Genomic DNA, 123,724 nt, shown 5'->3' on the forward strand with positions numbered 1-123,724 from the left:
GCTGGGGCTGGGGCTGGGGCTGAGGCTGGGACTGAGGCTGGGACTGAGGCTGGGACTGAGGCTGAGGCTAAGGCTGGGGCTGGGGCTGGGGCTGGGGCTGGGGCCGGGGCCGGGGCAGAGCTGCGATCTAGTAATGAACTCAGGGTAACGTAACTAACAGCTTCTCTCCTCATTAAGAAGCGCATGTAATGACAAAGAGGAACGATGCCAGGGAATCACCAGCCCGTCTCCATCTCTGTCTGCCAATTACAGTCTCCATGAACCCTCCTTGAAATTAGGACGAGCTATCTGAGATGGAAAACGCTTCTTGGCATGTTGTGGGCCTTAATTAGTGCTCGAACAAGTCGAAAATATAATTAATGTTGTGTTCTTAATTCACATTGTGACGGGCAGGAGTGAAGCGAGGTGACAGTTATTATTTGAGTGCGGCGCGAGAGGATCCTCTGTCAGAGGGGAGTATCGGAGCATGGATGACAGCTTCATTACGGGTTCCAGGGTAATTTTGACGCTAATTTCAACATCTAAAGGTGTAGTCCTGGAACTGCTGGGGGTCTTTATGGTCATGGAGAAGGATTAAGGATTCCTCGAGTTCTACGAAGGATAGGGACCCCTGAAGGTCGACATAAGGTAAGATTCATGGAGGAATATGTGGGGTGGGGACCCTGGAGGTGGACACCGGGCCAGGCTTCCTGGTGGTCTACTCGAGCAGGGTCTCATGGTGGTCTACTCGAGCAGGGCCTCACGGTGGTTTACTTGGGCAGGGCCTCATGATGGTCTACTTGAGCAGGGCCTCATGGTGGTTTACTTGGGCAGGGCCTCATGGTGGTCTACTTGAGCAGGGCCTCATGGTGGTCTACTTGAGCAGGGCCTCATGGTGGTCTACTTGGGCAGGGCCTCATGGTGGTCTACTTGAGCAGGGCCTCATGGTGGTCTACTTGAGCAGGGCCTCATGGTGGTTTACTTGGGCAGGGCCTCATGGTGGTCTACTTGAGCAGGGCCTCATGGTGGTCTACTTGAGCAGGGTCTCATGGTGGTCAACTCGAGCAGGGCCTCATGGTGGTCTACTTGGGCAGGGCCTCATGGTGGTTTACTTGGGCAGGGCCTCATGGTGGTCTACTTGGGCAGGGCCTCATGGTGGTCTACTTGAGCAGGGTCTCATGGTGGTCAACTCGAGCAGGGCCTCATGGTGGTCTACTTGGGCAGGGCCTCATGGTGGTCTACTTGGGCAGGGCCTCATGGTGGTCTACTTGGGCAGGGCCTCATGGTGGTCTACTTGAGCAGGGCCTCATGGTGGTCTACTTGAGCAGGGCCTCATGGTGGTCTACTTGAGCAGGGTTTCCAGGTGGTCTACATGATGTAGGGACCCCTGGGGGGGTTTACATGGGGCTGTCGAGGGACTCCTAAGTGTAAATCAACACAACAGTCTATTTTCTTATAAATAACAAGATGATGGCATCATTATGTGTCTGAAGTCTCTAGGGGATTTGTTGAATAAAACCATGACAAACCAGGAAGTAAGCGATTGTATTTAACTCTGAAACAAATGCTGACTAAGAGAAGTTTATTTTTGTATCTATACAAAACTACTTTATAACTCCCAAATACAGAATAAAAATAAAATGTTAAGTAAATATGACACTCCATTTAAAATATTCTTTAATATTACTCCATCAACAGAATCCTGAAAACATTCCTTAATATTCAGAAATACACAACACAATCAGGGACAAATGCAATTTTAAAGGTAACTTAGATATGTATGCATTCTCAAATTTGAGTTTATGGGAATAGCAGTAAAATAACATTACCATAAGCTTGGTGCAATGCATGCATAATAGATTGTTGTTTTCACTCTGCATATGGTAGGAGCTGGATTCGCTTCAAAGTGCACCAAATTTGCATGATTCGATGTGAGGGATTCTGGGATTACAGAGAACACCAGTTCCACCCCCCGTTCACCGTGGTACAGAAAGGTATCACGTTCATACAGATGGTGGAGAACATTGTGGAAATACTGCCTTTATAATACAAAAGAGTAAACACAGGAAATATATAGAGACCAAGAAAACGAAATGACAAATATTGCACGACTTTCACACAGCAGTTTGTTCCGAGGCCCAGAAAGAGTAAACATTTCCATAGGACTTATATTTCAGACTTCTTCGATAATCAATGACGTGTTCAGTTTTTAAGTTGGAACAACTTTTCAAGTCCTCGTCAGATTTCAGAAATTTGCAAGGGCATCAATACAGTACACTTCACATGATCTGCGAGATGAGCTAAAACAATACAAAGGCTCCGTTACCAGCCAATCTTGCATCTCCATCATCACATTCAACTTCCATCATTCATTGTCTGAGAATTGCATTCTCCTGTAAGATAAGTCTTCAGTTTCAAGGTACATCAGAGTGAACACACACATCACCGTTCTTTGTGACACGCAAACGCACCCTGCCTTGCTAACAACCACCACCTATACAAAGTTACAACTCGTGGCACAAAGACATACAGATGTTTTCCATTTCCATGAATGCAGGAGATTTCTGCCTTTCAGTCTCGTCTGCCTCCTTCCATCGACAGGGTGAAGGCATAGCCTATGTCTCAGCAATGGGATTTTCACAGCAGTGGGCGCTTTCATGCAGATTTCATGCCCATCAATACAGAGCCGTCCCTCGTCTCATTGGCTAACCAGATTATAATTTAGATCAGGTCGTCCATCTGTTTGCACACTCCCACTCATGGCGCCATGTGTAGTGTAGCGTATGATAGTGCCACCTCATCGTTTTCCCGACATCCACCCAACACAACACCAGAGAAGACAGTCCAAAAGATTTTTGGTTACCGTCTTTCTCTTTCTTGCGCTGCGTTGCTTCGTATTTGGGGTAGGGTTTTATATTCATGTTCGTTTGTGGGATTTCTTTCCAAAATGAATAGATTTCTGGTGAAATTGTTTTGGAGAAAATGACATGAGGTCCGTGGAACATTGTCTCAGAACAAACCGGAACATGTCCAATCCATTTGATTTGTGTTGGTGCAACAGAACACCTTGTTATGGATATGGTGTATGCAGTGCGTCTGATGAAACAGCAGCACACATTCATCAAACAAACAGAAACACTACCGTTTGGCTGAGAGGGGCAGCACCAGGTGGCATGCCTTCCTCCAGACTGATCTTAATAAGTTCTGTTTTGTCCCTTTAATACAGTTACTGGTTTCCTGGTTCCCCATACAACACAGTTCCTGGTTTTCTGGTTCCCCATACAACACAGTTCCCTGGTTTCCTGGTTCCCCATACAACACAGTTCCTGGTTTCCTGGTTCCCCATACAACACAGTTCCCTGGTTTCCTGGTTCCCCATACAACACAGTTCCCTGGTTTCCTGGTTCCCCATACAACACAGTTCCTGGTTTCCTGGTTCCCCATACAACACAGTTCCCTGGTTTCCTGGTTCCCCATACAACACAGTTCCTGGTTTCCTGGTTCCCCATACAACACAGTTCCTGGTTTTCTGGTTCCCCATACAACACAGTTCCCTGGTTTCCTGGTTCCCCATACAACACAGTTCCCTGGTTTCCTGGTTCCCCATACAACACAGTTCCCTGGTTTCCTGGTTCCCCATACAACACAGTTCCTGGTTTCCTGGTTCCCCATACAACACAGTTCCTGGTTTCCTGGTTCCCCATACAACACAGTTCCCTGGTTTCCTGGTTCCCCATACAACACAGTTCCTGGTTTCCTGGTTCCCCATACAACACAGTTCCTGGTTTCCTGGTTCCCCATACAACACAGTGTACCACTCAGGCCCTGGAGACGTCGACTTGAGGATTAGACAATCTGTGGGAGGCCACGGAGGTCCCTGAACTTGAGGTAGCGGTGCATGTGGTTCTTGTGCTGATCAGGGGTGGATGGCGTGGTGGTGAGGGTCTTGTGATGCTGCCTGCCTAATATGGCCAGGTCTGGGCTCTCAGCTGAAGGTCAGGTGCTGGGCTGAACGCTGGGGAAGATGAAGGCTTCCTGCTGTGTCTGGTCTCCCACCATCCTGGAGCTGCTGCAGAATGTCTGGGTCTGGATATGTGTGTGTGTGTATAATACAGTTTGTGTGTGTGTGTGTGTCTCTAGCTCTCTGGCTCTCTTATTTGTCTCTCGTTCTCTGTCAGTTATTTTCCTCTTGTTTTCTGTTTCTCTCTATGGCTCTCAGTATCCCTCTCTCTCCATCTCATTTCCCTCTGTTTCTCTCTGTCCCTCTACCATTACCCTGACCCCTAGAAGTCCACTGATAATACATTTCTTGAACTCATGGAAACACAGCTAGTGTGTTTGTGTGATAGTGGTGTTAACTGTAATTGTGGTCTTACACATCATCAACAGCAGTAACCTCTGGCCTTCATGCGGGCTACAAAACAACTACAAACATTTCAATAATTATTTATTTGAGCCCTCACAAATTGAGCAATCTTTACTCTTTCATAAAGGGCATCCAGAATCATCTCACAAATTGTTCACCTGCTGTTCAACCATGATGACTTACTAATGTCAGATAAAATATCTAACGTAGAGTAATTAAATGTATTCTAATGACAGCTGCCTGTACCTGAACTAAAACCGAGCAAATTGCGGAGTCCTAGCCGATTCCTATCCATGATAAAATGTAACCCTTTAATGAAATGCGAGTAATTAAAGTAAAAGCCTAATCAAATAGTACCTGAGTGTCAGTCACCACAGTGACATGGAATTGAAAATGTCGTCCTTTCTCTGCTCTGAGTTACATTGTAATACGAAGCCATTTAAAAACAGATCAGTTTGCCAAGCCCCACAGGAGAGGGTGATACTTAATCAACTAATTGACACAACAAAGACCTTTTCTAATGTGTGTTTTCAATTAAAGCTGAATGCTGAATTTAATAACACTGAACCCTGTGTTAATCCTTAATTATTCAAGAGAATTATGCATACCATGCTTATACTACATACTACATATAGTTGAAGCTAGCAAAACGTTTTTCAATGTTTTGAAAAGCAAAGGATGTAAATACTTTACAGTACTAAAGCACTGGATCAACTCCTATATTCCATGAGCATGAATGGTCCGAACATGACTAGCCTTTATACTTTACTTGGGTGACTGCCAACAAATTATCAAAGAAGTTAATAATATCCTCATGTACAGGTCAGTTTTTCAAACAGCCACCAACTTTCCGAGCATTGCTCCGCGACAAACACAACAGATTAAATGTGCAGGATGAAGTAACTTCCTCAAAACGTATTGGTACTGTTAGTGAGGTGTGTGTGTGTCTGGAAGTGGGTGATGACAGAGATGACAGAAGATAAAGGAATCAGTCCCTTTATTTGACTTGGACGAACTCAGGGCTTGAGGCATAACTATGGTCAATCCATGCTCTCTATCAGGCTGTGCGGAGAGGGGAGGGGTGTGTGTGTGATGTGGTTACAGGTCATTGTTGCCCCACAGATGAACTAAGTGACAATAATTGAGTTAAGAGGGGAAACAAATGATGTCATGAGCGCATGAAGTGGAATGAGACGACTGATTTATTTTCCAAAACATTACATGCCAGAGCAAATCAGTTTTGTCCGAGATAGGGGGACGGTACTGAGGTCTAACTGTTCTCTGAGGAGTCTCCTGCCCTCCTCAGTGAACTCAGAGGACTTGACTGTGTGTTTGCCAAATCGGAGCAGAACAAGACAAGTTTTCATCAGGAGGTGTTGTGAATTCGGTGATTCGACGGTTTGCTCGGTTCCTCGACTCCAACGCTGTGTCATGTGTGGACTGTGCTGGACAATGACTCGTGCCTTTTGATCTGTGACGGAGCAGTTCACTCAACACGCCAATCAGATGTTACCATGACATCAAAGAGCACAGGATGCTTCATGTATCATAATGCCAAATAGGTCACAGAGCCTCAAGTCAAATTTACCCTCCGATCATAAAACCTTAACCAAAACCAGGCGCTAAACCAAAGTGTTAATCATATCAAGCACCATGAGAATGCTACAAGATCTATTAGTGGAAGTGAAACGTGTTGGGGGCTGTCCTCAGTGTTGCTGTCGGTACTGTAAGAACACTGGCTATGTTCAGCCATCTTGTTTTCCCGGCTCATCTGCCTCAGTGTGACCTGGTACACACAGTTTGTGGTGCCAGTGGAGATAAAGCCACAAACGTAGTTGGTATTGATTATGTCACTTCCGGTGTGATGCGGGGGGGGGGGGGGGCTGCAGTAGTGGGGGCTCATCACGAGAGTACTTTATTAAAAGAGCTGAAGGACAATGTTGTTGTTGACATTCAACTGTTAGGTATTACTTTCCCATTTGGATGACAAAAGACAAAAAAAAGACGCACGATTAAAGTAACAAAAGGTTCCATTTGCTCCTGTCCTTTATCCAACGGAGGACTTCAGAGAAGAGACTATAATTGCTCTGTGATGAAAGTGGACACAATTATTTCCCTGTGATGACACAGATGCACCCATTTCAAAGAGAGGCTGCAACTTCAGATGAAGTTTACTTGATTAAGCGTAAGTGGAGCAGGCACGAGTGTGTGTGTGCGCGTGTGTGTGTGTTTGTATGTGTGTGTGTGTGTGTGTATATATGTGCATGGGTGTGTGTGTATATATATGTGTGTGTATGTATATGTGTGTGTATGTTTGTGTGTGTGGGTGTGTGGGTGTGTGGGTGTGTGTGTGTGTGGGTGTGTGTGTGTGTGTGTGTGTGTGGGTGTGTGTGTGTGTGTGTGTGTGTGTGTGTGTGTGTGTGTGTGTGTGTGAATTAGTATACAGGGGCTACCAACACAACGTATCATATTTATAAGGCAACACATGACTCCTCCTACTGGGTTTCTGCCGCCACCATCTGTCGCTCCGACGGTCCGGTCAACCAATCAGCCGCTGCTTTAATTCGATCACCATTTGCTCCTCAGCTGTCAAGGAGCTTGATTTTCCCTCGTCAAGTGTTTTTTGTGAGGTCGATCTCTTTTGTCGGCACATCTGTTTTACATAAGATGTCCTGTTGCACTGTGGGAAAGTGTCCCAGTTTTGACTGTATGGTGTGACTTGTGAAGACCGGGCTTGCTGAGGTTGTCATTTCACCGTTTTTGAAAAAAGTTTCCCTTTCTGTAGGTGTGTGGTTAGCCAAGATTAATGTTCATATCTGTTGAGAATGAGTCACGAGGCTGGATGACTCATGTGGGGCTGGTTGAAGTCGTATAGATTGTTCAAAGTTCTGATTCCCACAGGTGAGAGAAGAATTATAGTTCTAATGCTCAGTTCTAGAGTTTGTTTTCACCCTGAACATTCCGTGGTCTTTGGATCAGTGGTGTTCTGAGACTCTGCTGGGTTTGGCTCCCAGGCACAGAAATAAGAGAGGATGTTTAATATGCATTTACTGAAATACATTATGAAACTGGCTAAAGGGATATTGTAGCTGTGCATATCATTGCCAATGAAGTACATTGGATGTGGGCTTTGCCTTGAGCTAACCATAGAATTAGAATTCAATTTTCTGTGGCGCTAACACTTTACTCTGACTAATGCATTTGGCTACATTAAAAAGTCAAAAATCTAATTCGAAAACTAGCCTGTGTTGTTGTAACTCGGAGCAGAGCTTCATACTCGAGTTGTACTAAACAACATGTTACCTGATGTTGACTATAACAGACAGTCAAAAGCATAGCATTGATAAAACTAACATTTGTGATTGCAAGACTCATACCATCTAGCCAGCTCAACACTTGGATTCCGTTCATGTTTTTCATTATACTGCAGTGTATTGTGGGAAGAGGATGGACTGACGTCCTGATTGCTTGTTATGGTAAGCATTTCTATTGTTCCTCGCAACCCAATTATAGAACAAAGGCATACCTATTGAAAGTGTTTGAGCTGGGGGGAAAACACACAACCGTAAAGGAAACACAACAAAAACGTCTGCTGCATTTTCAATGGTGTTTGACCTGAGAGAACACATCTCACTTCATATAACATGAGAGCACATATTGTGTATGTTTGCACTTTTGAAATACCTTTGGGAAAGTGCATTTTCTGGGTCACGGGCTAGGGAAATGCATAGCCTCCGATGAATAAGTCATGCGTTTTAGTCACCAATAGACAGTAGCAGACATTTGCTTTGGAAGGTACAGGCTGCATAAGGATGCAAACTGGTGCTTTTATCAAGTTTGGTGGTTGTTTCTGGATACAGGCCTCCCTGAAACACGTTGTTTAACGCTTCAGGCTCCCGTTTCTGGTTTGCTGCGGTTGTTTTTAATGCATCAGAGAAACTATGCATTCCTCTGAATATTTCCTAACGTGCAATGGGGCCTCCAACAAACCCAGGACTATGCCACGTATAACATAGACAAAGTATAACATGTTTGTTCAGGAGAGACTTTTATCCTAAGGGATGTAGATGGGGGGATTTGAACCTGCGACCTCCTGATCTACAGTCAAATAATCTGCCACTGAGCTACATCCTGCTCTTACACAGGCTTGGTATAATTTATTATTTTGCAAAATATAATTCGGCTCAAACTTATGATTTTTAGACAGGTTTTTAAGGTGGGAACGTGTTTAACTGTTGAGAGGAGGGAGACGTAGAGTACCATAAAAATACTGTCTAGTATTGATACTCCGGTTTGAGACCCCTTTGTAATGGGTGTTTCATCTTCTGTTGGATTCCAAAGTCCTAATGCTACTTGAAAGAGATGATTCCACTGGTGTTTCTAGGTCAGTGGCTTTCATCCAACTTAATGGGAACGGTAAATTATGAATGGAGAAGCACTCGAGGACGCGTGGACGAGGATGACGAGGATTATTCTGGCTCGCCTTCATCCTCCGGTGGACAAGCAAAGGGATTTCCCACCCGTGGATGAGGGCGGAATTAGCCACAATTGGTAGATGACCAGATGATGGTTGTGGGCTCGTCCTACAGGAGACTGGATGCCTGGAGAAAGAGGGCGGTGACGGAGGCGGAGGGCTATAATGATGACGATAAAAAATGACGTTGATGACGATGACGACGTGAAGATCTCTGAGCCATTTACGTGACACTGTGATTGCTTTATCAATCTTCGTAAGAGTGGCACCCATGACTTGCAGAGAAAAACTGTTGGTTCGTACAAAGCCATGATAATGATAGTGGGGTGTGAATGGGATGTGGGGATTGTTGTTGTGGCTGGCTAATGGTGACCGTCACAGATGATGCTCCAGTACTGTACAGGGGAAACTCTTCATTTGGTATAATCTTTATAATCCTGTTTGTATTTGCAGGATGTTGTTCAATCCGAGTTTCTCAGTTTCTAAGCTGTGGTTTCTTGATTGCTGACAGGAATAGGCGGCTGTGGGAGTGAGCTGGGAAGAACAACACACAAACCCTTCGATGGATCCTCCAGTTAGAGAATCAGTCTCCCTCTGTCTCGGGTCCATCACTGAACCAGCTCCACGTCTCAGATAGCTCAGCAGGACCAGGCAGGGGAGGGACAAGGGGAGGGAGGAAGAGGAGAGTAGAGTAGAAAGGGTGCTGAGAGGGGTCTAACTCCGGCATTAAAGTAAATTCAAATGCATAATTCATGTCCGTCTGTGTCAAAATATCATTTACGTGTGCTGTGTTGACTTTCAGCTCGTAAAATGAGAGGGACATCATAAGAAAACGAAGGAAAACAAGTCAGAAGCTTTTCTCTTCCTGGTCTGAAACGGAGGACTAGCCTATGACATGCCCCCTTCGACTTATTGGCTATCAATTATTTATTGTCAGATCTGCTATTCTTTATCTGTGTGTTAAGTAGGCTCCGTCAGTGAAATATCCCATCCATCTTCAAAGTCAGGTAGCTGTTAAAGGATTTTTAAGGTGCCATTCACCATTCCAGACGCATAAACGAAAGCATAATCTATTCTGAGAAAGAGAGTTCTCGGGCAAGTTCTGGTGTAGGTAAGATTGTTTTCTATCCTAATTATGCAGGCAAGTACTGTTCTCTGGACATCTCAAAATATTCTCAAAAACCCTAACAATCATTTTAAATGTTAACATAACGTTAGATACCATGTAGTTAATCTGCTTTTCAAAAGACTTTATAAAGACTATCCTTTGATAATAATCTTCACTGTCGGCGTGAAGGCTTCCAACTCTCCAGTTTGGGATTGCCTGTCGTGATTGTCACATTAGCACAACAGCAGCCCCTAGTGGTTTGCTGAGGTAGTGACTCTCCAACCTGGCCACATCGTCTCTGTTTATGTTCCTGAGGATCTGTGGTCTCTCCGTGTGTAGATAGTAATGGCTGATGAGGCCTTCAGGGCAACATCTTACACCGAGTGGAGATATCCTCAGGGCAACATTTAGATGATGAAGCTTCTCTGGTCTCCTTGGACGGCACATTCATACACATTACATTAGCTGTAATTTAGGGTCAGAGGGAAGACATGCTGACAGATTTTAGACTATTGCTGCGCAAATCTTCAAGGTAATTACCAAAGTTCAAAAAAATATTTAAATGTCTGCATGTCTTTTCAGCCATTGGTTTATTCATACGTTGATTTAAAAACATGTACATGAACTTGAATCGTACTACTGGGAGAACGCAAATTTTTTTTTTTTATCCAGCATTTTTCAGTTTTGGAAGGAACCACCTTTCTTTTCAATTTTTTTTACATCTTTGTGCAATCAGAGAGCATGCTCTCGGATTTAGTAGTGTGATAGATAGGATCTTTCCCCAAAACTCCCTTCGTATCTGCACCCCATATCTGTATGCATAGGGAGAGGGGGAGCAGGAGGAGGAGGAAAAGGCACATATGACCTGCTCCACTTTTATTTTGATTTATAGGGCTGGTGGAGAGCATCATCACAGAATCGCTTCATCTTCTCAGCTTTATTACACCACATTTGTTTTCATTGTACTCCCAAGGCCTGGACTGAATACATTAGAGATTTCCCAGGAGGCTTCTGGACTCCCCATCAGCCGTCAAAGACAAAGGAATGATGGGGTTTTTTTTGTGTTTTTTTTTTAATTTTTCAAAAAGTATTAGATGCTACCGTTATGGCCTTCCTAATATGTAATTACTGTACCATCATTAAGGAAGAATTGCTTGCCATGATGAATTGAGTTAATTTAACTATTCTGCTGGGAATAATGCAAAGCAAATGGAGAATGACTCAGTGACCGACAGTGGAAGTTCAACTGTCCAAAAGTAAGGAGATACACATTGTAATGCAAAAACATCCCAAATATATTTGGCCAAACCACGACGACATCATCTTCCGTTAAATCTCACACTCGAGTCTCCCTCAACAACACCGTTCTTCACAACTCCAGAACTGGATTCCTCCCCAGCACAAACCTGAACGTCTCCTTCCAGGTGGCTCCCTCCCTCCCCAGCTTCTGGAGATTTATCTGACAAGGCCTTTACCCTTTCAAGTGCTTAACAGTCGTTTGGAAGAGCCTCGAGGCGATCTCGGCTCCAAAATCGGATTCCTTGTCTGCAAGATGACTAGGATCTGATCATCAGGCTGAAGATAAAACCCCAATTGGGTTTAGCATAGAGGGGGTCAGTGCAGGGGCAAGGTACAGTATCATTCATCACTAGGCTAGGATGCTTTGGAGTGGGGTGGGGGTGGGGTCTGTTTTAAAAGTTCAAAGGTCAAATTGACAGACATGTTTTGGGGTTTGTCTGGACACAATGGGTCCATAAAGGAACCTATAAAACCAGATGGTTTGAGCATTCGTCTTGATGCGATCAGAAGAGTCAAGGATTCTGTCCCACAACGTGGAAGGACTATTGAACATCCTGCACACACAGTACCTACATATGGTACATTCATAACAGGGTTTTTTTGGGGGGGGGGGGTGGAACTGCAGAACACAGAAGATCAAGCAGCAAACCTCAGATGCAAATTAGCATTTAATCTCAGCGTGCAGATATTTTCTTTCATGGCTGTGTCTTATCAACTATATTTCCACCACATTCTGATAGCGTAGTTATCGTAACAACTCCTCTATTGTTTTCTGGCGTCTCCAAGGGCTGGCGCTGGAGATAGAACTACCGTGCGGCTGAAAAGACCCCGATTGCTCTCATCGCAGATAACGATCTCTTAAACTCCGCCAATCTTTACATTGTCGAGCTCCTTTTAACTTTTACGTATTAATCTGCCGGAATTGTAATTGGCGTTGGCCCTCACGTCGACCACCACACTGGGGAACGAACGTTTGTCCTTGTGCTATGCAAAAAATACTAAATATTCCACTCGTGTCCTGAACATCCAAAAGCTGAGTGTGAGAAAGCTATCATCTTACTTCAAGGACAGACATCCAGTTAGGCTTGCTCTGCTACAGTACATACATGCACTGGAGAAGGAGTCTCAGAGATACCCTGTGATTGAATTCCCAAGGACAGTGAAAAGAGGTGTGTGTGTGTGAATATTGAAGGTAACAAAAGAGGCATGAAATACTTTGCATACCTTACTGTGATACCTAGTACTATGGTGTACATACTGCACAGTTAAAATAAATATAAATTATTGAAACTTTAGTGTGGTTTAGTGACATAAGAAATAGAGGAGCCCATTCTGACAACATGCATGACAAGGATTCTTGGCAATGGATGTCTATGGTTTTTCTTGAACAGAAAGCCACCAGCATTGCATTGGTCACTAATTGAGCTCAGCAACAATGCAGTCCTACATGTCCCTTTTAAATTACATGGTCTTTTCTTTCCTGGAGGTTGAATAATATCCCTCCCAGAACCCCCTGTATAATAATGCCCTGGATTCTCTATGGGGACCCGGGGATATGTGTCAATCAAACTCAGCACAGACAGCATATATTTACATAGTCAACATCCAGACATATTGGGTTTCCTTTGAAATCTGCACCCTTATTTCACAAAAAAAAACGTAATAAATACAAAAGAAGTGTGTGATTCTCAACAACAAAAAAACTCGATATTATAATTTTTCATGAGTTTTCCTTATTTGGAGGGGCGCTTTTGTTTACGTAATTCGAGTTTAGTACTCCCAAGCGTAGTGGGAGAAGGTGAAGCCTCCATGTTCCTGCTGGGGCTCCATGTTCAGGCAAAGAGCTCCCCCCAAAGGGGAGCCGTGGTACTACATGCCCAGATGCAACATTTTCATCCAATATATTTATGCATTTCTATCAAAATGGAAATGCTACGTTTGATACAAGACAGGAGAGGAATAGACTCTGGCTAACATTATTGATTCTGCTTCTTTGTATGCTGTGTGCCTTGCGTTTGAGCGCAGTTCTGGACCTGTTTCACAGTTACACTGCATGAACACACTTCGAGATTAATATTTCTATCCAATCAGGAGTGTCACACACTACATAATATGAAAAAGCACAGACAGACCTAAAGGAAAATGAAACAGGAAAATAAATAACCATCTGTATTTTATGTACAAATATGTTTTGATGATGGGCACAATCACATCTCCCTGTTATCTTAGTGTCAGTTGAAAACACAGTGTTTGTTCTAACATGGCATCTTAACAATAACTTCATGACATGGTTAGGTGTATTCCCAATGTTCGAAATCCGTGCAAAAAGTGTGAACAAATGACACTATTGCTCTCTCTCTCTCTCTCTCTCTCTCTCTCTCTCTCTCTCTCTCTCTCTCTCTCTCTCTCTCTCTCTCTCTCTCTCTCTCTCTCTCTCTCTCTGTCTCTCTCTCTCTCTCTCTCTCTCTCTCTCTCTCTCTCTCTCTCTCTCTCTCTGCAGCACTGAAAAAAGATATATTGTCTCTGTTTTCATAGCGCATGCATGTGATGCTAAGATGGAGGCTCCTCTATGGAGGGGCACCATGACTGAGTGCAGTAGATTGCCTCTGCAGGGTCTACTTTAAATCAAGATCAGGAGGGTGAATCAGAGAGACAGGCCAATCTCACCGCTAAGACTACCGGGCCCTACTCTCATCTGAAATCCAATATCATGCAAACCTGGTGTAATCCCTCACAGAGAAGTGACATCAGACCTCCATTTTATGTTGGGTAGGGGGTTCTCACAGGGGTATAAATGTTGTAGTTGTGCTGAATTTCTCTCCACACAGAAGACGAGTCACCACAGGGCTCCTCCCACATACAGTGGCAATTAGAATTTTATTTTGGGGAAACGTAAATTGCGGGATGGGATTTTGTGTTAGGGTTTAAATTATTTGGTAAGCAATTTGAGATTCAAATGTGAATTGGAAGACACATTTGTCGTTCTAGTTATGAAATCCGAACGTGTATTTCTTTCTTTCTTCTGTTTTTGTCTGCCATACATGGCTGATCACTGTAAAGGTCAAGTGCTATGGACTGGAACATTGCAGTGGATGGGAGTCTGGCTGACCTAAAGTCTTATTATTCTGTAAGCTCATTTGAATATTGGAGACGACATAATAAAAAATAAAAAACAATGCACGTATCTGGTCTTATTGTGCTTGTGTGTTGAAAGTTATTTTCTGCTTTATTGACTGTTTAAATGTGCACTGTAGACTACCATAGGACTTAATGTAAAACAACTTATTGAATAGCACTTGGGTATAATTCTGATCATTCACAGATCATTCACACATTCTACGGAACACCGTAGAGCAAAGAGACAATTCCACAGATTTAGATACTCATACTGAAGTGTTATACTGGCAGGCCATGATTACGGTTACTGAATATGACGTGAGGGGCGCGTGAAAGGGAAAGTAAAATGAGCGGCGCAGGGACCCAGCAAGCGCAGATGGGCCCATGAGTGAGTGCGTGCACGCGCACCCTCGTTGTATTGGAATATTTTTCCAAACAAGTACAGTCTTGAGCCCAACGCGAGGACAGCATGGAGATGCATTCGTCATCGATTTGTGGGCTTATTGTTCTGTTTTTAGCGTTTGTACATTTCAGTACTGTTTGTACCGCAGAATCCGAAAGCAATTTTACAGGTGAGTTTTGCTAAGGCTGTAGCTAATTAGTCCATGTTTTATACACGAAAGAAATGTATTATCTTGATCATTATCAACTTTGAGGTAAGCCTAATTATTCATGTATTTTTTGTTACTTACTGACTGATTTCTCTAGCGATCTCGTGAAGCGTATCTAATTCTTAAAGTAGGACAAAATAACTTAGTTTCTTAGACCAAGTGCTTTTTGTAAACAATGTTTCTTTTTTTGACATTCTGTGCTTCATATTTGTGATTGTCAACATGATCTCAGTTCGCCTGAGTTCACTAAAGAGATTCCTCTCTCTCTCTCTCTCTCTCTCTCTCTCTCTCTCTCTCTCTCTCTCTCTCTCTCTCTCTCTCTCTCTCTCTCTCTCTCTCTCTTCTCTCTCTCTCTTACTCTCACTCTCTGTCTCTCTCTCACTGTCAGTGACTCTCCCCAAGGCTGGTCACTGTCCACGGCGTCTGAATGTGGTCCCATCTAAGAGGGCATGTGACTGTGACCAGGATTGTCCAGGAGACCACAAATGTTGCGTCTTCGACTGCGGTGCTGTTTGTGTCCCTCCTGTCTTCAGTAAGAAAGACGAACAATACGCATGAACTTAATTGCTGCATAAAACATGAAGTTATTTTGGGCTTTTGTGCGGAGGCCACATGCCTAAGATAATAGACCATAAAAAACTGCCATTGAATTAAAAATGTTTAAACAATTATTGCTCTCAAAATCCTAGTGTAATTTTATGTTTTCTGACAGTCTAGATGAAGCATTGAAATCTTACTGACGTGAGCTCACAGTAGGATGTACCTGACACGTTGTGTGTTTCCAAAGGGAAGCCAGGAGTGTGTCCTCGCCGGCGATGGGGAGCAGGGATGTGTGCGGAGTTCTGCTCTGATGACACCGACTGTCCCAACAATGAGAAATGCTGTCATAACGGCTGTGGGCATGAATGCATCGCCCCCTACACAGGTAAACATCAGGGGCTGAGGGGTTTGTTGTAAAATTACACTGGGTAACTGCGCTTACCATGTAGGGTGAAGCCTTACAGCAGCTCCCCATGTTTGAATCCGGCTCGCAACATTGCTGCATGTCTTCCCCCCTTTGATTCTCCCCTGAATCTCCTGTCAATCTCAACTGTTAAGAAAAGGCCCCCAAAGAATCCTTAAATAACCTTTTGTAAAAGACGGTTTTCCCGGAACTTAGAATCTTCTCCCTGTTGCCATAGTGAAGCCAGGCCGCTGTGCCCAGCCCAAGGGGACACCCATGTGTGCAGAGTACTGTTACCATGACGGCCAGTGTCCAGAAGAGCAGAAGTGTTGCCGGACAACTTGTGGCCACTCCTGCAGCGAGCCATGCTGATTGGTTAGGAGGTCAAGGAGGTCAAACATTCTGAGTTTGAGGTTTTAAAGTACTACTGTATGTCGTCGGTTCATCTGAAACCAAAGGAGTGCCTGATTTTATTAAACAGGCTTTACGTGTTTTTGTAGGCTATGAGGTAGTGAATGTTTTTTATTGTTTGTACTGTTATCACCAAAATAAAAGTTTCAACGTAAAACTTTCATGCCTCTTCTTGTTCCTGAGCGCACTGCCAGAGAACCTGCTTCCAGAGATGCACCTTATATGGTCCGACTTTGCTGCAAAAACAGATGATGAAACAATCCAAGAATGAGAACTGCTCAAGTACACGATCTCCTGGAGATCTGACCCAGACTCTGTCTGTCTGCCTCTGGTTGAGGCAGGGCTGCAATGTCCCACTGCTCTCACTCCTAGCCTCACCCCCACTCCCTGCCTCACCCCAGCCTCACCTCCACTTCCTGCTTCACCCCAGCTTCACCTCCACTCCCTGATTCACCCCAGCCTCACATCCACTCCTAGCCTCACCACCACTCCAAGCCTCACTTCCACTTCCAGCCTCACCCCGATCTCCACTCTCAGCCTCACCCCCATCCTCACTCCCCCCCACCCCCTCCCAGTTCCATGCAAGCCTGTTATGTTTAGGCCAGAACGCTGCTAGGCCAGCGTTCATGTGGAATGCAGAGGGATTTTTTTTTCTTCTTCTTTTTGCTCCACAGTACGGTGCCAAACACGTGCGAGAGAAAAAGGGGGGGGGATTGCTGACTCGCCAAAGAATGAAACCTCAGTTTCTTTCTAAACTTGGCAGGAATCAAGTATGTTTACTGAGAAAAGTAGGTACTCACACCTGGGGTGTCCTTGGCTTAACACACACACACACTACAGCTGCCCTGATGTTAGTTTCCTCCAGGTTCACAATGATTCTTATTGAGAGACTTGTTGCTCTTGTTGGTTAGTTATAACGGATTTAAACTTTTGTACTTGCTGTGGAATATTTTACTGTTGATTGTTCTTCTACAGGTACACTCTTGCACTTTTTGGGTTTCATGTTGTTTAATTAATTGTAACCTGTTTAACTGCATGCTCTTATGGTTCTTCCCTTTGGCACTTATTTGGTTTTTCACAATGTATGCTTCATGTTTTGGCTGCTTGCAATGTTTGGGGCTACCTCGTTGTTATGATCAGTGACCTATGCTCTTTTGTAAAGCTCTCTCTTGGAAGTCGCTTTGGATAAAAGCGTCTGCTAAATGCATAAATGTAAATGAGTCAGAGGGATTGAACTGATCCTATTCTTAGGAAACTTTGATCAAGTTCTCATACTGGACCGATAGAAATAACAAACAAGGTCATTCTCACCCACAAAACACATAATATGCACACATCTTGATATTGGCATGTGTAAACCAAACAACAACTATGTGTTCTTATCATATATTTATTGAAAGACAATAATAAATATCCCAGGTTTCCCTCACATATTCATAAATTCACCTTCCTCTTGGTACAATCCACTCATTGTATAAACCAGAGTTTTACTACTGCAATGGTATCTTGCACAGAAAACACAAGTGAAGACATCAAAGTTACCATTTGATGTAGTTGGTAGTTAGTAAGGATGTATGTAATGTCATAATACTTTATCTTGAAGATGTGTTAATATAAATGCAATGCAATTTTTCAGGGGCATAATTTTCAACAAAAATGCATCAACTGGTTCTTTGAGTAACAAGTAATTGAACCCCTTCCAAACCAACCAAAGGCAACTATTTATGAAACATTGTGTCAGTCATTGCATCAAACATTTCAACATGCATTCATCGATTGAATTGAAAAGATTAGTTTTATTTAGATACTGTAGAAGGAAATGAAACAATCATTCATACTGAATTATATCAGTTACAGTTAATGATGGTGACTATAGGCTAACCATATGGAGTAATTGGCAGGCAATTCACCATAGATAAATCCAACTCTACTGGGGTAATATAGAAATTGCTCGAATCAGAATAACAGAACACTGAAAAGCTCGTGTGCGCCCCCAAGTGGACAGAGAAGGAATGGCTTGAAGAGGACTACATCATTTAGTACGGTCTTCTCTGGGAAGGTTTTCATGGTGAGAGGTTAACTTCCATACTAAGCCAATTAAGTATCCAGGAAACTGTGTTTTGTGGCTAGAAAAATCTTGATAAGAATGATTAAACATAGACTTAGCTGCAAGTGATGCGTGTGCATCATCTCGCAGTTTCTTCTTCTGTCTTTTCTCTGCCCCTGACTCCTGCTGTCTTTTCGAGGACATTTCCCCCAAAAAATTGACTTATAGCCGAGTCAAACTTGTCAAACGTCATCAGGCGGCAATCCAACAGATCATAGGGAAGGATACCCATGAGGAGCTTGGGAAGTTGATTGTGTTTGGGTTAGTTACTTTCTTAAATATATCTCTCGAATATATCTCTTGTTCTGGCTGTTTTACATTTACATTTATTCATTAAGCAGACACTTTTATCCTAAGCGACTTCCAAGAGAGAGCTTTACAAAGTGCATAGGTCACTGATATATTTGTTGATATACATGCCTAAAAAGTGCCAAATATTTCTATACTGAAACAACATCGGCATTATAACTATCATGACTATGATGATTTTTCATTAGGATATTGTTGGTTCCCCTCTCAACACTTGGTGCCCCAGGCAGAGCTTGATGGGCCAGGTGGGAGCGCAGGCACTGTTCACTAGGGCTATAATGTGCAGACACACGTATGTGATTTCCCTCTCTGCTGACTCCTGCAGGCCCCGCATTCACAATCTGATGAAGTCAGTTAGACATAACAGTTTCCTGGGGCACAGGCCCCTAATTCATATCCCTTTTTTTCTTTCAAGCTTGCTGCGCACAATTCAATACTAGGCTATAGAAACTCCCCTTGCTTAACCCCCTATACAACAGTTCAGGGACGCAAGTTTGATATCAGCTTTGGCAGGAACATCAATAGTTAATGCGAGCGTGCACATTTTTTTCGCTTTCATTTGAGTGCAAATACTGTTTTTTTGACATTCATGTAATATTGTTTTTTATGTTTTAGTCAAAATAAGATGATCAGTAGGCCTATCATATAGAAACTATCTTTAGTTTCGTAATGTTTTCTTAGCCTACCTAGCTTAAGTTAACTCCCCAGCTGACACCCAACATTGCAACACTGTGAATGAGCTGGTGGGTTAACTTAACTGGTTATGTTGCATAACCTGCTTTCTGGAATACCCCTCTGGACTTCTGTGTCCGTGCTGCAGTGGCTATTTGGTAAGCTCAGAACAGCATGCTGACATGGAATTCTGCGTGCATGTAGGTTTGGGTTTTTGCTTAAAAACTTTTACAAGCGTTGATTGAGATACTGCGTTAATTTTCCGGGATTATCAATGTAAATGAATGCACTGACTAATAAACTCAACTGTCAAAACTCAAACTTTATATTTTACTGGGGCACCTCCGATTTATACTGGGGCACGTGCACCAGTAAAAAGGGTCTAACGACGCCCCTGGAAGTCACCATGTGATGGTTTCATTATTGTTGTTACAATAAGTAGGCCTATCCACAGGGCCGGCCCAAGGCATAAGCGAACTATGCGGCTGCTTAGGGCCGCTGAGGCTACCAGAGGGCCCCCAAGAGCAAATGAAATTACAGTTTAATGTATTATGTAAAAATATACAACTGTTAACATACCCACAAAACAAATGGCAGGCTAGCCTATAAAAACAAACAGCCTGTCTAGATTATCTATTGAAAGAACTGGAGGGGCAGGTGCTCATGCGTTTACAAACTCAACTAGTTTACATGGCTACAGGCGTTTTCACGATCTGTTCTTCCATTCCTTGCAAATGAGCGTCAATAAAAAGCAAAAGAGAGAGCTAGCTAGCATTGACATTTGCTCGTCGCTTAATCCATGATTTAGATTAGAAGACCGTAGCCTACTGTTAAAGCAAACTTGTCTAAAGACACGTTAGCATGTTAGCACAGCTAGCCTAGAATACAGTGTTTCTAAGGTTAAACGCCATCCTAAAATAAACACCGCTCTCAAATAAACACCACACCAAAAATGAACATTGTGTAATAAACGCTGCAGCGTTTAATCAAAGAAACACTGTAGTTCAATTCCAAAAGGCAGTGTGGAAGCTGAACTGGGGGTCAGCCCTATGTTCCCACAGCCCTATGTTCACACATTTCTAAGGATTTTTTTTTCACTGACAAATTTGAAAATTAGGCCCTATGTTCCCGCAAACCAATGTTCCCGCAGACCTATGTTCCCGGCCCGCAGACGTATGTTCGTTTAGAGTTAGGGTTAGGGTCAAGAGAGTTTGGAAGGTAGCTAGATATATAAACTGTAGATAGAGTAGAAGAAGTAGTCGACATAAATATTTAGTATTTTAATGAGATGAGTTGACTGAATAGCTCCATCTTGTGACTCCACTAATAAGCTAATTCCAATCACCTGTGTAAGAGACTGAGTTGGCGCGTGTCTGTGTGGTTGCCATGGCGCAGCTTTGACGAGCTGGGCAGAGAGAATAACATAAATGTATATATTTTCAGAGACCCAAAACTCTGCCGAAAACAGAGATATTCTTTATATGTCTGCGCGGTCAGAAATACAACTTTCTGCTTTTTCTGAGACATTTGTCACCAGATTTGCATTGGTCTCTATGAGGAGAGAGTTGGACTTTGTCTCACTCTTGTGGGGCTCTGATCAAATGTGCAAGTCTGTTGGATTCCACAGACAACTGTCTATGACCAGCACAACATTTCGTATCTATTAATCCAAAAACGAAGCATGAAGAGTGAAAATTGTGGCAATGCTGGCAAACTAGAAATATTTTTTCAACGATATTCCGAAGCTCCTTCACTGTAAGCGTTTCAGTCAGCACTCTCCACGGACTCTCCACATACACACCCATGTAAATCTCAGAAACGGTTTGAAAAACTCATGAAACATAATCAGTGATATTGAAAAAAGTTTAATAGATATCAAGAAGCTGAATTTTCTAAAATAGATTAGGGTTTTGTTAACATTTTAAAGTTTAAATGGTAGCCATTTAAACCATAGGGGATTTCATTACTACATGTTAGGCTTAGTCTGTAACATGAAGGCAAAACTGATTCAACCATTGAAACCACATATCATCAGAAAGCATATACCCTCAGGATGTTATCTAATGAGACAAGAGACACATCCTTCTCTCCATATTAATATGCTGCCCATGCATAATAAATTGGGTATTGGTAAATAGAGTAGGGGAGAGTGGAGTGATTTGTGCCAGCGGGGAAGTTGTGCCACCCCCTGTTTCTAGGGAACCATAGAAGAAATTGGTCATGTGGCCACAGCCACACATTTTTGAAGAGTCAGTCATTTTACTCATCCTGTAAAGGAGAGCCTCATTGCATGAGAGGTACACACATTTAAGTTAAAAAAAAAAGAAGTACAATTTCTATGATCAAGGTTTTTTTTATTGTTGTGTCTGAACAGTTATAAACAAGTTTGAAAACATTTCACACATGTTTTAGTGCTTTGGTAAGCTACACAATGAGTCTATTTGGGACAGTTGCATTATTTTAGCTCAAAACTGCTGGATGATGCATTTTTTCCAAAAACGTGGGATTGGGGTGATTTGTGTCAGATCTGTGAAGAGAATTGCAGTCAATTTAGTCTTCATTTGAATTTCATTTTGTTCTGAACATGTGTTTATGTAAATTACCTTTAAATATAATTGGTTTTTTTCCCTCCATTTCAACTCAACTTTGTTCTGTTCTGATGTGTTCATGAACCCCTAGGCCTTGTTTAAGAAAATTGACCTTTGATGTCAGACATAACAAGTCTCCTGGAAGTTGGTATATTTCTACATATTTCTACCAACAAAAATAAAGACCCCTCTGCATTCTACGTGAACGCTGGCCACATCCGGGCTAGCAGCTAGCTTAACTGTCCGTTTATGAAAGGATGTGGGAACAACTGCTGGCCAAAACATAACAGGCTTGCATGGAGCTGGGAGTGGGGGGGGGGGGGGGGGGGGAGTGAGGATGGGGGTGAGGTTGAGATTGGAGATTGGGGTGAGGCTAGGAGTGGAGATGAAGCTGGGGTGAGGCTAGGAGTGAGAGCAGTGGGACATTGCAGCCCTGCCTCAACCAGAGGCAGACAGACAGAGTCTGGGTCAGATCTCCAGGAGATCGTGTACTTGAGCAGTTCTCATTCTTGGATTGTTTCATCATCTGTTTTTGCAGCAAAGTCGGACCATATAAGGTGCATCTCTGGAAGCACACCTGACAGGTTCTCTGGCAGTGCGCTCAGGAACAAGAAGAGGCATGAAAGTTTTACGTTGAAAGTTTTATTTTGGTTAGAAAAGTACATACGTAGTGTTAAATCAGGCACTCCTTTGCCTTCAGATGAACCAATGACACAGTACTTTAAAAACCTCAACCTCAGAGGTTTGACATCCTAACCAATCAGCATGGCTCGCTGCAGGAGTGGCCACAGGTTGTCCGGCAGAACTTCTGCTCTCCTGGACACTGGCCGTCCTGGACAAAACCCCTCAGGCACCGATAGGGAAGATGCATTGGTGCCCACAGCCGTCAGAACAGCATTTCTGGTTGTTGGGACAGTCGCAGTCACTGGAGCACAACTCCGCGCACATCCCTGCTCCGAATATCCTGCGAGGACAAAATCCTGGCTTCCCTTTGGAAACAAACGTGTCAGGTTCATCATGTGTGAGCTCAGAGGGGTATTCCAGAAAGCAGGTTATGCAACATAAGTTAAACCACCAGCTGATTCACAATGTTGAAGCAACCTACTGGAAATGTTGCTACAACGCTGGGTGTCATGAACGCTTCATCTACACTTTCATAAAACGTAAAATTACACTAGGATTCTGAGAGCAATAATTGTTTAAAAAATGTTAATTCAATGGCAGTTTTTTAATGGTCAATTATCTTAAGGATTCTTTGGGGGGCTTTTCTTAACAGTTGAGATTGACAGGAGAATCAAAGGGGGGAAGACAAGTACAAATGTTGTGAGCCGGATTCAAACCTGGGGAGCTGCTGTAAGGCCTTACCCTACATGATAAACACACTTACCCAGTGTCATATTACATCAAACCCTTCAGCCCCTGATGTTTACCTGTGTAGGGGGCGACGCAATGATGCCCACAGCCGTTAGAACAGCATTTCTTGTCGTTGGGACAGTCGCAGTCATGGAAGCAGAACTCCGCACACAACCCAATTGGGGGTGGTCCCCATTTTATGCAAGGGCACACTCCTGGCTTCTCTTTGGAAACAAACATATCAGGTACATCATACTGTGAGCTCAGGGGGGTATTCCAGAAAGCAGGTTATGCAACATAGGCAGGTAAGTTAACCCACCAGCAGATTCACAATGTTGCAGCAACCTACTGGAAATGTTGCTACAACGCTGGGTGTCTGCTGGGGAGTTAACGTACCCGGGTATGTCGAATAACCTGCTTTCTGGTCTGGAATACCCCCAGGTCATGAATGCTTTATCTCGACTTTCAGAAAACGTAAGATTACACTAGGATTTTGAGAGCAATAATTGTTTAAAAATGTTTAATTCAATGGGAGTTTTTTCATGATCAATTATCTTAAGGATTCTTTGGGGGGCTTTTCTTAACAGTTGAGATTGACAGGAGAATCAAAGGGGGGAAGACAAGTACAAATGTTGTGAGCCGGATTCAAACCTGGGGAGCTGCTGTAAGGCCTCACCCTACATGGTAAGCACAATTACCCAGTGTAATTCTACATTAAACCCCTCAGCCCCTGATGTTTACCTTTGTAGGGGGCGATGCATTGACGCCCACAGCCGCTAGAACAGCATTTATCGTTGTTGGGACAGTCGCAGTCACGGGAGCAGGAATCCTTACACAACCCAATTGGGGGTGGTCCCCATTTTATGCAAGGGCACACTCCTGGCTTCTCTTTGGAAACAAACATATCAGGTACATCATACTGTGAGCTCAGGGGGGTATTCCAGAAAGCAGGTTATGCAACATAGGCAGGTAAGTTAACCCACCAGCTGATTCACAATGTTGCAGCAACCTACTGGAAATGTTGCTACAACGCTGGGTGTCTGCTGGGGAGTTAACGTACCCGGGTATGTCGAATAACCTGCTTTCTGGTCTGGAATACCCCCAGGTCATGAATGCTTCATCTCGACTTTCAGAAAACGTAAGATTACACTAAGATTTTGAGAGCAATAATTGTTTAAAAATGTTTAATTCAATGGGAGTTTTTTCATGATCAATTATCTTAAGGATTCTTTGGGGGGGTTTTCTTAACAGTTGAGATTGACAGGAGAATCAAAGGGGGGAAGACAAGTACAAATGTTGTGAGCCGGATTCAAACCTGGGGAGCTGCTGTAAGGCCTCACCCTACATGGTAAGCACAATTACCCAGTGTAATTCTACATTAAACCCCTCAGCCCCTGATGTTTACCTTTGTAGGGGGCGATGCATTGACGCCCACAGCCGCTAGAACAGCATTTATCGTTGTTGGGACAGTCGCAGTCACGGGAGCAGGAATCCTTACACAACCCAATTGGGGGTGTTCCCCATTTATGCAAGGGCACACTCCTGGCTTCTCTTTGGAAACAAACATATCAGGTACATTATACTGTGAGCTCAGGGGGGTATTCCAGAAAGCAGGTTATGCAACATAGGCAGGTAAATTAACCCACCAGCTGATTCACAATGTTGCAGCAACCTACTGGAAATGTTGCTACAACGCTGGGTGTCTGCTGGGGAGTTAACGTACCCGGGTATGTCGAATAACCTGCTTTCTGGTCTGGAATACCCCCAGGTCATGAATGCTTCATCTCGACTTTCAGAAAACGTAAGATTACACTAGGATTTTGAGAGCAATAATTGTTTAAAAATGTTTAATTCAATGGGAGTTTTTTCATGATCAATTATCTTAAGGATTCTTTGGGGGGCTTTTCTTAACAGTTGAGATTGACAGGAGAATCAAAGGGGGGAAGACAAGTACAAATGTTGTGAGCCGGATTCAAACCTGGGGAGCTGCTGTAAGGCCTCACCCTACATGGTAAGCACAATTACCCAGTGTAATTCTACATTAAACCCCTCAGCCCCTGATGTTTACCTTTGTAGGGGGCGATGCATTGACGCCCACAGCCGCTAGAACAGCATTTATCGTTGTTGGGACAGTCGCAGTCACGGGAGCAGGAATCCTTACACAACCCAATTGGGGGTGGTCCCCATTTTATGCAAGGGCACACTCCTGGCTTCTCTTTGGAAACAAACATATCAGGTACATCATACTGTGAGCTCAGGGGGGTATTCCAGAAAGCAGGTTATGCAACATAGGCAGGTAAGTTAACCCACCAGCTGATTCACAATGTTGCAGCAACCTACTGGAAATGTTGCTACAACGCTGGGTGTCTGCTGGGGAGTTAACGTACCCGGGTATGTCGAATAACCTGCTTTCTGGTCTGGAATACCCCCAGGTCATGAATGCTTCATCTCGACTCAGAAAACGTAAGATTACACTAGGATTTTGAGAGCAATAATTGTTTAAAAATGTTTAATTCAATGGGAGTTTTTTCATGATCAATTATCTTAAGGATTCTTTGGGGGGGTTTTCTTAACAGTTGAGATTGACAGGAGAATCAAAGGGGGGAAGACAAGTACAAATGTTGTGAGCCGGATTCAAACCTGGGGAGCTGCTGTAAGGCCTCACCCTACATGGTAAGCACAATTACCCAGTGTAATTCTACATTAAACCCCTCAGCCCCTGATGTTTACCTTTGTAGGGGGCGATGCATTGACGCCCACAGCCGCTAGAACAGCATTTATCGTTGTTGGGACAGTCGCAGTCACGGGAGCAGGAATCCTTACACAACCCAATTGGGGGTGGTCCCCATTTTATGCAAGGGCACACTCCTGGCTTCTCTTTGGAAACAAACATATCAGGTACATCATACTGTGAGCTCAGGGGGGTATTCCAGAAAGCAGGTTATGCAACATAGGCAGGTAAGTTAACCCACCAGCTGATTCACAATGTTGCAGCAACCTACTGGAAATGTTGCTACAACGCTGGGTGTCTGCTGGGGAGTTAACGTACCCGGGTATGTCGAATAACCTGCTTTCTGGTCTGGAATACCCCCAGGTCATGAATGCTTCATCTCGACTTTCAGAAAACGTAAGATTACACTAGGATTTTGAGAGCAATAATTGTTTAAAAATGTTTAATTCAATGGGAGTTTTTTCATGATCAATTATCTTAAGGATTCTTTGGGGGGCTTTTCTTAACAGTTGAGATTGACAGGAGAATCAAAGGGGGGAAGACGTAGAAATGTTGCGAGCCGGATTCAAACCTGGGGAGCTGCTGTAAGGCCTCACCCTACATGGTAAGCACAATTACCCAGTGTAATTCTACATTAAACCCCTCAGCCCCTGATGTTTACCTTTGTAGGGGGCGATGCATTGACGCCCACAGCCGCTAGAACAGCATTTATCGTTGTTGGGACAGTCGCAGTCACGGGAGCAGGAATCCTTACACAACCCAATTGGGGGTGGTCCCCATTTTATGCAAGGGCACACTCCTGGCTTCTCTTTGGAAACAAACATATCAGGTACATCATACTGTGAGCTCAGGGGGGTATTCCAGAAAGCAGGTTATGCAACATAGGCAGGTAAGTTAACCCACCAGCTGATTCACAATGTTGCAGCAACCTACTGGAAATGTTGCTACAACGCTGGGTGTCTGCTGGGGAGTTAACGTACCCGGGTATGTCGAATAACCTGCTTTCTGGTCTGGAATACCCCCAGGTCATGAATGCTTCATCTCGACTCAGAAAACGTAATATTACACTAGGATTTTGAGAGCAATAATTGTTTAAAAATGTTTAATTCAATGGGAGTTTTTTCATGATCAATTATCTTAAGGATTCTTTGGGGGGGTTTTCTTAACAGTTGAGATTGACAGGAGAATCAAAGGGGGGAAGACAAGTACAAATGTTGTGAGCCGGATTCAAACCTGGGGAGCTGCTGTAAGGCCTCACCCTACATGGTAAGCACAATTACCCAGTGTAATTCTACATTAAACCCCTCAGCCCCTGATGTTTACCTTTGTAGGGGGCGATGCATTGACGCCCACAGCCGCTAGAACAGCATTTATCGTTGTTGGGACAGTCGCAGTCACGGGAGCAGGAATCCTTACACAACCCAATTGGGGGTGGTCCCCATTTTATGCAAGGGCACACTCCTGGCTTCTCTTTGGAAACAAACATATCAGGTACATCATACTGTGAGCTCAGGGGGGTATTCCAGAAAGCAGGTTATGCAACATAGGCAGGTAAGTTAACCCACCAGCTGATTCACAATGTTGCAGCAACCTACTGGAAATGTTGCTACAACGCTGGGTGTCTGCTGGGGAGTTAACGTACCCGGGTATGTCGAATAACCTGCTTTCTGGTCTGGAATACCCCCAGGTCATGAATGCTTCATCTCGACTTTCAGAAAACGTAAGATTACACTAGGATTTTGAGAGCAATAATTGTTTAAAAATGTTTAATTCAATGGGAGTTTTTTCATGATCAATTATCTTAAGGATTCTTTGGGGGGCTTTTCTTAACAGTTGAGATTGACAGGAGAATCAAAGGGGGGAAGACGTAGAAATGTTGCGAGCCGGATTCAAACCTGGGGAGCTGCTGTAAGGCCTCACCCTACATGGTAAGCACAATTACCCAGTGTAATTCTACATTAAACCCCTCAGCCCCTGATGTTTACCTTTGTAGGGGGCGATGCATTGACGCCCACAGCCGCTAGAACAGCATTTATCGTTGTTGGGACAGTCGCAGTCACGGGAGCAGGAATCCTTACACAACCCAATTGGGGGTGGTCCCCATTTTATGCAAGGGCACACTCCTGGCTTCTCTTTGGAAACAAACATATCAGGTACATCATACTGTGAGCTCAGGGGGGTATTCCAGAAAGCAGGTTATGCAACATAGGCAGGTAAGTTAACCCACCAGCTGATTCACAATGTTGCAGCAACCTACTGGAAATGTTGCTACAACGCTGGGTGTCTGCTGGGGAGTTAACGTACCCGGGTATGTCGAATAACCTGCTTTCTGGTCTGGAATACCCCCAGGTCATGAATGCTTCATCTCGACTCAGAAAACGTAATATTACACTAGGATTTTGAGAGCAATAATTGTTTAAAAATGTTTAATTCAATGGGAGTTTTTTCATGATCAATTATCTTAAGGATTCTTTGGGGGGCTTTTCTTAACAGTTGAGATTGACAGGAGAATCAAAGGGGGGAAGACGTAGAAATGTTGCGAGCCGGATTCAAACCTGGGGAGCTGCTGTAAGGCCTCACCCTACATGGTAAGCACAATTACCCAGTGTAATTCTACATTAAACCCCTCAGCCCCTGATGTTTACCTTTGTAGGGGGCGATGCATTGACGCCCACAGCCGCTAGAACAGCATTTATCGTTGTTGGGACAGTCGCAGTCACGGGAGCAGGAATCCTTACACAACCCAATTGGGGGTGTTCCCCATTTTATGCAAGGGCACACTCCTGGCTTCTCTTTGGAAACAAACATATCAGGTACATCATACTGTGAGCTCAGGGGGGTATTCCAGAAAGCAGGTTATGCAACATAGGCAGGTAAGTTAACCCACCAGCTGATTCACAATGTTGCAGCAACCTAGTGGAAATGTTGCTACAATGCTGGGTGTCAGCTGGGGAGTTAACTTACCCGGGTATGTCACATAACCTGCTTTCTGGAATACCCCCAGGTCATGAACGCTTCATCTACACTTTCAGAAAACATAAAATTACACGAGGATTTTGAGAGCAATAATTGTTTAAATTGTTTTAATTCAATGGCAGTTTTTTTATGGTCAATTATCTTTAGGGTTCTTTGGGGGCTTTTTCATTACAGTTGAGATTGACAGGAGATTCAGGGGAGAATCAAAAGAGGGGAAGACAAAATTGTTATGAGACGGATTCAAACCTGGGGAGCTGCTGTAAGGCCTCACCCTACACTACACTACATCCTACCCTTATTTTATGTAAATCACTTTGAGCTGAAATTCTTGTATGAAAAGTGCTATATAAATAAAGTCTTACTTACCTGCTTACTTACATGGTAAACACACTTACCCAGTATCATTTTACATCAAACCCCTCAGCCCCTGATGTTTACCTGTGTAGGGGGCGACGCATTGACGTCTACAGCCGTTAGAACAGCATTTTTCCTTGTTGGGACAGTTGCTGTCATAGGAGCATGCATCCCACACATTTTGCATACACATCTGTATTCCACGTTGCGTGCAAGGACACACTCCTGGCTTCCCTTTGAAACAAACGTGTCAGGTACATCATACTGTGAGCTCAGGGGGGTATTCCAGGAAGCAGGTTATGCAACATAAAAAACATTGTTTGCAAGAAGCACTTTGTCTGAGGATCTATGTCATTTTGTCCTAATTTAAGCATTAGCTACGCTCACAAGGTGTTGATCGCTATAGAAATTCAACAACAAAAATTTAAGCAATTCAACAAAAAATACATGAATAATTAGGCTTACCTCATAGATAATGATCAAGATAATAACATTCTTTCGTGGATAAAAAATTTACTAATTAGCAACAGCCTTTGCAAAACTCACCTAACGCTGTCCTTTCGGATTCTGCGATACAAACAGTTCTAAAATCTACAAACGCTAAAAGCACAACAATAAACCCACAAATCGTTGACAAATGCATCTTCATGCTGTCTTCGGGTCGGGCTCAAGACTCTTGACTTTCGGGCTTTTGTTTGGACAAATATTCCAATATAAAGAGGTTGCGCGTGAACGCACTCACGCACGGGCCCATCTGCGCTTACTGGGTCACTGTGCCGCTCAATTTACATTCCCTTGCACGCGCCCCTCACGTCACATTCAGTAACTGCCCGTTTCAAGATTAACTTCAGTTCAGAGTAGTGGAGAATTCCTTAAGCCTACAAGGGAAACTCGGCTTCCACAAAAATGTCAACAAATGAATGGTGAAATATTCACTATTGTGTTCAATTCTAAATGCATTAGAAGACGTTCATCTCGAAAACGAGTTCGTTCAGAATCAGCTACATATAGCAGGTCGACTCAGAGGCGTTGTTGGACACTAAACTCTACTGGGGAATAGGCCCCTATACATTTATTTCAAGCTTGCTGCGCACAATGCACGAGGCTTATTAGGGTACAGAAACTCCCCTTGCTGTGCCCACTATATACAACAGTTAAGGGACGCAAGTTTGATATCAGCTTTGGCAGGGACATCAATACGAGCGCGCACATTTTTTTTTCTTTTTCGCATTCATATGAGCGCAAATATAGTTTTTTCATGTAGTATTGTTTTTATGTTTTAGTCAAAATAAGATGATCGGTAGGCCTACCATTTGAAACTATCTTTAGTTTTGTAATGTTTTCTTAGCCTACCTCAATTCAGACTTGTGTGCCAAGTCCGACACCTTCGCAACATTACCGGTGTAACAAGGAGTGAGATGGCTGAGCAGTTAGGGAATCGGGCTATTAATCAGAAGGTTGCCGGTTTGATTCCCGTCCGTGCCAAATGACTTTGTGTCCTTGGGCAAGGCACTTCACCCCACTTGCCTCGGGGGAATGTCCCTGTACTTGTGTGTGTCGCTCTGGATAAGAGCGTCTGCTAAATGACTAAATGTAACAGGCCAAATTAACCTCCGCTCAGATTAAACCAGGCATACCATACCCCAAGGGATAAACTGTCCTAGGCCATACTATAAGCCTCCAGGCCATACCATACCCCGGGGATAAACTGTCCTAGGCCAGAAAGGAAGAAGAGAAACGTGCGAAGGAGTAAGGTATGCAATTTCGATTGTATTGTATTTGAATACGTGTAACATATTATACAATATATCATTTTAATTTAAAGCAAACTTGCATATATTCTTTCATTGTTTATTATTATTATTATTGTTTGCTAGCTAAGTTATTTGTTTTGATTCTTTAGTGTGCACTTTTGCATTTCTTGGTTGAAGTTTCAGGGCGTTATGACTATTAATATATTATGTTACAATTGCATTATGTTTTGGGAATGTGCTTTTATTTTAATGTGTAACTACTGAGAAGTGAGGTAGTAACCCTACATCTTTATGGATGTTTTGATGTTGTTATCAGTGTTTAACTTTGAACATTCATATTGTAGTGAGGACTTGCTAGTCTCAGAAGTTGAAGTTTCAGGAAGTAGTAATCTTTGATCTTTGTGGCGGTCTAATATTTTTCTGGTTTAAGTAATAAAAGTCTATGTTTTAGAGTTTTAAGATTTAAGACAGTTAGCTTTCTCTCAACTTAATTTACCTGACAAAGCTGAACCCCCAATAAAATGTGGAAAAATTAAGTAATCCTTGTGTATATCACTCAACACTACTGATATCATGGGGGTATAATCCGGCCTAGGCTAATTCATACCCCGGAGAATAAATTGGTCTTGGCCATAATATACCCGGGATATAATCTAGTTTAGGCCCTTTTAACCCCAGGTATAGTCCGGACTGGGGGTATACTATGGCCTGTTACACAATTCACAATGTTGCAGCAACCTACTGGAAATGTTGCTACAACGCTGGGTGTCAGCTGGGAAGTTAACTTAAAGTGTATGTCACATTACCTGCTTTCTGGAATACCCCCTGGGGTGTCCTTGTCTTAATCCATGTGCTGCCTTTGGGTCACAATAACCCGAAGGTTCACAATGACCCAGCGACAACTTTACCCAGTACAAAAACGTGAAGAAAAGTGAAGCATTTTCTTTTAACCTTTTGCGCTGAGAGGGGGTCTGAGACAGCGCGACGGTCCCAAAAAATGCTTAACTTTGTTTTTGTATTGGGTAAAGTTATCTCAACACAACGGTGGGTCACAGTGACTGAACAGTCACAATGACCCTAAGGTTACACAAACACACAAACAGCAGAGTCAACAGGGATTGAACTGATCCTACTCCTAGGAAACTGTGATAAAGTTCGCATACTGGACCAATAAAAATAACATACAAGGTCAATAACATACAAGGCCCACACAACACATAATATGAACACATCTTGATATTGGCATGTGTAAACCAAACAACAACTATGTGTTCTTATCATATATTTATTGAAAGACAATAATAAATATCCCAGGTTTCCCTCACATATTCATACATTCACCTTCCTCTTGGTACAATCCACTCATTGTAAAAACCAGAGTTTTACTACTGCAATGGTATCTTGCACAGAAAACACAAGTGAAGACATCAAAGTTACCATTTGATGTAGTTGGTAGTTAGTAAGGATGTATGTAATGTCATAATACTTTATCTTCAACATAAAGAACTAGTTGATGTATTTTTGTTGGAAACGGTGCCCTCAAAAAAATTACATTTATATTAACACTTGAGTAACAAGATATTGAATCCCTTCCAACATTTTAAAAACCAACCAAAGGCAAATATTAATGAAACATTGTGTCAGTCAGTGCGTCAAACATTTCAACATGCATTCATCGATATAATTAAAAAGACTTCTTTTGTTTAGATACTGTAGAAAGAAATTAAACAATCATTCATACTGAATTATATCAGTTACAGTTAATGATGGTGACTATAGGCTAACCATATGGATTCATTGGCAGGCTTGTCAGCAAATAACGTAAAATAGTCTTTTAGTCATTTTATTTGTTACAGTCATCATTTTATAGTCTGAAGGATTGTTACATCAAACACCCCAGTCCCCTTGAAACACGGGCCACAGACTTTGGGTCCATCCACAGACATTAGCAAAGCCCTTCTAGGTCTCACTAGACCCACATTAGTAGTGCACGTGGAGGAAGGAAAGACCATCTTCACAGGCAAAACAAAAATGCCTTGAAAGTCCATCAGTGTTTTAAAAAAAGACTTGGTTTTACTCCTTTGTTCTCTTCCTTGATATAAAAAACTGTAAAAAGAAATAATATTTGCCACAAGTTTTCACACAAGTACCTCCCTTAAAAGTCCCTGTCACATTTATTCAGTGGTCTTTCCCTTGGACAGAACAAATAAATAAATCCAGTGCTTGTTCGTGTTAGCATTAGCGTTAGTGCCTCACAGCAGTGGCACTCCCCGGAGCCTGCGTATGACGTTAGCTAGCTTCTTGGCCAGGCCTGGGCTAGGCTCCTCCACCTGGAAGGTGCGGGTAAGGAGGTTATAGAGAGATCCGTAGCCCACGGCGATCACGGTACAAGTGAGGCAGATGACGTTGTAGGGCATGCTGAAGTCTGGAGTGGGCAAGTTAACCAGGAGGGGCTCTGTGTAGACTCTGATGAAGTAGCTGGATTCTTCCTTACAGGGGAAACTACAAGGGGGGAGGAAAGGAAGTTAGCCTGACAGAGATTTTAACTTTGAGATAAGAAGACTTTTCAACATCAACAGAGAGTTTTGATCACAGTGGATGTATTTTTTGTAACAACTTTCAACCTTTAACTTTCAAAATATTCTTTTGGTTGGAATCCCCCCATCTCCTTGGGCGACCGCTACATCATTACTCACAAGCTACTGAACAGAGGACGCTCCTGTGTAACATTGACATCCATGGCAACGACGCTGGGCACCAGAGCACTTATGACAGACGACCTGTTGAGCAAAACGGACAGTCTCCAATAAGCGAATACTGATTAAGTCTTAAGGTCCTAAGGTGTCATTAGAACAACAAGTGTGAAAATGCTACATGATCGTAGGTACTGGAAGCAAGAATTTGCGTTTGATCATCAGGAATGGGATATATATATATAACTCAGTGGGGAAGGGCATGGTTGTAGTTCAGTCAAGATGGATATACAGCACAGCAGTAGTGATTGCACACAAAAAGGGTCCCGGGTTCAAATCCCACCTGGTAAGTTTGCAAAGTGTCTGCTGTACATTTTTGATCGCTATCGTCAGCGTCATCACTAGCAAGCCTCTTCAGCAGAAAGAGTCTGGGGAATTAGCGGAGACGGCCACTTACCCGACGTAGAAGCCGTGGTTGGGGTCGGGGGTGTACTCGGTCCACTTGAGCAGAGCCCTCTCAAACTGCACCGTCACCTCGGTGACCGAGTTGGGGGGCAGCTGGAGCAGCATCTCCAGAAGATGGGGCCTCTGGCGGTCCTTAGAGGGCTGGTAGTGGATGTAGCCTAGAGGGGGAGGGAGAGGGAGGAGGGTAGAGGGTGAGAGAGGAGGGGGGGGGGGGGTTGGGTGTGGAGAGAGGAGGGGGGGGGGTTGGGTGTGGAGAGAGTAGGGAAGAGGGTGGAAGGAAAGAGTGGTGGAGGGGGAGTGGGGGGGGAGCGGTGAATGGGGAGGTATTTAGATTTTCATCATAGATGAATCCAACTCTACTGGGATAATATACAAATTGCTCGAATCAGAAACCCAGAACACGAAAAAAACAAATGTGCGCCCCCGTGTGGACAGAGATAGAATGGCTTGAAGAGGACTACATCATTTAGTACGGTCTTCTCTGGGAAGGTTTTCATGGTGAGAGGTTAACTTCCATACTAAGCCAATTAAGTATCCAGGAAACTGTTTATTTGTGGCTAGAAAAGGCTCAATCCAGTCAACAGATTAGACAAGACTGGGCGAAATCCAGATGGTGGATGCTTGTGCCAGACACTTCCCCCTCCCAGACACACACTCCTCCCCCCAGGCACACACAGAGCCGCAAGCCCCTCCTAAGGGTGGAAGTGTGGGCCTGGGGGGAGGGGTGTCCACTCCGCTCAGGGTGCACTCACTGGGCTTGTTGGGGCGTCCCTTGCTGGTGACGGTGAGGGTGTGGATGTAGAGACGGAGGTACCAGGGCACCGTGTCCAGCAGCAGCACAGGGAAGGCTCGATACGGGTGGTTGTTGTACACGAGGGTGTGGATCTCCCCAGTCTGGAGGCCGTAGCCCGCCACGTAGCGCTCGCTGTGGAGCAGGGGGCGCAGCATGTCGCCTGGACCACGCGAACGACACGGTGAGTTATAGGAAAACGGCGTTGAGTGTGTGTATGTGTTTGTGAATGGGATGTGGTTATGTGGAGCATGACTGGGGCAGAGTTTCGAGTTACAGAATGTGGTCAACTACTACAGAGTAACAACCAGTACAAATATGAAAAAACCTGCGCCTCTCATTAAAGTCAAGCCCCGCCCCCTCTCCTTAAAGTCAAGCCCCGCCCCCTCTCATAAAAGTCAAGCCCCGCCCCCTCTCATTAAAGTCAAGCCCCTCCCCCTCTCATTAAAGTCAAGCCCCGCCCCCTCTCATTAAAGTCAAGCCCCGACCCCTCTCATTAAAGTCAAGCCCCGCCCCCTCTCATTAAAGTCAAGCCCCTCCCCCTCTCATTAAAGTCAAGCCCCTCCCCCTCTCATTAAAGTCAAGCCCCGCCCCCTCTCATTAAAGTCAAGCCCCGCCCCCTCTCATTAAAGTCAAGCCCCGCCCCCTCTCATTAAAGTCAAGCCCCTCCCCCTCTCATTAAAGTCAAGCCCCGCCCCTTTCACCTCCATCTGAGCCCCTCCAGCGCAGCAGCATGTTGAGCGAGCGGAGGGTTCCGAAGGTGTCCTGGCTGGTGAGGTCGTACACGGCGTAGGTCCTCCGGTCCCCCAGCACCACGGCCTGGCTCAGCAGTGGGGTGGCTGGGCTCAGCTCAAACAGCTCCCCCTGCAGGACACACACAGCAACAGTAGTTGGCGTCCAAGCTAGAACTGGAGAATGTTTCAAAGATAAGGTATGTCGTTGCTGTTGGCTGCTTTGTATGAATGAGATGTAAAAATGTGCTTTACTAACGGTTGACTGGTTGTGGTTTATGTTATCTAATCATTTCAGAGGATTATCTTCTTTTCATGCAGTGAAATTAGGTTGGTCTGGTTGCTTCTGGTAAGTACAAAAGTAAAAAAGCAGTGGACCTGAGGGTTGTCAGTGACGTCAATATAGACTTTGCTGGAGGAGGCCAGCGGGCAGGCTTCTGTCAGCGTGCGAGAGAACATCTTAAACAGCGACCAATCTGTGGGGAACAAGTTCAACAGAACACATTAAAGCATCCTTAAACCCGACGCAGTCCAACTACATTTCATATCCAGATTTTGCGTACCCGTATTACATAATACAGTACTAACGATGGAATCATAATATATTTACGTTTATTCATAGTTAGATTGAAAGGCTCACTCTCGAATAGAATTAAGCATAGGAGACATGTAAGGGGTGAAGGGCTGTGTCCTCACCTCGTTTACCCTGACCGGAGGTGTGCAGGTCAAACACCACGCTCAGTGTCTGTCTTAGCTCCCACGCTGTGGACGTACACCGCCAGTCCTGCAGAGACGGCAGCCGTTACAAAACACCACATCCACACTAGTTCCCATGTCAACACTAGCTACCACGTCAACAACGGATCCCACCTGGGTTATTCATCAATACCTGAACGTCAAACTGAGATGGTAGTTTGACTTTGGCATCTTTCATCACAAGTGTACCTCCTTGGGTGAAACGCTACACAGTGTCTTGTTTTTGTTCATTGTGTGTGACAGAGCGTCAGAACGACGACTCACCTGGCACACGGGTCTGATGTGTAGAGCCTGGGAGTGGAAGCTGCTGTGAAAGAGCTTCTCTGACTTCATCAGGACCGCAAGGCCCGCCTGCAGCACATGGAGAGAAGGAGGGGAGGGGCAACAGAGATGGGGGTCATAGAGGGAACATGCAACACAGGCACAAATACACACAGGCGCGCACACACACACACACCTTTGATCCACATGGCAGGAGCTTCTTCCACGGTGTGAGATTCTCCGTGCAGACGATCTCCCGAGGCAAAACAGCGTAGCGTAGAAAACGGGGGTCTGTCGCTGCACAAACAACCCACAGACAGTTCACAACACAACACTGAATACACAGAGTGGAGTCAACATCTACGCTAAACGTAAAGAAGAGCAGAGCAGAATTGTATTATTCCCTGGGAGAAAATTGCAGACGTGAATGTACTGACATCTCACGGCTCACAGTTCATTATGTACAGGCTGTGATTAAGGTAGCTTGATGCTCAGAGAGACTGTATGATGCTAGCTTGTTTGTCAGTGGGGGGGAGTTTACCGTTGCCCACTCCTAGAGGTTTGAACGAAGCACTGGGCTGCACAGTGTTGGTGGAGTCGATGAAGTTGAGAGAGGCACAAAAGATCCCTGAGAGGACGTTGGTCAGCTCTTTCCAGGCTCCATCCACACTAAAAGACGAGGAAGAAAAACAGACCAGAGGAGTTTTACAAACCATTTTAACGGATAGAACATAGTGTTGAGAGTAGACAGAGAGAGAGAGAGAGAGAGAGAGAGAGGTGGGGGGATGGATGAAACAAAACATAGTTGATCCATGATGAAAAAACAGCTTTAAAACTACAGTTGTCATGGCAGCGGGAATGCCTGGAGTGGCCACCCTACTTACTCGGTGACCGAGTCCTGGAACCAAACCCAAAGCTGGGCACCAGGGGGCGCTGGCAGAAAGGGCTGGCCCCACTGCATGGTCCTCCAGTAGCCCTGCGTGAAGGAGATGTGCAGCTCCCGCACTGAGAACTTGGATATCACCTGGCCCAGGGACTTGGGGAACAGGCGATAGTGGGACACTGAAAAATAATTGACAGATTTTGAAAAGACTTCATATGAACGCTGTGGTACTGTGTGTAGCTGGCACATCACATAGATTACAATTATAGTTAGGGTCAAGCTAAAAATGGGCAGGACTGACACTAATAGCAGCAGAGTGTCTCTAGAGACACACAGTGTGAAGCGACCGATAAGTTTACGAGATTTCTAGTGAAGCAAAAACAAAATATTTTGTTTAAATTTTATCTTTTTGATGAAATGTCTTCGCCTGTACAGTTGCGTTAGGTTCGCGTAGATACCTTTACTTCCTTGCACGAAGTCTGTATCCCAAAGAGTTGCAAACTGGAAACTGGCATAAATGTCACCAGAATGAAGCGGTCTTATCACCAATTCCTCCTGAAACGTATCTTTATCAGGCGGAGGTGGAGGAGGAGATTCTTCGGTGTCCGGGACGTCTTCATCGACACTTGGAGGATCCGACTGAGTCGTTCCCATCACTGTAGCTTCCCACTGCTGTTCCCCCGCGGCCTCTTCCTGGATTTGGTCCTCGCTTTCAACGGTTTTAGGCGTATCGTGTTCATGTTCGGTTTGTGCATCATCTATCACGACACTATCATCACCACTAACTGGGATTTTTTCTGTAATGTCTGCAAAGACAAATGCAGTTAGCACACAAATAATGAACGCCAGCACAGTAAAACTGCACCTGCTCGCCATTTTTGCTGCTTTACAATGACTACTTCCTCATTGACGCGTCATACACCATGTTGACCAATGGTGTGTAAGATTTGTAATCCTCCTGGACATTCATTGTTGCACTAGTTATGCGCAAACATCATTGATCTTTTCTGGGCTTGTCTGATTATGCGATGATCATGTAAAAAAATTACAGTAGCCTATAAATATATATTTTTACCAAGATATTCTTTTAATTCATTGCTCGAGTGTTTTTTATCCAAATCAATGCAATTCAATTTTATGGAATTCAGACTAGCCATAGTTTTGGTTAAAAAAAGACAACAAATTATGATTAGCGTGGCACACCTCAATACAATAAACAAAGCTGAGAAAGAGGAAACAATTATTCATCCAGCAGAATACATTTTTGGTATAATTCTAATAATAAGATTGGCCTTCCTCGTTATTTCGCAAAAATCTGTCACTTGACCCTAAATTGCATTTTTTTGTAGCAGTCTCTCATTAGGAAAAAAAATGTTATAGTCGGGGCTCTGATGATTTGTTTGTGTGACATCAAACATTCAGTGAGGTAAGGAACCCATGCCACTGATTACAGTGTTGCAAGACGCGGACAGTGACAAAATCGACGCGGGCATCGGGCACATCCGTATCACCCCTCCCACCTCCACATACGCGCGCGTGCACAGCCCAGACACACGCGCGGTGAAAGATACTAGGAATTCTGCTTACCCATGGCGCTTTATTAGATGCTCAAAGCGGTTGTTGTCACAACGAATTATATCTGCACTACTGCTGCTTACTTCCGACCTTGCCTACTTCTGGTAGGGCTTTTAATATTTTATTCCGAATTCCTGGGCTCTATCTCCATGGCTACATCAGATGGAATAGACGGCTGTCTCCTGCAACGAGGCAGATCTCAAAGTGACCCGAACATACTCACAGAGTCTGGCATCGATCTAGTGCACAGCACAGGTAAGAGAAATATTTTATTGTCTGTGTATTTTGGCATCTAATTTCGTCTCCAGGGGTTTCTCTGATCTATCCTTACTGCCCAATGGAGCACATCCACGCTGGAAAATGAGTGTACCAGTAGCATATGCTGCCATTTTTACAGCAAAACAGTGATAAATTAAGATTTTGGAAAGAATTACGAGAACTGTAATAATGATGACGCGTTTGCAATTTTCCACTGCCATTTTAATGAATGGATGCGAACACCAATGTGTGCGCGTAATTTTTTACGCCTTTTAGCCTCCTACTAGACAAACAGTAGATTTTTATAAAAAAAAATAATAAAAATGTAGCGCTTAATGTAGAGCATAGTCCGATATCATTGCACTATGTTATAACATTTCATATGACGTAAATGAAATACGGATACGGAGAGCGCGAGTGGTGGGGTCCATCATTTCAGGGTAAATGTCTAGACGGATTTCTCGCACTGTGTTGTTATCGAACATTCAGCGGGCGTATTCTCCGTGAGCACTTATCCTTCGCGTTTTTCGCACGTTTTCGGTTGCAAGTATGCCCGCGCTCATTCCACAGACCGTTGCCCATCGCTGCAGACCCAGGTGACGCGTATCGACAGCATCAATTGGTTCTCATGCTGTGCACATCAAACAGTCCTATGATCAATGACCCCTTGGTCCACGTGATGTAAGAGCCCTAGTCCTCAAATTCCATGCAGGCCCCGGACACATCGATTCACCCTGGCACGGAGCCCGCAGGTGCACAGTCCCTGGACCCAACATGGACACCCTGCTTGCCGACCATTCATTCCTCCGTTGCCATGTGTTCACATGGACCTGGACGTGACTCATCTGTTCCCACATTTCATCGAAGTGCATCAGATCAATTGAGTGACATATATTCTTCCTAGCACAATTCTTTACTGTACATATCACAACAATTCTGTAAATACTTTTTTTTTTTATCACACATTATCTCACAGAATCACAGCTTTGTAGTTCTTCCTGACCATGTACACTTCTATTGTTTTGTGAATGTGATTCGTGCCCTGGATGGCATAGTGTGTCTCCGCATCAGCCTGAATGTCACTTTGAGACACGACCAGATCGCCGACATGCTGCATGAGCATGTAGGCTAATCACTGTCCAAGCAGTCCATCTGCACAGTCACTCCTGTCCAGACCCGTCCACATCCCACTGCACATCAGATTGACCTTCTCCACTAATGACTGAAGGAACTGACACATCCAGTACATATAGACCGACGGTTCCACAGAAGGTCCTTTTCACACAGCCGCTGGAGTGAAATAGCGCCTTGACGTAGCAGGCGATTACAGACACTCGTGCACATGAATGTCAAACATCTCAGAGGCTGGGATTCAGGCGTAGGAGGCTCTAGGTGAGGGGTATCAACTGGGGTTGATGCCCTGGGAAATTGATAAGTGTAGACAGGTGTGAATCTACCGTCATGTGCAGTGTGCTATGAATGCACGCGTCGTATCCATCTTGCACGCGTTGGTGTTAAAATCCATTGCCATAACACAGGCAAAGATAAAGCTTTCTGGCCAAAGACACAGTGTACTGTGAGCCCCTTTCAAGAGAACAGTAAACGTCTGTGACTGGTGACCCAAAGTACACATTGTGGCCCTCTGTGTGTGTGTGTGTGTGTGTGTGGGGGGGGGGGGGGGCATCTGTCTTTGCCAAGGGATTACTAAGCCTTTTTATACCACAGAGGCCCATACAACTGTGCAGTCTGACTGTGTGCATCTACTCAGTTAAGACCAGGAGGACCAAGAGACAGCCTTCGCCATTCAACGTCCCCGAGGATGTCGTGCCTTTGGACTGCAGCCTCCTGTCCTGGGTCCGATGCAGGATCTGCCTACATGGAATCCTGACCTCGTCTTCTTTCCAGCCTGGCTCTTTCCAGGGGAGGGTTTCCTTCACGTCGACCTTAAGGTCGTCTTAGTGCATATTTAACAACAGGCTTTGCTGAACGCCTGTTGTTTGGCTCATTTGTGCAGGGCCCGTTAGCTTCTCCTGCTAACGCAATGTCACTTTAGCTGAAAGTGTCAGTTGGTTCAGTTGGCAGTGGGCGGGACACCTCCAGGTCCTACCTGTGAGGACAGAGGGGGTTAGAGAAGGGCAAATCCCCCTACTCACCTACTACTAGTCACACACACACACACGGCCCGGTACACCTGGAACTGGAGAGATTGGAGTCATGGAAACCAGTTGGAACTCTGGAACAATCTATCCAGCTTGCTGATGAGCTGTTCTCAGAACTGTATCCATCCACAAGTCCAAATAATAACCTTCAATAGTGCCTTCCTCAGCTGATTCTAGATCAGCATCAACAAACAACTTTATCTCTGTTTTCTATTCCGTTGATAATGAGTGCGTGGTACTCCTTTTGGAAATACCGCTTTTTGAAGGATATATAGTGCGTGTCTGTGTGTGTATTTAAATTCAAATCCTGTCAAAGCCACTAATGGGGTTTGATGACTCATGTGTGCTCAAGGCCTTCTGGGTAATGTATTCTTTTCAGTCAGCTTGACTGTGTTCATGATGAATCTCAAGGGGAAGTTCTGACTCAGAATGTTCTCTTTGTCACAAACAAGTGATTTTGTGACTAATGTAGCAGGTTTGAGTCACATACATCTACAACACAATCTGTATGTACGCCCATACAGACACAGGTACATGCACATCCAGTCACACACACACACACAGGCAGGTAGGGTGAAGTGCCTTGCCCAAGGACACAACTCCCTCACCGCTCAGTCATCTGACTCCCAAGTATTTGTATGGAGTCAACTCTGTCCTGTGCTCCTCAGCTTTCCGGCTCCCTTCAGCTCCTTGAGAAGACGAGCTGACCTGAGTGGGGGCGAGAGAAAGAGGGATATAGAAAGAGATAAGTAAAGTGAAAGAGGCCGATTCATGAGATTCTGACTCATGAATCGGCAGTTGAAGCCCGTGTCGTGGCTGCTTAATCAGTGATGTTCACACTGCTGTTAAAGTAGTAACTCAGTGTTTGCAGGAGCGCTTGGTGGTCTATTTAAAAGACGCAAAGAAGTAAAAGATTTTGTAGGATACTAGCGGGGGCAAATGATCTGAGATGCGTGACGTTAGGTACTTGTGCGAGGATGAAACGAAACACGCTGGAAATGAGGTTACGATGGATCGCTTGAACACCGCATGTTGAAGGAAGCTTGTGAAATGGTAATGAAGCAGACCTGTGGAACTTCAGACGTCCTTATGCAAGCAGCAGGTACCTGGGTGGCTGGCTGGCTGGGTGGCTGGCTGGGTGGCTGGGTGGCTGGCTGGCTGGCTGGCTGGCTGGCTGGCTGGCTGGCTGGGTGGGTGGCTGGCTGGGTGGCTGGGTGGCTGGGTGGCTGGGTGGCTGGGTGGCTGGCTGGCTGGGTGGCTGGCTGGCTGGCTGGCTGGCTGGCTGGGTGGCTGGCTGGCTGGCTGGCTGGCTGGCTGGCTGGCTGGCTGGGTGGCTGGGTGGCTGGCTGGCTGGGTGGCTGGCTGGCTGGCTGGCTGGCTGGCTGGGTGGCTGGCTGGCTGGCTCGCTGGGTTTGTCTGCTCTGTTTCTCCTCTCCCTCCAACTGTCTGCTAACAGAGAACAGAGCACACACCTTTGTTCTCCATTAATATCTGACAGACCACACTGAAAGTGAAACAGAATTCACGCTCATTCGAGGCCCACTGTGACTCCAGTTTCTCTGTCAGCTCCTGTTTTCCTTCATCGTTTTCCTCTCTCTTCTCTCTCTTATCCACTCATTCATAACCTCTCTCACACACACTGAACTCAGTACAGCTTTCTGTCCTGGGCCTGTTCCGGTTGTGGTGACTGTTCTGAAGCATAAAGTATGTGCTGCCATTTTACAATATTACAAGAATCAAATTGGGTTGGCAACATAAAATGCTGTGTGAGCAATGCCAAACTGCCCCACTCGCCAGAGCTCTCTCTCTTTCTCTCTTTCACACACACACTCTCTCTTTCTCTCTCTCTCATCACTCACTGTCATTGTCCTTATTGCTTCTGGCATCCCTTCTCTCTCCCCTCATTGGTTGCCGCGGCCCTCCTCTCTCCCCTCATTGGTTGTAGCCTGCAGGTCCGGTGTGTCACTTGGCGTTCCGCCCACCTCGCCACCCATCAGCAAAGGGTGACCCACACTCTTCCTCCTCGCCGTGTCAGGGTAATTGATGAGCCACTAGCAGGATGTGAGTCATCACCGGAGTGGCACTTTCCCTGGCTGGTGAAGAGAGCGCAGGGACGAAGGGGGAGGGGCTGAAGGTCCAGGTCAGTTCCCCTCCGCCTCAGCTAGATCCAGCAGCACAGACGGAGGAGAGAGAGGGACAGGAAGAGAGAGAAAAAAGAAACAGAATGAGAGAGAGAAAAAGACAGAAAGAAAGAGGGACGGAGAAAAAGAGAAAGAGAGAGGTACAGGTGTATCTGTACAGTTGATCAAATAAGAATCCACTCATACCTTCAGCACGTCAGAGTAAACTTACTACAGTCACACACAAAGAAAAACCCCCGCTGTGAAATCCATCCGTCATCCTGCAGCTGTTTAGGGTTAATTCAGACACGAAGCTGTGGTTCATCACCAACCTGTCAGGTCCCGACTCCGTCGTCACGGTGATCAGGATGCTGGCCAGGCTGGACCACCTGTTAGAGGAGGAGAGAGCAGCTTCAGCGGGTCCCTGGACTGGGAGCAACAACCTGGACGGAGCTCACATCACACCCAAACAGACGTCGCATTGTCACGTTAAACTAGTATATTATTTGCCATTTTTCATGGCTTGATTGGACAGTTTATAAGTGAGGTGTGACAGGAAAAGCAGGGAGAGAGAGAGAGACAGAGAGAGAGAGAGAGAGAGAGAGAGAGAGAGAGAGATAGAGATGCATGATGAGAACATTGCAGAAACCGATTGTGTAGAAAAGCACCCAGTAGTAAAACAGGGATTGAAAGAGGGGAATACATGCAGTAAACGGCCAAACTCGAGCCCAGGCCACTGCTGTAAGGCCATTACAACCCTTCAACCACAACAGTATGCATTGAGTCTGGTGGCTGTGGTTTGAAAACACTGCTTTGTCACTGTGAGTGAAGTCAAGGCTACCGCCAACTAAAGTGAGTATACGAAAACACAGGGCTTAGGAGTATAATAGTTTCGTTTCCAGTAGTAACACAGCTTAAATCCAAGTAGTGAATGAATGAGATTGGACCGTGTGGATTAGGATCAGCAGGCTTTAGGCCACCGTGCGTGATAATGGCACAACATCTACAAGCCTTGTGCCTGTTTTCTACAGATGGCCGACACACTCGACACTGTGTGAACCGAGTGTGTGAACTGTGTGTGTGTGTGTGTGTGTGTGAACCACGTGTGATGTGTGTGTATGCAGGCCTGCATGTTGTGTGTAAGACTGCGTAAGCATTTCTGTCAGCCAGTCTGGCTGAGGTCTCAGTTGTTTGTCCGTGTTCAGGCCTGTGTCATTGTGTGTGTGTGTGTTCTGTGTTTATGTGCTAGGGGAATGGAAGGGAAGCACAGTTGTGTGTTGAGCTGGTTTATGGGTTGGGGGGGGGGGCAGTCAAGTACAGCAGTTGAGCAGACTGGCCCTGGGAGACTGAGAGGCTGAAACACAACTGGCTTGGCTGTCACTAGGCCGGCTCTTCAGGGACACGGTAATGGAGCTGAAGAAGAAGGTTAACAGGAGTTCAGGAGGCCAGGCTGGTAGGAGAGAAACCAGAAGAGAGAGTAATACGCCGAGGCTTAGAGGAAAGGAGAGGAGGAGAAGGAAGAAGATAACATAGGAGAGAGGAGGAGAGGGGAGAGAAACACACCGAGGCTTAGAGGAAAGGAGAGGAGGAGAGAGGGGCGAAGAGGGAGAGAGAGATACTGTCGTCTAGCCCAACTGACCGTACTCTACAAACCTTCTCTCTGATAGTTTGACAGAAAGAAGAAGCACCCGACTGTTCTCTGACCTCTGACATCACCTGTCCCCTCCGGTAGAGCAGGAGGAGAAGAGACCAGGAGGATTGTCACAACACCAAAGCTCCACACCCACTCTTATCCTCCTGTCAGAGCGTCGCACTCTGCAGACAAGGAAGGGCTGTCAGAGGGGGAGGATGAAGGGAGAGGAGACTCCCAAAACCTGCCTCCAAGGAACAACCGTGTCTGGGATAGAAGGAGGGAGGGAGGGATGAGAGAGCGAGGGGGGGGAGAGAGAGAGTAACGTTAAAAGGTAAGGAAGGAGAGGGGGACGGGAGAGGGGGATGGGAAAGTGGGGGAAAGGGTGGTCAGAGAAACGGCAGACAAGGTAGGGACAGAGGTAGACTGTCTCCTCAGCGCTCAGGGGAGGTCTGGATGCAGTCATTACAGAGAGCGAAGGGAGAGAGACAAGAGGGGTGGAGGAGAAGAAAGAGAGAGAGGGCTTCCTCTCCGAGTGACTGCTAGCTTCAGCAGCACTCGCAACTCAGCAGCAGGGCTGCTCTTCTCAGTCCGTCTCCAGAGATGGTAAATTAAATACACGGCCAGATCAGATGACGCTAATAGAAGGAATACAGTAGTAAAGGGAAATGAATGGGCCTATTCATTGTCTGGCCAGACTGTTTGGAGGGTGTGTAGGAGTGTGTGTGGGTGGCCACGCGAGGAGCACCTGTTTGTGTCTCTGTGATACTGTATGGTGCGTGTGTGTGTCTGGGTGTTTGTGTGTGTCTGCGTCCATGTGTGTGTGTGCGTTTGTGCGGTGTGTGAGTCCCTAGCCATGCATGTGTTTGAGGTTTTTAGTGGTACTGTATGGCTGGCTGGCAGTCGGTGGAACTTCAGCACCATGGACAGCTACTCTCTCTCCAATGTGGTGGGATTTCTGCTCTCCTGTTCACAGATTCCTGTGAGCGTTCAGTGAGCACACACACGCAAGAACACACACGCAAGAACACTCATGTCCCTGCAGGTGTAGATGGATTCCAGACCAAAGATGTTCAACAGAAAGACTGGGTCGTGACTGTCATTTTCTAAAAACATACCTCGTAGCCTTGGTTACCTGTTTGTGTTTGCATACAGGTAGCACAGTCAGTCGCAAAGTTGATTAATTCCACCCACTCATTCCACACTGTTAATGTTGTGATATCATCACCACACCGTTGCGACACACAAGTTCGTTGTTCCTTTTTATAACCCTCCCAGAAAACCTACAAAAAAAGAAGGAAAATAATGAGGAAACCTTGGGAGGAGCCATGATGATCTGGGATCTATAAATGCCAGTGTGCTGTTAACAGTGGGTAAGGTATAGATATATGGTTAACTGCAGATCAAGAGGTCGCAGGTTCAAATCCCCCCTGTTCTGTTCGACACTTTGGAGAACATCGTCAGCTAAACAAAGGCATTCTCTTTACATTCCCCTCCTCTGTGTGCCCTCCCTCTCTCTATCCTGCCCAGCGACCATGTATGAGGGAGCTGCTCCCAGTAGAACAGCCTTTAGGGGGGCCGTCCAACTCTCATCTCTCCAGCTCTCTCTTGTCCTCTTCACCTCGCCCTTTCATTGCCCCTCCCTCCCTCCCTCACTCACTCACTCACTCAAACACACCGCATATACAGTAGAGTATGTGCTCACGCTCACAAGAACACACACACACACTTGTGTTTTTATAGAAATCAGGCGATGGAACTAAATCAGTGGAAAAGATGGAATACATCCCGCTTGAGTGCTTCCCCACCTGATCCGGCTGCCTCGCTCGTACGATAGTGGGATCGTTTACCAAGCGGAACGCTGCACAAGCTACAATATGCTTTTCTATGTTCAAACACTATGTTCTTGTATGCCGGTCTCTGTCTAGTTTGTATTTGTCCTGACCACAGAAGCACCGACTCCTTTCCCACGACTCGACCTCAAACCTTCTGATTCGGTCTCACTGCACGTGTTTTCTCAAATTAGCCGTGTTCCTCGGACAACACCGGAGGGGGGGTGGGGGGGTGGGCGGGGGGGTTTGGGCTCCGAGGGTTCTTACACACATTGTGTGTGTGGAGAGGTCCCAGCAGGGGGTCCGGGAGGGAGTCGTGCCCCTGTGTCCTGTGAACAACAACTCTGGTCCCTGGGTCAGTGGTGGTGGCAGCAGTCACACACACCCCACTGGATGGTGTGTGTTTGTATATGTGTGTGTGTGTGTATTTTTGTGTTTGTACTGTATATTGCATCCACAAGTGTTTCATCATTGCGTTGTTAGTTAGTGTGAATGAAGCAGAGTAGCAGGAGCAGTAGAAACCCTAACCCTTTCAAACAGGAAGTGGTGTAAGACTGAACCGGCCCTGTGGGCTCCTCAGAGGAGTGCTCTATTTGTACGCCCGCCCACCAACTCTGGTTCTTAACACCAACATATGGTAGCAAACAAAGCCCTCTGGCTCTTCCTATTGGCTGCCGTCCTTGCTGACATCACTCTCCTAATGCCAGAAGCCCACACAATGGAGCATCAAAGCCTTATCATTGATGTAGAATACTGTAAACATAGCTACGTTTGACCCTCAGAGACACTCAGATAGTTTAGCCAGCCAGTATCGCTAGTTCTTGATTTTGTGTGACGGTGTGGCTCGCAAAATGCTCGATGCTTCTCATCTGTTTAGGCATTGAAGAAAGTCTGGCCTCAAGAGGATTTGTGCTAAAATCTGATATGTACTAAAACATCCTAGAAATATCAATGTGCTCCAAACGATAATTTCTCTCAAATCCGTACAATAGGACCTTGTGAATTACAACTTGAATGAACTCGGTTTCAGTTGTTTATTTGTCCGGTGTGTTTTGGCGGTCTGCGAGGCAGGAAGAACAGCTCTTCTCCCGGTCTGAAAGGGGTCGTTCTAAAACAGGGGGCCTCTCAGACGAGGCTGCAGGTGCTCTCTTCTCTCTTTCTCCTAAATCACGGGGCGGCTGACCAGCAGGAGGCACGGAGAGCAATCTCTCTTTCACTCTCCCTCTCCTCTTCCCTTTCTCTCCTTCCTTTCTATTCTATCTTCTCCATCCTTCTTCCTCCCTCTCGCGTCTTCCACGCTCGGTAGCTGCGTGTGCTGTGACTGGGAAGCCCATAGGCGCTGGGGCCGGGACAGATGGCAGCACAGTTGCTGTGCCAGGGGGGTAAGCGAGGAGGTTAGCAGGCATGGCAGCGAGGACGAGGTAGGCTGTTCAAGGGTACACTGTGGGTCCCAGAACTGGAGGAGATGGAGGGTGGGGGGTGGGGGGGTTAGACTGACCTCAGTCTCAGTAGGGGGGGCCGATGGATGGATAGGAGGGAGAGTGGGTGGATAGGTGGGAGGGTGGATGGATGGAGGGATGGATGGAGCCATGGTGTGATATTTATAGAACAGATGAGGCCCCAGAGATCCACTAATTCTGTTCATGGTGTTGTAAGAAGACAGTTACAAAACAGTAGTACAATTTCCAGCGCAGTTTCAACGGCATGTTTCGCAGTCGTGCATCATCCAGTACAATAACACTTTTACTGCCCTCAATCAACGGTTATTTATCAAGTAAGTGCATACTGAGGCAGAGTAACATCTCTGCATCCCATAACCTCCGTCATCACATATCGTTGTTGCCTGGCAGCAAACATCACAAAGGTGCCTTACTAAAACAATGCATCACCAAATCAGCACACCATCTTTTCAAAGTTCTGAACGAGCGGATCGCTCAGAGATTCTATGGAAGACGGAAGTCTGTGTGCTGGAGTCAGATGGCTGAGCGGTTAGGGAATTGGGCAGAATAACCAGAAGGTTGCCGGTTTGACTCCCGGCTGTGTGAAAATGACGTTGTGTCCTTGGGCAAAGCACTTCACCCTACTTGCCTCGAGGAGAATGTCCCTGTACTTACCGTTAGTCGCTCTGGATAGAAGTGTCTGTAAAATGTCATGTGTTTGACCAAGGCTGCTGGTTGCTGTCTGGCGTGGCAGTTGGAGACATCAGTGGAGCAGCGCGTGCTGGAGGGACAGAGCAGCCATGTCCTTGCTCTCGTCCTTGGTCATGAGGAGGCAGGTCGTAACCGTAACAACACCGGCACATCCAATCAACCCCGCATACAGGCCTCAGTGTTAAAAAAACCACCACGGTCAGAAAGTGTCGTTAGCGCTGTGTTTTGTACAGCGCTCTCGCGGTGTGGACACAGAGTCTTGAACCGGCTGTCTGCGCAGTAGGAATCATAACTCGTTTGTTTTTATGCTTATGTTTTTATGCTAGTTCTGTGACACCGCAGACACATTTGGTTTTCGATGTTGTCACTGAGGCGTGGGTTCCCGTCAAGCACCTGAGCTCCAGGTTGAGGTGGCTTTGATTTAAACGCTTTCATGTTTGTGGAGCTCCGAACCACGCTGACACACATTTGTTCAGACTGTTATCCTTATTTTGCTACGTTCATCCGTGGGTTCACAGTAAAGGTTTCACAAACTGTTGTAGCTTAACATTTGACGGTCTCTCTGCAGTGACGGTTGCGTCGTGTTGGCTTTGCATTCCCACCGGTTCAGTCTTGAAGGGGGGTGGGGGTTAGCTGAATGGAACGTTCGAGGCTCAAACGTTGGGGCTCTGTGGATGTGCTGACAGGGTGTCTAAACGGGGTGTGGTCCCTGGAGGCTCACAGCAAGGTTCCGTCCAGCCGTGGGCCTCTCACCAGCTCTCAGTCAGGGGACACATTGTACACTGTGTGTCGTGAGAGCCGCTTTCACAGTGTTTCACTGAAACTGTACGACACGGTTTTTAACTGTTCGTTTGAAGGTTTTTGTCTATAATGTATCTGTATGTAGTGTGTATCTAACTGAGTGTTATCCCCCGGGTAATTTGAATTTGAATTTTTAATTTCCCCCTCAACAGAATATAATATTTCAGACCAACAATATTCTTATGCTTAGAACTTCCCTATTGGAGCATGGAAGTATTGAGTCTATCTATGTCGGTGTTAGATTTATGATGTTACTGCAAACAGCCTAATGATGCATAAATAAAAGACATGTCTTTGAGTAATCCTATTATGATTAGCATAACAATTAGAATAATACAGTTCAACGCGCCGTGCAGCCCAGTCATCTGACACACATTTACACACTCGTCCCTTAATACATTCAGTACGCTCAGCTTCCACCAAACCCTCTTCCTCTCAATCTGACTCCACGTTTTACACCGCCTCTTCTTCTTTGAAAAATGGAGAAATACTTGATATACATTATGAATAGCTGCTCTCTTATTGGCCAGCTCAGATTCTGCTGCGAGCACTTCCGTGTGGCAACAGCCCCCCTCCTCCCCTCCCCTCCCCCCTCTCCTCTCCTTCCCCCTCCCCCCTCCTTGTTTTACTCCGCTCAGACAGACCTCCCCCCTGCTTCACCCCCTCCCCAGAATGCACTGGGGCAGCGGGAGCTCAGCCTTCGAGCGGGCTCCTCCTCCTCTCCATCCACCACGGCTGCTGCCGCAGCATCTGGATGTGGTCGCCATGGCAACTACGGCGGGGCCTGAACCCTCCCCCTTCCCCTCCTCCCCCTTCCCCTCTTCCCTCTTCCCCTCCTCCCTTCCTCCGCTCTCCTAAGCCTTGCGCTGTTTCTGTGCGACTGTCGCCGCGTCTTCATGGCTGACCTGAATTCCACTTGCCTGGCTCTGGCTCTGGCTCTGGCTCTGGCTCTGGCTCTGGCTCTGGCTCTGGCTCTGGCTCTGGCTCTGGCTCTGGTTCTGGTTCTGGTTCTGGTTCTGGTTCTGGTTCTGGCTCTGGCTCTGGCTCTGGCTCTGGCTCTGGCTCTGGCTCTGGCTCTGGTTCTGCCTGAGGTTGTTAGTGACGGCCATGCTGGCAGACATGCACGCGGTCAACTGACCTGTTTTTCTCCTGATTCAGGGTCAAACTCTGAGGCTGAAACCTCCACCCCCCCCACCCTTCCTCCCTCTCCTCCTCCTCTCCCCCAGTCTGTTTCACCCTCCCACTTCCCTCCAGCCCATGTGCAATGGGAGGCAGCTAGACAGCCAGCCTGTGCTGTAGTACTCACATCCCCTAACTCTCTGCTCTGCCCCACTCTATCCCAACACAACACACCCATAACCTCAGCAAGCAGAGATCTCAACCCTGCTTCCTTCTCATGGTCTCCTTTAAATACATCTGAACAGTTAACTCCTGCCTCCTGGATGCTCTCGTAGTCATGGCGTTAGTCACAAGGATGTCTTTCCACTCTATTTAGTCTGTTTATGCTCTTTTATATTCATGGGACAGACACAACAATGGACTGCTGTGTGTGTGTTTGTGTGTACGTGTCTGTGTGTGTATGTGTATGTGTGTTTGTGTGTTTGTGTGTGCAGGATGAAGTTGTTGTGTCGGCCGGTTACAACCTTTGAGTCGTTCAGTGGAACCTGTGTACCTCTTCTGAGGTGAAGAGGCTCTCTTCAGAATTGCAATGAAGTTGTTGAGTTGAAAACAAAGCATATGTCCTGTTTTCCCCTGTTTTTCTCTCTTTCTCTTTCTCACTCTATCTGACACACAAACGTGCACATGCAAAGCTGGAAACATGCACACAAATTAAATGTCACAAACTCGATTGATGTGTTTCAGTTGTCTGTCCGGTTGTTTGTTTGATTTACAAAGATGGGATGTTAAGTTCCTGAAACAGAAGCCTTTTTGTGGCTCCAACGCTGACATTATGCTGCTATCCTGCTGACTAACAGAGTATCAAAAGAACATTTCTAAACAATGACAGATTAAAGGGTCTGTTGTTCAGAGCTGGCTATACTAATGTACTCATCTGGGAGACTGTGGTGGGTAAAGTCACCTGTTTGTCTCCTGGGAGCTCCGATTTCAATTATTTTGAGTCTTAGTCTTTGTCTTTAGGTGCGGCTCAGTGGTAGAGCCTTTGACTGCAGATTTGGTGCTGGCAGGTTGTACGTCTGTACGTCTGTTTGGATAAAATCGTCTGGAAAATGACATTTGTTTTTATTAAACCTCATTTATTAAACACATTTAACGTATCCGAATGTCTGCTCCTTTCTCCCGTAAGACTTTAGGAAATTAGTAGAACTGTAAATCATCTATCTCTCCTCCTGTCTCTCTCTTTCCTTCCCTTCCTTATGTGTCATTTTGAATCAATTTGATTGAATAGTTAAATCAGTTCAATTCAATCAAATCATACATGCCCAGTGTGGGCCGCATCACTACAGCATGATGTAGTCAAAGCTAATCATATGAAATGTTGACCAAAATCAATGGTAATATTTGCATATTTGCTATCCTAATTATTTTCCCTTTTTTCTTTCCTCTCCTCCTCTCCTCCTCTCCTTCCCTACCTCCCTCTGCTATTCTGTCCAATCCTCCTCTTCCTTCCCTTTATCCAACGCTTCCTCACTCTCTTCCCCCTCCCCTCTTCCCTTCCTTCTCTTCCCTCCATTCTTCTGTGTGTGCGTGCATGTGTGCGCGTGTGCGTCTGTCTGTGTGCGCGTGTGCGTCTGTCTGTGTGTGTGTGGCTGCAGTGGAGGTGATGGACCAGCAGAGGGTGCTGCGCACTGGCTGCTTGGTGTCGGGCGTTCACACCCCTCCCATCCGCCGCAACAGCAAGCTGGCCAGTCTAGGACGCATCTTCAAACCCTGGAAGTGGAGAAAAAAGAAAAATGAGAAGCTCAAGCAAAGTTCCACTGGTAAGAGAGAGAGAGAGAGAGAGAGAGAGAGAGAGAGAGAAATACACTTCTTTCACTGTCACTATTTTTGGTTAAGGTCGAACCCTTCAGTAAAGATGAGAGACATTTCTCTAAGTAAAGTAAACCCATCACACCTACGTACACAAATGCTTTTTTTTTTACAATTGTGTGTAATTTTCCCATTGGAGCCAGCTGGGTTAAATAGCATTGAGTGCTGAAATGAGAGTGTAGTGCAGCGTTGTGTGGAGAAGCGTGGTGGGGATGGTGTAGGGAGAGTTTGTCAGATAATGGGGCTGAATAAGAAGCATGCCGCACGGCTTTTAAGTTAATGGAAGCAGGTTATTGAGCAACAGTGACTTTCAAGGAGAACCAGGTGTTTGGGAGTCAGATGGCTGAGCGGTGAGGGAGTCGGGCTGGTAATCAGAAGGTTGCCAGATCGATTCCCCGCTGTGCCAAATGACGTTGTGTCCTTGGGCAAGGCACTTCACCCTACTTGCCCCGGGGGGAATGTCCCTGTACTTACTGTAAGTCACTCTGGATAAGAGCGTCTGCTAAAATGTAAGGTGCTTTTGTGACATTTAGGGAAAAGGCCACGGTGTGAATTGTGTGTATTGTAATGGAACCCCTTCCGGTTGTGAATAGTAGTCTGTGAAGTTACCGGAATGATGAGCATTCTGCAGGTGGCGTAGAAAGACAGTTCTGGTATGAGTGAATTCATATAAAACTGATGTGTCACAGAAAACTCAAGTCAAGTGACTTTTCATTGTCATTTCAATCATATACCTGCTACAATACACAATGAAACAAAACAACCTTCCTCCAGGACCATGTTGCTACAGAAAACAGAAATACAGGAGACTACATGGGGTTAAAGCCACAGTATTATTAACACATGAACAGACTGAGTTCACAGGAGCATATGATCTGAGCGCTATGTTATCCTGAGGGTCTGTTCCCTTCACAGACGTCGCCCTGTGCAGCGGCCTCTACTGCCACGACCCCGGTTCCCCCCGACAAGGCTCCTCTGATGGGACGCTCCTTCTGGGGGGGTTTGGGGGTCCCCTCAACCCCATCCTCACAGTCAGCAGTGTGGAGTACCTGGGCCCTGAGGAGGAACACCCCTCCACAGGTAGGACAGTTTGACTATGGTACCTCTCACTCCAAAATGACCAATCAGTAGGCTTGTAACAACAAAACACATTCGATCTCTCGAAAGAAGGTTAAGGTCGAAATGGATCCAAATCCATTGGATCCAAATGGATTGGATGGAAGAGTTGATTATGATCTGTTTGGCTATAATAGCCTGCTTCTATCTATTTTTATTTTGTTTTTCTCTACATTGATTTGACTGTATAGATTAGTCAAGACCTATATGACATGAATATAAAAACAATAGTGCACATGATGTACACTGATAGACAGTAGGGAATGAGGAAGGGACCTGCATTGATGTGGACATAGTGTGAAATCATCTCCACCAGAATCCAACAGCAAATAAATTGAACATCGAAAAGGGACTCACAAAAAATGCATTTGGTTTTCTATCTGACGGTTGTGTTTTGACGGGAAGTTCAAGCAATCACAGCAGTATCCACTAGAGGGCGATATAAGTGTTCATAAAGGTCCAGTCTGGGTGACGCTGAAGCGTGACAGCCGCGAAAGAGAAAACCTGAATTAAGATGATCCTAACTGTAATTATGAAGTTAGGGTTAGGGTTAAGGATTGGGTTATGGCTATAAGCAATGTTAATCCTGATTCTGCTGCCCCACTTGATTGTAACCGTGTTTTCCTAACCCTAACTCTAACCCTAATTATGAATTTAGGGTTAGGGTTAGTTTTAGGGATTGGGTTATGGATATAACTAATCTTGATCCTAACTCTGCTACCACACTTGATTGTAACCATGGTGTCGGTTTAGGTTTAAAGTCATCCGTTTTCCTAACCCTAACCCTAATTATGAATTTAGGGTTAGGGTTAGATTTAGGGATTGGGTTATGGCGATAACTAATCTTGATCCTAACTCTGCTACCACACTTGATTGTAACCATGGTGTCGGTTTAGGTTTAAAGTCATCCGTTTTCCTAACCCTAACCCTAATTATGAATTTAGGGTTAGGGTTAGATTTAGGGATTGGGTTATGGCGATAACTAATCTTGATCCTGACTCTGCTGCCCCACCTGATTGAAACCATGTTGTCGGTTTAGGGTTAAAGTCATCCGTTTTCCTAACCCTAACCCTAATTATGAATTTAGGGTTAGGGTTAGATTTAGGGATTGGGTTATGGCGATAACTAATCTTGATCCTGACTCTGCTGCCCCACCTGATTGAAATCATGTTGTCAGTTTAGGGTTGAAGTCATCCGTTTTCCTAACCCTAACCCTAATTATGAATTTAGGGTTAGGGTTAGATTTAGGGATTGGGTTATGGCGATAACTAATCTTGATCCTGACTCTGCTGCCCCACCTGATTGAAATAATGTTGTCGGTTTAGGGTTGAAGTCATCCGTTTTCCTAACCCTAACCCTAATTATGAATTTAGGGTTAGGGTTAGATTTAGGGATTGGGTTATGGCGATAACTAATCTTGATCCTGACTCTGCTGCCCCACCTGATTGAAACCATGTTGTCGGTTTAGGGTTAAAGTCATCCGTTTTCCTAACCCTAACCCTAATTATGAATTTAGGGTTAGGGTTAGATTTAGGGATTGGGTTATGGCGATAACTAATCTTGATCCTGACTCTGCTGCCCCACCTGATTGAAATCATGTTGTCAGTTTAGGGTTGAAGTCATCCGTTTTCCTAACCCTAACCCTAATTATGAATTTAGGGTTAGGGTTAGATTTAGGGATTGGGTTATGGCGATAACTAATCTTGATCCTGACTCTGCTGCCCCACCTGATTGAAACCATGTTGTCGGTTTAGGGTTAAAGTCATCCGTTTTCCTAACCCTAACCCTAATTATGAATTTAGGGTTAGGGTTAGTTTCAGGGGTTGGGTTATGGCTATAAGCAATGTTAATCCTGATTCTGCTACCACACTTGATTGTAACCATGGTGCCGGTTTAGGGTTGAAGTCATCTGTTTTCCTAACCCCTAAATCTAACCCTAACCCTAAATTCATAATTAGGGTTAGGGTTAGGAAAACGGATGACTTTAAACCTAAACCGACACCATGGTTACAATCAAGTGTGGTAGCAGAGTTAGGATCAAGATTAGTTATTGCCATAACCCAACCCCTGAAACTAACCCTAACCCTAAATTCATAATTAGGGTTAGGGTTAGGAAAACGGATGACTTTAAACCTAAACCGACAACATGGTTTCAATCAGGTGGGGCAGCAGAGTTAGGATCAAGATTAGTTATCGCCATAACCCAATCCCTAAATCTAACCCTAACCCTAAATTCATAATTAGGGTTAGGGTTAGGAAAACGGATGACTTTAAACCTAAACCGACACCATGGTTACAATCAAGTGTGGTAGCAGAATCAGGATCAACATTGCTTATAGCCATAACCCAACCCCTGAAACTAACCCTAACCCTAAATTCATAATTAGGGTTAGGGTTAGGAAAACGGATGACTTCAACCCTAAACCGACAACATGGTTTCAATCAGGTGGGGCAGCAGAGTTAGGATCAAGATTAGTTTTTGCCATAACCCAACCCCTGAAACTAACCCTAACCCTAAATTCATAATTAGGGTTAGGGTTAGGAAAACGGATGACTTTAACCCTAAATCGACAACATGATTACAATCAGGTGGGGTAGCAGAATTAGGAACAACATTAGTTATAGCCACAACCCAATCCTTAAATCTAATCCTAACCCTAAATGTAACCAATAGAACACTAACAAACAACCAACTGAAACAGGCCCAGGAGTTGCTGTTCATGACTGTTGGAGTGAAAAAAAAATTATGTTGGCACAATGAGATCTGATGAACGTTTTGGTTTAGCATTTTCATCCAATGTACTGGGAAAGATTTGAACCCCCACTTAACTGCGGTAAAGTACTCTAACCACTGAGCTATACTTATTGCTGAACCATGGAGTTTGTTTCTCAGTGACGTCCCCTGCAGAGGAGGGTGAGGTGGTGGAGGATGGAGCAGAGTACACCGAGGAGACAGAGGAGCAGGCGGAGGTGTCGCCCCCCGGGGGGGACATGACGGAGGGGGTCCCAGAGGGCGGGGGCGAGGGGGAGGATCGACAGGAAGAGGAAGTGCCACCGGGTGGGATTCCACTTCCTCCTGGACCTGGAAAAACGCTGCCTCAGCTGGTCTGTGGAGAAGGTGGGTTGGTAATTTGAATTACGTGTTGAAGCGCATTTTCTCATACAATTTCGGATGTTTTTCATATTTTTCTTCCTCTGCTGTTTTGTTTTATTGATGTCATGTGATTTTAATTATAGTGTTGGTTGTTTTTTTTGTGTGGACCCCAGGAAGACTTGCAAACACTTATTTTAGTAAGCTAACGGGTGATCCACACTGTCCTTTATGAGGGATCAAGTATGCTTTTCTTTGGGTCCAGCTATAGGTTTACCCTGTATTATGATTACGCATGCACACACCCATAATCAAACCCATCTCATAGAGATAACACCATTCCACCAGTATGCCTGGCTGTATCAAACCATATACAAAAGCCACATTCACACCAGTAAAGAATAAATTGTCCTTTTTTCTATTCATCTCCCCATCAGACACAGGTCCAGCACCTGTACCCAACCACCTACCCACCTCCTTCTTGCCCAAGGAGCCCCCCAGGGGCCCCCCTGACAGCCTGGCTCCCATGGCCCTGCGAGGGCCCCTCTCAGGATCCCCTCACATAGGCAATATGATGCACCCTCCCATGCCCCCTAGCTGCATCATGGAAGAACTACAACGAGCCTTTGCCTCCAAAAACAGACAGGAGAGGTGAGAGCCGTGATCCCTTCCAACCCACTGCATACCCCAACCCAACACCAGCTCAGTTCCCCAGTCCAACGACCTCTGACTGTCTGTGTACTGGACTCAACCTGTCTCATTACCTCAAGTCCTTACAAACCCTTGCAGTGTTCCGTCTTCTAGGCCTGTTTCCAATCCATCCTGGTGAATGAGGTTGAGACAACATCATACACTAGAGTCTAACCCCATTCTCCCATGTCAACAGACATGCTGACCTTCATTACCCCCCCTACCTCACAGTGTTAACTCTCCATGTCGCCCTCCTCCTCCTCCCACATCCTCCCCTTCAACGCCCTTCCCCCCCTCCCTCCCTTTCTCCCTCCCTCCCTCCCTCCCTCCCTCCCTCCCCAGCGTGCACGAGGGGTTGGAGCCAAGCTCGCTCCCCCGGAGGCGCTCTGACGGGCGTCTCTCTCGCTCCTGCAGCTCGGAGAGGGAGGCGTCGGCGGCCGGGCCAGGGGACTGGGCCCAGCTGGCGGAGAGGAAGAAGGAGGCGGAGGAGAACAAGGAGAACATGAGGCTGGACCAGTGCTTCTCCAACACCTCCGGCCTCCCCAACGACATGGATGACTGGAACGACTCTGTCATCTCCGGTGGGTCCCTTCTGAGCTCCGCCATTGGCCCCAGAGGACAACTGATTAATCTTAGCCATGTGAACGGTCATGTGACCAGTTCAGCCATTTTGGTTGTGTACAGTGCACAAACAAAGTTATAGATAAGATCTTTTTGGATAATTTCTTGGATTTGCACATCTGTTTGCCATTAAAATAATTGTTTTCTTTAATCATTTTGGCCATTGGAATAACCAGTTTTATCATGAAAATTATGAAAATATGTCATTTATATGCCTGTTTGATTGCCATCACTGATTAATTATAATTATAATAACTGATTATTGGCATCACAGATTATTATTAAACACACAATTGTGTGTGTTTGTGTGTATGTATGTGTGAGAACGTGTGTGGGTTTGTGCTTGTGTGTGCGTGCTTGTGTGTGTGCGCTTGTGTGTGTGCTTGTGCACTTATGTTGGCGTGTGGGCGCAGGCACGCTGCCTCGCAGGTTAAGGAAGGAGCTGCTGTCTGTGAAACTAAGAAACCGCCCCAGCAAACAGGAACTGGAAGACAGAAACATCTTCCCAGCTCGCAGTGACCAGGAGCGCCAGGAAATACGTCAGCAGATTGAGATGAAGCTAGCCAAGTGAGTCTTGACCTTTTCATGAATCAACTACCTCTCCTCTACCTGTTAGTCTCATCCCTAATGCTGTGTCATGACTAAGCCTCTCACTAGTTTTTAATGGGCTTAGACTTCCATATATTTTTTTCCATATTTCATATTTTTACAGTGTTCACCGACCCTGAAATTGTGAGCTGTAGAACAACGTGCTGTAGTAGATTAAGGTACTAAAAAGTAGCCTTGAACACTCCCACAGTAGCTCTGGGGAACGTACAGTACAGTATTGCTAATCGATAGGATATGTGGTTCATTTCGAGTGATTGGTTGGGGAGAGAAGACAACTGGCTTTCCAACAGCATCAGAGCTGTTGATAACAGTCTCTGGGTTATATAACATGGAAAGCACTAGTAAGGCTGGTGGAATTACAGAGGAGGGGAGAAAGACAATCACGTCTAAACAGGATTATCCGCTTGTATCACACTGGCCTGATTTGTGATGGTTGAGCTGGGTTTGTTGCCTATATCCAGTTTGCTGGGCTAGCGATCTTGCTCATTGTGTGTGGGGGGTGTTTCATTCCACACAACAGTTGAAGCAGCTGATATAACTTAACCGAGTTCCCTGATAAACTTCTCCCTTATTAGAGGAGGGACTTGGTGACCTGAGTGGTCCAACACCTTAGATCACGCAAAGAATGCCGTACAGCTTCTGCACACTGGAACGCATAGTTGTGGCAACAAGCTCAGAGGGATTATCTCCAAAACACTGTACGTGAGGAAAAATTGCTGAAACTTTCACCAGGAGGGTTAGAAATACAAACAGAAGTTCCAGGACTAGACATGAACTGGACTGAGGGCAGGCTCCAGGGTCTGGTGGTGTTTACACGCTAAAATCTTCCTTCGGCCAGGATGCGTACGTAACATCTTGCCTTTTTGAAATATTCCGGCCACGTTGTTACTTTGTAACGCAACGTACAGTATTCTGGGTTCTCTCTTCACATTGACGTGTTGAGCTGGAGGTCACCGTTGTGTTGCGTAACCCTCGGGGTCGTAACTCACGTGTGAGAGCCACCCCGTATCCCAGAGAGAGATCTACGGCTGAGGCTGTCAAAGACTCCCAGGAATGATCACTTTGTGCCCGGACATTCCCAGTTCGGCTGGGACCTCAGGAGAGCACCGCCCCCCCCCCCCGCTCCCCCCACCACCCCCAGTGCCCCACGGCCAGTCTGGTGGTTTGTCAACAAGCGGCCATTCATTCCAGACGCCTGTAAACAAACATCTTATGTAAAGCAGAGCAGACAGCATGACTCCAGCTTGTGTAAGAGAGTTCTGGGGAGAGCGATGTGGAGGGGATTCTCCTTCTAGCACAGATCTGACAAGTGGTTCTCATCAGGAGCTACAGAGGCTAGCAGTAAGGAGGCTACCACAAAGACTGGTTCTCTTGAACTTTGGAGTCTTGGAAGCTAATAATAGGTTCTGTTGAGTTGGTGTGACTGAGAGGAGTTGGTGGTTTCGGTTGGATAAAAACCCCAGCAGAATTGATCCTCCCTTCATATTTCCTAGTTCCTGTTGTTATATTATGCAGAGGACAAATTGGCAGTTGCTTAGTTATAACCCAGTCAATAGGCAATTAAACAACTGAGGGCTGGAGCCCTTGCTTTGTTTGGTTATTTATTATGTCAAGCACTACTAGACAGCAATTGTGATTATAATCCTCAGAGAATCCCCAGGTTTGTATCATATGACTGTAGGCTGGAATTGATATACAGTACGTAGGGCATCCAGTGTTCCACAAATCGCCCTCATGCAACCGATGCAGCTTCTCCGAGTCACGGTTGTCTGCGGACAAATGCTAGAGTCTGTCTGGAATGTTATGAACGTCAACATTTCCACTCGGATGTGAACAAATAAGGACCACCCAGTCCTGTCTCACAGCGCCAGCAGTAGTAGTAAGTGTGCGTGCCTGTTTGCCATGCTCTGCGTTTTGGTGACACACTGCACTGTTTCTAGCGAAAAGGGAAAGCCTGGCTATTTTTAGCCTGGAAAGATGGTGAGTAGGTGGGCAGCTTAGCGGAGGAGTGAAGCCCATTTCCCCTGGGTACCCTTACTGAATCACAAAACAGTCCATCACCCCCTCCCGCCTCCCCAAGGAAGCCTTTCCGAAGCTTAAGATCGAATTTCCCTTCGTCCAGGCTCAGAGTGAAATCGCTGGTGTTGCTGCAGAGCAAGCAGAAGAAGCCACTCTGACCGTTCACCGATAATGACACCTCGCCCGCCCGTTGTTAGCGCTGTGTAGAATGACCTATCTATCTATAGAGCTTTCTGCTGCCTGGGCGTTATTCGATTGCTATTCTTAGCTACAAAGACTGTTGAATAATACATTTTTGGTGCACTCCTCTATCTCTCTCTCTCTCTCTCTCTCTCTCACACATTCGGTTTTTGTCTACCCTCCTCCACTCAATGTGTTGCGGGGGTGTAAGAGCAAAGGGGGAGAGGAGGGGAGAGGAGGGGAGAGGGAGGGATGGATAGACAGGAAGGGAGGGAGAGTTAAGAGAGGGATAGAGATTTGGAAGACGGGAGAAAAGGACGTAGAAAAGGAGGGAGTGAGGGATGGATGGAGATATGGAGAGCGAGACGTATGGAGAGAGGAAGGGAGGGATGGAGAGGAAGGTGGGAGGGATGCATAAAGGGAGGGGTGGAGAGAAGCAAGGCGTATGTACAAGGCTATAGAAGGCTTCTCTGAGGAGCTTGCTGGGTTATCATGACCATTAGGGGCAGCGTGGTCTTTCTTCTTCTTTGTGTGGTGCTGCAGCTCGCGGGAGGAGAAGAAGAACGACGGAACACCCGCTGATGCCCACAAGAGCCTCTCTCTTTCTTCTAAGGGTTGGATAACAATGTCCGGCTTTATCTTCATCCTGTTTTCATTTTAGATAGATAGAGAACACAGGAGAAAGTCTGCAGACAATGCTTTGCATCAGTGTCCAAACTATAGGAAATACTGTTCAGTATACAAGAAAATTCATTTCTGCACATTACATTGCTGTAAAATTATCGTGTCAGAATTGTAGTTTAGTTTACATCTGCTCTCCATTTACAATTTTGGACAGTGGAGACTGTGTGGGATATATAATCGAACCTTTAAAGTTAATAATAACATGCTAGCCTCTCACATTCACACAGCCACTGGTGATCTGCAACCCTGGCTGTTGATTGGCTGGTGAGTACTGTAGTAGGGGACCCCCGTGGAATATTCCATTGTCTTTCCAGGGGAGGAACTGTAGTTGCTAGGCAACTTGGCGACCAGGTCAATAATGTGGATGAAAACATTGATTCATGGGACTGATTCTATCATTTAATGAGCTCAAAACAAAACACCATATATGTAGGAAATCCCCTGTCTCAGTTAAGAGTAAAGAAAATGTTTAGTGGAAAATTACATGTTTTGGGTAATTTTGTTTTAGGTCATTATCAGGAAGTATTTAATTCTCTAAGGGCATAAAATGTCTGATTTTGATCAGAGATGCCAGATTCTATCACATTATTTCAGTTAAATTTTATTTTTTTGTTGTTGCATAATGCAGAAGAATCTTATTAAATTGTTTTAAATCGTAAAGTCGTGTTGTGGACATGCAGCAACTGACAATACTGGAGTGAGGCCAAGTGTTTTATCCCTTTGTTTCATTTATGAGAAAAATTCCTCTAGGGACATCCAGCTGTTGAATAATTCCATGCTAGTTCTAGTCAAGCCTGTGTGCTAATTTGCCAGGGCTGACTGCAGTCCCTTGTTTACTCTCTATTTGTTATGGGTCGAAATGATGCATATCTACAAGTTACACCTCTTTCAGTGGAATTACTAAGTTTCACTACATTGCTGTGGGCGTTGTTTTACAAGATATTCACTAGACGTCATGCAGTAATTATCCATAAAAAGTTGGGTAATTTAAATATAAAACAATTTAATATATTTATCATTTTTATTAGCCTACAATAATTTCCAACTACCTTTTCCAAGTAGCATACACCAAACTGTCGACGAAAATGGTGCATACTACTCATGCACTTTTCAATCATCGATAACGGTGTTTTAAAATAGACGTTTGGTCAAAGCTTTGCCGTGTGAATAAATAACATGTCAGAAAGGTTGGCACTGCCTGACTACCCAGCATTGCCCATCATGCCCGACCCAACTGGTCACACGTGCCGTACCGTTTGTGTCTGATGAGTTTAGTTGAGCTCTCCTCACTGTCTGGGTCTTTGACTGTGACCTAACTTTAATCCCATCTATAAAGACTCCTGGGTGAGCTCTGTACTCTGATGTAGGGGTGTGGGGCAGGGGGCATGCTGTGAGAGGTTGCATAGTACATTTCAACATTCCCCTTTCTCTTCTGGCCCGGACGGTTGCAGCACGCAGTGTAGATCCTAGGGTTAAGATCCGGGATGAGCCTGACATTTATAATTGGTATCACGACTTTGAAATGGTCACGTAGCCTACACACGTAAGGCCTAAAGTGAACGGCATCTGATTTATCTGTACCTCTCAAACACGGTTTGATATTCATGGAACAGTTTTGCTAAGGATAAAGCAAAGCATTGCAACAATAAACTCATTACACTGTCCGAAGTACCTTGTTTTTCTCGAAAACCTAATTATCAAGGAACATACAGTAGCCTATCACAGGAAATGAAAACAGACTGGATTTGTAAACAATCGTCTGAAATGTAAAAGTGATGATGCGACGTGAGAAATGTTATTGTCTTTGTAGCCAGAAGCATAACGAAATCGGGGATGCCTTCTCCGCCTTATTCGGAAACAAACGCACCGCCCACCTAATAAATTATGCATACAGGAGTGCTGTAGGAAGACGCGCCCAAGCTGGGAATCACGACTGTTCAAAAGGCTGTGTAGTGCACAGCGGACAGCAGACTGGAACGCAGACGCTGCAACGTATCAGGCTGCTGTTTACATGCTATGTTATGAAGTGTACCGCTGGTATTTTTCAAATTGAAAAATTATTTAGTATTCTCCGAGTAGAATATTAGGCGAAAGGCATTCTAGACTCGTGTCTTTAAGTGACATCCAGATGTTTGGAGCGCCTCTACCGAAGCATCATAGTCGGGGTTTGGACGCGAGATGGAGACACTCGGGGTTTCCTTCTAGAACGAGCAAAGTGACCAGAATACAGTCGGTGTAAGAGTCCTCTGGATACGAGAACAACTTGAATCCCAAAATGGTCCAAAACGTAGTTTTGGTGTTTTTTCGCAGGCGGCTTAGCCAGAGACCGAACGTTGAGGAGTTGGAAAGCCGGAATATCCTGAAACGTAAGTTTTGTCTCTTCATACGGTTGTCTCTATAACCGAAATATCCTGTCCTAGATACTTTGAATTTTTACTTGAATCATGAGAGATGTATGTGCAACAATCAAACCAGTCCAACAGATAATGCATAAGTAATAGCCATACGGTATAGCCTTTATCCACTCTCCTAGTCTAAGATTCAGAAGAGACACATGAACGAACATTGTCGTAAAAAACTGGGACCTGCTTCACCGGATGCTTTGTAAAACAGAGATACTACTGTCAATACATCTGTACAATACAGATGATATACTTACAAAAGCAATAACACCCCCCCCCCCAAAAAAAAACAAACAACAAACATAAATATCTCCCAGTAAAATTGGTGAAGTCTAGTTATAATTTATGACTGCGTCCTGGGAACCAACTGAAAGGGTATGAATGAAAGCTCATCTTTTTCTTTTACTAATTGTTTCCTTCTTTTTTATTTAGAGAGAAATGACCAGCTGGAGCAAGAGGAGAGACGAGAGATCAAACAGAGACTAAACAGAAAGGTACATCATCTTACCCGAGTTAAATAAAAAACATTTCAAATGAAAAGGTCCAAAAACCTCCTGTCCCAAATATGACTGCATTGGTGATGTCTGGTCTGGCCCAGCTGTGCATTTATGGTCCTGTTTGATCTTAAAACATGAATACCTCAGTACCCAAGTACTTATCCCTGTTCACTGTGCTTTCCAGCTCAACCAGAGACCGACTGTGGATGAGCTGAGGGACAGGAAGATTCTGATCCGTTTCAGTGACTATGTGGAGGTGGCCAAGGCCCAGGACTACGACAGGAGGGCAGACAAGCCATGGACACGACTCTCTGCAGCTGACAAGGTGTGTTTGTGTGTGACTATAGTGTGTGTGTGTGTGTGACTCCTATAGTGTGTGTGTGTGTTTTACTCCTCTAGTGTGTGTGTGACCCCTATAGTGTGTGTGTGTTCAAGAAAGTGACATAGAAGGTTTGTCATTAGACGTAAAAAAAATACATGTTTTACCCTGGAATGTGCAATGTTGAAATGTGCTTCCTGGGGATTTCATGTCTGGGTGGAGCAGCACCCCTAAATGAACCCCTTAGGGCAGCAGATTTCAAAATGTGAATTCCTCACAAATTAAAGTCAGAACCTGTCTTCAGTCATAGCTTAGCATTGCTTCATCCAAACAAATGGTTTGTGTTTACGCAACACAGGGAATTCCATAGCGGGCGGAGAGAGACTCCCATCACCACCCATCTCAGCAGCATAATATAAATGTCCCAGAAAATCCTCCCTCCCAGCTACATCTGCACCTTTGTGTTCTCATATCAGTGGAAAATCAGAATCAGAATTGGGATTTATTCGCCACGAAAGTTTACACAGACAAGGAATTGACTTTGGCAGGAAGGTGCATACAATAAACATATAGGAACCTAAAATTTAACTATGTTGACTATCTATCCTAAGGGTACATAAAGTAGCAGTACTAAGTGGAATTAGATTTTATTTTTATTTTTGAAGACCTTGATGTAATTTCTGGGGCTGTTTATTTTGTGTCTTGCCGATGTCACCTTGCCGTCTGAAGCCCGGTGACTGTGTGCATGCATGCGAGGGGGACTGAACAGTGAACGCTCTAACTCATGCTCTCCTCTCTCTCACGTAGGCAGCCATCCGAAAAGAGCTGAACGAATTCAAAAGCACCGAGATGGAGGTGCACGCTTCGAGCAAGCACCTAACAAGGTCAGTGTCTTGGACAAGTGTACGTGCATGACGAACGTGTGTGTGTGTGGGGTGTGTGTGTGTGTGTGGGGTGTGTGTGCCCGTGCTTGCCCTGGTGCGTGTTTTGCATGCGTGCTTCTATTCTCGGATGCAGCATGCTATTTATAGCCCTCCTTGTTCACTGAAAAGGAGCCCAGCTGACTGCTATTTATAGACGTTCCTAAAAGGAGGGGGAGGGTTTCTCCCCGGGAGACGTGACGTTGCCGGAGCGAAACGTAATAAAAGTCATGTAGTCATTGGTCTTAGCAAGGTCCTTAAGGTGATTTGTAACGGTAACCCACAGATACTGTGGAGTCTTTTTCACCTCTGCCAACACGCTTCCACTGGCTGTGGCTAAAAATAGCCTTGCAGCATTGATGAATAGCAGCAATCATAACCGGTTGTGATTACAAAGGCACCTTTCTGCACGCCGGTCCTCATCACCTCTTCGCTCCCCTCCCTTCTTCCCTCTTTTTTGTCTACAGGTTCCACCGGCCATAAAAAAAAAAGGAGCTTCTTCTGTGAAGAAACGCTGAGGTGTACCGGCTGTGTCTGCGGCGCCAGAAGCTGCCTGGACGAGAATATTCCAATAACCCACAGCTGTTGTCTTTGTGAGGATGGGAGAGGGCGTGCGTGCGTGAGGGGGGGGCCTTGAATCTTCCATCAGCCCCGATCACCATCGAGGGAGGGGGGCGACGGAGGGGAGGGGAGAGGGGGGGGCGTCTGGAGGCTGTGTCTCTGCTGTGAGAGCTGCCTGAAGGAGCAAGACTCGGACTGGATGAGCACACTCTTCTTCTGTGGTTAAGAAAGGCACTGCACGGAGGAGACGATGAAGAAAACAAAACAATCTTGTCAGTTGGTGTCGTTTTTGTTGTTGTTTAATGAACGGACTCCTTTGGGAAAAGGTGGTGAATCCATCTTTGGAGGGAGGGAAGTTGTGCATGTGATCGGTCATGTGACCGGTTTCACCTTTCTTGTTTGAATCATGTTTCTCACGTGGGGCTATGACCCACGTGCTCTGGACTTGGGTGGGGAAGATTTTCATATCAACTGTACATATGTCAATCTAAACTGGACTGTCGATGTCTTAATTGAAAAGAGGAATCCTTTGTAAGCGCTACTTGTCTTCAAAATACAAGGTCTTTTTTAAAACTCCTTGCCTCCTCTTTTTGTGATATTCGGGATTTTGTAGCGGGATATGCATAACTCAATCTTCAACATACAGGGAAACAGCAACAGGCTGGTTCGGTTAGTCCACATGAACATTCTACATTGGGTGGAAACATCACTGAACTGTTTCTTTATAAGTAATGTACTTTTAATATATTTATATATTATAAAATTGTTATTGTCTTCTGTTACCAGGTAAGGACTTTGTGCATCAGTGTGGCAAACTTTCATTTATTTGAAATTCAAAAGCACCGGGGAACATGGTCATTTTAACAGATTTGAACAAAATTGTTCAAAATATAGTTATTACATTCATTATTTATTAAAAAATATTACTCCATTACCAGAGATGGTTAAAAACGTACAAAAGGTATTGTAAAACATCAAGCCAATGGGGCCAATTAGTAACTTACAAATGAATAAATAACAAACATTTCCTAATATTTGAATAATTAACATATATATTAATACATACAGAGTCTATCCATGTATGTATATTTAATTGACTTTAACCTAACTTAGAAATAACCGAACTTGTGAGACCATGAACCTCTCATGACCCTCATTCTGTGTGAGCTAAGGGTGTACGGTGAGAAACAGGAGACCTTTTGGTGTCGTCCGGAGTCAGAACATGGGCCCCTCCGGCAGGAACAGAGCCTTCAGTCCTCTACGGACGCTCTGGATCTCCTCCTCCTGCTGCAAGGACACAGACCGGGGAAGAAAAAAACACACACCCCTGCTTTTATAACCCTCATGACAACACCCTCAGGGCTGTATCTGAGAGCTTTGTCTGGGCCTTCAGGACGAGGACGACAGCAGTGTGGACATCAAGGGAAAGAAGGAGACCAGAAGGAACAGGTAGGCAGGCCGAAGTGGACCTGATTGCTGGTAGCTCAGCCCCTGTGCTCGGGTCTGTCACTGTCAGGCCCACTCACCATCTCCTTGACGAGGCGATCCTGGACGGACTTCATGTCTTTTCTCATCAGACACATCTGGTAGGGAGAGGACATGACAAGGGTTTAAAGGTGGGATGACTCGGGGATCGCAGCAGCATCAGGACACACACTCCACAGGACGCACAATGAGGTCATTAGACCAACAAAGGTCATTAGATGAAATGTAACTATGTCTGGTTTCATCTTAACCAAAAGGGGTTTAATGTACATTTGCAAGGGGTTGAAATAATCTCGCACTGCATTGTTATTCATGGCCTACACTGAAGGGAAATATGTTACTTGTCACATAATTGTTTTTATTTAAACTACCCACCTCTAGTCAATGGTATATATAGAGAACATAGTTTATAAACTATATTAATATTATTATTCCCTTTATCTCTCATTTAAACCCTTGAGCCACAGAATGCCAGCTCCCCCAAAACAGTTTCAAACGTTTCATGTTCCTGTCTGCACCTGTGAGGTGAAGATGTGTTCCTCGTACTCCAGGCTGTGAGACGTTTTGGTCTGGAAAGCCGTCTTCAGGCTCTGCAGTCTGCCAGGCCCAGACGAGGAGGAAGATAGTGAGGAGGTCAGGGAGGAGGAGGTCAGGGAGGAGGTCAGGGAGGAGGTCAGGGAGGAGGAGGCCAGGGAGGAGGAGGTCAGGGAGGAGGAGGTCAGGGAGGAGGAGGTCAGGGAGGAGGAGGCCAGGGAGGAGGAGGTCAGGGAGGAGGTCAGGGAGGAGGTCAGGGAGGAGGTCAGGGAGGAGGTCAGGGAGGAGGAGGCCAGGGAGGAGGTCAGGGAGGAGGAGGCCAGGGAGGAGGTCAGGGAGGAGGAGGTCAGGGAGGAGGAGGCCAGGGAGGAGGTCAGGGAGGAGGTCAGGGAGGAGGTCAGGGAGGAGGTCAGGGAGGAGGAGGCCAGGGAGGAGGTCAGGGAGGAGGAGGTCAGGGAGGAGGTGGTCAGGGAGGAGGTGGTCAGGGAGGAGGAGGCCAGGGAGGAGGTCAGGGAGGAGGAGGCCAGGGAGGAGGTCAGGGAGGAGGAGGCCAGGGAGGAGGTCAGGGAGGAGGAGGCCAGGGAGGAGGTCAGGGAGGAGGTCAGGGAGGAGGTCAGGGAGGAGGAGGTCAGGGAGGAGGAGGTCAGGGAGGAGGAGGTCAGGGAGGAGGTCAGGGAGGAGGAGGCCAGGGAGGAGGTCAGGGAGGAGGCCAGGGAGGAGGTCAGGGAGGAGGAGGTCAGGGAGGAGGAGGCCAGGGAGGAGGTCAGGGAGGAGGTCAGGGAGGAGGAGGCCAGGGAGGAGGTCAGGGAGGAGGTCAGGGAGGAGGTCAGGGAGGAGGAGGTGGCCAGGGAGGAGGAGGCCAGGGAGGAGGTCAGGGAGGAGGAGGCCAGGGAGGAGGAGGTCAGGGAGGAGGTCAGGGAGGAGGTCAGGGAGGAGGTCAGGGAGGAGGTCAGGGAGGAGGAGGCCAGGGAGGAGGAGGTCAGGCAGAGAGTCGAAGGCAAGCGGGAACAAGCAAACGTTTTAGAGGAGAGAATTAGGACAGACAGGACTTAGTTTAGTGGTTCCCAAGCTTGGGGTCTTGACCCCTACAAGGTGTGGCCTGAAATTGTAACAAGGTCGTGGGAGAAGAAAGAAAACACAAACAAGCATGTCCCTGTATTTCAAAAACAAGCTGATCGAAGTATCGGTTGATGATGCTGCAGAAACACAAACAGCCAAAATGAAATCCAATTGAATCATTAAAGCCTAAATAGTTTGGGAAACCATGATTTAGTTTGAGTTACCAATACAAAGGTCTACACAACAAGTTATTTAGGTGACCCGAAACACAATCAAGTAACCTAGTTAACAGTCATTGTGGTTTAGGAGTTTGATTTGATCAAAAGATGAAAGGAGGCGACCCTATACAAAATCAAGTAACTAGGTAAGTAAACATGAAAGGAATCGGCCCTGTCATTAACCTGATTGTTCACACAGTCAAGTAAATGCTGTGTCATGTCACCAGTCCACAACAGGGCCACAACAGCCAGCCTGAGACAGTTGGCCTATTTCAGAGCATTAGGGACATTCTGCAGTGCCATCTCCCTCTCCACTGTTACCTAATCTAACCCTGGGAAACAATGCATTGCATAATCTGATTTCTCTGAAACGTTGCCCCCACACCCCCACCCTGGTTTAGAAGAGCGAGGGCTGTAACCAACAATCATGTGAAACGACCAAACAGGCATCAGATCCCAGAGAACAGGAAGCGCAGATGACGACAGCTCAGAGGATAGTTGTGTTGGTTTGGTCTCCCTCCCAAGTGTTATGAAAGTAGACAAAGTGCGAAGTTTCTCTGAGAACGGAGTCGAGGATGACTGGACAGTCGGGTCAAGTTCACGTGTGTGACGGTGTGAATAAGTGGAACAACGTGTTCCTTTCAACACTCACTGGGCCAAACTGGGAAAGAGCTAGTGAGGGAGGAGGAGGTCACACACACACACACACACCCCTGCAGGCCTCACCTTCGGGTCTCTCTCTCCTGGTAGCAGTGGAAAGCTACAGACTGCTTCCTCCAGTATGTCTGACAGAGGAAAAAATAGATAACAGGGATTCAATCAGCAACACACGTGTCTGGGGGTAACCTTATCAACCGGCATCTGATTGACCCCTGAAAGCCTAACTCTCCCATACTTTTCCAGGCTTTTCACAGCGCGCAGCACTAACACCAGTGACATCTCTGTGGTTCTACTGTCTTGCTGTACTTGTACTGATACTGATTGGTAGCTGGGGTGTCAGTGCGGGTGTGAGGCAGGGGGGGGGGAAGGCCTACGCTCAGCTCCTTCTCCATGTTCTTCAGAGTCACGCTGTCTTTCTCCAGGTTGCCCATCTCCTCGAGCAGAACATTCCGGACCTGCTCAAGATTCTGGGACCTGGGAGCAAACACACACACCATACACACACACACACACACACCATGCACACACACACACCATGCACACACACACACACCACACAGTTAAAGATGTTTAACATGTTTAAAACACGGACGGTGAAACATATCATCTCATTTAGCTCAAGCTTAAAATTCCATAAACTATTAACAAGTTACAATAAACAGTAACTTTTATCAATAACGTTTTTTCAAACCTTTGAAACTTTTTTCCCCAAGACCTTTGTAAAACCTTTAGAAACTTTTTTTTTTAAATAGTAAAAAACAAAGAAGCCCCACCTGTGTTGGCTGACCTGCAGGCTGACAGAGGAGACGTGTTGCTGCACGGTCTGCAGAGACTGTTTGGTGTACATCTCCATCCTCCTGGACCGGCCCTGCACACACACACACACACACACACACACACACACACACACACACACACACACACACACACACACACACACACACACACACACACACACACACACACACACACACACACACACACACACACACACACACACACACACACACACACACCAGCTGCTTAGTCCTGTAGTCTACATGCAGCAGGTCTATGTTCCTGTATTTTTGCATTTTTGTACTTATAGATTTATACATTTTTTATTTTATATTGTATATTATAGCTACTTAACTTTGTATATTTTTTATTTTATTCAAAATAACTTAGTAGTAGTTAGACTTGTACACCACTATTCTATATTTATGATCCTTATATGTTGAAAGTATGCACGTTCCTGCCAAAGTAAATTCCTTGTCGGTGCAAACTTTCATGGCGATTTAAACCCCTTTCTGATTCAGATTCTGTCGTCTACCAACCTGGAACTTCCTCTGTAGCTCTGAGCTGAACTGCCGACACATGCCGGCCATATCAAGGGGGCTCGTGCTGTAGGGCAGGTCCACCTCCACCTCCACATCCATCTCCCCCTCCTCCTCCTCCTCCACACTGGCCTCCCAACATCTGGACGTCACGGTGCGTGAGGATACCTGTCTGCCCACCTCCCCCTCTGGAGACACCTTTATGACTGTTCACACACACACACACACACACACACCTCTTTCAGATGCACACGGTACAGTATGAATGGGTGATGGGTCATTCAATTGATGATATCCACTAGCCAAAGCACAGCTGAACACCTGTTGATGTTAGAAGCCTCACTAAAGGAGAGTCTAGACCCGTCTGCCTCACTACAGGAGAGTCTAGACCCGTCTGCCTCACTACAGGAGTGTCTAGACCCGTCTGCCTCACTAAAGGAGTGTCTAGACCCGTCTGCCTCACTAAAGGAGTGTCTAGACCTGTCTGCCTCACTACAGGAGTGTCTAGACCCGTCTGCCCCCCGCCCCCCCCCCCGACGTCTCACTCGTGTCATGAGCCCTCTCGCTCTGGACGTGGCGGAAGCTTGTCTTGGTTGCCACGGGGACCACATCCTCCATGTTTTTTCCATCCTGGTCCTCTTCTCCGTCCTCCTCCTCAGTGCTGCTGTGCTCTTCCCAGCTCTGGGCTTGGCCTAGGAGGCGGGGCTTAGCCGCTGGGAGGTGGGGCTTAGCCGCTGGGAGAACGGGCCGGAATAGGAAACCACAGAACACGGTGTTATTTGATCCCCACCCTCAATATTTTATTTACGTTGCAATTTTTAAATCAAAATCTAATTTGCTTATAAAAAAGGGCAATACAAATGTCACAGAGGGCTTCACCTAGGCTACATCCATAGAACGAGACCTACACCCTCAAGGTTTCTTAGAGAGTTCAAATAGAAGTTTAAATTTGGTACAGTAAAAGGATGAACAAACACAGGTAAGCATGTTACACTGTCTTGTCTTACATGACTTGAATAGTTTCCTGGGCCTGATCTTGGCAGCTTGATCTCTCATCTTGCTCCTCTTGACTCCTTTCTCCTCCTCCTCCTCGTTCTGGGACTTGGAGTTGCGACGCTTGCGGCTCGGTCCTGTGAGGACAACCAAAGCACACACACCAGATCTGAGTCGATGACTTCCAATTAGCTATGATGTATCCCTGCGTATCTCTGAGGAGAAATGTGTCAAGCCAGTTTAGTAGCAGAGGGATCACCTGAAATGTGATAGTGGTGTTGGTCTGGCTTGTGCTGCCGGTCAGATGATGGTGTTTTCTGTCAAGACACAGGGACATGTTTGCACAACAGCCAGACTTCATCTTCTAATTAATGTATTTGTATCGAACGATTATGAACTTTGTTTATTAATGGAACAATATTCCTGTTGATTAGAACAATCATGGACAGGAAGTAAATGGTCACAATCGAGGATCTACTGTAGATCTCTTCTGGTACGTTTCTATATTTAGAAAATATAGAACTCAACTTTTGAGTTGAGGACTGAAAAGCACTACTACATATGAGACGAACACAGTTCATGCCTTCTGTCCCTCACTGGATCCCGTAGTCCCCAGTACTGTAAATACAGGAATGGCAAGACCACAACATCCCTACCTCGAGCTTGGTAGCCATGGCTACCGGCTTGATCTCCACTCTCGACACCGACACCACAGACCTTGACGAGGATTGGCTCAGCGTTACCCTGGAGACCAGCGACTCCTGGTCGAAGCCGAAATGGATGCCCTGGTTGAGAGTGTCTCCGGGGGCAAAGCGGGAGTCGAGGGGGGAGAGAGGGGGGGTCCTCTCCAGAGCAGTGGAGGTCAGGAGGGGCTGGGAAGACTGGGAGAGAGGGGACTGGGCAGGGGAGAGGGCCCGCCTGATGGGGCTCAGCTGGGGCTGATGGGGGGGGAAAGAGGGAAGGGAGGGAGACGGAGAGAAGGGAAGAGGGAGAGAGAGAGGAGAAGAGGGAGAGAGAGCGGGGAAGAGGGAGAGAGAAAGGGGAAGACGGAGAGAGGGGAAAAGGGAGAGAGCGGGGAAGAGGGAGAGATCGGGGAAGAGGGAGAGAGCATGGGAGAGACGGGAGGGGAGACACAGAGAGAAGGTGAGAAAGACAAAGAAGAAGAAAGAGACAGAGAGGACAGACAGACAGGAGAAAAACAGAGGAGAGCGGTAGAGAGAGAAAAGAGAAGCGGAAGAGAGAGAAAAGAGAGAGAAACAGAGAGCAGGGGAAAGAGACACAGCAAGGGAGAGAAAAACGCAGGAGAGATATGAATCTATCTTTAATCTACCTAAGGACCTAATCACTATAATTGTTTGATGAGAACGACCGTGAGGGCATCCTCCACACCATCCTGACAGGCTGACCCTGGGAAACAGCTCAATCCTGTCCTGTCTCTCACCTCCACAACACTGGGCCTCGGGGCTCGAAGGACCGGGCTCTGGCCGAGGGGGTCGAGGGGGCAGAGAGAAGGGAGAGGGGTGAGGGATGGGAGAGGGGTGAGGGATGGGAGAGGGGTGAGAGGAGGGAGGAAGGGCATCTTCACGGCCTTGCCGTCGCTCCTACTCCGGGCGCTGTGGAAGGTGGAGGGTTTGGAGGCTCCGTCGCCGCTGCGAGGGGGCTTAGGGAAATCTGGGAGAGGCGAGGGGGGGGCGCCGCAGACGGGAGAGCCGGAGAGGGAACCCAGCGGGGTGGGGGGGGACCTGGGCAAGACGGGCGTCCTCTCGGCAGCTGTGGGGGGAGAGAGAGGGAGGGGGGAGAGAGAGAGGGAGGGGGGAGAGGTCGAGACAGGCACAGATGTTGAGACAGCTGGACCTGGAGGAGAGGTCGATAGGAGAGGGGGGTGCTTTACGTCGCACATCAGATCACTTTCCAGTCCCAAAGAGTCAAAGAGTGACTTTAGACGGGTCAGGACAGGACAGCTGGTCTCTTCCCAGCGTCACATCTGAAGAGACGGACCAAACTGGAACAGACACAGTGTGTCTCACCTAGACCACCAAGGCATGTCAACAGAGCTGGAACTCTGACCTCAGATGTACCAAGAGTTCACCAGGGGCTTTCTGGGCCAGCAGTGTGAACATTCCTCGCTCTACATCCCCGCACCCTCCAAACCCACACCCACACCCACACAGACACACACACACACACCCCACCCGTCAACCCTGACAGACATGGGAGCATCTATCCCAGCAGCTGCTTACGTGAGGTGGAGGTGAATGTGTGTGCTGAAGGTCTGATGTTGACCTATATGTGTCGTGTCATACCCGTGCCTCTCATCCTCTCGATGGGGGGAGGAGAGAGAGAGAAGGAGGCCAGCCGGGACGCCCAGGAGGCCTTCACCACACTCGTCTGGTCCCTGGCCGGGGGGGGAGTCTTCTTTTTCCTCACCTCCTCCTCGACGACTCTCTTGCTCTTTTTCTCCACCTCTCCGCCGAATGGCTTCTGTTGAACCGTGAGTAGAGAGAAGGGGGGTGGTTTTGTGGATCTGGTTTGTGATTTAAAAGTTGTAACTACAGCACACTGTAGACTGTATCTTTGAGGATGTGGTGATAGCATCAACAGGGTGTTTCCAACACACAGAAGGAAGGAGGGAGGGACAGGGGGAAGGAGAAAGGGACAGGGGGAAGGAGGGAGGGACAGGGGGAAGGAGGGAGGGACAGGGGGAAGGAGGGAGGGACAGGGGGAAGGAGAAAGGGACAGGGGGAAGGAGGGAGGGACAGGGGGAAGGAGAAAGGGACAGGGGGAAGGAGGGAGGGACAGGGGGAAGGAGGGAGGGACAGGGGGAAGGAGGGAGGGACAGGGGGAAGGAGAAAGGGACAGGGGGAAGGAGGGAGGGACAGGGGGAAGGAGAAAGGGACAGGGGGAAGGAGAAAGGGACAGGGGGAAGGAGGGACAGGGGGAAGGAGGGAGGGACAGGGGGAAGGAGGGACAGGGGGAAGGAGGGAGGGACAGGGGGAAGGAGGGAGGGACAGGGGAAAGGAGGGAGGGACAGGGGGAAGGAGGGAGGGAAGGACAGGGGAAAGGAGGGAGGGAGGGACAGGGGAAAGGAGGGAGGGACAGGGGGAAGGAGAAAGGGACAGGGGGAAGGAGGGAGGGACAGGGGGAAGGAGGGAGGGACAGGGGGAAGGAGGGAGGGACAGGGGGAAGGAGGGAGGGACAGGGGGAAGGAGAAAGGGACAGGGGGAAGGAGGGAGGGACAGGGGGAAGGAGGGAGGGACAGGGGGAAGGAGAAAGGGACAGGGGGAAGGAGAAAGGGACAGGGGGAAGGAGAAAGGGACAGGGGGAAGGAGGGAGGGACAGGGGGAAGGAGGGAGGGACAGGGGGAAGGAGGGAGGGACAGGGGGAAGGAGGGAGGGAAGGGGGAAGGAAGGAGGGAGGGACAGGGGGAAGGAAGGAGGGAGGGACAGGGGGAAGGAAGGAGGGAGGGACAGGGGGAAGGAAGGAGGGAGGGACAGGGGGAAGGAGGGAGGGACAGGGGGAAGGAGGGAGGGACAGGGGGAAGGAGAAAGGGACAGGGGGAAGGAGAAAGGGACAGGGGGAAGGAGAAAGGGACAGGGGGAAGGAGGGAGGGACAGGGGGAAGGAGGGAGGGACAGGGGGAAGGAGGGAAGGACAGGGGGAAGGAGGGAGGGACAGGGGGAAGGAGGGAGGGACAGGGGGAAGGAAGGAGGGAGGGACAGGGGGAAGGAAGGAGGGAGGGACAGGGGGAAGGAAGGAGGGAGGGACAGGGGGAAGGAGGGAGGGAGGGACAGGGGGAAGGAGGGAGGGAGGGACAGGGGGAAGGAGGGAGGGAGGGACAGGGGGAAGGAGGGAGGGAGGGACAGGGGGAAGGAGGGAGGGAAACGGGGAAGGAGGGAGGGACAGGGGGAAGGAGGGAGAAAGACCACACCTTAGGATAAGGCGGTTGCTCTGTCTCTGATTGGCTGTTGTTGTCGTCTGGCACTTTGAAAGTCTTGGTGGCGGCCGGAGTCTTGATTGTCTTCATCTTCTCCAGCTCCTGATCCTGTTCCAGAGAAGCCTTCTGGTGGGGGCATCATCATGTAACAGGATTACACATGCGCTCGGACATTACAACTGGTAAAATTAGAGGATGAAGGTTAATAAAAGGGTCTGTGTGTGGGGGGAGATATGGGGGAGGGGGGGGAAAGGAGCCTGTTGATGGGGAGAGGTGAGCAGTGAAGAGAGATGCGCCGACCTTGGGCACGGACGGCGGCTCCGTCTCTGATTGGCTGTCGCTGCCGTCGCTGTCGGGCTCCCTGTAGCTCTTGGCGGTGGCGGCAGCTCTCTGGGGCCTCCTGGTGGTTCTGCTGCGCCCTGCAGGCTCCTCTCTGGACCCCAGACCACCTGCCTCCCTCACACCAGAGCCCTTCTGTTGAAACACAGGACGGCAGTGACACCTAGTGGCTGACTGAGGTACTGCACCGCTGCACAGAGCAGGGGTGGCATGCGGCCCTCGAGAACCAGGAGTGAGCACCCCTGTTGTAGAGGATGTTGTTATGGAAGCTGGGACGGTTCTGGGGGAAGATTTTACAAACTAAATGTTTCCGTTTGCTAGTTACTGTTCGTTTGGCGAACAGATGTGTTGTAAAGCGGCAGATATTCACAATGTTAAATACTGAAAACGGCTCACACAGACCCAGGTGTTCCAGAACTAGCGTCTGGTTGGTATTTAAATGAGGCTGGATGAGCAGTTGTGACTCTGATGGGCTCCTGGTGCTTAGTCTTACCTTCTTGGGCTTGGCATTCTCCTTCTCAGCTTTGGAGGATGCACGGAGGAAGTCTGGGGAATCGACTAAAACACAGAGGGGTTTAAACAAGAGACCTGCGCGTCCAGAAAATACATACAGGCTAAAATAACAGTCAAATATCACCGTGATAACAGGCGGAACTACTTTGTGAAGCTGACCTCTGACCTCCAGGCAGGCGGAGGGTTACGTACGTGTGGTGTCCGGTGCGGGGGCCCTGGCTCTGGCTGCAGGCTGCCTGCTGTAATCGGTCACTTTGGGCTTGGCCTTCCTGCTGGACTCCCTCAGCCAGCTGACCTCAGCCCCACCGCTGGTGTCTGTGTCACTGAACAGGTGCTTCTTCACGTGGCGTCTGGGAGGGGCCTGGGGCTGGGGGGGGCATGAACACACACACACAGAACACATACACACAAATGCACACACAGACACAAACAACACACCCACACACAGACACAAACAACACAAAGGCCATGATAAGTTTACACCGAGGTCATATAAGCACACAGAGAGAGGAGTGAAAGTGACCCGTCAACACCACTTCTGATAGATCACTTTAACAACTAATACCTTTGAGAGCAGGCCCTTCTTGGTAGTGCTGGGCAGAGCCCAGGAGTCGTACAGGGCACTGGAGACACACATCATCATGAAGGTCACACACACACATTAGAAAGAGTTTAGCATCAGCAGTAGGGGGCTGTGAGACCACAGGTTCAGAACAGCCCAGGTGCAGAACAGCACAGGTATAGCACAGCACAGGTGCAGAACAGCACAGGTGCAGAACAGCCCATGTGCAGAACAGCACAGGTATAGCACAGCACAGGTGCAGATCCTCAGGTGCAGAACAGCCCAGGTGCAGAACAGCACAGGTGCAGAACAGCACAGGTATAGCACAGTACAGGTGCAGAACAGCACAGGTATAGCACAGCACAGGTGCAGAACAGCACAGGTGTAGAACAGCACAGGTGCAGAACAGCCCAGGTATAGCACAGCACAGGTGCAGAACAGCCCAGGTGCAGAACAGCACAGGTGCAGAACAGCCCAGGTATAGCACAGCACAGATGCAGAACAGCCCAGGTGCAGAACAGCCCAGGTATAGCACAGCACAGATGCAGAACAGCACAGGTGCAGAACAGCCCAGGTATAGCACAGCACAGGTGCAGAACAGCACAGATGCAGAACAGCCCAGGTATAGCACAGCACAGGTGCAGAACAGCCCAGGTATAGCACAGCACAGGTGCAGAACAGCCCAGGTGCAGAACAGCACAGGTGCAGAACAGCACAGGTATAGCACAGCCCAGGTGCAGAACAGCCCAGGTGCAGAACAGCCCAGGTGCAGAACAGCACAGGTGCAGAACAGCACAGGTGCAGAACAGCCCAGGTATAGCACAGCACAGGTGCAGAACAGCCCAGGTGCAGAACAGCACAGGTGCAGAACAGCCCAGGTGCAGAACAGCCCAGGTGCAGAACAGCACAGGTGCAGAACAGCCCAGGTATAGCACAGCACAGGTGCAGATCCTCAGGTGTATTCTTACCTGCTGTCAGCGGCTGATGACTCATTGGTCTTCACCTTGAGCTGAAGAGCAGAACAGGGACATTCACAATTCAACTTTTTTGTTAGAAACAAGCTTTTTTTTTGCCATAGATGTGTCTACTGGTATTACTATTCAGTGCTGCTGGATCAAACGATGTTTAGAATACATCAGCACATGGTCCTTCTCAGTAACAGAGTGCAGTGCAGTTGCGTATGTAATGACGAAGACCAGCTTTATTTACCCCGATACTCATCGGTGAGTCCATAGTGAATGCGAAGATGTCCTCTCTGCGGGCAGGGGAAGGAAAGGAAGTGATGTCACAGGAGTCCTGTCAGATCAGCCGTCCAGCTCACGATCTCCTGGCTAGAACCACTTACCCGTTTGTCTCCACTGCACTTTTCCTGCTGTTGCTGTAGGACTTCAGAAATCCAGAGGCTTGCTTCTGAGGATATTCAAGGGTGAAATGCAGGGACAGAAGTTCATGTTTATAACTAAAACAAACAAAAGAGCAGCTCAGTAGTAGAAAACAGGGCTGTAGAGGAGCAGGACTGACCTTGGCCGGGGGCAGCCAGCTTTTCTCAAACAGAGATCTGACAGGACAACAGCAAAGCAGGGGAAGTTCATACCCAGGAGTGATTCTATCAGAAATAAAATATTCAACCGAGTTCCAACCTGTCTGCTACCTTTTGGGGGCCGGAGGGTTCTTGGGAGGAGAGGCGGGGTGTGGCGAGGTCTCGCGGGCAGAGATGGCGGGGGTGGGGAAGTCGTAGCGGCTAGAGATGAGCTTCACAATGCCGTCTGCCACAACTGCATCCCTCTGGACACACACCAGCAGACAGCGACACGTGAGCAGGACCCAGACGGTTCACTCACGTGTGAAGTACAGTGTGAAGTAGAGGGACATCAACATGATTCCATTTCCAGAGGCAGGTTCTTACCTTCTCTCTGCTGGAGTCTGGTCTTGAGGCTTTCACCTTGGGGTTGGGGGTCGGCCTCTCCTGCAGGCCCTTCTTGCTCTGGGTGAGGGAGGGCTTTACTGGAGCCTTGGCCAGGACAGGCTCTGGATCTTGGGGCTTCTGGCTCTTAGCCTTCCCTTTACCCTGGCTCTGCCTCCCCGTCAGCTGCTGGAAGTCTCCGACACCATGCCCTTCGGATCCACCTCTGCTCTGGGACCTTCCTCCCTTCTCAGGCCCTTTCTTCCTAGATCCACTTCGCTCCTGGGGCCCACCTCGTCCCTGAGGCCCACCTCCCTCCTGAGGCCCACCTCTTCCCTGAGGCCCACCTCCCTCCTGAGGCCCACCTCTTCCCTGAGGCCCACCTCGTCCCTGAGGCCCACCTCGCTCCCCAGGCCCTTTGTCCTGCTGCTTCCTCTCCCGGAGGACCTCCTGCAGGCGCTGGGTGAGCTGGGCGTGGAGCTGCTTGTGACTGGCATGGCCTGAGCTCGGAGCCTGGGCTCTCTGGGCGGAGGAAGGCCGATCCTGCTGCCCCACGGTCGGCACAGACGCTGGCTCTGCATGGAGGAAGAGTGGACCAGGAACGTTTACACTGCTGTAATGTTCAACTCTGTACCGTTCACTTTGTGAATAACATACCATTAAAATGAATAAGGGAGACTACAGTACAGCAGATTTTGTTGGTCTGATCTAAACCGAACAGAGGGACTTTAAACGAGGTTGATCCTCGTTGTGTTTTAATCCAAGCTCGACTATTCAGAGATGGCCTAAGAGATGAGAAGAGACCTTGTCTTGCTTACCGGGCTGGGGCAGAGCCCTGCTGAACCTCCTCTGTCCTGGCTGCAGCGTGTCAGAGACCGATCTCTTGGTCCAGTGGGTGAATCTGTGGAACCAATCACAGACCCACAGTCAGTCACACCACCTGCACCGTCCTCGTGTGTGTGTAACCCTCATGAAAGTGTCAGTGTCGCGAGCGCACGGCTGTGTACATACATCGTCCTCTCCGTGGTCGCGGTGGGCTGCGAGTCCGGAACAAAGCTGTGCTCTGAAGACAACAGCAAAAGGGGAATGTGGAATTGTTTACAAAATTATACTTTTCAACCTTTCGAAACCTTTTCAAAAAATGTTTTTCAACCTTTCAAAACCTTTTTTTCACACACAGTGAAAGGAGAGGGGAGAGGAGAAGAGGAGAACAGAGAAGCCTAAAACAGAGTAGCTGAGTACAGTAGAGTCCTCATCAAGTACTTAGTCAATGATGCAAACTTATTTATTTTTTTTATAAATCGCTAATATTTTTTCAACCAGTTCATTTTGCACTTTGGGACAGTGAGGATTTGTTGTTGTTGTGAGCCCTGGTCTACGAGAGGTGTCACATTCAGGAGGGTGTTTCAGGAGGGTGTTTCAGGAGGTTGCTTTACCAAGAGGCTCCTCGTCACCCTGAACCATCTCCACCACTTTGTCCACTGGGATGTTCTAAAAGACAGCAGGAACACAGAGCACAACCCAAACTGGATGAACACACAACACCAGTTCACACTGCTCCAACACTCAGACTAGTCCTAAATTAAGAGAAAAAACAATCAATGAAAATCTCCATTGAGATAGTTTAGTGTAGTACTAAGCTTAATCCATGTCTGGGACACGGGGCCTCCGGGTGGTAGATGAGGCTGTGACCCACCCTGCGGTACTGCTCAGACAGGGCCGCTGGACGGACTCCCCTGGAGCTGCTTTGGGGCAGAGCAGCATCCGCCTGGAGACAGAGACGGACCACAGGAGTCTCAATTCTGTCTGTTCGATTTGAGATCATCCGTTTTACGCCTCACACACAGACATTTATATATGATAGATCATCATGTAAATCACAGCAACGAGCTCTCCGTCTCTGTGCTTCTGTGTGAGTGAATGTTGCCAGGATGAATGTTATCATTTTTTATGTTCCCGGTATCATCGCCAGTACATCTGGTGATGTGATGTTTCGATGCTGTGATGACTGCTTCCGGTGATATGGGTGAATGTGATCACTATGATCACTATAATCACTACACAATGTACCTCAGCAGCCATGGCACCTGTGGTGGTGCTCTCCTGCTGGGTGTCTCCAGAGGGATGCTACAGCTCACCTGTGCTCTCCTGCTGGGTGTCTCCAGAGGGATGCTACAGCTCACCTGTGCTCTCCTGCTGGGTGTCTCCAGAGGGATGCTGCAGCTCACCTGTGCTCTCCTGCTGGGTGTCTCCAGAGGGATGCTACAGCTCACCTGTGCTCTCCTGCTGGGTGTCTCCAGAGGGATGCTGCAGCTCACCTGTGCTCCCCTGCTGGGTCTCTCCAGAGTCAGGCTGCAGCTCACCTGTGCTCTCCTGCTGGGTGTCTCCAGTCAGGCTGCAGCTCACCTGTGCTCTCCTGCTGGGTGTCTCCAGTCAGGCTGCAGCTCACCTGTGCTCTCCTGCTGGGTGTCTCCAGTCAGGCTGCAGCTCACCTGTGCTCTCCTGCTGGGTGTCTCCAGTCAGGCTGCAGCTCACCTGTGCTCTCCTGCTGGGTGTCTCCAGTCAGGCTGCAGCTCACCTGTGCTCTCCTGCTGGGTCTCTCCAGAGTCAGGCTGCAGCTCACCTGTGCTCTCCTGCTGGGTGTCTCCAGTCAGGCTGCAGCTCACCTGTGCTCTCCTGCTGGGTGTCTCCAGAGTCAGGCTGCAGCTCACCTGTGCTCCCCTGCTGGGTGTCTCCCAAGGGATGCTGCAGCTCACCTGTGCTCCCCTGCTGGGTCTCTCCAGAGTCAGGCTGCAGCTCACCTGTGCTCTCCTGCTGGGTGTCTCCAGTCAGGCTGCAGCTCACCTGTGCTCTCCTGCTGGGTGTCTCCAGAGTCAGGCTGCAGCTCACCTGTGCTCTCCTGCTGGGTGTCTCCAGAGTCAGGCTGCAGCTCACCTGTGCTCCCCTGCTGGGTGTCTCCCAAGGGATGCTGCAGCTCACCTGTGCTCTCCTGCTGGGTGTCTCCAGAGGCAGGGAGAGTCCGGGGGTCTTGCTCCTGCTCAGGTCAGCCAGGCTGGGCTGGGCCTGCTGCTCAGAGGAGTTCATCAGCTCCAGGGCTGGTTTCATCCTGGCCCTGCTGTTAGGAGTGGCTGGCAGGGAAGGAGGCGTAAGATGGAGGGTCAGCAGGACAGAATGTTAGTTCAGACAGACACACACACACACAGACACAAACGCAAGTCCAGACGTACACACAAAAACACTCACTCGAAACGCACACAGAATCAAGACAAAACTCGACCAGATTTCTCCAGCAACAGGAAGTCAGGCAGTAGGGAGGTGTGTCTTTACCCGTTGCCATGACGACAGTGAAAGGACTGCCGCCGCGGCCTCCTCCTCCTCCTCCTCCTCCGCTGCTGCTGATGAAGCTGCTGGACTCAGACGTTCTCCTCCTGGCTGGAGCCATCATCTGGAGGGTGGTGTGTGTGTGTGTGTGTGGTGCGTGTTTATAAACTTATAAAGCCTTTAATGATATTTATAGAATAAATGATATTTATTTTCACTATAGAATAGTGAAAGTACTTAGCTGTTACATTGACTATATATTTTAATATACTTGAAATGTGTAGCAGGTTTGATCTAAGAAAACCAATCAGAATTACTAACTGAACTGCTAAGACTCTATTAAGAATCAGAATTTTACAGAACTTAGCTTGAACTGTCAACAAGAGCAGAACTTCCAATGTGCCTGTCCTTACAAATTGCAAATAGTGCTGTCAGTTTAACGCGTTATTAATGGCGTTAACGCAAACCCAAATTAACGGCGTCAATTATTTTATCGCGCGATTAACGCTCTTTTTGGCCTAGCAAACTTTGTAGTTTTTTTTCACATGCTGTTGCAACAACTACCGACGTTTGAAAAACTACAACACCACACCGGATCTAGCTAGACCGGAAACAAAACAACAGGCATGCCAAACACTCGTTTGTCTTGCGAGCTGGCTAAAGAGTAGTAGCAGAGCCCGTTTACGGATATTAGACATTCTCTGGTAGTAGGCTAACGTTACGTTTTGAGTGGATGACGAGCGCGAGATGCCGAAATGGATGCCAATAAGATTCTGAATGGAAAGTTTGCTTTTAAAAAGTTGCCAAATGGTTCTATTGACAAGACCAGTGATCTGTGTGTTTTGTCATTGTAAACTGAGCTATCAACGCAGCACGTCCAGTCTGAAATACCACTTGATGGCCAAGCACACAGCTGATGCGAATTCTCTGCCCCCTCGTCAAAGCCAGGCGATTGCAATGTTGTTTTCAATAAAAAAAATATTTGCACAAAGCAATCCGAACCACTTTTCTATGTTGATAAGAGCATTAAAATTTGAAAAAAGATTGGGACAAAAAGAAATCAGGGACATTTAGAATAGATTTATTGTGATTAATCGCGAGTTAACTATGACATTAATGCGATTAATCGCGATTAAATATTTTAATCGTTTGACAGCACTAATTGCAAATAGACTTGACAAGTTTCAACTGCGCAAACAATCTCTGTGGCAGATCACCTTCAGGGGTGTGGAGCGAGGGGGCTGCAGCCAGGGGGCGCTGTTCTTCCCTTTGTCCAGACCACTGACGTGAGACGCATGCTTCTCATTGGCCACAGTCTGTTTGGGGAGGAACGCACAGAGCAAGCCTCACTGATTAACACCTAGCACGCAATGCTATCGCAACCAGGAAAACAAGCATTCCTAAATAGCTCAGGGGGAATGGATATAGCTCAGTGAGGTCACAGGTTCAAATCCTGTCCTGTATGTTGCTTTGGATTAAAACAGTCTGCTAAATGAATACATAATTATATAAGACAATTATTAGCTGTGGTTGAGGCTGTGTCTTACCTGGGAGTTGCTTTCATCCAGGATGATCTGGACTGTGGTCTTCACCACAGACGTGCCGGTCTTGCCCACAAAAGTCTGCCAGGGAGAAAAAGGTTTGTAAACATTACATTTAGTCTTTTAGCAGACGCTCTTATCCAGAGCGACTTACAGTAAGTACAGGGACATTCCGCCAAGGCAAGTAGGGTGAAGTGCCTTGCCCAAGGACACAAAGTCATTTGGCACAGTCGATCCGGCAACCTTCTGATTACTAGACCGATTCCCTCACCGCTCAGCCACCTGACTCTCCGTTCATTTTTAGAATATATAAATGTAGAAATGCTTTAATGGACAGTTTTGAGTGAAGTGTGACAGGAAAGGCATGGAAAGAGAGAGGGGCAACTGCTGAACCCATGATTTTGTCGTCTTATCTGCCATGTTCAACCATCTAGTGTTCAACCATCTAGTGAATACTAGAAAGCTTAGGGTCTTCAAGAAAACAAACTAAAAGCATCCTAACCTAACTATCTATCTCCATCCATCTGAAACAGTCTAACTACATAGCTCTCTGTATCGATCTAGAACGTTCTCGAAGAGGCCAGGTGCACCCTGTTCTTGTAAGGGTCTAGAACTCTCTCTGACAGGCCAGGTGTACCTTGTTCTTGTAACGATCTAGAACTCTCTCTGACAGGCCAGGTGTACCTTGTTCTTGTAAGGGTCTAGAACTCTCTCTGACAGGCCAGGTGTACCTTGTTCTTGTAACGATCTAGAACTCTCTCTGACAGGCCAGGTGTACCTTGTTCTTGACGTGGCCGTAGACGCTGCGCGCCGCCTGCAGGATGTCCAGGGAGGAGCTGAAGTGCAGGCAGAGGGAGGAGCCCTCCAGCCCGCTCACACACAGCGGCTCAGACAGCTTCAGGCTCAGCACACACCTCCGCCCTTCCTCTGGGGAGGGAGACAAGACACACACGTAAGAAGAGACACATGCACGTACAGACACACACACACACACACACACACCCAAAGACACACACCAGGGGGCAGTCACACACTACTGGAGAGGCCAAGTTATAGGTTGTGCGATAAGAGTCTAAATACTATAATGCTGACTGGCTACCTTTGATGTCGTAACTGTGGACTTCATTCTCTGGGATGCAGACAGTGTCCCACTGGCCTTCCTGTGAGACCACACAACCAAAAACACACAAAAACTTGTGTTAGGAAGTTGTGTGTGTGTGTGTTGCATGTACGCTGAGTGTGAGTGTGGCTGGGGAAAGTGTGTGTGTGTATGTGTGTACCTGTGCGTTTTCATCAGCCAGAGAGAAGTAGAAGGAGATACTCTGGCTTCCCAGGTTGAAGTCGATCCAGAACTCCTCCAGTTTCTCGTCAGCGGGCATCAGCAGCTGGGAGCGAACAACATTCTCATCAACACCTGCTACCTAACCACCAGGATACACTCCCTTCATCACATCCTGCTACCTAACCACCAGGATCCACTCCCTTCATCACCTCCTGCTACCTAACCACCAGGATCCACTCCCTTCATCACCTCCTGCTACCTAACCACCAGGATCCACTCCCTTCATCACCTCCTGCTACCTAACCACCAGGATCCACTCCCTTCATCACCTCCTGCTACCTAACCAGCAGGATCCACTCCCTTCAACAGCTGGTGACTAGGCCTCGTCAACTGTCAAAACTGTTCAGTTTCCTAGTTGTCAACTTCCTAAGTGTTAGGTTTCTCAGCACTGTAAAACCTTCAGATTAACGACCAGGGGTTCCCAGGGGGCACTGACCTCATGCTTGTCTAGAAACACCTCCAGACAGGGGTAGGAGAACACTCTGTAGGGAAGAGAGAGCATGAACGGTGACAGACCAATCACTGACTGAGAAATGACAGATGAACCCTAATAATACCCTAATTTAACAATAACTTCAATGCTAAGAATACATGAAGAGTTAATAAAGCTCTGAAAAAGGCAAATATATCTCTAAAGATTTTATGGGCAAATCCAAGAAAGGCATAAAATAAAAGGGGATTTCATGGGACAGGAAGTACCTTCTACCATCTCCCTGCATCCCATTCACCAGATTCAGAAACTTGCGGCAGTCCTGTGCAAACAAGAGAAACATTAACAATCCGATACTGACTGAAATGGCCTCCCGCTCCCGTCTATAACACAGAATGTTCTCTGACGGCCCGAAGTCACCGTCTCAAACTCAGAGTCCTGGATCTTGTTGAAGGCGTTGGCAACGAAGCCCATGCTGAACCAGCGATCCGCCAGCTCCCTCCGCTGCCCCCTGGTGGTCATCCGACACAGCGCCTCCATCAGGGCAATCTGCAGGTCGTAGTCTAACGCGTAGTGTGGGAGCGAGCAGGGGCATAGGTTTCATTATACACACACGCACATTATTTTGAAAGCGGCAAATCTTCCCCCTTCCACTTTTTACTAAGAAAGTCATATTTAAGGGCCGCATCCTCAGTTATATATATATATAAATAAATAAAAAGCTGTCCCACCCATATCTTAAACCAAACCTACCAGCCTGTGTGTGTTCATGTGTATGTGCAGTAAGAGTGGGAGTTTAAGTGAGTGTGTGAGTGCGGTCTCCGAATGATTCAAGGCTGTTGTTTTAAACTACATTTGGGTGAAAGGGTCACTGAGGGACAGGATCAAACTTACCTCCACCCACCAAGATCCTGCCAGCCAGGTTGGTCCTGAGGAGATGACCATACATCAGCAACTAATCAACAAACGCTACACACCGGTGGTGGGAATATAATGTTGAGGCCCGTTGACGCAAACACGTATGGCATACATGATGTCAGAGGCATCCTGAGACGACAAGATCTTCTTCTCTTTCTTGAGATCCACGGGCATCTTGTCAAGAATGATGTTTAGTTTCCGAATCGCCTGCGGTGATTCAACACAGATGTTTAGCAGGAGAGCAATGTTCGCTGGCACGGACGTTTAAACTTCAAGGACTTGGAAGAGGATGTTCTCCTCACCTCTTTCTGGATCATAATGTTCACCCGTGGGTCTGCGGCCAGTTGGCCAATAGGAAACAGCAGAGACTCAGTGATTTGATGTTTGCCTGTAAGAGTCAGGTCGAGTTCTCAGTTGGACAGTGTCATCTCTTCCTTTCAGGGCTGTCCCGACTAAGATTTTTTTTGGTCGACCAAGACTCGACTAAAACGTCTGAAAATCGACTAATCGAAATTTGAAACGCTTTTTTTCACACACACAAAAAAAAACGTACAAACATTTTAGCGATCTGACATTTGCAAATCTATCTAAACCATAATACAACCTGTTTATTTGGTCAGTACAGCAGATAATCTAGGACCAGAAGCGCACAGTTCTAAAGAACCAGGGGTGAAAATAATGTTTGGTTTTAGTTATTTGACACATACCCTCTTTGCTTGCTTCGTGAACAACCTACGAGAGGGAGGAATAAAGAAATAAACAAATCGATACATACATAAATCATTCAGCCGCTATAAAATAGGAGTTGGGTATATTGTTTAAATAAAGAAACCGGTAAGACACAAACCTCCATTATTTCCCTGACTAAAGGTTAACTGTCTAAGAAGAGCAGTTGTTCTGCCCTTTGTGGGTTGGTGTTAACTCACCAAGAGAGCATCAAAGAAGTCTTCTGCGAGGTTGGTCAGGGCCTCAGTACTCAGCGTCACTGCCTCCACCCACAACAACCTGGCTTTCTCATACCACTGAACCATGTGCACACAGACCATTTCCCATCAATCCATCCGACCAAACAAGAAATACAACGCGTGTAATACAGATTATAATTTGTCAGATTTCGTTTATATTTGTCCACAAGACGTTGAGCTGCTGAATTAGGCTGTATAAATTAGTGCTGTCGAAAAAAATACTTATCTTCTTGACCAGACCCTGGGATACCATGCCTGATAACCCATTTCCCCCTGGGGCAACCAGATTTTTCCCACACTTGTGCAGGATGCAAAGCCCCAAACAAGCATTCTTGATGTTCCTTTGATCTAACTCCTACAAAAAAAAGAAGAAAAAGGACCCTCCGCCCTTAGACAATGCTATTTAGACCTCTGGGAATGGTAAGCCTAGTGATATTTCTTACTCTGCTGATTAATTGATCCAACTTGCTGACGAACTGTCTGGAGCACTTTAGAGCCGTTTCATCGCTGATGTCATGTTGTAAAAAGTCCTCCAACGCTTTGACATTGCTGCCCTTTAGCACCTCATCCAACAATCTCTCAACCTAAATGCAAAAACAGATTCAAGCCTTTTCACCTATTAACTTTGGTCCGACCTTTGTTTACAAGTTAAAACACAACAGCACAAAACAAATTTGTGATATTATTATTTATATTATTTGTTATATTTAGCCAGCTAGCTGAGCTGGAAGTTTATTAACGTCTTCTTCATCAGTTATGATCATTTAGCAGGACTGCGTTCTTACCTGTTGGTCCGGATGAGGCGTCATCATAAGCGTCACTCGCTGTTTCACACCGAATCTTCCTCACGCTGTAGTTAGCTCGGCTTCCCCGATCTTTTATCTCAATCGAAATATCTGTTGTCAGAGACAACAGAATCTACCGTATTATATGTTACAAACATATATATAATTCAAAAGTCTACATTGGTTTATTAGTTCCCAATTGAGATACGATAGTAGCTGTTAGCTAGGTAGACTAGCTAGCTCTAGCTAAACCTCAACTGATTGCTCGCCGCCTCAAGTTAGACTAGCCAACTCGAGACAAGCTGTTATGTCCTACTACTAGCTAGCAAGGTACATTAACACCGCGTACACTTTTAAACAGCACTCTTTGATATTTCAAGGATACGTTGTTTAACTACTAACAAGTTACGCTCATATATATATATTTTTTTTTATCGACTAACGAAGAATAAACTTACAACAAACCTGTACAATTTCCTCAGCGGGCGAGTGTTTGGGCTTGCGGTCAAATCTAGTCTGTCAACAGAGCGCGCGAAAATGTTACGGCAGTAAGAGTGCGCGTGTCCAACACCAACGCAACAAAAAAAACATTGAAAACTTTCAGTCAAATCCATTCATCTATCCAGTTTTACTCTCAAGTCTGTGTTGGTACAAGTGAGGATCAGTGTATAGCAGTGCATTTGCTAGGCTAACAATTCAGAGGCCTGATGTTAAACTTGCCCCATCATCAAATTATTTGCATAGTAGAATGTTTGGCAATGAATCTTGTTTCAGTATTGTACCACAAATCAACAAGGTTTGTTTTACAATTAATCACCTAAAACATTATTAAAATAAAATAACACATCCAACCAGTATAAAACAAACTGGTAAAAGTGCATAATTCAGTTAGAAATCACAATCACCTACAGTATTTCACAATAATGTGCTCAGTTTTAAGTTCAAAGTGCATTTGTTAAAACCAACATGCACTACAGGGAAGCATGTGCCCCTTTACAAATACAAAACCCATGCCTTCACGCTGTGTTTTTGTGGCATTGATGTTTGGCAACCAAACTTTGTGCCTCAGTGAAGTATGTCGTATTTTTTTTTCTATGTTAAACTGCACTGAACTGCTGTCTAATGCTTACTACAAACAATCAAAAAGTGCCCATTGTATTTTTAAAATTCCTTTTATGTGCTTTTCTAAATAAAGTGCACCATGCTGTCTTCACATTCCTTTGGTACTGTTAGCTTGTAGCTATGGTTGATCAACTTATAGTTCTGCCCATCGTTGTTGTCCCAGAACTCAGTGCCACACACTTTGTAACGGATGGCAAACTCCAGCCCCGCCCCGGCTTGCAGGAAAGGGGGCACGGGCAAGTGGAAACGAAAAGTGTCACAGTTGAGCTGGCTGTCAACTCCCTCCCGGGGCGTGGCGACAGTGGACACCCACGAAGCCTTGGTTTCTGTGAAGCTCTTCCATTCTGTGAAAGAGTAACGCACGCTGACCTCTTTCTGAAAGTCAAGGTTGACGACCTGGGTGATGCCAATGATGCCCAACTCGAAGCACAAGACCCGCTCCAGGCACACCTTCCGCTTCTGCAGACACCTGAGGAACTCTGGGTCGTCTCCCGGCTGATGGGGGAACACTGGTTTCAGGTACGGCAGAGAAATCTCCAGGTTTTTTCCCCCCGCCAACTCCGCGCCCATCAACAGCCTGAAGGTGACATGATGTGGCACGAAGGGGTCTTCTCCGGTTCTGAAAACCTTCACGTCCTCCAGATCCACACCCAGAGAGTCCACAAAACGCACCCTGGCACTGCGAGACTGCCTCCTCCTCTCGTTGGGGGAGGGCAGAGAGCGAGAGCGGCCCCGGATGATGGGTTTGGGCGCTGGTTCACAGGAGACCCCTCGTCTGAACTCCACTTCTTTGGCGCCTGGGGGCCTTGGGCCTGGGGGCCGGATTGCAACCGGCTTCCTCTCTGCGCCAGAATTGGACCGAAGCATTTTGGTAACGTTGATGGTGAGGCTGGGCATACAGGCATTGCTGGGGGATAGTGGCACTCCAGGGTCTACTGTCCTGGGGGGAATCCTTTTATCCCCGATGGACCATGCTCCCGCCATGCTTTCTAATGAAGACACCCCTGCAAATCTAATGACAGGAAAATACATGCAATATTATGGGGTCAGTACATTTTAGTATTTCGTTTGTAGGTGTCATGAAGAAAACACATTCTGGTTCTTCGTTGGTTATTGTACTGTGTGGCAGCCAGTAATGCACATCACGTTTAGACAAAGCCTACTTCAAAACCAAAATGGTCAAATACATAGCAAAGAATAGCGTGTGAAATGAAACTCAATCCTGCAGCCTACTTGTCAAGAAGCACAATTCGGTCCCTTCTCATAACAATTAAAACCTATTCGTTAAAGGAATGGATATACCTGCTTCAAATTGCAACTTTATTTCACTTTAGTGAAAGTGGGCGTAACTTTTCCAGTGTCTGAATAGCCTCGTTAGTGCATATATTCATCTGTCGGTACCACCAGAAACGGTAGACTGACAGCAGGCTACTTAGATTGTTGCCTTTGTTTAATAGAACAAACTGACATTATAACATTTAGGGCTTACCAACAGTCATCAGGCTAAAACGATATTATCGAGCAACATTTACTTCGCAGGTTGAAGACGAAGCCTGGGCTTCCATTTGTAGCAACGATTTTACGAGAATGGCCCATTTCCGTGTGTCATTGCGCAGACAGACCATACATGATATACACTGTATGTGGCATAGCCTAAGTAGCTTCACAGACCCACCGTCAAGAAAATGCCTCGTCAGAGATCAGCATTAATGCGCGCAGGTGCTGGATTTCTAAGAATTGGGAAATGCAGTTGTTATAGAAAATGCAGTGGCGTGTGTGTGTTACATGGTAGCTTTGGTTACACATGTTTTCTTCCTCTGAGATTGAAAGCGATATGAATATTTACAGGGTAACATTTGAAAACAATTATAAGCTGTCTATTTTTTTATTGAACGGTTTGGTGGAAGAGACCAAAGTACTACAATTCCCATCATGCTGCTGTCCACTGTGCAGAGGCAGTTGACAGCGCAAAGAGCTAGGCAAACAGCAGCTGGTAAACAAACCCATTTCAAGACGGGACTGGAATGCGAACAAGAAGCGTCTGCGTAGATTTAGATCTCATTTTAGTATCGCACTGAGGATATCGAAAATAGCACAACCCACATATGTCATTTTTTCTGGCGTTGGTTGTTAAATGAGGGCAAAACGCTAAGCTGCGGTAGATAGCCTACGACACGATACCTTTGAGATAGCAGTTCTATTATTACAGTAATTCACACTGTCGGGAATCGACACTCGAGGTCAGCGAATGATGCACTGCAGCACTTTCGAAAAAATGGACGGTTTTACCCTAATTCTATTTGTAGAGTACCCCGTAAGGGATGTAGGTTGGTGTCTATAGCTAGAATATTTTCCCCTACGCTGGACTGAAAGCATCAGCCCTCTGCAAAATCAACATCATGGGACCCATCATACAGGAACGCACAACGTCCACGACATTGAAAAGAGTGACGTCCAAAGAGAAAATCAGAGTGAAAAATGCTGAAAATAACGGGCCAATTAACCCCAGGTATAGTGACAAATACTTGAAATGTAAAAATATGTTCAGTGATTGTATTGTTGCTGTGAGTTCTTGGTGTACAAACGTCGTGACGAGCTCCTTTTTTAACAGTTCAAAGAAAGTTAACAAGGTGAAGAAGGCAGGATCCCAACTGAAAAATGGGCTCCCATCTCCGGGTCACAATAAGGACACAGAGCCAACTGCCCAGAAGGTGAGTGACGGCTTTGCCTGCTGCTGCTTTGCGAGTCAATGAGACATCTAGCGTCTGTCAAAACCTGCTTAGTCATTTAATCACATTAAGTACCTGCGGGCCAGAGATAATTGTAATACGAATAACGTTTTTTTTGTTGGTAATTAGACCACTCAATATAGAGGGAGCAGAGTCAAGTCTGACACTGCCCGAAACACAACCAAACTTTCAAGGTAAGTTAACTGTAGAATCCATCCAACATATATTGTATTAAAGTGTGTAAATACTTTGTACTACGTATTAGGGCAGGCAAGTTTCTGAACATCTCATTTCTACTCAGCCCTCAAGAAGAAGGCGTCTTAAAGCCCAAACCACACAAGCTCTCTTTAGCCCCGAGGAAAGACGAGAGGCGCGAGGTGCAGCGGACGTCCCCATGTTGCGCGGAGCTAGACCAGAACCGCGGAGCCATGAGCAGGAGTCGAAGGGCTCTCTCTCTCCCCCTGTCGTCTCCCATACCTGGGCTACGCCAAGGACCGACGCAGGCACTCACCCACATCCACATCGGAGGCCCCACCCTGGAGTCCCTTAGACAGTACGAGTCTAAGGAAGACGATACCGACAGCGCCAGCGACCTCTCGGACTCCGAGCGACTGCCCGTCCTCCCCTCCCCCTGCACGCCCTGCACCCCTCCTCACCTCAACCTCCGTGCCGAGGTCATCAACTCCAACGATTTCCCCCCAGACTTCCCAGGGCCTTGCGGCGCCTCGGCGGAGGACAGCAGCGACACTCCCAGCTACAGCTACCCCGATTTCCTGCCTCCGCCCTTCAACACCTGGAGCCTGCGGCAGCTGGCGGTCTTCCTCCACACGGAGGGCCGCGGCGCCCCCAGGCCCAAGCCCGTGGGCCCCCTGGAGAAGTACCTGGAGAGGCTCCTGCAGCTGGAGTGGCTCCAGATCCAGACGCTGCAGATGGAGAGTGGCAGCAAGCCCTCTGGCCTTCATCCCCGGCCCTTAGGCTTCCCCTCGGCCACCGCTACCCAGCCCCCTCGGCCCCACACGGCGCCCCCCACCCGCCTCAACTCCCCAAAGGGCCCTCGGCAGTCCCACCGCACCTTCCCTTTTGCCCCCGTTAACAACCCCCCATCTCCGGCCTCCGCCCAGCAGCACTTCTCCCGGCTGCCGGTCTGCCCTCACTGTAACATCCGCTACCCGCTCTGCAACGGGAGCTGCTCCGCCTATGCCTACCAGCGCCACTCCCGGCTCAGCCCCCTGCTGGAGCGCAGGGCCCGACCTGGAGCCCCCGCCAAGAGGAGCAGCAGCGAGACTCGGGCTGCGTCCTCCGAGGGCAGGGCCCCGGGAAGCAGCCAAGGAGGCGCAGAAGGAGCAGCAGCAGGAGGGGGAGGAGCACGTACCCCAGGAAGCCCCTCCGCAGGAAGGAGCCACATGAAACACATTCAGGCAGCAGGCAATGCCCGAAAGCCCTCCCAAGAGCCTGGCGCCAATGGTAAAGGTCAGGCAGGCACGAGGAAGGGTCGAGTCCGAACCAGCTCGGAACCGGAGCGGAGGAAAGAGCCGAGCGGGGTCAAAGGAGTCGTCGGCGCGGAGAAACGTGTCAACTCCGGGAGTAAACGAGAGGTCAACACCATCAAGAGAGCTGAGAGAGACTGTCAGAAGAGTGCTGATGGGGGAGGAGCTCAAGCAGCCAAGACCGGCGTCAGAAAAACATCTAAGGAAATGTCGTCTCTCGCCAGGGCACCCATGGGAGACAAGCAGAATGTCAAAGCAAAAAACGTTGTTGCAAAGTAAACCACTTATTTGTCGGTATAGTGGAGCTATAAGCTATGCTTGCTGTATGTGTAATTATCAGTGCTTTATTAACATGTCCTATAGAACTGTTTTACAGCAGTATAAATCAGTCGTGTGTAGCCTTAAAAAGGTTAAAATAATGACATCTGCTATTCTATTTATTTCAGTCGTATTCCTTCATAGACACACTCATCATAGATCAATGTAGTTCTCAAGCAATATGGTTGTAGAGCTTTTGGTGAACTGTTAGGAAACAAGTTAGAGTTGACCGTGCAAAGTATATAGGCACACCAAATACCTTGGCTCACGGCACTTTGCACTGTACAGCCACTTCAGTTTGTACAGGTTTAAAACATAACTGGTAAGATTGTAACAGTATCTATTCAAGCCTTCTTCAACAATGGATTCATCATAAAGCACTTCCATTTAAGATCACTTGTAAACACGGGTCACTAATAGTATATTAGTGGAGTTGTTGTTTGGTGTTCCAACATGTTACTTAATGTTCACTCTGTTTGTAGTTTGATGTTGCTTGAAATTTTAATTGCTTTTGGTTTTTTTGTGCCTGAAAGAAGTGCTTGGTATTTGGTTTAAGGTATCAGTTGGGATCACTTGAACTAGATTGAAAACAATACATTGTGATATTTTAGTATGTTCAGATTGGTAGTGTTTGTTTTAGTGTACTGAATATGTGCAGTGGTTTTGAATTCTAAGGGCTTTTCTCTTGTTTGAAAATACTTTTCTTGAGTATGTTCAGATGTATTTGCATAGAGCTAAGCCTTTTGTTTGAAAGAGACGGTAATGTTTGCTACGAATGTAAATGCGTATTTTTCCAGATTTTGTATGCCATAGTTCTATTTATGATATTGTGTTCCACGCTGTTAAATTTGTCATCAAAGTTGTCTGTTTCACATTTCTGCGAGTAAGAAGAAATGTTTAGCTTCAAAGCTGAATTAACAATGTACATGTTTATCGTGCTGCTCCATCGATCGATTAAAATATGGGGAAATGAAAATGGGCCTTAACTGTAGGGCTTGTTTTGGTCTTATAATTGCAAAAGGACAAAATGTACTAACATATCTCACTGTAATGATAGTGTGCTTTAAACTGGAAAATTGCACATATTATTCTGTGTTTTCTCTGTGGAATGTCTTTTGAAATCATAATTTGATTAAATGATGCTTGTTCATATTGCACATGTTATTTCATATTTATTAAATTTTCATGTAATGCATCGAAGCCATAGATCAGGGTCAGGGGCTGTGTAATAGTGGACATTGAAACACGCACGCAGGATGATTGTAGTACATATTTTCTCAGTGTTGAATGCGGTTATTTGTAAGGCATAGAAATAAATATGTTTTGCACTTGTGTTGTTGTGTTTTTTTGTGTTTCATTTTTAAATAGAACCTCAACATGCACAGATTATTTTTAAACCAGGAACTATCAAGAAAATACATATTTTTTTTGCACGTGTATAAAATGTCAGTGACACAAAAGGAATACTGGCTTCCAATCATATCCTCTTCTGGCCTGGAAAGGGCTTCAGAAGCTGACGGAGTTGTTTTGTTCTGTCATTCACGCACCCTGTGGTAAAGAAACACATTTGGATATGAACATCTTTGATAGATGGGCAAACAATCTAAAGGTCTGTCAATCATTGTCCTTGTTATTTTTTTTTAAGTATAGGAGGGCCCCACCTAGCCACAGCCAACCTTGTTCAGTGTGTTGAAGCTAGAAGTAACCGACCACTAGTACAGCCTCATTATATGGCCTGATGGTTACCCAAGTGTGTGTTGGCGCTGAAAGAGGAGCTGCCAAGTGACTCCAGGTTTACATCCTCCCTGTAGACCGGCCCATCGTTCCACATGAGGTCATAGCCACCAACCCTCTTCTCTCTGCCTGTCAATCTAACGAGGATAACCACAAAACTCATTAGTCTCTTCACAGTTATGCCCCTCCCTGTATCATCTACACAGTGCCCCGGTCTTAGGTGAAAGGACCAGGTAGAGTTTCACCGTATCGCTTTCACCTGACAGGTCTCAGGGCTCATTAACACAAATGTTACAAGTTTGTTTCCATATACGGGCCTCTCGACCTTTCGTAACCCTAAACTTGTTCTCCTCCAGTCTCAGTTTGCAGGCAGGACCAGGCTCTCTTTTTGTATTTTTATTTTTAAATGTACTTTGCAGCTACAGTCTTGTAGGGCTGCTGACTGAGTGGCTCCTACCTGCTCTCCATGTCCACTATGTGTAGGGTGTCTTCCAGTAGACAACACTTCATCTCGTAATCCTCTTGACTGCTGGCCGTGAGAGAGGGGGAGGCGTTCACCTCGATCAGCCACCTGCAGACACACACAGACTTCATAGAGGATAACGGGATGGGGGCTAGAACCGCTCGGGGCCCTAGCGCGGAGGCACCAAAGGTTGTGGGGTTGAGCATCTTCTCACGGTTTGAGGTCCTGGTCCAGCAGGATGTCGTAGCCGTAGAGCTCGAAGCAGTGCTTGTCGTTGATGATGACCTTCTGAACGCTCTGCAGGCTGCGGACGAAGATGTTGTCGACGTCCTTGAACAGAGTCTCCACCGTCTCCGCTCCATGCTTGGCTGTCAGGAACCTCCGCAGCTGCTGGATCTGCCACTTACAGCCCTGCGAGGAGAGAGAGGGAGGGAGACGGCGAGAGAGAGGGAGAGACAGAGAGAAAGGGACAGAAAAAGAGAGAGGGAGACAGCGAGAAAGAACGAGAGACAGAGAGAAAGGGACAGAAAAAGAGAGAGGGAGACAGCGAGAGAGAGGGAGAGACAGAGAGAAAGAGAGAAAGGGACAGAAAAAGAGAGAGGGAGACAGCGAGAGAGAGGGAGAGACAGAGAGACAGAGAGAAAGGGACAGAAAAAAAGACAGGGAGACAGCGAGAGAGAACGAGAGAAAGAGAGAAAGGGACAGAAAAAGAAAGAGAGAGACAGCGAGAGAGAAGGAGAGAAAGAGAGAAAGCGACAGAAAAAGAGAGAGGGAGACAGCGAGAGAGAGGGAGTGACAGAGAGAAAGCAACAGAAAAAGAGAGAGGGAGAGACAGAGAGAAAGAGAGAAAGGGACAGAAAAAGAAAGAGGGAGACAGCGAGAGAGAAGGAGAGAGAGAAAGAGAGGGAGACAACGAGAGAGGGACACAGCGAGAGATAAAGAGAGGCACAAATATTTTTTTTAAACGTAAGACGGTGGAATAGAAAGGGTTTTCTTATGTTTGTAGGACAAAAGTTCAAGATGCTAATAATATTAATACATGCATAAATTATGTGTGCAACATTGGATACATTCAGAGCCTCTCATACACCTTCTCAGGGTCGTAATCTGGTGCCGTTTTCTGAACAGCGACGTTGGTGAGATGCACATCTTAGAAGAAGGATTAAGGGAAAATTAGGGAAACATGAGTAGGCGTTGCATTATCTTCTCCAGGGGAATGAGATGAAAGAGAAGCTTCTGGAACTAAAGACTACAAAGAGAAGAGCCAATTTGGGTCTCATTCAAATCTAGTCCAGGCTATTAGTACAGCAACAAATGCAAATCTATATTTTGATAAAGATTTTTGTTATTTATTTTTTATAATTTTTAAAAATGGGTTTCAATTTGTGATTATTTAGGCCAAGAGCTAAGAATGCAATGATCAAACTGGAACAATGGAACAAACTGCACACCAACAAAAGCCTTGGTTGATAATGAGAAGGATACACTGGTCATCAATACTGCTGAGAGAGAACCTGGTGCTGGAGAAACGAGCAAAGCCATCCCGATATAACCAGGCCTTGAGTGGGATGTACTGAGAAGAAAAACCCAAATCGTGTGAACTGTGTTGAGTTCTGTTTTTGAAACCATTCTTGTTTACTGCACATATAATGAGTCATACATACTGTATACATACATTTACAAAATGTTTTAACTTCTCATTCTTCTGACTACATAAAATAGTTTCTGTTCATGCATTAATACTTACTGATGTTACCAACACGTACACTCTCAAATCAAATTTTCTGCCTACAAGAAAACATTTACAAAGGCTAATTAAATACACATATTGAATATGTTATGAATATCATTATGTTACACCAGGGGTGTCCAAATCCGGTCCTTGATGGCCTCTGTCCTGCACGTTTTAGATGTTTCCCTGCTCCAACACACCTGATTCAATTAAATGGGTTGTTATAACGACCATTCATTAGAATCAGGTGAGCTGGATCAGGGAAACATCTAAAACATGCAGGACAGCGGCCCTCGAGGACCGGATTTGGACACCCCCTGTGTTACACAGTATACACTAATATGCACAATATGTACATCGCTTTAAATAAAAGCTTCTGCTAAATGATTCATCATATTTAATATACTAATAGTAATGCAACCAGTTGTTCTGAACGAGTTAAATAAGGTAATAATTGTCCTGCACCACTAATTAGGTAGGGATTTTCTATGTAGCGCTGTGCCACATAGCTCTCTACTTGGGTCTCATCTTTCTGCTCCTCCGAACGGCTCCCATCCTGTACAAACACAACAACAACACTATCAGTGTGTGTGTGTGAGACGTGTGTGTGTGTGTGTGTGTGTGTGCGTGCATGTGTGTGAGACGTGTGTGCGCTCATGAATGTTTACATTTGTGCTGGTGTATTCCTGTGTAGGGTTCAAAAGAAGCATCGCAAACAGCCTTATGTTTGACACATTGTTACCTTTTTCCAGTCCATGATGTCTTTCAGCTTTCGAAACAGGAAAATGCCCTTCCCCTGGGATCTTGCTACCTGTACACAAATTGGCCAAGGAGGAACACAGGTCTTTAAAAAAGCCCTGAGATCAGTCACAGTCATAACCAAAGGTACCTTGAGTCCAACCCTTTACAGAGCAGCCAAGGATGAAACTCAGCTGAAATGAACAGACTGTTCCATTGCAGTCCACCTCACCGGTTTCATGATCCAGGTGCTGCCAGGGCTTCTTTTGAACTCCTCTACAAAGAGGTGGTATTCACTGGGCAGTTCAAAGGTGCGGGGGAAAAAGTCACATTTGGCTGCTTCCATACGACCAGCTTCTCTTTCCAGTGTTTTGCGATACCTTTTAAGGTTCTTTACCATTAGGTTTTTACGAGTTAGCTGTTCCATGAAGAAGAAAGGAAATATAAGGTGATACGTCACACAATGCACACCCCTCAGTCACACTAGAATAACAACAAAGTGGTTATTTTGTTGTGATTGATGGCAGGAACCCATTTTGCCCAGAGACTCACTCACCTCATAATGGTTGCGAAAATGACATATCCTCACGTGTTCTTCCATGTACGAGTGGTCAAAATGTTCTCTCAGCCACCCAACATCACACCAGTTAAAATCCCATTCTCCATCGCTGTATGTATGGAAGTTTGTTATGCACATACATTGGTACAACACACACAATGTTCCATGTTGCACAACATTTGTATGTCTAATCTTAATCATTCATTGTGCTCACTCTTTGACTTCAATCCAGCTCGGTCTTTGTCGCAGGACATCCTGGATGGTGTTTGTAAGGCCGCATTTGTAACGTACACAACTTCTCCCTTCTCTGTTGAAACAAGCGACATCACAAACAGTATGGGTACGACACATTCAAAGGCGACAGAAGCAAATCAGTGATATCATGTTTTGAATTTTTCATTGAATTCATTGAATACGTAACATTGACTTTAAAACACCAACAAATTTGTTGGTTTTGAATTCACCTCTTTAAAATTGAAATTTGAATTTATTTCAATGGAGAAAAACATCTGATCCAAAAATTAAAGGTTTGGAAATTCAGGTTGATCAAAATCCCAATTCAGATCCCCCAAATTTCTGTCTAAATATCTGGCTCGCACTAAATACATTTCGAATTTGGTGAAATTCAGATCTCCAAAATTGGAATCAAAGAATCCAAAACTAGCAAATTCGGTGGTATTTGAATTTCAATATTAAGTATTCAATTCCTTTTAAAATTCAAAAAATGATGTCACGCATTTGCTTACATAGATAGAGGAACCTCCATACTGTAGTGTAACCATCTCATCTTTGATTGATATTACAGTGCATTGTGATAACTAGCTAATCCATCCCAGCCGCAGACGGAGAAACTCACCCCTCTTTTCTCTTCTGATAGCCATAGGGCCCTTTGTACCCAGAAGTCTTAAACAAAACGTAAGACAGTTAGAACTAGCCTAGCAACGTACTTTAGGATAGTGCGTAGTCTAGTGTAGCTAGCCAACTTCATTGTGCACAATACACAGCACAGTAAACTAGCTACTAAAATACTTTTACTCACCTTTGTCTTTGACATACTTTCTTGAATTGAGAAAACCCCGTTTGCAATGCACAGCCAGCTTTAATTAATGTGGCTAAATTGAGATAATGGCATTAAAGCCTAGATAGGCTAGACAGCAGCCAGCTAGGTTAACACATCTTTGGTAACTTGAGTTTGACAACATGTGTTGCCATAGCAACCTGAAGTCACTTGTTCTGAACGAACTCTTATCTTCGAGACTTTTCCACAGGATATGCTTTTGCCCCACTAGGCTACATCTGGTTATTTGTCGAGAGATAGCCTAATAAAGGCATGAGAACTGGAAACTCACTGTTCATGAAATAGTTAGAAGCCAATTCAAGATTGAGGACCATCATGTTAATATTTCCAGGTTTATGCACATACGCTGAACCACTGGGTGGCAACAAACGCTTAAACATGAACGGAGACATAATATTTCTCTACAATGTGTTGGTCCATACTGCAAGAGGGCAGCATTTCCCATGGTCTGCAAATGTATTTGATACCTCGTGGTGACATAAACTGAATGTGACGGGAATATAACTTTTTATTGCAATTTTGTCACACACAAACACATGTACGGCCAACATCTAACCACTTGTTTTTTATCAAATAGAGCCCTAGACCGAAATTAACAAACCAAGATGTCTCTTCCTATTAGGGAACCAAGGGAAATATTTCCACAATAATGTGAGACCATTTGCAATGACTTAGGTCACGGAATTCCATTTCACATTTGTGAGAAAAACACTTCTTCCAACCAACATGTTTTATTCTTTTTGGGGGGCTGGGGTGGTATTGGACTGGAAGTAGGTCCTCAAGAGTTTACCACACCATTTAAACAACCAATTTCATTTTTTTAGTTTTGTTCCAAAACTCAAATGTGGTTTCAAGATTGGTCTAGTTTTAGTTTTCTCATTTAGTTTCTTTTCTGTAGCATAGCTACCGCTAAGGAAATCCAATACATTTCAATGTGTAATGGACACAGACAGGGCTGGACTGGGACAAAAAAAATGGCCCTGGCATTTTTGCCCACCACAATTGGTGGGACACCACCCACCAGTACACCAAAAGAGTTAAGAGATGTGATTGGGCCAGCCCAGTGTTTGTATGGAAAATGAACCAATGGGCCGCTGTCCCTGCTTTATGGGCCCGTCGTTGGCCAATTATAAGTTTATAAAAAAACAAATCCATAAAGATATGCTGCTTACATTACATTTTGTCATTTTAGCAGACACTCTTATCCAGAGCGAGTTAGAGTAAGTACAGGGTACAGGGACATTCCCCCGAGGCAAGTAGGGTGAAGTACTTTGCCCAAGGACACAACTTAATTTGGCACGGCTGGGAATCGGACTGGCAACCTTCTGATTAATTCCCTAACCGCTCAGCCATCTGACCTCCTATAAGTATACGTTATTAATGTATTAAATATCATATCGGCCCCAAGTGTGTCGGCCCACCGGGCATTTGCTGGTATGCCAGATTACTAGCCCAGGCCTGGACACAGAAAAAGACAACAGATTTAAATTGAATAAGCTTAGTCAGTTTTATTCATATAAGATAATAGGCCTAGGCTATATTCTACTTTGAAAATCTGGAAACTAAATGGAGTGTCCTGACTTTCGACTGTCATGTTCGACCAAATAATAAGCACATTTAGTCGGATATGTCCTAAACTATGACACGTCAAACAAACATTCTATTGAGGTTAGCAGTAAAGTCTCCGAAGGGCCTCATGCCACTTATGTAAACCGTTGCTTAGCTACAGCAGCCTGTTCACATTTTCTGCTCAGAGAGAGGGAGAGACAAGGGAGGTTCAAGACCATTTCAGTTGAACTGTTAGAGGGGCCAGTTACATTATAGTTGTCATAAATGTTTCTTCACTTCATTGGAGGCATTAACAGGCAAAATACCATGTTTATAATTACTCAGACTCTACATTTAAGGGGAACTCAATAATTTTCAGGCTTGTTGTCACAGGGTCACTGGCCCTTCCTGCACCGCCCCCCCCCACACACACACACACACACAACCCACCCCTCCAAACCACCCCCTGAGAGAGTGAGAGAGAGAGAGAGAGAGAGAGAGAGAGAGAGAGAGAGAGAGAGAGAGAGACAGAGAGACAGAGAGAGAGAGAGAGAGAGAGAGAGAGAGACAGAGATAGAGAGAGATAGAGAGAGAGAGAGAGAGAGAGAGAGAGAGAGAGAGAGAGAGAGAGAGAGAGAGAGAGAGAGTATTGGACATAGCATTGATTAGGCCTGCCGCATAGACTCCTGCTCTTCAAACTCTTGGATTGAAAGGGTATGCCTACAAAATGGGGCTAATCTACATTAAATAAGGACTAACTTCGAGGAAAACAAAACTGACTCAGCGATAAATACGTTTCTCCATAGGGAATGTATTAGCCTTGGTCAAACCTACTGCTTTTAACAATTTGAGGCGGCCGGACAATTGGTTTCCCTCACAATGTGAAGAATGCACTGGAAAACATTCTCGTTCTCTGGACCTTCACCAAACGTCTTGAGCTGAAGATCTGCGCTAAGCATTGTTGGATATGAGTTGGAATGCCGGCAGGGAGTAATTGTCTCTGACTGGGACGGTAGCCGTATCCCAGGGATATGGCGTGCTTTCCTGATCCCGACTGCATAACAGGCCAAACAGGGCAATATCCTGGCTGCACATATCCTTCCCATGACTTATCCAGGTTTACGATTAGTGGTTTGTGTTCGCGGGACACAATCGTGGTATGCTGTACCTACCACATGCGTGTGTTTTGGTAGAGTGTAGGAAATAGGCGTGTGCGTGTTGGATCTGAAACTGTACAGTAATTGAAAATAAACACTCCATAAATATCATGATGTGGTGAAGTGGTTACAGTGAGAAGTTACTGGGGCCATAAAACAATGCTTGTTTTCTTGGAAACTATGAAACAATTTATTTTATTATAATTTTTTTCGTTATCATTGTTAGCCTAAACTAAGATACCATAAAGCTTATGGTATAAACTCATTATGATAAAATATGGAGTTTTTTTTAACGGTTGTAGATTCTCACAGTGGTTAAGAATACCAGTTCACTCGTTGACACAGATTATCAAATAAAGCGTTCAACATTTGCAGTTTTTACTAAACTAAAAGGTCATCTTGAGGGGTCACCCACCATTCTGTGAGGGGAGGAGGAGGATTGGAGACCTGTTGTTGCAGCTCTGCCTGTCTAATCTTCAACATCTTCTAACTCTAAACTGGAACAGCTGCCAAAGAGGCTAAGATGTTCCTCACAGATCGGATAGCGACAAATCCAAGCTGTCCTTTGTTACCTTGTTTACCATAACATGTCTGTCCCTGTGATGGTTTACAGGGTATCTTGTCAGCACTTTCAAGACGTTTGGTGCCTCAATCTTATCATAGCAAGCGGGCACTACCCCGGTGTCAACCGTGGAGCTCAATTGACATCCTGGCAGGAATTTGTCAGCTCACGACTGAGTCCCAGATGTATCTCATTAGCAGGTGACACTTTTAACCTTTTTTTTTGAATGAGAGCCAGATGTTGAATTATTTAATTGAAGCACTTGGGTCCCATCTCCTCTTTACAATAGAAGGTGGTCCTATCATTATTAACAATTGAACAAATCTGGAGACAAATCGAATTTCATTACTCAACAGAAGTTCTAAACCGTGTTTCAAAAAACACCATTTCTGTTGGCCTTACATTGTAACAAAAAAAAAATATACCTCACAAAATAAAATCAAGAGACATTCTGAGTCACGTCAAAAGCTTTCTTAAAAAACAGGACCACAGTGATTGGTATTCTGATAACTGCATGAGATACAAGAGTCATAAATGGTTGTCAGGGGAGTAGAAGTCTCCTGTGTCAGTCGCCCTTAATCACTGACAGACTTCAGGACAACCTCACTTCACCTTAGTCCAGGGACTCATGGGATGCAGCACAGCACATGGAATGTGACACCTTTGTTCTTGGCAGAGAACAGAGTTTCGTGAGACTCCTGTGATTTGTCAACGGCACAGGACATCTTAATAGTCCATGAAAGATCTTCTCAATGATCCCCATTAAGCCATTCATCAGTTCATTGATTTGCACTTTTTTTTTGCTCGAGCAGATGGCTGCCTCATCATGGGGAGGCTCCATCAAGAGATCTTGTTATATAAAATACAGTCCCTGTGTGAGTGGCCTGAACTGCTGTTTTGACTTGTGCGCCGCTGGTTTGAAGTTGATTAACAGCCACACAGGAAGCACACTGACATGACCATTAAAAGCAAAGGTCATGCCTTTCCATAGCATGAATGAAGACTTTTTGGAGTGCAAGGCTGAACAGAACGTTGCCAACGCAGCAGAGTGTCTGTTTGAACCAGGAAGTGGTGTCTTTGGCAGTGGAGACTAACCCAGGTGGAGGTGGGAGTGTCAGGGACACACTGTGTGTATTAAAGTGTGTGTGTGTGTGTGCTCAAATGCCTCTTCCCTCTTCCACACACACAAACATGCAAAAATATGCCCAGTTATCATGACCTAATACCGAAATATACTATATGAAATGATAAATCGAAAAATACCAGGTGGAACCATAAATATGATTCATTTGGCTCATCCAAAGAAAAAGCGTTTTGACCTTAGCAGTGACATGTTATGAAATAGATTTTTCCAGACACTACATAGACAGAACAAAAACATAATTGTCAGTCTCTATCGGTCTTAGCAGAGCAACAAATTACCTCAATGTTTTCAGACAATCACAGCCATTAACCCATCAACAAGAGACTGATTTTTGAACTAGGACACAATGTACAAAAGGCATATCCTTTTGATAGATGACGGCCACAGGCACTTATGGATGTTCATCCTGAACATATTCACTGACGGGTTTCTCTGTAAGCGCTGTGGGAATGAGGTCTTGTTTCCAAAGCAGCTTTACTGGTGCTCACTTCAAAAGTTTGACTTTAGACCCCAGGGTGCTTTTGGAGACTTTGGGGGACATTCCAAAACAAAAGGTAGAATTTGGTTTCCAAAGAAATCCTTTTTGTTTCATTCCTGTTGAGCTAGGCTCAGTGCTCCCCTGGTAAATGGCAGATTGTTAAATGTGTATGAGGTTGGTACTTGCTTTGTACATTTTACAATAATACAAATTCAGAATCATTGGTCTTTTTGTCAGCTGTAAACATGGTTGGAACAAGAGAACACAAAGATGCGTGAGCGATAGTATTATGAATACCTTGTTTATTGCTTTTGAATAGTTACTTTGACTCGTTTTGCACAAGTAAGGAAAAAACAAGCAAATATTTAATTACATTCCCTTATTTGTCAGTCATCTAAATTTCAGCCCAACCACACACAGTACCAAGGCCAACTGTCACCTAAAAACAACAACTCTAGAGCCATCCCTGTGGTTGACCTGGAAGAACACATACCACATAGATGAAATGGAGTAATTTCCCCATGCTGGAAACCAACCTGCAGCTGCTTGGGTTTGTTTCCAGCCCAGGGAAATTACTCAATTTCATCCCCTCTCTCTCTCTCTACGTCTCCCCCTGCCTTTCATGTCCTCTCCACATACTGTAACTATCAAAATAATGCACAAATGCCCAAAAATGTATCTGAAAAAAACTCTGCATATCAGCGATGTTCGAGTCTGGTGCTTTCTGTGTTTGTGAGCATTTTGAGTAGGACATTATGTGGATGTGTGTTTCTTGCCCAGTGTGCCAAGGGTTTAATTGTCCAGTCAAAATGGACACTTTGAGAATATGAGACCTCCATTCTCGGTTTAGTTTTTGCAGCATCTGTGGCATTATGGATGAGCTATGAAACAGAGCACAGTCTGTAAATCCGGAACTTTATAGTCTAAAACGGTAACATAAAACACCAGGAAATACAATCTTGGAAAGGCATGTGGAATATGTGAACATAGTAATGCAAAGTAGATTAACATGGTTTATGTCACGTTGAAAAAGGGAGGTATAGACCACCTTGGTTCGGTTTTTGAGGTTAGCAACTTAAGCAAGGCGTTTTAAGGGTTTCACTCTTTAGTTACTCAGACAAGTATAACTTCCTAACGTGTCTCATTTAACATGCAGCTTGTAGATGTGGCCAAGTTCTCCTGGATTTGCCAATATAATCATCATCAGTCATCTGAAACAGGAAGACCAGTCCAACATACTCAGCAACACAAAACAAAAATCTGCAAATACTACTACAGTCAATTATAAGGTCATTTCCTCTGGATATGAATATAAATATTGTGGTTATCTTATTTATATCGCAAATTGACATATTGGACCATTGAACATGGATATACTGTACATTGCCATTTCACATACATATCCCTTTTTAAAATTATAACACATGCTGCTCAATATCAATACAAATGTGTGTAAAAAAAATGCATAACAAATGATTGAACTTAAAAAAATCTTATTCCTTCGCAGGTCATTGATATACTGCAGATATATAGCTGTACTGTAGATAAATTGTATCCACCGTTTTGGAAGCTTTGAAGTTTTCAAAAAATGAGTTTGAGGTCCATTTCCCCATGTCCTAGTGTCATTTTGTCAAATTACAGGAAAAATGTAATCCGCCAGGAAACTGACTAACTGACTGACTGTCACCTGTCCTTAGTTAGAGGTTAGGAGCTGAATTATACGTCGCTGCATCCTTGATTTTCCAGAATGTTTTGATTGGGGTTTGGTTAACAGAAAAAGCCCTTCCCTGTGATTTAGCAACAGTTCATTCAGGTAAAACAATAGTCACAAAAACTCTTACCAGTGAATATATAATTAAGTAATTAAGCTCACTGAGAGCTAGGTCATTGTTCTCCATGTTTTGATTCAATTTGCCTGTGCGAGTTGCCTAAAATGTTGTATTTGTGAATGATGTAACCATTCAACCAGATGGTACTGAATGGGTTCCAGGAAACTAAAAATCTGTTTCTCCCCTTGAAAATTCTGTTCATGATGAGCAGCTTGCACCCAAGGACAGAGCAGGAGAAGGGGGTGGAGGGGATGGGAAGGTGGAGGGGATGGGAGGGTGGAGGGGATGGGAAGGTGGAGGGGATGGGAGGGTGGAGGGGATGGGAGGGTGGAGGGGATGGGAGGGTGGAGGGGATGGGAGGGTGGAAGGGATGGGAGGGTGGAGGGGATCGGAGGGTGGAGGGGATGGGAGGGTGGAGGGGATGGGAGGGTGGAGGGATGGGAGGGTGGAGGGGATGGGAAGGTGGAGGGAATGGGAGGGTGGAGGGGATGGGAGGGTGGAGGGGATGGGAGGGTGGATGAGGTGAAGACGAATGAAGGCGAAGAGATCCCTCATCGGCCCCAGGAAGTAGTCCTGTTTGGTGCTCTCTGTGGGGAAGTGCTGCAAGACATGTTACAGATTAAATCAGCAAAAGAACAGTTTTTTTTTTTTTTTTACAGTACAGTTAGATCATACACCTGTTTTGCTTCACGACGCATCTACCTCAGATGAAAGCCAGTTGGACTAGAGAGAAGCTTTCATTAAAACAAAACCTTTCATCTTTTATCAAACCATCTAACCACACATATCGTTGGAATGTGCCGACAGATGCCAATCCTTCATTTGTGAACACGGGTGCCATACCTGGATTGACAGAAATCACTGCAATGACGGTCAACCCTTGGATTGGCACAAACACAACGCAGATATTCCACTTCTTCAGGGTCAGAGGGCAAACTATCAGCGGTACGCCTGATTCGCTGATGTCCTCTGTAGCTGGACATCCCATAGGGCACTGTACGTCTATGGAAAAACATGCAGTACAAAAAAAAGTCACCAGAGCACAATATCTCCCACACCAACTATGGTTTAATCACTTAAGATCAGCTACAACCAAACTTCACAAGATTTGATTGTGGTTGACTTTTTAACAAAACAAATGTTTTTCTCTCCGATATCTTGCGAAAAGAAGATGTGGTTGACTATATTCAGTAAGAAGACATGTAGTTTACCTGGAATAGGAAGTGTTTGAATTGAATTTCAGGGACTCATAAGGTAGTTTATACAAAGGCGTAGCAGGTGAGAGACCAGTCTATCATTTCAAACAGAAAAAGTAGGAACCTGTGTAGAAGATGTGGAGATGCATCCCAGTCTTATCCACAAAGAATCCATTAAACCCATCTGTCAATAGTTTAGAGTTCAGAAGAAGCTTATGATGTAGTTTATACTGGTCTCCAGTTTCTGAACTTCTTCACTTAGTGGTGCAGTGAGGTTTTTTGTTGGTCTAAACATCACTGTGAATCTGTCTTGTTACCAGTGCTAAGCTGCTACTCCTGCTGTTTACTGCACTATAAACCACAATCAGGTTTGTTATGATGTTGAGGCAGTTATGAGTTTGACCATTTGCAGGCATTTAATTGTTTTTTACTTCATCATCCTTTTGACATTCATAGATGTTAAGCAGGCATAAGCTGAAGGATGTGTGAAAAAATGTGTTTGTTTCCTCCATTGGCTTGCATTGTGCTTCGAAAATAAAGGAAAACATTGTTTTCTTTTGGCCTCTGAGCGTTTTATGGGGATGACAGGCATTGTATGACAGAAACATGAATCAATGCGAAGACTTTGAAAACAGTCTTACCACATCAAGAAATAAACGATGCTGTACCCACTGTCATCTGCTGAATAATTTCTTCTGAGACTTTAACCCCCTGATCAAAACCATCTAACCCCCCCTCACTCCCTCCTCCCTATCAACATCCTTTGGGATTTGACCCAAAGGTCTCCTTTCACTCAAAAACAAAAAAAGTGTTTGTAGGTTTGGGGATGAAGAGAAACAGTTCAGATGCAAACCATGTGAGAGTCTTTTATTTTCCACAGGGTTTTAGTAGAACAATTTGTCTCCATTGGCACAATTTTTCATGTCCCCTTATATTCCGAGTAAGTACCTAGAATAAATGATCTTCAAAAGTATAGGGGTTACCACAATCTAAATTGTGAAATGTCAAAATTCCTACCCAAAACTCAAGGCAATGTGATTTATTAAACCCATTACTCAGAAGTTGTGTATGATTATGATTACCACATGTTGGGCGACGTTAATAGACACTCTGTTCCAGTGGTGTTTTTTAACAAGCTTAGACAGGTCAGTCTTCATAACCCTAAGCCACGTGTGTTGGAGAACATATAAACTTCTGTAATGCCATTCAAACCACTTAATCTTTCATAATCCACTTGTCTGAAGCTGTTTAGGCATGTCTGCATCACTCAAATAGACTATTAAAACGGATCGGTTTACCTAGACTGTGAATGAATAGACAGACAGGTTTCCTTCTAAATTTGTAGCTGAGCAGTTTGGCGATGTTAACAAACAATAGAATGAGCTATGCAGAATCCTCTTGGTCTCACATATTCATGGGCTAAAGGATAAACAAAGTTTGCTTTGTTATTATTGAAAATTCTTCAAGTGACTTGATGGAGTGCAAGAATTTTCTCTGTCACCAAAAAAAAAACCCTGACACGCATCTTTAAGCCTCTCCAGGATTTAAGTATTTTCCTTTTCCTCTTTGGTGACCACATGTTTGGCAAGAGGGACACTGCTACGCTAAAGAGGTGTGCCTGCACACACTCACACACAGAGAACATTTTTTTTTATACACACTGAACTCTATGCATTTTTTGCGTATGCCACTAATTACAACTGCTGAAGAACTCGGCGTATTAAAGCATTACGGCATCAAATTAGGAAGTTCTGTTTATGATCACATTTCCAGCGAAATCTCCAGTGAACTTGCTAGCTATTTCAATATGGTGCCATCACGCTCCTGTGCTGTAGTTACTCTGTCGTGAACTAGGACAGAATATAAACAGGTCTTGACCACACATGCTCTGAGACCCTGATCTCTTGATTGTTTGGAGAATTGCTGGTTATATCAGTTAGGCTTTCTAAATAAATAAAGACAATTTGTGTATAAAGTTGCCCAGCAGGCAGAGATCAAGTGTACCCAGTGTGGACATCCTTCTGGAGATTTCAGTAGGGGGTCTTGGCAAAACAAGAAAGAGTAGGAAGGAATGCTCTCTCTGGGTCTTGCCAGGCTGTTTTGTCAGTGAGGTGGTGGAACAAAGAAACATCCAGTAAATCAAGGGAGGGTCTGAAGTGTGCTCAGGGCGGTTATGATGAGGAGACATATCTAGGGATGTGCCACACGCTCACCCAGACAGGCGAGGTGTGATAGATGGGACCAAGGGGGTGAACATCCCAACAGCCTTTCCCTAATGCTCAGCCAACAACATTGATGTTCAATGCCAACAAACCATCCAGGCACAGCAAATGCGTAGATCTATAAATCTCGCTAACCAGGTGAGAATAAAGACGTTGGGTTAAACAGGGATATAAGGATGACTCATGAATCCTAACGCCACAGTACACTCTTTTTCAAGGTCAAAACCGGCATTGGACTTTTCTCTTTGTTCAGGTCGTAAAGTCACAATGCTTTCTGACTCCTGCCCCTATAGGAGGACCAAACTAGGTAACTGAATTGAGCTCCTACTGTTAGTTACCCACTGAATCGAATGTCTCTCGCTACCTGCGAGAGTTCACCTCTTTCAGACTGCCTTGAATAGCCATTCATAAAACTCAGCCTCTGTCAGCGGCAATGGTCAAACCTCTATGGTCTGGTTCATTATAGTGTCTACAGCTGTCTCATCTGTTTGGTATTAGCCAGCGATGTATCTCTGTCTAGCATTACCAAGCCCAAGCATTCTCTCTGATCTCTATCCACTCAACCTATAAGCATCTGTGGGCTAAGACCCCATGGTATTCCAGCTCACTGGGATCCATTAGTGATGTCTGCCGATGACAGCCCTTCCAGGACTTGAATTGCTTCAGACATCCACTGAGCAAGTAGGAGCTTCCCAATGCAAATCTAATTTGACACGCATCTCAGAACAACTCTACACAAGTCATGATTAAGAGGCTTTCGGCTATCCTAATGGTCTAGATAGTGTGAATCTTGCTTGTGCATTTACAACACATGTTTCCATCATCCTTACAGTTATTCTTCTAGACCAGTGGTTCTCAACCCTGGTCCTCAAGTACATTTACATTTATGCATTTAGCAGACGCTTTTATCCAAAGCGACTTCCAAAAAAGAGCTTTACCCCCTGTCCTGCATGTTTTAGATGTTTCCCTGCTCCAACACACCTGATTCAGATGAATGGGTCGTTATCTAGTTATGCAGAGGCCTGCTAACGACCATTCATTTTAATCAGGTGTGTTGGAGCAGGGAAATATCTAACACATGCAGGACAGGGGGTACTTGAGGACCAGGGTTGAGAACCACTGCTTTACACTGCCCTGGTTGTCAGACACACATGCAGGGATTAGAAGTTTAGTGTATGCCCTGCATGGTACCCAAGGAAACCATATGTTGTATCAGAACCATGGACAGTAACCAACATGGAACTATATCCTTCCCAGGGTCCAGTACAGGGTAGAGACACTACAGTCTACAGACACAAATATCTGCTTTTGAAGACTTGTTTGGACAGAGAGAAAGAGGAAGAGAGAAAAAAAGAGAGAAAGAGGGAGAAAGAAAAAATGAGAAAGGGGGTAGGTAGAGGATAGAGAAAAGAATGTGAGATGCAAGTTTTTGTTTTTGTGTGTGTGTGTGCGTGTGGGTATGAACATGTGTGTGTGTGTGTGTGTGCGTGTTCACTTCAGTACATCCAGCAGAAACACACCCAACTCTGAATACCACTCTACTTGACTTTGGCTGTGTAGACTCATTATTCTAGAGCATTATAGGCTTGTGATGACCTTAACTATGTAGTCAACAATTACACTGTACCTTGGGGAACCAATTACAGAACATGGATTGTGGTTCAGCAGTGAACCATAACCGGTGGTGAGGTTATTTAAATCAGCCGCACATTCTGGAGCACATGTTTATTCCTGGCTAGACAGGTTATTAAACTGACATTTCCATGGCATGTTAACCGAGTTGTGTATTGATTGTAATTCCCATCGTTTAATGGAGATTCTTAAAAATGGTTAGGAATCAACAATTGACTTGGCTATTGGCTGTGAAGTTGCGTGATTCTTTTTTTTTGTGCATATCCCTCCGCCACTTTTTTTTTCCAACGTGCTTTAAATATCATGATAAAAACACATGTTTCTCTTACTCAGGAGTGTTAATCCAGATGATATCCAGATGGCAGTAATAGACGCACTCCTTATCTTTGTAGGAGTAACATGTGCACCGTTTCGATCTTGTCTTAGGGTTCGGGGTGGACAGTGGCCACACGATGCGTCCCTCAAGAGCAAAGGCACCTCTCTGCTCCCCTTCTGAACTCGCCTGGGGGACCTCCAGTAGCGCCTCGGACTTGATCGCTGCGCCAGAGGACAAAGTACCTTAGATGAAAAAAGAAACGCATAAGTGGAATTGAATTTAAATTACATGTTGATGTAAATGGTTCTCATTTCGTTGAAAGTCGCTAAGCTTGTCGGTGGAATTAATAAATCAACCTACCACAGGCATACTATATGGTGACTTACCTTTTGAGAGAATAGATGCCAATACTAGCAAAAATCCTGATACGAAAGAAATCCTTGCCATGTCGCAATAATTCCAATTAAAAGTTATTTTACGGAGTCAAATAACGATGATTAAAAATCCATAAATTTGTCAGAATAAACAGAAGTCCATTTCATACGGTCCAGGTAGGATAACTCCACAAGCAGCCGGTGTCAGCCACGTCCTGTCCATACCCACGTCCTGATGAGAGTTCTGTAAGAGTGCAGTAGATGAAAATAGCTTGTTTCTTTATGTAGGAGACTAGGAGTGACTCCTTCGTTGGAGTGTGATATTAGTAAATTCTCACGATGACGCGCAAGCCAGTGAGTCAATAATTTACTCCTCGCACAGTTGTCTTGCGCGGCTCCGGCGTTGGTTTAGGTCTCCGGCTAGTGACACGCCCACCTTCCCATCATCTCTCGCCTTTCCCAACTCATTGAGTGGGAGGCATGGAGCAGGGACACCGCATCTGGGTGACAGCCTTCTGTTTGACCATAAAATATATGTCCACGCATTCGGTATAGACATTTATTCATTAATTATTCATTTTTTTCATTTAGGCCTAGAAGTTGTCGATTTAACGATTAAGAATACTGCAAAGGTCAGACAAAGAATAACTGATTACAGGTCGAGATTTTCCAATTTAACGTTTTTTACAGTGTAATTGAGGCAATTTCCCGTGCTATTATTTGGGGGTGATTTTTCCCCACAACTCCTCAGTCAGTAATCACGTTGGAGATGTCTGAGGGAAGAAAACTACTTCTGTGGAGAAAAACGCTGAAGAAAAAAATCTGATCGGAAAGTTTTTTTCTCGCGCGTGGCATATTTTTCACGTGGGAGGATACTCATTTAGTATGAAACTCTTGACTGACATTGTGTGCTTTCTTTTTACATGTAGAAAGGGACTATTTTTATGGGGTGGCTGTTAAATGGCTTGAAATAACAAAAACTATTTCCATGTTCATTATTTCGTCTCATCAATAAGACGTGTTGTGACATTTTTGTTCGGGTTACTGTATTCTTCAAACAAATTGGTCATTGTTTTTTTTGTGAGGTCTCTGTGTCTGAGGTCTCTAACGCATGGTGGTGATTTGTCCTTCATTCCACGTCCTCTGTTTTCCTTGCTCCTGTTCAGATCTTCAGCTATTAGTTACTGAATGTTTGCCCACAGGGGAAAACAATAGCTGTAGGTTGGAGGGCCATAGGATCGCACCACACACATTGAGAAGCAACCCTGGGTAAGCAGCCAGACGGTCAGCAGTCACAAGCTACGGTCTGTGAATGTGCAGATTAACTGACAGAATGTTTCTGCCTAGGTACAGAAACATATCACCTACGCAGAGCAACGCGGAAATAGCACATACCATACCAGATCTAAAGTGTTTTTGTCAGAGGAGATGCATCGTCATGACCGTCAAATGTATCAAGTCAAGTTTTACAAACCTCAGCCTTTCTCTCTTGATGTTTTTCTTTTTTTTTCATATTTTTCTTAAGGAAAGCCTAGCCACACACCTTGTTTCCATGTTGATCTGAAGTGCAGCAGTGTCTTGAAGAAGCAGCCACGGAGGTATAAAAAAACACATTTGGTCCTATATTATTACCCCCCTGAATCCCTTCCAGAATCCCTTGGGCTAGGGTTTTGTGCCATACTTCAGCTCTCTAGTACGTTCCTGGGACCAAGCTGAATTCCACACAAATCAAGACCATATTCTGTTTTCACTGCACAGGCCATAGCTGTGGAGACAGAAAGTTGCTGGAGAGTGGTTCCCTGAAAGTGAATGCGGTTTGGTGGTCAAAAATGACATGTGCGCACCCTCCCTGTGGCATTTCTTTACATGAGAGACCTTTGATAACTTTTTCTGCACTACTGTGTATGACGATGTTCACTCAATACCAGTGCATGGTAAATTCTGCCATGTGAAAATTAAAAAACAGAAATTTCTTTTTAGGCCACAAGGGAGCATGTCTTAAACATGCATACAGCATGTTTCACATCCAAATCACTCATGTAGATTTTTTATGACCCTATGATTGTCATGCAAAATAGACCCTCTTCCATGTAAATTTTGAATCCCGCTGCTTTAAATATTTCACAGTGTAATTATGCCCTCCTGGCATGTATCTGTCTTGCAGCGATAAACTGTGCTTGGAGCCTATTCTACTCTAGGACAAGAATTTTATGGAGTGTAGTTCATTTCACTAGGAAATGTGCTGTTTTCTTTGGCTGTGACCAGTGTTTTAATAGAGAACACTTTGGGAGGGCAAAACCAAGGGATTCGTCATCTTACTGTTTGGGGGCTGGGTGGGGTTTAACAAAGGCTTCATCGTTTATGTGCTGTGAATGAGAACACACACACTCGCACACAAACAGACACATGCGCACACACACACAGTTTAAATGCTTTAAAGTAAATCCCTCAAGTAGAAATGTTGCTGTGATTTTACAAACGTTTCCAGACACTTATGAGAACAAACACCACTGTCTCCTCAACACTGCCAAGCGGCTTGTGACTGATGAAAACATCTCCTTCCCAAACTTCCTGTTGTTTACACATCGAAAGGAAGTGTTCAGTGAAACCTGTCCTTTCTATGTCAACACCAGTGGATGGGAAGCAAGGTGAAAATGGCGTCAGTTGAACAGTCTGACAGCAGGCCTTCTGTGGACAGGGTCCACTCTCACAAGACTTGTTGCTTCATTTCCTGTTCGCTTCATGACACATTGCATAGATGGCATGCCTCACACAACAACCTGAATAGTAATGTTCCCTCTTTACTTAATGGTACAGAGGGACCTAATCCTTAAGGAATATCATCTGACGTGAATTATTGGGTCGAACATCATGGCTGACTCTAAGAAAATGTGCCACTACCCTGAGCTGTTACCAATAACACTTCTGATTAGATGTTAACAACATTTCATTGACTTTGTACTTGTACACAGTGAACAATGACAATAAAGTTGAATCTATTCTAATATAATCTAAACACTCTTTTATACACTTCAATGAAGTGCATTTTGTTACATATTAAGTACACATTAACAATAATAAAAACAACAACAAAACAAAGAATATTTCTCATGAAGCAACAATATCTTCGGAGTACAGAAACATCCAACACAAGCATTGAGAATCTCTGAGTCTTTGAAGCCACAATGTGAGTCAAAGGTAAAATGTCTAATCTCACACCCATCCAAGTACAAATGAAAACCTTTCACACAAGTAGCGCAGTAAATGCCACAGCCTGGATTTGCTGACCTTGTCTGCGGTCTGGGTGTCATCACCACTAGAGAATGTGTCCTGACCAGAGCATGACCCTAAAAACCTGACCACCACAATCTGCCGAGGAATGAACAGCATCTATAAAATAAAAATCCTCTGGTTTTAGGATTCATCTCCAAACCCACACAGTGTTGGTGAGCATTGTAAATGGGGTTGTCAACAGTGGCTCATTCGGGGAAAACTTTGGGGGAAAACTGGATGTAGATGGATATTTTGATACAGGACAGGCAGCTTTGGTTGGAACAAAATCTAGGATTGCAATCCAGACAAAGCCATGGTTGCAGGTTTCAACAAGATCACACAAAAACAAAATCCAGTCCAGTACATGTGAAATTACACTGTGGGTTTTACATAGTAGTGAATAACTAAAGTGTTCACCAACAAATAGCATCATAGGTGGATTCAATTGTAGACTGAAAGTACGAGTCTCTGAAGTATGTCAGATGGCTGAGAGGGTAGTGGCTAGTAATCAGAAGGTTACCGGTTAGATTCCTGGCAAAAAGACATTGTGTCCTTGGGCAAGGCACTCCACCCTACTTGTCTCGGGGGAATGTCCCTGTACTCTGGATAAGAGCGTCTGGTAAATGTAAATGTAATGTAAATGTAAGTATTGACTGCCAAGCCAAAAGCATCCTCTTTTCCACAAACACCAGAAATCTAGTCAGGTTCCACAACATGTGTTGCAATACAGATCTCTGCTTGATCTTTGTGGCTTATGAAGTTATTGAAGCTTTCAACAACAACAAAAAAAGCCAGCGTTAAATTCTTGAGAGGGGGATGAAAAGAAAACAGATTCTTAAGAGCAAAATTGCCCAGTGCACCTCCTCACGTGGGCCTGGCTTTGTGATGCCCGGCCCTGGGCTGAAGAGAGGGTAGGTGGGAGTGTTCAGCACACCCCCGTATCTCGACACCCATGTGTGCATGTGAAGGAGAATGAGTAAGGGAATCAAAAAATAACAATGTGGCTGGATCATGTTGATGAACAGGCAACAATGTGGTAAACCAAAACACGTATCCCACATTCTGAAACGCCCCTTTCAGAATCAAAACTTGTCCAGATATGAAATTGAACGTTTGTACTTTGATCGATGTAAGACATCGTGGCACTATGGAGAATTAGGTGTGAGGGACAGGGAAAACGTGAACACAATATCTGCCCAGATGAAAGGGTTATAAAGGATGTTCTTGCTCAGTGGGTTTGTGTAGTCATAGCCACGGGAACATATTTTATCAGGGGGGTGCTGGGGGGTGGTGCCGTGGTGGCGGATCATATCAAGTCATATCATGCAGCACCCTCAGCACCCCTAGTTTCCGCGGCCATGAGTGTAGCTAACCTTAACCCTAATTCAAACCTTAACCCTAACCACACTTAACCCTAACCCTACTGCAGTCGGTTGTGCAACTCACAAGTTCAAATCCCCCTGTGCTCTACATTGCTTTGAATAAAAGGTTAAATGAAAAACGAATACTTTGCTTTGTGTGTTTGTACTGTAGGCCCATGGTCTGGAATTGCTTGGCAATTGTCATATATACTATAATCTATATCCCACGCTCACAATATCCGTTTCCGTCTGCGAGACATGCCACCCAGGAGTTTAATCATTATAAATCAATCTTGTTAATCTTATCTTATAAGACACCAAGCATAAAGATAGCACATCTGCCTTTATTTCACGTGAGACATTTCATATCTATACAAATTGGTTAAGAATGTCCTCATATTAAGTACATTTATTTACACTAAGCTGTCTGAGCAACAGAGGCCCAGAGATCGATTTGCAGGCATAACAGGCAGAGTGCCAGTAGACAACTCATCCATTAAAAAACGAGTAACTGATGTTGGTATGGTTAGACAAGACGATTAGCATGATTAAGCTAATTGCTTTGGACACACCAGTTTACGCGTCTCAGCCAACTGACGTTTCAACCTTAGTAAGTGCTACTGTAGGGCCGCTTTGAGCCTGTAGAAAAACAACGCTCAACCTTTCTCCTGTAGTGCCTATGCCTCGTCCTGTACTTACATTTAGCAGATGCTCTTATCCAGAGCGACTTACAGTAAGTACAGGGACATTCTTCCCGAGAGCCTTGTCCAAGGACACAACGTCATTTGGCACGGCCGGGAATCGAACCAACAACCTGCTGATTCATAGCCCAACTCCCTGACCGCTCAGCCATCTGACCTGTACTTTGCTCGCCACGGAAGAAGAAGAGACTGGTTTCCAGACAGGATGTCCCATCAGACCACCGCTTTGCTGTCCCATCAAGGACGCAGATCTCCAGCTAAGAACCAGAAGGACCCGAGGAGGTGGGCTCTTCTCAGGCTTTGTTGGCATGCCAAGCCATACATCCCCAGTCAGGTTTCTGCAGTTGTACCACAGAGCCACAGGCTGTGGAATTATTTACATCAAAACCCACTGTGTTTGTTTTAGAGGTGGGTGGCTGGGAGAGGAAGAAGGGGTATACTGCCTGGGGAGGTTGTGGAACCGGTGGTGGAACGCCGATGAGACGTTTATTTACCTTTGGGTCGGGAATTCGAGTGTAGTGTTATCTCTTCATTAAGCAGCCCTTACAGTAATGACTATAATAATTACTTAGTGTAACTAAGGGCTTGTTGTTGCAGAAAGGTAAGATGGTTCAGTTACAATCTATACATCAACATGGGCCGAGCCTTGCCATGAAGCAACACTGTAGCAATAATAGAACCTTTCAGTTAGTGTGAATTTGCCTTTCAATGTTTTCGCTACCGCATGTTTTTAACACTGTGTTCCAACGAATGGTGAGTTAACGAAATTAGGTCATGGGAGCCAGCCATATTGGGTCGTGACGTTTGTGGGTGTGTAAATTGTCAGTAAAAGATGCATTTTAAAAGAAATGAGGCAACATGTTCAAATTACCACATTGAATCTGTTGTTGACCTTTAACCTCAGTTGAGGCATTGTGATGCAATAAGAGAGGTCATATAACATCACAGTACTATCAACAAGCTCACCAGCTCAGTGTGTGTGCCACCATGCAGGCTGAGGCCTTACTTCAGTGACCTGGAATCAAATCCAACCTTGGCCCTTTGCTGCATGTCTTCCCCTCTCTCTCTCTCTCTCTCTCTCTCTCTCTCTCTCTCTCTCTCTCTCTCTGTCTCTCTCTCTCTCTCTGTCCTTCTCTCTCTCTCTCTCTCTCTCTCTCTGTCTCTCTCTCTCTCTCTCTCTCTCTCTCTCCCTCTCCCTCTCTCTCTCTCTCTCTCTCTCTCTCTCTCTGTCTCTCTCTCTCTCTCTCTCTCTCTCTGTCTCTCTCTCTGTCTCTCTCTCTCTCTCTCTGTCTCTCTCTCTCTCCCTGCAATATCTGTCACACTTCACATAAAATCTGTCTAAGAAAGCATGAAAGATGCCTAAAAATACATATTAAACTAAAAAGTATGACAAGGATTAAATGATCAGACATACCCAATTCATAACAACAACAAAAAGCACATTTGATCACATTTTCCTTTTGGATAAAGATATACTGGAAGATCATTTGAAACTGAATTGTTGCCTTGAATTGGAACCATAGCTCAAAGCTGCAGTTATTCATGGAATACATCTATCTCATGGAATGTGTAAAACTGAACTTCCAATAAGATCAGGCAGGAGTTGGCTGCCGTGGTTGACATCTTGAGCGAGCCACTTACTCCTATTATAAGTGTATGGTCTTGCGGGAGTTAGATATTTCAAGGGAGAAGCTTCCAGAATTCCAGAACAGCCTTGAGGCGCGTATGACAGGTCACCGCAAAGAGTGATACAGAGACAATGACGGAGGTCAAAGAAAGGAGGAGGACATCTGGACTTACATCTCAGATGACACCAAAATCAGCTGAAAACCACATTCAATCCAGATCTTTCCAACAATCCAGTCTTTGAAAGAGAATGCCAGGATTGAGACGGATGAATTTCCCACCTCTGCCAACAGTACATTTGGACCTCGCACCTCTGAAACTGCACCTGATCTTCCACCTGCAGGATTTAGTTCAGTTAGTTGTTGTGCTATAGCAACTGTTATGGGTGGATTCTGGGTGAATCATTTTGAGCTCGAGTTTCAAGCCTGAGGCTGTTATAGTCGGCTCTTCCAACAGCAGGGAGCGTGACTGGCACCTCCAAATGACAAGCTCAAAGGATTTAACTGTTGGTTTAAAGTTCCTTTGGAATGCCCAAGCTCATTTGTTGGAATGAAAAGAACTGGTAACTGTGGTATTCATGACGGTAACTTCACAATTTGATTTATCCCTCTGCGGTGCTGAGCTTGAAGTTACGCTGGGAAAACGTTTCCGTTTTTGACACTCAATTCTCTGATCAACAGTGATTTATCATACTGTCTCCACGGTGCCAGAACACAACAGTAATTCCAAGACTTGTTTTTACAGCTTAACTTGTCTCAACATTCATGTTAAGAGAATAGAACTCAAACTTGCTTTCAGCACTGGCCCATCTATTACATTTGATTCGCATGAAGCAATTAGATTTCCTCTCACTCTCCATCTGCACAATGACAAATAATCTGCTCATAAGAGGCAGGTCAACAGTTTGGAGTCCAGATAAATTCATTTGTGTCTGGTCTGTGATTGATGAAATGAGTCAGCCAGGGACAGTCAAATGTCAGTACAACACAGTGTATTAGCCCAGGTTGATGGAAAAACTCCACCTTGATTATAAATGCTCAGGATGTTGTTCATTGTGAGACGTCTTGAAATTATTCTGTTTTCCAAACCTCTTTGCATCCAAAGCAACCATGATAATAGGATTCACTTTGCTCTTCGGAGAAGCAGTCAGTCCTCTAACGAGGAATGTTAAATAATCATTTTCCTCATCCAGATTTTACAAGTCATTCCACGGAAGAAGCTTTTAAGAGAAGGGTTACAATGTATTTACCTCCACAAACCTAAGTAGGAATTACATAAATGTTGAGAAAATGGGTCTTGCATGTGTTCCAACAGAAGTCAATCTAAATGCCACATGGATAGCCTTGAAAACAAAGGAACGTGTGTTTAATATGGGATTTTATGTAAATAGAATGAAAGTAAATCATCCTAAAAAATATGAAGGTAGAATGTTAATCAAGCATGAGAAGGCACAGTTGAAGAGAACACCAGCAGTAAATGTAGTGGGAAATACTTATGCGGGTCACGGTTCTTGCCGGGTCCAGCGGCCTCAGTGGAGACAAGATGGCTACCCAGACGATCCGTTGACAGGCTGGATGAGAAGAAACTCCACAATCTACATTCTGTCAGATGGGGTCAAGGGTGAAGAGCAGTGCGTGTGCATGTGTTTACATTTCTCTGTGTGTTTGTGTATCTGTGAAGAAGCTCGGTGGCCCATGGTGGCCCTAACGTTCTGCCAATCCACTAATCAATCAGACTCCCTCTGACTCTCACTCACCTCATGCAGGATGAAAAAGCGTTCAGGCTGATTCATTCTGGAAACAACCAGGAAAGGGAGGAGAGCAGTTTTTGGCCGGCAAACAGCTCATCAGCATTGATGTTGTATGAAAGCCCCTTGAGGTGCTGTCACACTTCCATCTCCTCCCACCTTCATCCTGACCTCCGTGAATATTTGTCTGCATTAGCTCACCTCCCACTTCACTGGTGCAACCTTACCTTGAGGTATCTCCTTGTTGATCCCATGCCCTTCTCTCCCTGTTCTGACCTGACCTTCGACCCCGAGCCTGATCACTAACCATGGCGTGTTTCTGTGACCTGCGACCCCACACGTAATGAATCTTCTCAGACCTGTCATGTGACTTCTCCGCTGCCCTTTCAAGGCGGATCGGTTGCTTCCCTGGGTGTCCATCTCGACTGTCACTGAACTCCTCACCCAGTGTCCAAACCTCCATTCCTTTTCCTGCCTGTGCTTCCTCTCAGATGAGGAGGGATCTGCGTTGGTGTGACAAAGGTCGAAGGTTAAATCAACTGTATGAAAAATCTGTCTCATCTGAATGTGGACTCCCACCTCACAGCAGATTAGCCTGAGGGGTATGATGAGTGCTAAAACAAAACAATCAACACAACACCTCGGGGTTGTTTGTGCATCTTGAGGGTGAAATTAAAACCGTTACTTTATATTTTATGTACTTTCTTCATCTGTCCAGGTCGTTGGGACTGATGCATTGTCACTTACAAAATATATCGTCATGCTGATGAAAAGGAAGATTTAAAACTAGTTCAACTTGTAGCAGTGGTGTACAAATCCCCTTGAATG

At 45.8% G+C, this 123,724-nt stretch overlaps 9 protein-coding genes across 17 annotated transcripts; 3 read left to right on the forward strand and 6 right to left on the reverse strand.

The window, feature by feature from the left end:
- The first annotated feature begins 14,764 nt into the window (after positions 1-14,764).
- wfdc2 (WAP four-disulfide core domain 2) lies at positions 14,765-16,465 on the forward strand. Its single transcript, XM_084680273.1, has 4 exons — positions 14,765-14,915; positions 15,343-15,486; positions 15,742-15,879; positions 16,136-16,465. The coding sequence occupies exons 1-4, from the start codon at positions 14,813-14,815 to the stop codon at positions 16,267-16,269; spliced, it is 519 nt and encodes a 172-aa protein (XP_084536399.1). The 5' UTR covers positions 14,765-14,812; the 3' UTR covers positions 16,270-16,465.
- Positions 16,466-22,610: 6,145 nt separating this feature from the next.
- Positions 22,611-30,095, reverse strand: LOC146252589 (uncharacterized). 3 transcript variants are annotated; one of them, XR_014732086.1, is made up of 12 exons: positions 29,945-30,095; positions 29,483-29,632; positions 28,714-28,860; positions 28,054-28,200; positions 27,392-27,538; positions 26,730-26,876; positions 26,068-26,214; positions 25,406-25,552; positions 24,743-24,888; positions 24,079-24,225; positions 23,415-23,561; positions 22,611-22,973 (listed from the first exon to the last, which is right to left on the reverse strand). XR_014732086.1 is itself a non-coding variant. In XM_084680487.1 (10 exons), exons 1-10 carry the CDS (start codon positions 30,045-30,047, stop codon positions 22,831-22,833), a joined length of 1,425 nt encoding a protein of 474 aa, XP_084536613.1. In that variant the 5' UTR covers positions 30,048-30,094; the 3' UTR covers positions 22,622-22,830. The 3 variants fall into 3 exon arrangements, 1 of the variants encoding a protein (XP_084536613.1); XR_014732087.1 differs by having other exon boundaries at positions 30,023-30,062; XM_084680487.1 differs by lacking the exons at positions 24,079-24,225; positions 24,743-24,888 and having other exon boundaries at positions 22,622-22,973; positions 29,945-30,094.
- A 2,886-nt stretch (positions 30,096-32,981) lies between these two features.
- Positions 32,982-38,643, reverse strand: pigt (phosphatidylinositol glycan anchor biosynthesis, class T). The gene is made up of 12 exons (XM_084681302.1): positions 38,190-38,643; positions 37,733-37,910; positions 37,390-37,517; positions 37,045-37,145; positions 36,852-36,938; positions 36,528-36,615; positions 36,210-36,307; positions 35,805-35,964; positions 35,063-35,263; positions 34,303-34,468; positions 33,849-33,932; positions 32,982-33,654 (listed from the first exon to the last, which is right to left on the reverse strand). Exons 1-12 carry the CDS (start codon positions 38,605-38,607, stop codon positions 33,405-33,407), a joined length of 1,959 nt encoding a protein of 652 aa, XP_084537428.1. The 5' UTR covers positions 38,608-38,643; the 3' UTR covers positions 32,982-33,404.
- Positions 38,644-52,946: 14,303 nt separating this feature from the next.
- Positions 52,947-67,052, forward strand: phactr3a (phosphatase and actin regulator 3a). The gene is made up of 11 exons (XM_084680519.1): positions 52,947-53,195; positions 54,160-54,324; positions 57,254-57,478; positions 57,889-58,102; positions 58,484-58,722; positions 59,176-59,329; positions 64,565-64,620; positions 65,089-65,150; positions 65,338-65,478; positions 66,280-66,356; positions 66,860-67,052. The coding sequence occupies exons 1-11, from the start codon at positions 52,967-52,969 to the stop codon at positions 66,873-66,875; spliced, it is 1,578 nt and encodes a 525-aa protein (XP_084536645.1). The 5' UTR covers positions 52,947-52,966; the 3' UTR covers positions 66,876-67,052.
- A 707-nt stretch (positions 67,053-67,759) lies between these two features.
- On the reverse strand, positions 67,760-90,341 carry sycp2 (synaptonemal complex protein 2). 5 transcript variants are annotated; one of them, XM_084679352.1, is made up of 47 exons: positions 90,236-90,341; positions 89,771-89,881; positions 89,429-89,569; positions 89,210-89,340; positions 88,947-89,049; positions 88,728-88,752; positions 88,323-88,408; positions 88,133-88,227; positions 87,997-88,031; positions 87,523-87,665; positions 87,372-87,424; positions 87,109-87,154; positions 86,611-86,715; positions 86,430-86,490; positions 86,109-86,257; positions 85,337-85,411; positions 85,007-85,105; positions 83,796-83,913; positions 83,448-83,596; positions 82,165-82,236; positions 81,905-81,959; positions 81,480-81,531; positions 81,287-81,369; positions 80,472-81,043; positions 80,217-80,350; positions 80,087-80,123; positions 79,911-79,972; positions 79,775-79,820; positions 79,534-79,574; positions 78,569-78,626; positions 78,196-78,370; positions 77,984-78,048; positions 77,452-77,625; positions 77,146-77,277; positions 75,522-75,699; positions 74,660-74,988; positions 73,875-74,156; positions 73,478-73,535; positions 73,233-73,355; positions 72,771-72,959; positions 72,226-72,431; positions 71,683-71,777; positions 71,284-71,383; positions 70,976-71,034; positions 68,957-69,035; positions 68,480-68,536; positions 67,760-68,240 (listed from the first exon to the last, which is right to left on the reverse strand). In XM_084679352.1, exons 2-47 carry the CDS (start codon positions 89,795-89,797, stop codon positions 68,169-68,171), a joined length of 5,226 nt encoding a protein of 1,741 aa, XP_084535478.1. In that variant the 5' UTR covers positions 89,798-89,881; positions 90,236-90,341; the 3' UTR covers positions 67,760-68,168. The 5 variants fall into 5 exon arrangements, with proteins under 5 accessions (XP_084535478.1, XP_084535477.1, XP_084535475.1 ...); XM_084679351.1 differs by having other exon boundaries at positions 77,146-77,274; positions 79,911-79,975; XM_084679349.1 differs by having other exon boundaries at positions 79,911-79,975.
- A 38-nt stretch (positions 90,342-90,379) lies between these two features.
- On the reverse strand, positions 90,380-92,538 carry ppp1r3da (protein phosphatase 1, regulatory subunit 3Da). Its single transcript, XM_084679357.1, has 2 exons — positions 92,382-92,538; positions 90,380-91,904 (listed from the first exon to the last, which is right to left on the reverse strand). The coding sequence occupies exon 2, from the start codon at positions 91,874-91,876 to the stop codon at positions 90,956-90,958; it is 921 nt and encodes a 306-aa protein (XP_084535483.1). The 5' UTR covers positions 91,877-91,904; positions 92,382-92,538; the 3' UTR covers positions 90,380-90,955.
- A 323-nt stretch (positions 92,539-92,861) lies between these two features.
- Positions 92,862-96,758, forward strand: fam217ba (family with sequence similarity 217 member Ba). The gene is made up of 4 exons (XM_084679355.1): positions 92,862-93,401; positions 93,504-93,603; positions 93,751-93,815; positions 93,923-96,758. Exons 1-4 carry the CDS (start codon positions 93,292-93,294, stop codon positions 95,385-95,387), a joined length of 1,740 nt encoding a protein of 579 aa, XP_084535481.1. The 5' UTR covers positions 92,862-93,291; the 3' UTR covers positions 95,388-96,758.
- ttll9 (tubulin tyrosine ligase-like family, member 9) lies at positions 96,612-101,882 on the reverse strand. Of its 3 annotated transcripts, none has more exons than XR_014732010.1 (14): positions 101,692-101,882; positions 101,509-101,555; positions 100,867-100,959; positions 100,650-100,761; positions 100,326-100,511; positions 100,098-100,166; positions 99,821-99,911; positions 99,371-99,411; positions 99,109-99,196; positions 98,714-98,772; positions 97,838-98,034; positions 97,618-97,731; positions 97,103-97,297; positions 96,612-96,974 (listed from the first exon to the last, which is right to left on the reverse strand). XR_014732010.1 is itself a non-coding variant. In XM_084679356.1 (14 exons), exons 1-14 carry the CDS (start codon positions 101,704-101,706, stop codon positions 96,904-96,906), a joined length of 1,308 nt encoding a protein of 435 aa, XP_084535482.1. In that variant the 5' UTR covers positions 101,707-101,881; the 3' UTR covers positions 96,614-96,903. The 3 variants fall into 3 exon arrangements, 1 of the variants encoding a protein (XP_084535482.1); XR_014732011.1 differs by having other exon boundaries at positions 97,088-97,297; XM_084679356.1 differs by having other exon boundaries at positions 96,614-96,974; positions 97,173-97,297; positions 101,692-101,881.
- A 7,064-nt stretch (positions 101,883-108,946) lies between these two features.
- Positions 108,947-114,553, reverse strand: edn3b (endothelin 3b). The gene is made up of 4 exons (XM_084680799.1): positions 114,201-114,553; positions 113,828-114,056; positions 109,292-109,450; positions 108,947-109,048 (listed from the first exon to the last, which is right to left on the reverse strand). Exons 1-4 carry the CDS (start codon positions 114,259-114,261, stop codon positions 109,000-109,002), a joined length of 498 nt encoding a protein of 165 aa, XP_084536925.1. The 5' UTR covers positions 114,262-114,553; the 3' UTR covers positions 108,947-108,999.
- Positions 114,554-123,724: the final 9,171 nt, after the last annotated feature.

The sequence above is a fragment of the Hypomesus nipponensis genome, chromosome 18 (genome assembly GCF_054491055.1).
Source record: "Hypomesus nipponensis isolate SF chromosome 18, ASM5449105v1, whole genome shotgun sequence".
NCBI classification, from domain to species: domain Eukaryota; kingdom Metazoa; phylum Chordata; class Actinopteri; order Osmeriformes; family Osmeridae; genus Hypomesus; species Hypomesus nipponensis.

Excerpts from the sequence above, each read along its gene's own strand:
- wfdc2 (XM_084680273.1), top strand. The coding sequence starts at position 14,813 with ATGGAGATGCATTCGTCATCGATTTGTGGGCTTATTGTTCTGTTTTTA. Across the intron at positions 14,916-15,342 it reads ATCCGAAAGCAATTTTACAG|TGACTCTCCCCAAGGCTGGT; the intron begins GTGAGTTTTGCT and ends TCTCACTGTCAG. Across the intron at positions 15,487-15,741 it reads TTGTGTCCCTCCTGTCTTCA|GGAAGCCAGGAGTGTGTCCT; the intron begins GTAAGAAAGACG and ends GTGTTTCCAAAG.
- LOC146252589 (XM_084680487.1), bottom strand. The coding sequence starts at position 30,047 with ATGAAGATGCATTTGTCAACGATTTGTGGGTTTATTGTTGTGCTTTTA. Across the intron at positions 28,201-28,713 it reads ATGCATCGCCCCCTACAAAG|AGAAGCCAGGAGTGTGCCCT; the intron begins GTAAACATCAGG and ends TTGTTTCCAAAG. Across the intron at positions 26,215-26,729 it reads ATGCATCGCCCCCTACAAAG|AGAAGCCAGGAGTGTGCCCT; the intron begins GTAAACATCAGG and ends TTGTTTCCAAAG.
- pigt (XM_084681302.1), bottom strand. The coding sequence starts at position 38,607 with ATGGCGAGCAGGTGCAGTTTTACTGTGCTGGCGTTCATTATTTGTGTG. Across the intron at positions 36,939-37,044 it reads TCCTGCCATGTGGATCAAAG|GCGGGCCTTGCGGTCCTGAT; the intron begins GTGTGTGTGTGT and ends CATGTGCTGCAG. Across the intron at positions 33,933-34,302 it reads AACCACGGCTTCTACGTCGG|GTCGTCTGTCATAAGTGCTC; the intron begins GTAAGTGGCCGT and ends TTTGCTCAACAG.
- phactr3a (XM_084680519.1), top strand. The coding sequence starts at position 52,967 with ATGTGTGCGCGTGTGCGTCTGTCTGTGTGCGCGTGTGCGTCTGTCTGT. Across the intron at positions 53,196-54,159 it reads GCTCAAGCAAAGTTCCACTG|ACGTCGCCCTGTGCAGCGGC; the intron begins GTAAGAGAGAGA and ends TTCCCTTCACAG. Across the intron at positions 59,330-64,564 it reads ATTGAGATGAAGCTAGCCAA|GCGGCTTAGCCAGAGACCGA; the intron begins GTGAGTCTTGAC and ends GTTTTTTCGCAG.
- sycp2 (XM_084679349.1), bottom strand. The coding sequence starts at position 89,797 with ATGATGACGCCTCATCCGGACCAACAG. Across the intron at positions 89,050-89,209 it reads CAGGGTCTGGTCAAGAAGAT|GGTTCAGTGGTATGAGAAAG; the intron begins AAGTATTTTTTT and ends CTGTGTGCACAT. Across the intron at positions 79,575-79,774 it reads ACTCACCGATGAGTATCGGG|CTCAAGGTGAAGACCAATGA; the intron begins GTAAATAAAGCT and ends TCTGCTCTTCAG.
- ppp1r3da (XM_084679357.1), bottom strand. The coding sequence starts at position 91,876 with ATGGCGGGAGCATGGTCCATCGGGGATAAAAGGATTCCCCCCAGGACA.
- fam217ba (XM_084679355.1), top strand. The coding sequence starts at position 93,292 with ATGGGACCCATCATACAGGAACGCACAACGTCCACGACATTGAAAAGA. Across the intron at positions 93,402-93,503 it reads AACGGGCCAATTAACCCCAG|TTCAAAGAAAGTTAACAAGG; the intron begins GTATAGTGACAA and ends CTTTTTTAACAG. Across the intron at positions 93,604-93,750 it reads CAGAGCCAACTGCCCAGAAG|ACCACTCAATATAGAGGGAG; the intron begins GTGAGTGACGGC and ends GTTGGTAATTAG.
- ttll9 (XM_084679356.1), bottom strand. Across the intron at positions 99,912-100,097 it reads ACATCATGGACTGGAAAAAG|GATGGGAGCCGTTCGGAGGA; the intron begins GTAACAATGTGT and ends GTGTTTGTACAG. Across the intron at positions 99,412-99,820 it reads AAATCCCTACCTAATTAGTG|GCAGAAAATTTGATTTGAGA; the intron begins GTGCAGGACAAT and ends GTTTTCTTGTAG.
- edn3b (XM_084680799.1), bottom strand. The coding sequence starts at position 114,261 with ATGGCAAGGATTTCTTTCGTATCAGGATTTTTGCTAGTATTGGCATCT. Across the intron at positions 114,057-114,200 it reads GGCATCTATTCTCTCAAAAG|GTACTTTGTCCTCTGGCGCA; the intron begins GTAAGTCACCAT and ends TTTTCATCTAAG. Across the intron at positions 109,049-109,291 it reads AGTGATTTCTGTCAATCCAG|CACTTCCCCACAGAGAGCAC; the intron begins GTATGGCACCCG and ends CATGTCTTGCAG.